The sequence below is a fragment of the Phaseolus vulgaris genome, chromosome 2 (genome assembly GCF_000499845.2).
Source record: "Phaseolus vulgaris cultivar G19833 chromosome 2, P. vulgaris v2.0, whole genome shotgun sequence".
Lineage (NCBI taxonomy): Eukaryota > Viridiplantae > Streptophyta > Magnoliopsida > Fabales > Fabaceae > Phaseolus > Phaseolus vulgaris.
In genome coordinates, this window is record NC_023758.2 from 3806518 (window position 1) to 3922613 (window position 116096).

General features: G+C 31.7%; 12 protein-coding genes across 16 annotated transcripts; 4 read left to right on the forward strand and 8 right to left on the reverse strand.

Annotated features, from left to right (window-relative positions):
- Positions 1–1572: 1572 nt before the first annotated feature.
- LOC137810325 (probable poly(ADP-ribose) glycohydrolase 2) lies at positions 1573–6386 on the reverse strand. Its single transcript, XM_068611526.1, has 11 exons — positions 6077–6386; positions 5822–6004; positions 5378–5484; positions 4890–5094; positions 4678–4782; positions 4340–4458; positions 3678–3821; positions 3229–3322; positions 2890–3087; positions 1990–2052; positions 1573–1901 (listed from the first exon to the last, which is right to left on the reverse strand). Exons 1-11 carry the CDS (start codon positions 6311–6313, stop codon positions 1641–1643), a joined length of 1716 nt encoding a protein of 571 aa, XP_068467627.1. The 5' UTR covers positions 6314–6386; the 3' UTR covers positions 1573–1640.
- A 2989-nt stretch (positions 6387–9375) lies between these two features.
- Positions 9376–12875, reverse strand: LOC137810326 (4-coumarate--CoA ligase 2). The gene is made up of 5 exons (XM_068611527.1): positions 11531–12875; positions 10201–10545; positions 10024–10091; positions 9809–9911; positions 9376–9690 (listed from the first exon to the last, which is right to left on the reverse strand). Exons 1-5 carry the CDS (start codon positions 12575–12577, stop codon positions 9553–9555), a joined length of 1701 nt encoding a protein of 566 aa, XP_068467628.1. The 5' UTR covers positions 12578–12875; the 3' UTR covers positions 9376–9552.
- An 8153-nt stretch (positions 12876–21028) lies between these two features.
- Positions 21029–26392, reverse strand: LOC137810327 (cellulose synthase-like protein D2). 3 transcript variants are annotated; one of them, XM_068611528.1, is made up of 4 exons: positions 26191–26392; positions 24433–25329; positions 23033–23840; positions 21029–22939 (listed from the first exon to the last, which is right to left on the reverse strand). In XM_068611528.1, exons 2-4 carry the CDS (start codon positions 25299–25301, stop codon positions 21182–21184), a joined length of 3435 nt encoding a protein of 1144 aa, XP_068467629.1. In that variant the 5' UTR covers positions 25302–25329; positions 26191–26392; the 3' UTR covers positions 21029–21181. The 3 variants fall into 3 exon arrangements, with proteins under 3 accessions (XP_068467629.1, XP_068467631.1, XP_068467630.1); XM_068611530.1 differs by having other exon boundaries at positions 26062–26201; XM_068611529.1 differs by having other exon boundaries at positions 25878–26196.
- Positions 26393–30035: 3643 nt separating this feature from the next.
- On the reverse strand, positions 30036–33443 carry LOC137810328 (TOM1-like protein 1). The gene is made up of 3 exons (XM_068611531.1): positions 32739–33443; positions 32251–32520; positions 30036–30688 (listed from the first exon to the last, which is right to left on the reverse strand). Exons 1-3 carry the CDS (start codon positions 33255–33257, stop codon positions 30266–30268), a joined length of 1212 nt encoding a protein of 403 aa, XP_068467632.1. The 5' UTR covers positions 33258–33443; the 3' UTR covers positions 30036–30265.
- Positions 33444–35091: 1648 nt separating this feature from the next.
- LOC137810331 (uncharacterized) lies at positions 35092–44126 on the reverse strand. The gene is made up of 13 exons (XM_068611533.1): positions 43538–44126; positions 43383–43451; positions 43194–43301; positions 41866–41943; positions 41101–41265; positions 40528–40578; positions 38742–38848; positions 38586–38651; positions 38264–38312; positions 36755–37389; positions 36156–36353; positions 35897–36017; positions 35092–35522 (listed from the first exon to the last, which is right to left on the reverse strand). The coding sequence occupies exons 1-13, from the start codon at positions 43931–43933 to the stop codon at positions 35451–35453; spliced, it is 2115 nt and encodes a 704-aa protein (XP_068467634.1). The 5' UTR covers positions 43934–44126; the 3' UTR covers positions 35092–35450.
- Positions 44127–46112: 1986 nt separating this feature from the next.
- Positions 46113–49768, reverse strand: LOC137810332 (heat stress transcription factor A-1e-like). Of its 2 annotated transcripts, XM_068611534.1 has the most exons (3): positions 49319–49768; positions 46756–47963; positions 46113–46351 (listed from the first exon to the last, which is right to left on the reverse strand). In XM_068611534.1, exons 1-2 carry the CDS (start codon positions 49535–49537, stop codon positions 46785–46787), a joined length of 1398 nt encoding a protein of 465 aa, XP_068467635.1. In that variant the 5' UTR covers positions 49538–49768; the 3' UTR covers positions 46113–46351; positions 46756–46784. The 2 variants fall into 2 exon arrangements, with proteins under 2 accessions (XP_068467635.1, XP_068467636.1); XM_068611535.1 differs by having other exon boundaries at positions 46113–47963; positions 49319–49678.
- Positions 49769–52555: 2787 nt separating this feature from the next.
- On the forward strand, positions 52556–58605 carry LOC137810333 (uncharacterized). 2 transcript variants are annotated; one of them, XM_068611536.1, is made up of 12 exons: positions 52556–52978; positions 53137–53235; positions 53967–54024; positions 54103–54183; positions 54306–54377; positions 54468–54706; positions 54800–54871; positions 55311–55424; positions 55514–55595; positions 55698–55744; positions 57210–57291; positions 58384–58605. In XM_068611536.1, exons 1-12 carry the CDS (start codon positions 52767–52769, stop codon positions 58465–58467), a joined length of 1242 nt encoding a protein of 413 aa, XP_068467637.1. In that variant the 5' UTR covers positions 52556–52766; the 3' UTR covers positions 58468–58605. The 2 variants fall into 2 exon arrangements, with proteins under 2 accessions (XP_068467637.1, XP_068467639.1); XM_068611538.1 differs by having other exon boundaries at positions 52740–52978; positions 53857–54024.
- Positions 58606–60402: 1797 nt separating this feature from the next.
- On the forward strand, positions 60403–65285 carry LOC137810334 (histone acetyltransferase MCC1). Its single transcript, XM_068611539.1, has 6 exons — positions 60403–60779; positions 62552–62775; positions 62855–62999; positions 63825–63924; positions 64001–64229; positions 64893–65285. The coding sequence occupies exons 2-6, from the start codon at positions 62669–62671 to the stop codon at positions 65077–65079; spliced, it is 768 nt and encodes a 255-aa protein (XP_068467640.1). The 5' UTR covers positions 60403–60779; positions 62552–62668; the 3' UTR covers positions 65080–65285.
- Positions 65286–66959: 1674 nt separating this feature from the next.
- On the forward strand, positions 66960–82030 carry LOC137810329 (stromal processing peptidase, chloroplastic). Its single transcript, XM_068611532.1, has 25 exons — positions 66960–67331; positions 67427–67655; positions 67915–68141; positions 68647–68845; positions 69849–69896; positions 70117–70224; positions 70340–70528; positions 70616–70906; positions 73441–73542; positions 73950–74084; positions 74418–74642; positions 75251–75454; positions 75731–75901; positions 76258–76407; positions 76668–76805; positions 76921–77148; positions 77228–77380; positions 77800–77926; positions 78017–78131; positions 79212–79332; positions 79421–79501; positions 79819–79920; positions 80078–80228; positions 80765–80900; positions 81593–82030. Exons 1-24 carry the CDS (start codon positions 67174–67176, stop codon positions 80854–80856), a joined length of 3744 nt encoding a protein of 1247 aa, XP_068467633.1. The 5' UTR covers positions 66960–67173; the 3' UTR covers positions 80857–80900; positions 81593–82030.
- Positions 82031–87027: 4997 nt separating this feature from the next.
- LOC137810335 (transcription factor MYB53-like) lies at positions 87028–89428 on the forward strand. Its single transcript, XM_068611540.1, has 4 exons — positions 87028–87165; positions 87252–87519; positions 88275–88952; positions 89210–89428. The coding sequence occupies exons 2-4, from the start codon at positions 87260–87262 to the stop codon at positions 89244–89246; spliced, it is 975 nt and encodes a 324-aa protein (XP_068467641.1). The 5' UTR covers positions 87028–87165; positions 87252–87259; the 3' UTR covers positions 89247–89428.
- A 2529-nt stretch (positions 89429–91957) lies between these two features.
- LOC137810336 (uncharacterized) lies at positions 91958–96707 on the reverse strand. Its single transcript, XM_068611541.1, has 7 exons — positions 96512–96707; positions 96327–96428; positions 96101–96215; positions 95732–95847; positions 93957–94145; positions 93147–93289; positions 91958–92389 (listed from the first exon to the last, which is right to left on the reverse strand). The coding sequence occupies exons 1-7, from the start codon at positions 96631–96633 to the stop codon at positions 92208–92210; spliced, it is 969 nt and encodes a 322-aa protein (XP_068467642.1). The 5' UTR covers positions 96634–96707; the 3' UTR covers positions 91958–92207.
- Positions 96708–98791: 2084 nt separating this feature from the next.
- Positions 98792–103461, reverse strand: LOC137810343 (WEB family protein At3g02930, chloroplastic-like). Its single transcript, XM_068611555.1, has 3 exons — positions 102693–103461; positions 101847–102102; positions 98792–101440 (listed from the first exon to the last, which is right to left on the reverse strand). Exons 1-3 carry the CDS (start codon positions 102707–102709, stop codon positions 99131–99133), a joined length of 2583 nt encoding a protein of 860 aa, XP_068467656.1. The 5' UTR covers positions 102710–103461; the 3' UTR covers positions 98792–99130.
- Between the last annotated feature and the right edge of the window lie 12635 nt (positions 103462–116096).

Consider the following 116096-nt stretch of genomic DNA (forward strand, 5'->3'; position numbering starts at 1 on the left):
TATCATTGACTGCACATTTTGTTGACTAGAATTGGAAGTCAAATTCCAAGCTACTAAACTTTTGTCATATGTCTCCCCCTTACACAGGTTTTGAGTTATCTAAGAAAATTAATGAATTTTTACAAGATTGGGAACTAGAGAAAAATGTGTTTTCTATGACTTTGGATAATGCTTCTATTAATTATGTTCTCTAAAATACTTTAAAAAGTCAACTTATTTTGCAAAATGGTTTGATATGTGGTGGGTGAATTCTTTCACGTTCGTTGTTGTGCACACATGTTGAATTTAATTGTTCAAGAAGGATTAAAGGTGTTTGGTGATGCTTTGGACCAAATTAGAAATAACATCAAATATGTGAGGGGTTCGAAAAGTAGAATGGTGAAATTTAAACAAGTCAACTTGAAACGTTTAGTGATATTGATGCATCATAAGGATTGTGTCTTGATGTCCCTACAAGATGGAACTCCACTTATTTGGTGATTAATAGTACTCTTAAATATCAACGTGTTTTTGGAAGCTTGCATTTGGTTGATGAATCTTATAAATATTGTCCTACAGAGGAAGAGTGTGAGAGAGCTGAAAAAATTTGCAAGTTCTTGTTACCCTTTTATGATATCACTAACTTGATTCTGCCACAAGTTATCCTACTTCCAACTTGTATCTTTTACAAGTTTGGAAAATTCAATGTTTGTTGATGGAAAATGTGAAAGATGAAGATGTACTAATTAAGAACATGACTAAATTGATGATAGTAAAGTTTGAGAAATATTGGGATGAATATAGTGTTGTACTTGCATTTGGTGAAAGTTTAGACTCAATGATGAAGTTAGAAACATTGAGATTTTGCTTTGAAAAAATTGATTCATTTACATGGGAACCAAAATTAGAAAAGATCAAGAAAAAAATATACAAACTTTTTGCTAAATATTCTACCAAAGGTTTGACAACACCATCAAGTGTTCAAAAGCAAAAGCAAAGACAATTTTCATTCTCATCATCTATGTCTAAACCAAGTCTTTTTATGCAAGTTACTTACTTTAATAACATTTATTAAAGCACTTTAATTCATTTTTAATTTTTTTTTGCAACAGTCCATCATATTAACTTATTACATCAATATAGAAATTAAAAATGCACAAGCTTCAAGTAGCTAATAAAGTTGGAAGGTCACAACTTAGACACTTATTTGAATTAACCAACTTTGGATTTTGACTATTTAGAGCATATGGATGTGTTGAATTGGTAGAAAAATAATAGTCAATGTTTTTCTAATCTTGCTTTAATGGCTAGAGATTTGTTGAGCATCCCTATAATCAGAGTCGCATCAAAATATGCATTTAGCATTGGTTCTCGAATTCTTAACAAGTATAGGAATTGACTTTTGTCTGAAAACATGAAAGCAATAATTTGTACTTCTAGTTGGAAACATGGATTTTCTAAGGATAATTCAATTATTTTAATTTATCTTATTTTTATTGCATTACTTTTATGAAAAAATAATTAATTCATTATCATTGTTTTAATATATGTAGATGACGGAAAAGATTATAATTATGAAAAAATTGATGAAAGTTCTTCAAAAAGTCGCATCCAATTTTATTATTGAAATGGGAAGAAAACAAATTTCATAAAAAAAAATATCAAAAATGAATGCGGCGGGCGCCAGCCTTTATGCGGGGCAGGATGGAAATTCTAGATTGCGATAACTCTGCAGGGCGGGCCAAGTGCGGAGCAGGCGGGACGGGCTGACCCGCTTTGCCAACCCTATCATATATTGATGGCCGGAGCCATTGGAAGAAGCCCACATTGGTTTCTCCTTTCGATCTCCTTGTTGAGTACTTAACTAACTTGTTCCATAGATCCCCAACTGTCCATCTCTGTGACAAAGTCCATTGAGCAACCTGCCACAACATCAATCAAAGTACCTAGTAAGAAATTTTCAAATGCATGGGGATCGATAGTGTTGCTACAAAAGGAAGATCAAATTACCTCATCTAGGCTCTGTAATGCCTTCAAGTCAAATGTGTAGTATGCTACGGAAGGTCTTAGACCCTGTTAGGAAAGAACCAAGAAAAAATTGGTTTTCAAGCATGATAATTCAAAGGTAAACAGAATTACAGAGAATGATTAATCCACCACGTGTTTGACCCAATTCCTCACCACCTCATCTTAACCATCACATTCCCACTACACAAAACCATCAATAGTTTGAGTAATCCACCACACCATATCTATGTTGGTGAGCAAGCAAACCACAAGGACAAACCTCCATACCCAACCACCCTCTTGTCTGTCTGCATTTCATACTCTGTTTCCTTTTCTTTTGAGAAATAAGTTTAAAACTATTTATGAAATAGATAGAATACATCCCAATTAATATCAATACAGTTTTTCATTCTCTTCAATCTTTCTTCCCCCTCCCAAGCCTAAAATCACATAATTTCATGTATCAACAAATGGTTAGCATAATTAATCACAACCTTTTGTCAATATGGTGATTTTAGTGATCCTCCGGTGATCAAAATTTCAACACTACAATCATGTTATTGATCATCCAAAAAAGAGAAAAAAATCAAATACGGAAACTATTTGAATCAAACATAAGCGGTATGGCCACAACATTTACAACAAGAACTTTAACAAAATTTACCACAAAAAAGGGCCCAAAACGGTGGTATATAATTGAGCATGGATAACTAAGGGTAGAGGGATTCCAAAATGTCAACTCTAGCCTAGCAAATATTTCAACTCTTACTGAAAAATAAGAGGGAAAATAAGTAGTTTTCCATAATATAAGGGTAAACACACAAGAATTTATAATGCATTCAGAACACTCACAGTTATAACTGTCTCTTTCTCATACAATGATGGCTAAAAGTATAAAATTACCTGAGAAGCTGCAAGCCACTGAATTATGGTCTTTACTTCAGGATCTCCTCCAAAGACACCACATCCCCAGTTTCCAGTTGCAACCCCAATATTATTACCCTGGTCCATCCTCTGGTAATCGTTTTGAGAATTTGTAGTTTTATGATTTGAAAATTTTCCTTCACTTGTTTCCATAGATGTTGAGGTGGCAGCTTCAGACTGTGAATAAAAGAGTGTTCAAAGAAGATAAATGAAAAAAGAGTAATGGATACCTGAATCCTAATAAATAAATAAAGTTGGTTAACCTAAATACACTAATACAGTATCATTGTTTACATAAAAACATTGGACAAGACTAACCAGTGCAGATGAACATCCATACTCTTGCAACTTTTTCTGATATAGTTGATATTCACATTGGTACAGAAAACCACAGAATGCCTTATTGATCTCACTGCAGAAATGAACGAGTTAAGTTTAGATTTTATTTTATAAAACCACCAAGAACAGTGTTAAATACTTAAAAGGGTAAATTAATACTAAATTAGGAATAATTTTCCCAGTAATTCCTTTTTCAAAGTCTCTAAATTTTAGGGTATAAAACTGAACAAACATAAAAAAAAAGAGCTTTGTTTTCGGGAATGCATAAGAGTTTATAAAGGTTTTATGCCTTTTATAAACAATCGCAAATTTCAAAGTCTAAATAAACATCAAACATAATGAATTCAAGATTATGTTCTCATAGTCCATAAATAACTGTGATTTTGCATCCATAAAAGCAGTAGCCACATAAACCAATATTAACATACCGGAGGAGAAAATCTGCCCTGTACTGTCTCATCCCTGGTTTACGCAATGCATCGATTGCAACAATCCTGGTTTTCCGTCTTCCAAGAGTGTCTACTTCCCTTTCATCCACATAATCACCAGAAAATCGAAATGATGTATTGTACCTAAAGAATCAGAAAATATTATCACCATTAGAATATGAAGAAAGCAACCAGCAATTAAAGCAATGAGTAAAGTAAGTAAACAGCTGAAAAACATATTAAGTGACATCATATCAGAATAAGTATTCTTTTAAATTTCCCCGTCATATGCATACTGTATAAACATCATCACAAATTCAAAGTAAAATGTTCAATATTTATATTCTTGGGATGATATAAACTTAAGTATTAAAAATGGGTCATACACAAGTGTGCAAACAAACAAGGAGAAGAAAAATAAACACAAAACTTGAATCTTTCAGGCTACAGCAAACTATTGGCCATCATATCATAGACAGATAAAAAACGAGAAAAACCACCATGCAAAGCATAACAATCCATAAACATGTTTTTCTTCCTCCATATTCAAATAGAAATTGAAAAAAATTATACTATCACAATTTTTAAGTAAATAAATCTAGTAGTAGGCATCAACAATTACAATTTCTTATACAAGTTCATATCCATTAAGCAGCACTAACCCTGTGTAACTTGAGAACCTTTCCACCCCAACAACTTCTATAGCCTCGTTATCTGCCATGACTGGCAAGAAAAGCATCCCAACAATCAATTCTGGACAGATCGCGAAGCGGATTTCCTCCTATACGGTACATTTAGGACCAAATTTATCAAACATCAATACAACAAATGTTCATGTGACAATAAATATTTCAACTTAAGAATCTAAAAAATAAAGAAAGGTGATAAATACAATATGTACACAAAGACTACACGAATATGCTTATACCAGGAACTCTAGTATAAAAGCTATTATAATCACCAAAAGGTTATAGAAGGTGGAAATAAAAGCATATTGTACCTGTACAACCCCAAAACCAAGAATTAATCCCCCAAGATATGGATCTGCAAAATCGACTTCAAGAGCTTCAGTTGTTGTATCCTCTATGAGCCCTGAACTGTGAACCTATTTAAAATGCCAAAGGATTACCTATTACAAACCAAATGGATAATTTAAAAAAATACTAAAATATATTAATTTTCTAAAGTTACAAATACATTTCCTTCAATTACCTCAAATCTGCACAGAGGTACAGAAGAAGTGCTCCAAAAGTTGGCATCTGGGCAAGAAATCTGAGTAGAATGATTTTTTAAGTGAAGTACTTTTCGCTCAAATGAGACAATTCCCTTGGGCATTTTATCACTTATCCTTTGAAAATAGTGAATGATGCACCGAATCTTATTTTCCATTTTTTTAGTGTATTTTGTATGCAGAATCCTGAAAACATAAAGAACTGATCTTTGGATTTCAAAAAATAATAATAACGACTTATGAAACAAGAAAATAACTCTTTCATACAGAATAGGCCAATATCAATTCTAGCTCTCTCACTCCCACAGGCTCTCTCGCACACAAGCACGCGTCTAAGATATATCAAGTGCCACAGCATCTTGACACCGCTAGGATATCTAAATTACTACTAAAACAAGCAACCGAATAGGTGGATACGAATACTTGGAGGTAAAAAAAAACATAAATATATATAGCTAAAGTTTCTTACGAAAACAATTTATCAAAGTTGATCGGCTTCGGAAGATGCTTCGCATATCTGCCTTGGACTGGGAATACACAAAATAATGAGCAGCAGAGAAGAGCAGCAATCAACTCCTGAAAAGCCAGAAATTGGTGATATAATATTAACAATAACCATCTTCATCATGCATGAATGCATGTTAAAATCATGCATCATACAATAAGATCGCTGGCAGTAGAAATTGACAGTGTTAACCATCTCGAGCATGCATGCACGCATGTGACAATCAAATATCATACAATAAATCGGCATCCCAGGAGAAGCAGCCTTAGTCATGCAAGCAACAGTTATGACAGCGGTGGCCGCCTCAAATCAATGGCAATAGCAATATCAGTATATTGTGTGAGTGATTTGATAACTGTTACTTTTTTAAAGTGAAAAACACAAAAGAGTAACATTCAAGAAAGTAACCTGGCTAAGGAAGACTATTCCCGTCTCCTGTGTATCCAATAAGCGAAGAGCAGTTGTTGTGGGCATAGCATTGTTAGGGTTTTGATAATGCGTTTCCAACAAAGAGGGCAATCTCAAGAGCAAATTGGCCAACACAGGAACCACCTCCTGAAACCACTTCCTAGATTCCTCTGGAGACATAACCTGAAACAAATCCATGCAATTCACGCAATTGAAATGGAGAAATTGAAAAATGAGGGAGAAAAGTAGCGTTACCTCGTCGAAGAAGACTGCGTAACCAAGCGAAGTGGAGGGGGAAAAGGGTTCGGAAGAGAGAGAAAGAGCGCTTCTGAGACGAGAAATTGCTTGGAAGAACTGGTGGCCCGAGTCAACTCGGCCTCCGGCGAGTTCACTGAGCGTCTCCGCCGCTTGGGAGGGCCAAAACAGAGAAGAGGAAAGCAAGCGCAGTGGTAGGTATGGCAGAATCGATCGCAACTCTTTGCTTTCTTCCATTTTCTGCACTCAAACCCTCAACCAAACAAACAACACCGTTTCAAATCAAAACAAACTTACAAGAAGAAGAGAGTATATAGTGTCACACATTTTCAAGGAATTGTCCATATCTTTTTGGATTTTATCTTTAACTCAATTTTATTTTAACTCAATTTTATTAATATGATGGATTATTTTGTAATTTTATACATATTACTTAAAAAATAATTTTTTTTTTAATTTCTTTAATTAACATTAATGTACAGTTTTTATATGACTCTTTGTTCTTTTCTTAGTTTCTTATTTTAAGGTAAAGAGAGATAGAGCATACTCTCATCCATTTTCACTGCATTATATAAAGGGAAATTCGCATTGTAACTGCTTTTTGTTGTACACAAATCATTTTTTATTCTATCTTTATTTAATTTAATATATCTCATTTTATTAATATAATGGAGTATTTCGTCACTTATCCCTTAGTTCCTTATTTTAAGACAAAGAGAGGCATACTCACACATTTTCACTACATTATATAAAGGGAATTTTCTATTATAACCGTATGGTGTACACAAATCTTTTTTTATTCTATCTTTATTTCATATATCTCATTTGATTAATGCAGTGAAATATTTTGTCATTTCATATGAATTACTTAATAAATAAAATTATTTTTTAATTTTTTAAATTAATATTAATGTGTCGTTTTTATATGACTTCTCACTCTTCTCTCGAATATTTATTTTAAGATAAAGAGACAGCCTACTCTCACACATTTCCATATCAAATCTCACTATGAAATAAAATAACCTCCATTTTTAATCACTCTCTACACTTTATATTTGACTTTTCAATTTCGACTTATCCAAAAATATTTTAGTATATATTATTTATGTATATATATATATATTACATTTTTATCATCGTAAAAATTGAGTAAAAGATGAAAATGTGGATATACAGATGCAATTGCGCCGATATAAAAATTATTTTTGTAATTAAATAATATAAAATATATTAGAATTATAATATTGTTAATTTACTCTTTCCTTAAATATCACCAAATGTAACTAATATTCGTTTACAAATATATTTAAATTCATTTTTTTCTATACTCATTTTATCATTCTTAATATTATTATTTTAATTATTTTTCATATTATTTAATTATAAATTTGTTTTTTATTATACATTATTTTGTTAAAACTGTCACATTAAAATTATATATAATTCCCTTGTTGTCAAATCACAATTTTTTTAACTTTTTTTTATACTTTTGTTTATTCCAAATTAGGTAACCATGAGGGTGGAGAGTGTATTTTCTTGTGCAGGCCTTTCCAAACAAAGTCCAGAAATAGCCAATAAAAAAAAGTGGAAATTGAAAAGTACAATACAACAACAATTTGAATGGTTTTCTAAAAGTAGGGTAATCAACTAACACTAATTAAGCATCATATAATTTTTTTTAATGATCTCTCATTTTGTTAAATACCAAACATTTTATTTGATTTTTTAATTAAAAATATTATTATATTATTATAAATAAAATCAAATGTATATTATTTAATGTTTACAGTGTTAACAAAACTCTTTTTTTTTCCTAGATGAGTAGTTTCCTTCCTCTGATAGGAAAGTTAAGGATATTTTTTTGGATGGACAACAGGTCGTCGGTAACTAACTACCCGAGTCAAATAACATTTACAACTAAATAAATAAACAGTTACAAATAATGTTGAATGAGTTAAATGAACACTCCGAAATATCAGGGAAATATCCCAATTGACAAAACCGAAATATACACTTCCTCCATGAAATCAGAAAATCATTATGTATGTTAGTTGTTAACTGATTATCCAGCTCACATAGGTAAAAGTCCATGAGTAAACATTATAAATAGAACTTTTTGTGAGTAAATGAATTAAATTTTTATATTATAGAAGAACACACTTAAATTATAGCGTCGATGATTTAAGCATCGAAGTATAATCACAGGTACCCGACCGGCAGAACACCAGAAAAAACACATACCCTCTACTCATTAAGTTACAAGATCTAACAAAGAAGTTAACCATTTGAATACCTGAAGTTTCCATTTTTTTTATTTTCTAATGATATATTTATAATTCATATTTTCTATACAACCGTACTATAATTCTAAATATTATTATTTTAATATTTTTGTTACATTATTTAATTATAATTTATTTTTTACTATATATTTTTTTATAAAAATTCATAAAATAAATTATAGACATCTTTAAAGATTCTCAAAACATCATTTTCATAAAAAAAACAGAACGCTTTCCCAGAATCATTGGAGTGCAGGACTTACTGCGTTCAACAGAAGCACACGTACAAGTTTGTTTTATCCAACTATAATTTTCCCTAAAATCACGGACAGAATAGACACTGCCCTTATGACAAATTTGTTGATGTGGAAAGAATAATTTAGTAAATATAATAATGTAAACTTTGAAAATTAAATTTATGAATAAGATAATGTGGCATACGAAGAATGAAATGGAATGGAATAAGGTCCATGTAATTTTAGGTAATTTATATTTTCATAAATTTCTGAATAAGACCACGTGATATATTTTTGAGATAAAAGTTATAGATACATTGACCTCTGATATGTGATGTTTATCGAAAGCTATTTGACTTGTTTACCAAAGTCAAAATAAATTATCCTATTTTAATTATAAATTAAAAATAATAATATAATATATAATGTATTTATGTGGATGACGAGACCTAACTAATATTGATTCTTTCAATACATAATTTGTCGTCGTAGTAATAGTACGTGAATTATTAAAAAAAATTCGTACATACAGAATAACTGCACCATAAATATTCTAAAATGGAAATAAATAACTAATATTTTTTATGTACAATTACTTGTGTATCATAGGCTTATATATAATTTAGAGTTGAGGTTTTATATGAAAGTGTAAGAGAAAATAAAATAAATATAACATATGATTTAATTTATATAAGTTTTAGTATGAGAATAATAAATTTAAACTAAATTGTGAGTTGTAGATGGTGTGATTTATGATGGGTAGGAGAAGAAAATGGGAAAATGTGATAGCAGAAATAATATAATATTGATCTAAAATTACAATACCCGGAGAAGCTCAGGCAATGGACATAAGAATACAGTGATTCAAGCATTGACACGTGAGTTACACGTGTTAACCCAGTAATAATTTAAATAAAAAATCTGGAGAAAAAAAAGAGGAGGTTCTGGCGTGCTGGCCTTAAGGCGTGGGAGTGGCGGCGGCGGCGGCGGCGGCTTCCAGCTTTGCTCTCAGGTCTTTCCTTAATATCTTTCCTGATGGAGACTTGGGAATGGCATGAACAAAATAAACTTTGTGCAGTCTTTTGTAAAACACTACCTGTTCAGAACAAATTCAATTACACTAATCAAAACCCTCTTCAAGATTAAGCTCTCATGAAATTTCTCAAACACTTGATGAGACATAAATGAAGTTAGATTTATCGTCACACTCATACCTGTTTAGCTATAAACTCTTTTACAGCCTCTTCTGTCAGATCAAAGCCGTTTGATCTCACAACGAAAGCAACGGGAAGTTCACCAGCAACAACATCCTTTTGTCTGTTCAAATCGATCAAATTAATGGTCAGTTATATACATACATACATACATATATATATATATATATATGCACAATGTAAGTCATTCAAATTCAGAAGATTAAGAAGCTTACGGGACAACTGCTGCGTCTGCAATGGAGGGATGGCTTACAAGAAGCCCTTCAAGTTCTGCAGGGGGCACCTGGCAAAAACAAAATCACTTGTCATTGTCACAATTTTTTTTTCTCTGAAACTTTTAGGCAAATTTAACTTAGATGTTTATATATGTGTGTGTATATATATATATATACCTGGAAGCCTTTAAATTTGATGAGTTCTTTGACCCTGTCAACGATGAAAATTTCATCGTCATCGTCTACATAGCCAACATCACCGGTGTGAAGCCAACCCTCTGCATCGATGGTGGATGCTGTGGCTTGATCATCGTTCAGATATCCTTTCATGATCTGTAGCCCTCGGATGCAAATTTCACCGGGCTGATTGTAGCCGAGAGAACGACCAGTTTCAGGGTCAACAACCTTTAGTTCTGCATTTCTCACAACAGTTCCACAAGATCCCGATTTTGTTGGAAATGGTTGCTTTGCAAACCCCAAACACATGGAAAGCACTGGTCCTGCTTCTGTCATCCCGTAACCCTGTAACATACATGCATTTTAAAGTCACAACATAAGATCCATAAATTATTTTAAATTAATCATGAGAAATATTATTTTCCTAAAAAAAATTGAAATATATTTATATAATTTATTATTAATTTATAATTATATAATATATAAACTTATATTTATATTGAGATTTCATATATCATGTATCTGTGTGCTACTTGATTTTTTAAAAAAATATTTAAAATGAAAGGAATTAGGTTGCAGAGGGAGGTGCAGTGAATTGTTGACTGGTCCACTGTTAGTTTGGCTTACGTCACGTGTGCCAAATGGCAATGAAAATGAAGGTGTCAAGTTGTACACGTCACTAAAAGTCTTGTTTGGATGCTTGTGCTTCTATTTCACCGTTTTGGTTTCGGTGTTTGGTGTGGGGTGGTTGGTGAGCTAACTACCATAAAAACTTGCATGCACACACTCAAGTAAAGATTTTAATATTTTTTTAACAGCTATAATGAAATATTTTAATGATTTATTTAGACGTATATTCTTAAAAGTCTGCACCTATATATAAAGAAAATATGTTTATATTCTTAATTAGTAACAGTCAGTGGAGGAGAAGGTGACACGTGTCCATGGTATTCTTAATTAATATACAACTTCATATATGCCCATTATCGCATGCAAAAGGTTGATGAGAAATAAATAATGAAAACGACCATTTGTATTCTTATAAATTTTCCCCTAACGTAATATTAAATAATTTTAACTATATTAATAAAAATAAACTTTAAATTTAATTTAATCTCATAAAATTACTAAATTCCCATCTACTTATATATCATAAAATATTTTAACTTTTAATTAATATTATTTTTTAATGGTTCTTATATGCTATAATTTCTAATTGATATTATTTTTTAATAGTATAGTGATAATTTTTAATTATTATTTTTATCATTTAAATTAGAGTTTTACGTAGATAATAATAATAATAATTAGTTTTGGTGTAATTATTTACCTGTCCCAAAACAGCGTGAGGCACCCTGCTGTGGAGAGCCTCTTCGAGTTCCTTACCCAAGGGAGCGGCGCCGGAGAGAACTAACCGTATTGAACTGAGGTCAAAGTTCGCCACCATCGGATTCTTGGCCAGCGCCAGCACCAGCGGCGGCACCACCATCGCCACCGACACGCGGTAGCGCTGTATAAGCTCCAGCAGCGTCCCAATCTCGAACTTCTGCATAAGCAAAACGCCGCTCCCGGCTCTAAGCGCGCATAACAGCACGCTGTTGAGCGAGAATATGTGAAACAGCGGAAGCACGCAGAGGAGCACGTCCTCAGTGGTGAGGTAGAGATTAGGATTCTCCCCGTCAACCTGCTGCGCCACGCTCGTGGTCAAACTCTTGTGCGTGAGGATCACTCCCTTCGGCAGGCCCGTGGTGCCGGAGGAAAACGGCAGCGCCACGGCGTCGTCCGGATGAATCTCCACCTCGGGAGCGTCGCTCTCGTTCGCCTCAGAGAGCACGGAGAAGTGGAGGCAATTCTCCGGCGGATCGTCGACGGTCACGACCTTGAAGTCCTCGCCGAGGCTCCATCCGGCGTCGTGGCTGCGGAGCTTTTCCACGTACATTGCCTGCGTTATGATCAGCTTCGCCTTGGAGGCGGTGAACTGCTTGAAGATCTCGGCGGCGGTGTAGAACGGGTTGGCGGTGGTGGCTACAGCTCCGACCATGGAGGCGGCGAGGAAGGAGAGGACGAACTCGGCGGAGTTCTGGAGGAGGATCATGACGACGTCGCCCTTGCGGATTCCGAGATTCGAGAATCCGGCAGCGATCTTGCGCGAAATAAGGTACGTCTGTGCGTAGGTGTAGGTTTTGGAGGCGGAGCCGACGATGAGGCAGGGACGGTCTGCAAATTGGGAGAGGTTTTGGAAGCAGTAATCATGGAGGGATAGGTGGTTGGAGATTGGTATGTCTGGTAATTTAGACTTGAAAACATGGGTAGTTTGGGGAATTTGAGTTTGGTCTGTTTTGGTGTTGGTATCAAGAGAAGGAGCAACACTTAGCATGGTGAATGGGGTGTGTTAGTTAGAGTGGAATGAAGAGTTTAAGGAGAGAGAGAGAGAGAGAGAGAGTGAGGAGAGGGAAACATGTGAAGAAGGTAATATAGAGAAGGGAAGGGAAAGGGTGTTAGGTGAGAATGAGTGAGTGAGTGAATGAATGATGGAGAAGGAGCAGCCACACATTGGATCACGTTTTCAGAACAAGCGTTCTTCTTTCAGCCACTCTTACTTACCTACCTACCCCCAACTCTAACATTTTCTTTCAGCCTACCTTTGTGGATTATCTACAAAAACTATTCTATTCAATTCCAACCTCACCCAACCCAAACTAAATAATTAATTACTCCAATTACACTCTCTTTTATTATTCTATTTTTTCCATCTACAATTTCAATCCAAATATTTCAATATTTCTCTATCTTTTTAAATACTTCAATTACACTCTTTTTTTTTATATATCTAACTCTTTTTTTTATATATCTAACATTATAAATTGTGTTCATGTGAGGAAGATAACCTAAAATATTATTGAAGTCTTCGTCTTCCTTCTTCGGTCGGACAGGTTGCTAGGATTTCACTGGGCTTAATTGGACAGGTTGCTATGACGTACATTTCTCCTTAAAAATTGCGTTATTTATATTATTTTAATAGACTTGTCTTGTTGGACCTGATTAGTGGAATGAATCACACTTGTGATTATATTACCTAATCCTTAATGACAAATTAACTTCACTGACCTTGATTTGAGCATTAATGAATATTTATGTCCCGTCCGTAATGGTTTCCCTTGTCTCGGCCAAGTTTCTCTGATCTGGAAGATCGAATCTACCATTACATGAACTTATTAGATCATGCTTATAATAGGGTTAATTGGTATTCTAGAGATGGATTGTGTTTACTTTGATGAGTTATATAATGAATAATATTTATATATTTTATAGTACATACTAATGTTTTGTGCCATTTTTTTAATAACAATTGTTCATAGTTACTTGCTTAGAATTGGTACATCAAACTTAAATTATAGGTTAAATTTGATAGTGAAGTGTGTTAATGTGTTTGGAGGCATGAGAATTGGGAATGAGCTGTTGGTATTTATTTATAATTGACAAAGGAAATAGGGATAGATGGTCCTATGTCCAAGTGGATATTGCCTTTAATTCTCGTCACTGTCCTTACTTGCTGTGTATTTAGTTACCCTGCATTTTTTTAATGCATTCAAATCAAATTATAGTTACATTGCTTCTTTCATTTTTATGTGTAAAACATTTTCATTTCTCTCATCCACCTATTATTTCAATCCCTTTTTTACTTCTTGGGTGGAAGATTAAAAGTAATTAAAAATAGTGTGTATAAAAGACTAACAATATTTTTAGAGTATATAAACAAAAAGGGATAATTTTGCAACTTATAGGTATATTTTAAAAACATCTCATTCTCTCAACGTTTTCACTACTACCAATGAAAATGCAACTAAAATAATAAAAATCAAAATTATAACTTTTTTAGAAAATAAACAACACCCAGAAGTATTTTACCAAAACTTTTAATTTTACATTCTGAAAAGTAGATTTTTTATCGATAAAAAGAAACATATTCTCCCTTCTTAAGTTAGATTGTCAAATAAAATAAAACATGGTTTGTTTGACTTCAACACTACCGTTAGTCCTCAATTAATAATTCATGATTATTTTCAAACAAAAGGTGTAAATTGTTTATGTGAATTCTACTCAATTTTATTTTTTTAAGAGAAAACTATCAATTTAATATTTAAAATTGTAACGGTTAATCAGTTTAGTCAGTGAAATAAACAAAAATGACAAAGGTAAATCCTGAAACAGTTCATCGTCAACTATTTAATTGTTATTAAAATTATAATGATTGACTGTATCCATTCCTAAAGTAAATAAAATAGCAAAATTATGCATGAAATTTAAAATTATTAATAATTTAGTTATTGAAATTACAATAATAGAACTATGAAAAAAAGTACTTGAAGTATGAATTAAATTCATACTGTAGTTAGTTTTTATACATATTAAAAATAAAAAATATAATTTATTGAGTCTAAGTTAAGAAAAAATAAATTTATAGACGACCTGGTCAACGAACACATGACCAGATGGTGGCGAATTATCTTTTTTTCTTTATTTAAGAAAATTAATAAATACTTAAAATAAAATGTTGACCAGATGGTTCATCTGGTTTCCGGCAGTTTCTGAGGTTCAGTCTCTTCTTAATCTGTTTTAAGATATTAATTTTTTTTTTCTGAAAAAAGTAAAATTAAGAATACTAAGTAGGTATAAGTTTTGAATAAATATTTATAAAATGATTGATTTTTGAAAATATAAATTGTTCTAACCTACTGTTCAAAAGATATGTATTATCTATTTTGTTTTTAAAAGGTATCTTAACTTATGTAGACTGACATGGAAATTGACATAAATTGTGTTAGAACCGTATTTGAACAATTTATGGATAGGTGTTCTACATGTGTCATAAGTATAACATTGGATGAGGAACGAGTATATAAATTGTTTTTAATTTTGATTCATAAGTTATGTGAAACTATATTGACAGTACCATGAAATAGAATTATATTAACGATACCGCGATATGAAATTATATTGACAGTACCGAAACAAGGAAAAAATTATGATGGAACACCAATCTCCAAAACGGACAATACCTTAAATGTGTTGATTGACCCTAACGATTGTGGCACTATAAATAATTATATTTTTTTGTTTTTTCTATAACAAAAAATGGTTGTTTTAGAATAAAAAAGATAATATAAACCAAAGAGTGATTATGAGTTGGACGGCACACCAACCAATCACGAGTATTTCATTTTAAATGGATGGTCAACTCTGTTTGATTTTTTAATAAAAAATTCTCCAAATAACTAAAACTGTAAATTCATTATTTAATAGCTTGGGATTTGTGTAGCATATACAATGAATTTTAAAATTATGAATGTTAATTTATTATATTATATTTCGTTATTTAAATGTTCATTAAATTTTAAATTAATTTTTTCATCAGAATGATTTAGTGTGGATTTGACTAACCTTGAAGACAATAATATTTAAAATAAATATTTTATAATTCTAAATAAAGAGTCATGTATTTAGTTATATTTTAATATTTTACAAGTACAAAACACTTTACCATTATTTCTTCTTCTTCAATACATATAAAAAACGAATAAATAATTAGAGAAAATAAAATAAATTAAGTCGAATCAAAATATAAATTTCATTAAAGAATAATTAGAAAATGTCCATTTTTTATTTTGTGGAGGTTGACTTCTTCCTTAATAAGAAAAAAGACTTCCTTTTCAGTAGAAGAAAGACTTTTATCTTGTTGAGGAAAGAAAAGTAATAGAAATATATATATATATATATATATATATATATATATATAATTTTGTAAGAGATAAATTATGAATTCTCATTGATGTAAACTACTTTTACACAATTTTATAGTATATAAAAGTAGCATTGTATAAATCGATATTAATTTAAATAAGTATTAAAAAATTATACTATTATAAATTAAATTAATGCGAATTTAAATAAATATTAAAAAGATAAGATTAAGATAAGTTTAATCGACACTAAACTATATAAATATAAATATTAAAAATAACTAAAATGAATATCGAGACTTAAACTAATTTTAATAATTATGAAAATATATTAAATTAATGTCAATCTAATTTCTCATAACTTAAGAATCTTCAAATAAAATGCAACAAATATTTATTATCTGAACTATGTATAGTGTGTACTTGTCAATTTTAATCTGATTTAATGGAAAAAAAAGTGCACGAACCTAACATTAGTGTTTTTTTATAGATGCTTATCTATTTGAATATGTCCTTTTTTATTTTAGTTTAAATTAATTTTAATATGGATTTTAAAAGAGCTTCTACAGTTAACATAACCTAACATTACAAAATAAATTATTTATGAAAACCCTAAAATATAATTTGTATAACTTTGAAATATTTATTTATTACGAATTTTAATGTACCCCCGTATAATTCATCCAAATTAAAAATACAGAAGAATAACTTTTAAAATAAGAGCAATTTGTGTATTTCTTATAATATTTTTTACTAAAAAAATATTAAATAAAAACTAATTTTAAAGATAAAAACAATTACTATAGTGATTAAATTAAAAATTATTTTAGAGACTAAATAAATTATTAATTTTTAAATTAATTTAAATAATTATTAAATTGTTATCGTATTAGGTTTTAACTACAAATTATTTAGATTATAAATTTAGTAGAAAAAATTTGATAGCTAATTATATACTAATTTAAAAACTATTTATTAATAATAGAAACTAATTTAAAATTAATAATTTTTTAGTATATAAAATAATTTTAATTTAATTAATATAATAATTATTTATTTTTATTTTAAAATTGATTTTTATTTAATGATGTATTTAATGAATTTTTATAGTATTAAAAAAGAGTATATTTATCCCATACGTTTGGAAGAACTAGGTTATCACAACTATATTCTCTTAGTTTCTGACATTCAATTATAAACGGCTACGTAATTATTTGGACCATCTTTTAAGAACTCAATATCATTTATGATTTAAATTAGCAATAATAAAAAGGGTTGTTATTGAGTTTATTCTTTATTGTATTTTACTTTTTCTTAATTCTTTTTACAGGTAAAAAAAATTATTTCACTTCATAAACACAATTTGTAGGACTATTTGTAATATTTTTTTTATTACACGTCTATGTGTGCTGGTCGTTGGTGTTAGATTTCTATCTTTTGTGAGTATTTTATAAGTGTTTTCATTATTTTTTATAAGACCTAAATTATATTTTAATAATATATTTTAAAAATAAATATAAAATAAAGTCTATAAATAGAAGTTAGAATTTGTTTATTAGTTCACTACAAAAATTTAAATTTTTTAAAATATATTTCGTTCTTCAACAAAATATATGTCTAACCATCAAATCTTTATTATATGAGGAGTTGGTGAAGAACAAATTTATTTTAATCGATCAAATATTATTTTTTATGAGCATAATAAATCTTATATAAGTTTTAGTCATTTTTTCTTCTCTTTTTAGAATATGTTAAAGGAGATGTTATTGATGTTGGACTAAACTTCTGGAGACTTACCTGCATTGGTAGAGTATATTTGAAAACTACGAAAAGATTGTTGGCTAAGAATCATAAAAGATGGTAGTTATTTTATTGAATGGAAAACATGAGATTGAATGATAGATGAACTATATACGTGAATATTTGATTCAAGTTGAGAGTGATTATTAATATATTTGATGTCATAATTGTTGGTGGACCTAGGAAGAGAATGAATCATTTTAAGTTATGAGAAATTTGTGAAAACAATTTGTTTTAGTGGTTTGATGTGATCCTAAATATGGTTAAAGTACGTTAATTACACTAATCGTCTTACATCTCTCAAGTGATAAGTTGGTCGTTTTGTTGATCATTAAGTGAATTCTTGCAAAATCATATGACTTGTGGTTCATTATTAAACCCTAAATCCTAAATTCAAAGTGGTTCATTATTAAACCCTAAATCCTAAATTCAAAACGCTTAAGCACAATGTGAGGCAATATACATATAACAGATTTATTTCACAGATAGGGAGAGAAAGCGAGCAAGCTTTTAAATAATTTATTAGTTTTATTTTATTTTAAGTTAATTAATGCATGTTATTCTAAAGATCTGTATGTCCTAAATCAATTAATTACTTAATTCAGTATAATAAATTAAAATGGAATAGCTTTGACCAGATCAATTCATACATTTTAAAAAATATTAGTTTTAATTTTAAAATAATTTATTTTTATTAAACTATATATTTGAGATTTTCTCAAAATTAAACACATTATAGTGTAACACACATGCATTTAACAATTAAAACCAATAACGGGTGCATAATTAAAAGCGAACGTTACCAAATCATTAAAATATTAAAATATTAAAATACCGTAGATATGGTTCAGTTTATATGGTTTTTATACACAATTTATGCAGCCATAATTTAATTATTCATTTTTTGTTATCTAGTCCCAATTTGATTTCTTCTGAACAAAAAATTAAAATAGCTACGGTGAATTTAAACTTTTTTTAAATGGTTATGGTGCAGTTAAACTAGGGAGAGTACCAAAAAATTAAAAAAAAATAAATAATTTTTTACTAAATATACTAAAAATGCTGTTTGATAAAATAAAAGAGTAGAAATTATTATCTTGTGAAAATATTAATTGGAGCTGAATCAATTAATTAGAAGAGTGTTAAGATAAATTAAGGGTTGTTTCTTCTTCTACTTTCATACCTTCTTGTGTCATCTCTATATGTTTTTTTATTCCAAAAATACCTTTTTTTAATATTCTGAATTACATAATCCAGAAGTCTTTTTCTATATCCAAAATCAACTTTCGGATTATGTAATTCGGAAGCCTTTTGTAATTAACTTCCATATTACATAATCCAGAAGTCTATTTTATCCATACGATTAGTTTCTGGATTTTGTAATCTGGAAGTCTTTTTCAAATGTGTGATTAGCTTCCGGATTACCTAATCCGGAAGTCTTTTCTAAATATGAAATTGACTTTTGAATTATGTAAACCGGGATATATCCAGATTACATAATTCATAGGCTTATTTCAAAATTCAAGGGGTGGTGCAAAAAAAAAGACAAAACGGTATTTTCACATTTAATATGGGGTGGCACAAGAAGATATGAAAGTGTAGGAAGAAAGAGTCTAAATTAAATTGAATGGGTTAGTGTTAAATTAGATTGAGATAAAAAAATAGACTTTTTCTTCTTGCATCTCCATAATTTTTAATTGGACCTCCATAATATTTAAAATGGTCATTTTATCCTTCATAAAATGACTTTCCGATTTGTAATTTGACTTTAAACTTTTCAGATAACTCTTATTCCTTTTTCTCTATTATTTTATGCTGTTAGTTCTTGAATAGGACAATGGAAGTCTTCTTTCACAGTTATAAATAGTTTTATATCGTTTAGAAGTTAAAAGACACTTTAAATTTTAAAACGAACAATATCTCAAATACAATAATTAATCATAATGACATTATCTCAACAAGTTGGAAATATCTTTCTTATTTTTCAATTAAAATTTAAAAATTGGATATAACTCTCATGCAAAAATTAAATAAATATAAACTTTTAATATTTTTCCTTTTTCCTTATCTCTCATTTAATGTACTTCCAACATTTTACTTTTGACATTTTTGAAAATTAAGACCTTTAAAAATAATATATCCATTTTTCAATAAACTTGACTTTCCACAAATTACAATCTGATATTAAAAAATAATTAAAAAAACATAACAATGTTTATTTAAATAATTTAGAATTAACATTTAAAAAAATATATGTTTTAAACCTTTCTAGAAATGTCAAATTGTGTCGATAAATTTTATAAATTTAAATTACAGATTCTGAAAAATACATTTCTAATTCCTTGTTCTAGAATCAATATTTCTAAACTGTTTTTGGAATAAGTAATTAGGAAGTTTTTTTAATATATTATGTATAAGGATTTTGGAATTTTCACTCTAAACATAAAGTGAGCTTTTTGAACAATGCATTATTTTGCATGCAAAATACCCTAACAAATAACAACTTAATATCTTTTTCTTACATTCTATTTGGATAAGAAGTTGAGTAGAAGAAAAAAGAAAGAGTGAAATCACAATCATAGAAATATAAAAAATATTATGAAAATGAATATTGTTTGAGCAAACAGAAGTGAAAAGTAAAATAGAAAAATTTATTTTCAACTGACAGGATGAGTGAAAAATAGATTGACAAAAATTACATAAAAATATTTGTACATTAATTAAAAAATACTCTATTTTTTGAAAGATTACTTGTTATTGTTAAAATTGTGTTAATTTTAAAAGAATTAAAATAAACTAATTATCTCCATCTAATCAAAAGTATTCAAACACAGCATGAATAATTTCCTTCAAGAATAATATATAAAACAAGAAATGTATATTAACTTCAATATCATAAATGTATCTATCTCTAAACAAAAAGATGGCATGATTATCCCTTTCTTGAACTTCAAACAATCATTGGTTGATAAAGGGGTGATGAGAATGCATTGTTTTCAGAAATAATCAGAAAATGAGGCCAATCACTTAATTGTTTAAGAACAAAGGAAAAACAAAAGTCAGTGACAGCCAAATATGATCACATTTCTGGAAATAAGTTCTAAACAAAATTCATAAGCATAATAGACTGCATAATTAAGTCCATTCATTAGTAAATATGTAGAATGAAGTGTGTATATATATATACACACACATTTCTGGAATTATGTTCTAAGCAAAAGTCAGTGACAGCCAAATATGATCACATTTCTGGAATTTTGTTCTAAACAAAATTCATAAGCATAACAGACTGCATAATTTAAGTCCATTCATTAGTAAATATGTAGAATGAAATGTGTATATATATATATATATATAGTGAGAGAGAGAGAGAGAGAGAAACTAATTTAAATAAAGAAATTGGTGACAGATTCATGTGATGTGACAAAAAGAATGAGCTATCAAGGGAACTGGAATGAACCACCAATTTGGTTAGAACCAGCAGGGGGGTTGATGGCCACCCAAAGGAGAGAAATTGTGATTGCAATGAGGCCTGACCATACAAAAACTATGGTAGGTGTTCTTCCTCTTCTTCCCATCAAGCCTTTTGCAAAGGGATAGAGATGAGCCAAGACCCAAAAACTGAAGAAAACACCACCTAGTAGACGGCTCCACTGTGGTATGACACTGTATATGGTTCTGCTAACTCCAACTGCTATTGCTATCAAGTTAACCATCATGATTGTGATAGGTGGTATCATAAGGGATGTCCATTTCACAATATACAGATCAGCAAATTCATCATCTACATCATCACCACCTGACTTTGAAGTCAAAGTGAATGAGATTTCAATCCCTGCTATCACTTTCAGCAAACCTTGAAGCACAGCAGCAAGATGAGCACTTGTCCCTCCAATCAGCCAGAACTGCTCATTTCTCCACCATTCTTCCAGCTCAATGCCAGACCACTTGATTTCAAGCACTGCAAGTATGCACAGAGTCACAGTGATTCCCAAGAGGTAAGAAAGAAAAGTGACATTGAGGGTCTGCACAATGAACTGCCCAGAGAAAAGGGACAGTGCAGGAAGGAAGCAGTAGACGATTAGGAATATGGATGTGAAAGGGTAGATTCCAACATTCAGATATGCAATTCTTTGAAGAATTTTCATTCTTGGGCTAGCCAGAAGAGCATTGTTTCTTGAGAAGAAGATTTCAACTGAGCCAGTAGCCCATCTAAGGACCTGATGCAACCTGTCAGTGAGATTTATGGGAGCTGTTCCACGGAAGGCATCACGCTTGGTCACACAGTAAACTGATTTCCATCCCCTGTTGTGCATCCTATACCCAGTGACCACATCCTCTGTCACAGATCCATAGATCCACCCGACACGGTTTCCCCACTCGGTCTTGTCCTCGTACCAACAGGAGATGACGCTGATGGCCTCTGCCACGGTCGATGCATCGAGAAGATCACGGGGTATGGTGAGAGCACCCGGTGGACGTCCATTTTTCACGGCTGAGTGATCAGCCAGTGGTCGGCCTTGGAACTCAGCCACAGGAATCGAGTCGATGAGGAAAGTTGAGTTTCCAAACTTCTTAGGGAAGAGTGATAGATTCATTTCCTCCTCGTCAGAATCACCCATCCTCAGTGCCCGGTTCTCTTCTGGGGTGCTTGCCATTGATGCATGCTTCTTCTGACGACCAAAGCAACAATTACAACAACCGGTGGCGTGCTCTTTGGAACGTGGCGGGTCAAAACCATATAGTGCAATCCGTCTGAAAAGGCACCCTGTTCCCACATACACTGGCCCTTGAAGTCCATCCAGGGCTCGCATGTTGACATCAAAGAAGACAGTATTATGATTGGCATATCTATCAGAGGGGTCAATCCCTTCAAACCTCTGGGGGAACTGGACATAACAAAGGCGGTCACCTCCACGATCCATCATAAAGCACATGCCTTCCCTCATTGCCTTTGAGTTGTAGATATAGTGGTCACAGTCAAGATTGAGTATAAATGGACCATTAGACATGATTGCTGAGGCTCGAACCAAGGCATTCATGGCACCGGCTTTTTTGTTGTGATCATAGCCTGGGCGCTTCTCTCGAGAAACATAAACAAGAAGGGGAAGACGGATATCAACATCAGTCTGGTCAATGAGACTTGTATCATCAGCACTTCCTGGAAGAGGTTCATCGCTGGGAGGTTTCAACATCACCTACACATTAACGAAAAACAAATTATTAATCATACTTAAAACTCAGTAAGACTATGACACTTGTATAAAACACTACGAGGACCTATTTAGTACCTGAATTATACCAGCATGGTCACCCTTAGAATGCTCAGATGTAGGATTCAACCAAGTTCCTGGCCAGTGAGTTCCATCAGCCATCCATGTTGCTTTAGGGATCTTTGCAGTTTCTAAAGGTTCATCTTCCCTGTTTTGTCTCTGAACTTTCATGGCCTTGATTTCCTCTCTAGCATGATAGGCATCTGATCGACGACGGATAGAATCAGGGAGACTATTGATCCTAACCTTGAATTCATCATACTCACGCTTTACTCGTCTGCGATCCTTGACAAAATCAGGCCGCACTTTGTTTTTGTAAGGATCTCTTTTTAAGCTGAAGTATGATTCAGGATTCCTGGGCTCTATATCATGTTTACGGCAGAAGTGAACCCATGCATTAGCAAAGCTGGCAGCTTCAGCCATTGCCTCAAAAGTTAGAAGTGCACCTCCATCATCAGAAACATAACAAGAAAGCTTCTCAACAGGGTAATCAGCGGCTAAAATAGACAAGATAGTGTTCGCGGTCACGAGAGGAGGTTCTTTCTCAGGATCAGCAGTAGAAACAAAGATATCTATTCCTGGAAGATCAGATTTTCCAGTTGGATTGTTAGGGGTGGGAGTTTCAAATTTCTCCTTCAGAACATTAAGATCTGTCGAACGATTCACCGGGCAGAGTTTGGGCAGTTGATCCAGAAGCCAGGAAAAAGCAAACCATATCTCACAAACAACAGACATGCCCCACAGCCATACTGCATCAGTATTTTGGTGTTTGACCCTCCATGCCAAGAACAGTGCCAAGACAACCAAACGAATAAAAATGATAAGACTGCAAACAAACACAGAGAAGAATGAATTATTCAGGACGAGTATAGGTCATACAATCGTAGAATAAACACAAGAATAAAAAATTTAAGCGAACATCAGTTTTAAAAGTCTAGCAAAACACCAAAGCAGACAATATAAAGAAGAAAAAAATTGTGCAATTAAATAATCATCACAAATCTCCCATGTATTCTGAATTTATGCGTTAGGATGCTTGAACAAAGGAATACCACCAAGTCAATATTGCTCAATTGACATACCATATGCAGAACCAAATTCATTAATCCATCAATATTTAAATCCCAAACATATTAATATAAACTATTTATCTATGTTTTACATGGATATAGCTATACATAATAATGTTAATAGACACTCAGAATAATTGGGAACTGCATTTTTTTTTAGATCAGTAAATATTGTTAATATGTTAGTTCTTTGCTGTGGGGAGCTATCCCTTCCTCTTTTCGGCTTTTACCACCAAACCAACCTTTTATACATGATGGAAGTGCATTGTTTAAGTTAGTATACTTAGAAAACATACAAAGAGAGACATTTTACAAGGAAAAAGATATTTAAGAGTAAAGACTCCATACCGATATGGACTCAAAATAGCAGCAGGTATCTTCAGTTTCCTGGTAAGTGGTCTCCAGGGTCTGTTCATCAATTCAGTAGGCTCAACAACATCATTCTCTATTTCATTTCCAAAACCACCTTGCTTTGGCCATATAGCATTACCATAGCCATAGGTCCCCTTTGTTTCAAAGAGCCACCTGTTATGATCAAAGTCCCCAGTTTGGCTCCTCATTAAAACCGACTTCGTTGACTTCATCAAGGACAATCTCCTCTCCATTTTAGACATTCCACCTGGTGGAGGAAGTTGAAGAGGATGACCATTATCTGCAGCCACTTCATCTAGCTCTGTGTTCTTATACGACTCCTTGCATCCTGGGCACGTTCCACCTCCTGTTTTTACTGCATCGATATAACAATCTCTACATATCTTAAAATCACACTCACAGGGAAGAATATCGGCACCACGTTCATCACTCATCACCTTAGAATCACAACCAGGAACAGCACATGAAGACCCTTTTGCACCAGCCATCTGTGGATGACTTGCTTCAGATTCTATCACCTTATCCATTAGATGGGCTCGAGTAACACTGTTGAATCCACCTGTGAAAAGTGAATTTGACACATACTGCTCCTCAACTTTCTGTGAGATTGATGGATCCATAGGTTGGTTATCTGGGGTAGCTGGTATATGCACCGTATAGTTCATGAAGTCAGTACTCCCTATCTCACTGTCAAGATCATCTCTAGAGTAACTCACATAGCGGCCTGAGGAAGTTCTCCTTCCAAATTGTACACTTGGAGGTAATGGAGGCTTCTGACCATCAGGTGCACCATCAGATGATGTTGATATAGATGATCGACTTGCTCTAAACATTTTTGATGCCATAGTTGACTGCAGAACTGATTATAATATGCTGAAACTCAGAAATTTACAAAATAAGAACTTCATCAAAAACCATAGTTAATTCAATTCACTACAAACACTGAGACCAAATATCAAAGGATGAGTCTTAATCCATAGCTAATAAGAGTGCTGTTAAAGAGAAAAACTGAGAAAAAAGTATACCCTATGAAGGCACATTATTCAAGTATCAAACAAACAACTGAAACAAGCAAACCGATGGCTGGATCTCAGTAAAATCTTGAAGATTGCTCAGATAATTTCGACAGGTCCACAGAATATCAGGAAAAAAAAAAAGCGAAAAGCGAAAAGTGTAAACTTTCATGAGGGCGTAGAAAAGAAGTTGAAAAGAGAAGAGACCACATATTCACTGGAATCTACACAAAGATGCAGACCCATGGGCATTTTTTCCATAACCCCTACTTGAAGATCCAAAAATATCCCTTTTTTTTCACTCAAAACAAAACCAACCCCAAGAACTCACAAGCTCCGAATAGTACTAGACTCTAATAAAAAAAAAATGCACAGAACCCATCTTCACACAAAAGCAAAAACACGAACCCTTTGACTTCCCTGCTCTGATGTTCCTAACCAGCAGCAGCAACGACATTAACAAGTCAGCCAAAGTTGGCAAACCCCTTTGACTTCGCTGCTTTGAGGAACCCACAAACAATCATAAATCTAAAAAAGCTCAGATTTTTTTTGCAAAAAAAATGTCCAATTCACAGTTTCCCTGCTTTTTCACCTTTTTAACCTCACCCCATCACTCGTACAGAAAAATTCTTCAGATAAAGCTTGAAACTTGGAGTAGAAAAACAAGCATGAATGCACGTTAGACAAAAGGGTGGTGCAAGGGATGAAAAATGAAGATTACCTCTTTACTTTGTTTCAGATCTGTGAATGGTGAATATATCAGAAAGCCATGAGAGGAGAGGAGAAGAGAAGAGATGGGTTTGAATTTGAATCTGATGGAAAAGCTCAAAAGTTAAAGTGTTGAACTTGCTCTACAACTGTCACCTTGTAGACTTCAAAATACAAACAAAACAAACAAACGCGCATACACGACACTGTCACACGCAATTTAGACAGAACAAAGACAAGTACCAAAACATTTTTTTTATCTTCTATTTTGTTCTTTCCAATTTTAATTTTAAAATATATTTTGTGTAATTAATAACATTCATATTGCAAAAAGAGAAAAGTTTTCTTCACACTGTCAACAAAATACATTTGATACTGTTTATAGTAATATAATAATAATTTTAAATTAAAAAATAAATAAAATATTAATTTAGTAAAATATAGAGTGTATGTTTATCAGTACCTCATAAAAGGTTATCACTCTCACTTGAGTCGCATTTAATTTTTTTGATTATTTTTAGTATATTAGAATGGAATATAATTAATTATACTTAATTGCTTAAATTATACTTAATTACTTAAATTGATTTAATTGTATTTAACAATTTGAATTAATTTTAATTCAGTGCATTATACGTACATTTTAATGAACTTTTCCTCTGATACGTTCTCTTCATAAATATGTACAGTTTTTCTTAATTTATGTAGCAAAATAATATGGGTTTTTTTTTAGCATAAAGTTTTAAAAACAATGACCCATTGATAGGATAGGAATTTCAGTTAGTAAGCATATATAGGGGTAGTGATGTAAGTGTAATCAAATATTCCAAAGATATAAAAATGATTGAATTGTACAACTCTAACACTTTGTAGGGACCATTGTGTATGAATTTAAGGAACTTGAAAAGAAATCTCAATTATGAAATAAGGTTTGGAAGAAAATTTGGTATGTTGGATGAACAATATTTAAAAAAAAAAATAAAAAAATACTATTAATCATTCATGTTCATGGAAATTATTTAGGATTTAGGGTTTAAATTGTTCCTTAAATATTATATTGTATAACTAGAAGTGATGATCAGCAATTTTTATTAAGGAAATTTTTGAACTTCGATGAGATGTTTTTCTTAATCATCGTGGTTTAATATGAATCTGAGGTTTATCGTGATCGATAATTTATCGAATTAATTCAAGTTTATTCAGATAATTTTTCTTGTAAATACATTATTAAAAATAAATAAATACATTTTTTTAGTAAATTTTATTATTTTTAATCATTTAATATTAATTATTGAATATATAAATATTTTTTTACAGATATTTTTCCTATTACTAAGAACAAAGCTAATTGTAAGACAAGAAACCCAAGCCAACTAGTGCCAAAAATTCGAATTATGTAGAAAAGACCTTTCCAATCCATATAATAACAATGAATTAAATTATATTAAAAAAAGGAAAGTATTCATTGTCTATGTTTAGATTTTTAACTATGTTTAATGTTATATTAGATTATTAATAATATGTATCAATGTCAAGCTTTATTCTCTTAATTATGTAATTTTTTTCATTAAAATAAAGTGCATAATTTGATCTCTCAGTAGTTTTATTTTAAGTTGTTTACATTTGAAACTACAGAATCAGTGGTGGGTGTTTTATTAATAGATTTCCTCATTGTCTGTTAAAAAGCAACATTTCAACAGAAAAACAATTTTATTTTAATGTAAAAAAGTAGTCAGAATATGAGACAATTAGACAAAATATCGTACCTCTCAGAAACTCATTATCAAGTGTATACTTTTATAATATCAAATTATTTTCTTTTAAATAAAATATTTTTTTTTTCAAAATAAATTTACTTTTTCATAAAGTTGCAGACATAAGAAGTGGGGGACCTTCACCAAACAGAATTATTGCCATGGAAATTGGTGAACTTTTGTTGTAAAAATTGTTAAGAAAGAAATATGAATACATCATTGCTGGCTCAAAACACAACATTAATTATTTCATTTATTAAAAACTGGAAAAGAGTTTCCCTTCAAAATTAATTCTAGTGGAACTAATGAGTTCTTACAATCTCATAATTTTTAAGGATGAAAGTTAACAGCAATTTAAATATATATATATATATATATATTTTTTTTTTTCTTAATTTTATGATGTATTTTTAGGGATAAAATTATGGTTAAATTTCAACCTTATCAAACTTAAAGATACAAAAAATGACGTTGTTGATAAGAATAAAAAAAGTTGATTACCTTAAAAAATAAAAAATCATCTAGTTTAATGACAATAATTTGTTTCTTTTTAATTTTTTAAAACACTTTTTAACATTTGTGATAAAGTTTTAAGGTGAACAATATCTTTGATTAATTTAAATATGTTTTTATAAGTCGAATTAAAACTGGAAAATTAACTATTATTATATAGGTAAATTTCAAGGTTAAACTATTAGGATGTAGTATATATATGAATTAAAAATTTGAGATAATCAATGATATTGTATTTTTTTTTTCTTGAATTATTAGTCTTGTTGATATATGATATAATTAGATATAAATTAAATTATAGCATGTAAATAGTGTACGTCTTATTCTTACTAACTAATTTTATTAAGTTGAGTTATATCTAAAATTAATTTTTGTAAAAATTTAGTAATTTTTATTCTCAATTATATTTTTTATTATTAAATCTTGTATGAATTCAATTTTTTAACATCAATTAAATTTATTGAATGAACATCGATTCCAAAATAACTTGCTCTAACGCTTGTGTTGAAAATTGCTCTTTGTTTAAGTTTAAAATCAAAGTAGTTGGTAAGAATGTAATTCACTGAAAACTTGATTTTGAATAAAAAAAAGAGTCAATAGTGTAAGCACCAAGAAAATTGTTTTGACCGAAAAAGCAACGTTTTTAAGTGTTTGCGTGCTTTTGATACCCAATGCCTCTGTCATAATTGTAACGTGCTTTTCTTACTAACATTATATTAAGCACGCCGTCTCAGATCCTTCAAAACGCAACATTCTTTCTTATTTTGTATATTATCTGAATGAATGTGTTACACAACATGAACTTAGTCACATGTTCACATGCTATGTCTATCCAAAGTTTTTTTTTTTTTTTTTCTTTTTCTTTCTAACTAAAAGAATGATTGGATTGTAATCAAGAGAACAATTGTCTCATTTTTTGGTCGATCGGCTTTCCATTCCCTTTATGGAAAGACTTTCTAACTCTTCCTTCATTCCTTTGTTTCTCGTCTACTCTAAAACTCAGATAGTATCAGCAGAAAGACACTATGATGCTCAAATCTCAATATTCGGTGCAATTAATGTGATATATGATGATGTATTTTATTCTCAAAATGAAATCTGTAATTATTTATATGATTATAACAGACCATTTGTTATTAGATCAAATTAGAATTTTAAACTTTGATTAAGAATGTATTGACTAATATTTGATTACTAGTTAATTTTGTTAACCTTCTGTTAGATATAATGCATTTGGTCATCCTTTGTTATTAGAATTTTAAATTATGATTAAGAATGTATTAGAATTTTAAATTATGATTAAGAATGTATTACCTAATGGTTTATTACTAGTTAATTTTGTTAATCTTCGGTTAGATATAATGCATTTGGTCGTCTGAGACTTCTACTTATCGTATGGTATTTTATGGACCCAACCGAATTAATCCAAAATGAAAGTTTTAAGATGCAAAGCATAAAGAGTAGATTGATACTGTTAAAGTGCAGAAAAAAATAGCCTTTCTGTTATCTGAGTGAATTCTGATGTGGTGTTACCATCATTAATCAAGCAAGAAAAAATCATTGTTATCTGGGTAACACAGATTCCAAGCACTGAATGAAACCTGGTTGAAATTATCCAGTTTTTCTCATGTATATCTTGTCTGTCAAGAACTTATATACCATGGTTCAAACATAAATTGCACATAAAGTGCAAATAAAAAATAATGGACCAACCGAGCAATCTGAATTCTGAACAAAGTTCACAATCAACATCTAGATATAAAAGTAACATGACATCAAAAGCACTCTGATCTATATTCAGCTTAGAATTAGTATTGCAGCTCAGAAAGAGATGAGATCATCTTTCGATGATTGCTGCTTCTTTTTATCTTGTCCCCCATCTGATGCTTCCCCTCCTTTTTTCCCAAAAATCATCTCATCAAGATCATCCATCATGTCATCACTGCTCCCTCCCTGAGGAGGTGTTCTTGATGCAGCTGGTTTTCTAATCAAGGCATCTTCTTTAGTGTGGCGCGGTGACTCATCTGGCTCAACAGCAACTGGGATCATGGCTGGTTCAGGCTGAAGTGGAACAGCTGCAGGCTGCTTCAACTCTTCGTACTTGGTGAGAACCTTCTGAATCTCATCGTTAACATTCAAGGCCTCAAAAAGAAGAGCTTCATTGTCCCCAGCAGTTTCAACAATTCTCTGGACAGTAGATTGAGACAGACGACACTGATGTACAAGCGTGGACGTCAAATCATCCTACAAATGGAAGAAATGGTCACATTTCATTTTCGCTATGTAACACAGATACTGACACGAACATTGATACGACATGGACACCAATATGACGAACATTAATACGATACGGACACGAAGATACGTATAATCTCTAAAATATAAAACACAGGAACACGGATCTATATATTATATAAATTGACAATGTTCAGGAGTATGTTTCAAAAAAATTTTGTAACAGAAAGATGTTTCTCATGGTTGGTTTAAAAGGGTTTGTTCCTTAGTTTTGTAATCATAATAAAAATTTATAGAATAAGTTTGAGTTTTTAAAAAATTAATGTATTTCTCCTTTTTAAAATTGTATTAGAATCGTGCTAGAATTGTCAGAAATCAAACAAATATTTTTTGAATTGGACACTTTACCGATACATGTCCTACGAGTATCGGTGTCCAATACGTGTGTGCGACACAGACACATCATTTAAGAGGAATTTTTGAACCTCATAGCATTTCCATCTTGGCAATTCACCAATGCCTGATTCAATTCGCTTCTTCTCTAGCAAGGAACATCACATGGCTAAAACTGACGTTTTTTATTTGGGGAACTTACAAGGGAAGTTTAGGATAAGTTAGGATAAGTTCTTGAGTGGGTGCTGCTTAGTTAGGTAAATGGATACATATCATATTAGGCATAATTAAGGACTAATTGAGTAAATGACATCTCTCTTTTCAGTACCCATCATCCTAATAAACCAGTAATTCAAAATTTCAGATAAACAATACCCATCATCACTGAATTATCATGGCAAAGGGGGTGATAAATCTCGTTACTAGAAGCTATACAAGCTTTGATTTATGTAAAAAAAATCTAAATAAACTATACCAAGCATCAGCAGTTCAATTTTTTCTTGGAAAGAGAATATCATCATCACTATTATCACTGAAAAGTAAATAAAAGTTTTGTATCGACAAACACCACTAACATATTTTTATGACTATATCTGTATAGTGTAACACACAATTGTAGACCAATTTCAAAAGAACAAATACTTACACAGTAAAGTAGTTCAAGATAAAACATCATGGGTCAGAGTAAAATACGGAGATGCACTGGACAAAACTTTGTGAAGATCATAACCAAGGGAAGGGGTTTACAGAAGATAACATTTCCATAACCACAGTATCTACACTTTTTCCATCACCAGCCACAGCAAACTGACAAGCTTTTTAGATTTGACACAATTGTCCCCTTTCTTATTGTGAAATGTGAAGTATCAAACTTACACAGGAAACTTAACTGCATAGGTTATGTAATCTCTTCTAAGTACATATACTATAGAAGCACAAAACAGTATGCAAAATAGAGGCCATAACAACACAGGGTAAATTTTGAAGACAGAAAAGGTCATGCACCAGACATAACAAGCTATTTAGTTACAAAACCAACTGAAGTTCTATCCATATTCCATCCACATATACAACACATGGGTCCTAATCCAAACATACATTACTTATAGAGCAACAAAACAGCACATTCAAAAAATAGCAACTGATAATAACATCATACCACCACAACCACAGTATACCTGTAAAGCATCCTGTTGCGGCGAAGACGACAACACAGTGGAAAGAAGCTCAATGCTATTTCTCGCAACATCAAAGGCTTCCTTAGTCTGTTCAGGAGAAAAACTCTGAACAGGAACATCATGCTCAAATTGCTCAGGAATGTCTTGCTCAAACTGCTGTTGAAGATTAACATCAGCTTCTGGAGCAGAAACTGAACGAGGCGGAGTGAAAATCGGTGCCAAGCTTTCATTGTCACGACCTGGAAACCTTATTCCCCTTGATTTCAGACTCTGAAAAACAAAAAAAAAAACATTTTTTTTTAAAAACTCCTAAATATAACCAAAAATAAATTCTGATTGAACTACCCCAGATGGGGTTTGATTGAAAATCTCACACCAGTTAATTGTTACATAAAAAGTTATTTTTCTGGGTTTTATCATTAATTCACAGGCTCTGGTCTTAAACTGTTTGAATTTAAACAGAGTGAAGAGAGAGACAGAAAAAGAACCTTGTAAGTTTCTTCAAAGACAGGGAGATACCGCAACTCGCCGGTGGACTCACCCCAGGCTTCGACCATCATGAGGGCCTTGTTGCGGTTGTTGACGACGGTCTGGGGGTCGTCGATGAGTCTGACGATCTCGTCGAGAACGCGCTCGGCGGCGACCTCGGAGAAGGCTTTCTCGCAGTTTTTGACGCAGGTTTCGAGGAGGACGAGGGCGAGGTACTGAATCCTAGGGCTCTTGACCATGATCCGCTTCTTGATTCCCCTGATGAGCTCGACGCAGGAGAGCTTGTCGGTGTTGATGAGGTCGCAGAGATCGAGGTTGAGGGCCCAATCGGGCTCGTCTAGGGCCTCGGAGGTGGCGTCCTCGACGAGCTTTTCGGCCTGATTGGGCCCCTGGAAGAACTCTCTGACCTTGAAGCTCATGGAAGTCATTCCCTCAGTCATCTTCCGACCCACTTCCACTCCTCCGATTTTGAGACGCTCTCCCAGTGCACTCACTTTCTCCATCAGATTATCGCTCATCTTCTTCTGATTCTGATCCAAAGAAGATCAACGCAAAAGGGTTTTCACAGTGAAGTGTTGGGTGGTTGCAGAGAACGCGTGAGGACTGGGCAAAGTCTTCCCTTCGCAACGCAACGCAACAGAACACTCTGTTTTCTTCCCTTTCCCTTTCTCTCTGTTTTCTTTTAATAGGAACAAGACTATTTTAACTTCTTTTTAAAAATTATATATTTAGGTAGATTTTTCCTTTTAGCCTCTTTTAATTTATATGTGTAATAAGTATATTATATTTTTTTTTATAGTAGAAAGATGATTTTTTTTTATAGTGGATTTGATTTTTTTATTTTTATAATTATAATAAAAATTTATATAAAATAAATTTAAATTTTTAATTTTTTTTTAATTATGTTAAATTCATGTTAAAAATCTCAAAAAATTTAACAAATATTATTAATGTTGTACAAGTGTGTTCGTTTATCCGAACATAGACTGTCACACATTATTTAATTATAAATTTTAATCATACACATTATTTAATTATAAATTTTAATCATACACATTATTTAATTATAAATTTTAATCATACACATTATTTAATTATAAATTTTAATCATAATATAATTAAGTGTTATTAAAGCAAAAGGTTGTGGATAAGAAAGTTCCAACTTTTCCGTTACCCATTTTCATAAAAAAACAAAAATTTACTTATTTCGATAAATCTAAAAAAAAAAATTACACCAAAATCTATAAAAAAAAACCTACTATTTTTTTTAAACTTCTTTCTCACTCCCAAATTCATTATTCCACTTCACACTTATTTTTCACAACTATTTTATTTTTTCAAATACCTTTTATTCTAAAATTATCACTTTTCTGGTCAATTTGTCAGTCAAATTAACTCAGATTTTACACTTAATGCAATTAAGGTGTAAATGAGTTTATTTCTCCACCAATTCTTTAATTATATAATACGTTAAATGTGAATCACCCTTTTACTTTTTAGTTAATTAATTAGTTAAATAAATTCAATTAAACACTGGATATGCGTGAATATTTGCATTATTTATACGTATTCAGTATTCCATTTCATACAAATTTGATGAAAAAATATAGTTTTTTTTTATAAAAATAACTACCCTCTTAAAAAATTAATTTTTATTTAACTTGAAGAATTAGTTGAACAAATGCTTATCCACCTGCTCCATTTTCGTATTTGTTTACAATTTTTATTATTATATTTTAAAATGAGTGGTTGCATAAGTTCATCCCTCATAATTGTGATAGTTAATGAAATATCAGTCATTTACAAATTTTATTATACCAATTTGCTGTGTTTTTTTAGTGTGTTTGCATTATCCTGGTGTGAAGTATACTGAGATATAAACTATACTTTTGTAAATATAACAGATTTTTTGTAGTTCTTTTTATTAATTTATTTGTTGTATATTTTAATTTATAATAAGATTTTGTTATAGATAATAAATGTTGTGAAGAAAAAAATTATTATGTATTTAATTTACTACAAAAAAGTATTCTGTGACTAAATTTCCTTCTATTCATATAAATCGTTTCCCTATTATATGTACATAGAAATAAATGAATAAATCAGTTACATAACAATAAGCAAACAATGAAACTAAACACGATATAAGTACGAGAAAATAATGACAATATTTACAAATAATTTATTTTTCCTTCTATCCAAATAAGGGAAAACTCTTAATTTTTTTATATCTACTTTTATTTCGTCAAGAACAAGAAATGAAAAGTGTGCATATTTAAAGATGGATAAAATTCATTTCAAGAACCCCTTTTATAAGTAGAGTACAGAAAGATAGGAAAGAATCACATACTCTCAAGTGAAAACAGCAACGTGTAGAAATTTCATTTGTATACAAACTGAAAAAAAAATATCCATAAATGGCTGAAGGTGCAATCCTAAAACATTCCTATTTTCTTTCATCGAACTTTCTTATCCTTTTCTTTTGATTAAAATAACTAATTGATCTCCCTATCTAAAGCTAAAAAGGTGGAAAAGATTTGCATGTTTGAGAATAATGACTATTAGCAATAAGTTCTGTAAAGCAAGTGAGTTCCATTCTTACAAATCAAAGTCCGTGAGCAGAAGTGATGGTACAAGGACGAACAAAAACACAATCTTCCATCACCGCTTCTTGAGCAGAAGTGATGGTACAAGGACGAACAAAAACACAATCATTGGTTACTTCCATCACCGCTTCTCAAGACCCAAACAGAACCTTTTGACACGCATAACTCACTCATCACCTGAAATTGTTTCAAAAACGAACAAACACACAACCCTTAGGATAATAAGCAGGGAAAACATGATCAAGCTTGAGAATGATCTTGATCATGATTTTGCAATATACGTTTGCGTTCCCTCCATGTTAAGATCATTATCTACTTTCTAATTAATATGGCTACACAGGTGATATTCATTCTACTATTTTATCATGTCTAGAGCTATTGATCAAAATTTCAAGTAACTACTCATTTTAGATTGTGCGAAGTTTCGTTTCCTTGTGTCTATCTCATTTATTTACATCGTATCCATGTTCCAGTACTCAATACTCTATTGTAAACTACAAATAAATAAATAGTATACCATAGCCAACTCATGAAAAAAAAAATCAAATTACCTTGTTATATTCATTGTTAGGGACCTCCCTACCAAGTTTTCTCCTTGCAGCTTCAACTATCTCAGCCTTCTTCAGCTTGGCATTGGGTCCACTTCCACGAAGCATATCAATTACAACATCTCTGCAGAGAGCAATGATTCCTTAGCATTTATATAACATATGGAATATGCTACTTGTTTTCAAAATTCTCAGACCTCCCATGGAATGAAAACAATTTTCCTTTTGGAGGTGAGGGTGAGGTGAGGAAGAGAAAAACAACCTGAACGGATCATCTTGTGATGATTTCAACACATAATAACCGTGGATTTCACATGCAACTTCGTTTATGACTGCCATTAACTCATTATGTGGACCGTCAAGACTGTGAGCCGCATCCACGGCAATTTTAGAATCTCCCTTAGAAAGCATAGCTTTGGAAACTGCCATTTCGCGCAATCCTTGGCATATTACTTTGAAACTGCCAAGACAAATAGAAGCAGCACAAGACAACTGTCAAACAACAAAATAAAAAAATAGAACTTCTGTAGAGCCCAATGAGTGTTGTGAGCACAGCTTGTGATCTTAGTGCCTTTCCATATTAAATCTCGAAAACATGTATACAATCCAGAACACGGGGATACAACATTTTAAAAATTATGTGCACAATACGACTATAATACAACATATGTCAACAAAAAACACAAATCTTATATAACAAAAGAAAAAATTGATATATAAAGCACACATGTGTTTAAATATGAAAGCCTTTTAAAGTGGTATGAAGTTAACTACAACTATCGTGCTTCCAAATATTATCACAACAATAATTTGAACATGGGAAATCACCAAAGCAAAGGATAGATGTCTCGATAACCGTACCTGCAAACTTTGTTAGTCTGAAAAAGCTTCTTGAGAGCAATTGGTAGAGCATGTCGGGTTTCATTTGACATGGTCATTTTCCCAGTAGATACTCCAGCCAGACTTGTTGGCCGTTGATCAGAACTTACAGATTTAAGAGCGTCATTGTTTACACCTTGGGTTGCTACAGCACTTTTACCAATTTTACGTTTTCCAACATTAGAAACAAGTCCAGGTAAATGCTGTTCCAAACCTTTGAAAAGTTTTTCCTGTTTTTCAACAATATCTGGATAGAGTTTTTTGAATGACTCATCAGGAAGCTCTTTGAATTTCCAGTAAGGTTTTGGTTCTCCAGCAGATTTATCAAGATTAGCTGTTTCCAAGCCAAATTGCTTAAGGAAGTCCTTCACATGAGTAGCAAGTTCACCTCGAACATTCAAATCAGAAGACTGAACTTTCAAATTCTTGCTAAACATTAGTAAGACATAATCTCTGGCCAAAGATGCCGCACCACCATTAGGATATAGCAATGAACTTTTTGCAGTCCATAGTCCCCACAACAATAATGCATGTTGCTGCAGGAATTTTAGGAGTTCCTCCTCAGAGTATTCAGGAGCAAAGTGTTTTATAGCACTGAAACGCTGTGGTGGGTATGTCTATCATAAAGAGCTGCGTTAGACAAGTTATAAAACGTAGCACAGAGAAAATAAATAGAAGATTACAGCATTATTTGATCTTTGTAGCCTATCCCACCTCGAAGGAAAAGGCAAGGTAGTGATGGTTGTTATACTACTGTGTTCAGTTGAGACCATAGTTGAGATAATTAGATCAGATTGACCAGTTCAACTAGGCCCCCGCCCCAACCCTTTAACTGGTGATCAGGAAACCAGTCGGTAAAGTAAATCATGAAATCGGGCACACACTGGCAAGAACTAACTGATTCAATTCACAAACAGATGAATTTTTACTGGGGAAAAATTAAAATCCCCTACCTATAATATTCATAACCTCTTTCGAAACCATTGTTACTTTTGATATGTATTATACAAAATCTAACTACTCATCATACTTTTGATTGCATTTTGGTAAATGTTTATTTATTTTTATTAGTAATATATGTTTATTTATCAATTTAACTTGTAATCTTTTATTTTGTAAGACTATGCAATCCATTGATGTTAATTCAAATTTTAGCATTAATGTATTTTGATTTTGCACTAATTTATAACTAAAGGAAATATATATATATATATATATATATATATATATATATATATATTGAAAGCAGAAAATGTTTGCAATCTTATCAATGAGCAATTTTGGTGCACATGTCCAGGTTATTTGATATAGATATCCACTAATAACTTAACAGTTAACACACATAAAACACCAGTAGTGAATTGGGAATACAGAATATCTTTAAAAAAAAAGAATGTAGCCAACTATGAACAAGCATAGGAAGTAAGATGAAGAATGCTGTTAGACCTCAATGCCCCTATAACATAATCAAAAGCAAATAATGTTACAAACCTCTAGCATTTTCTTAAGTCGCTCTTCCACAGGTAATGATAGTAGATCCCTAAATTTAAATACACACGATAAAATTATAAGCCAATAGCAAAAGTATAAACCAATAAAGATAAATAATGTAGAACTATAGGCACAACAAACATGATATGAAGAAGTCAACAGAAAAAACGACAGAAAGCATATAACAACAAATATACAGACAAGGACAGAATTGCAGATACGGAAGGATAAAGAATGAGAGTCCTACATACAGCTAATGGAAAACCTTTAATCAGAATGAAGGACCAAAATTAAATAAACTTGATATTCAAGGAAGACGCACCTTTTAGAAGGACCCTTTGGTAAATTGTTGCTAGCTCCAGGACACAGTGCAGTAACATAATCATACCTAGAATCAAAGATTTACAGATTTCAAATATTTAGTAGTCGTTAACATATCACATAAGAGTGGGAAAAGGACAATAGGACATCTTCTTACGCTCTCATTGTGAAGTTTATAGGAGAACTTTCTTGTGCCACCATTTGCTCCAAATATCTAGAGGAGATATCACTCTTGCAGCTATGATACTTAAGAGGAAGCCAGTTCTTCACATGATGCAGAAAAAGAAAAACTGATTAGAACAGGAATGGAAAAGAAACAAAATGAAAAAAATCACCATTAAGAAATTCGTTTTGACAGAAAATGCATATATATGGAACTAATTAATACTTTATTTAAGAGGAGAACATGTTATTTATCCATGTATCACAAGTACATTACAGTCCGTTTCATGCAGAAAACACCAAAATAACCATCCTCCTAATCCTGCATTCATTCTTCACAGTCATAACCATAACCTTTTATTGAAGTTGTTAGAATATATGAAAATATTTTATCATATCTTAGAATGTCTTATATTATCCTCTAGGATAATCGTCCTATTTCCTTACTGTCTCTTATCTTAGGATTGTCATCATAAAATAAGAGAAAATGGTTATTGAACAATTAAGAGTGGAGGTCAACTTATTAGTAGAAACTAAATTAAATGAACTGTAACAAATTACAAGAACGTAATCTAAATTTCATGAAAAAAGGTAGACTTGACTGAAGCCACTAGCTTAACATTATAGCTGGACATAACGAAATATAGAGATTTAGTGGAGATAATTTATAGAAAGGGAAGGATTAGAGATGATGTGGTCAGGAGCTCCAGAGTACATAATCCAGGATCCAGAAGGAAATGATAGAGAGAAGTAAGCATAAAAATTACTAGATTAAGAGACTGAGGAAGTGGTAGTTCTTGATGGACCCTTTAGTTAAGAATACTCTTTGTAATCATTGCCTTATAAGAAAAACTTATTCTCTTAATAACTTCATCCTTTCTCTTGAAATCCAACACCTACACTTCTGCAAATGTTAAAAAACATAAACTGGGAGAGGAGGGAATAGAAATTGCACACGTAGTTGTGGAGACAAAACTTTGAATCAAACAAGGATTAAAACGAACAAACTGACAAATTACTAGATTATGAGACAGTTAGAGGTGGTTCTTGATGGACAGCCTTTAGTTGAAATACTCTCTGTAGCGTGATAAGAAAAACTTATTCTCTTGAGAAAGAGATCCATCCTTTCTCTCGAAATCCAACACTAATTTGCAAATGTTAAAAGGTATGAACTGTGGGAGGAGCAAATGGAAAATGCACTCAGAAAGAATAGGCAGACAAACAAACTTTTAACAGTTTAGGGTTTTCATCCATTATACAGACCAAGGAGAAGGGAGGGGACCCTCAGAACAGACCAAAAAGGGCAACAAGCAGAATGCAGGCCCAAGTAGTGATTTCCTGACATTGAGAAGAGGATCCACTTGACAAGGGCAAAAAATGGTAGCATCATGAAGCGGCTTTCCCAGCAACAGGACTACATGGTCTGGCCAAAACCTCTGCATGGAGACAATAGACAGGCCAAGTCTGAGGAGCAATTCTTGGTGCAAAAACTCAACCTTGCAGAGGCAGGGCAGATCCACTGCAGGGACAGGATTGATCCACACTTATGCTAACTTATGATTTGAGGCAGGAGAGAATATTTATGTAAAAATGCTTCACTGAAAAACACACTTTGCTTAAGGATCTACATACAGAATATAGATCGATAAATGAATGCAAAAATGCAATACAGACAAATAATTAGGCTAGTAGTTCTGTGTCCATTTAAGAATAATATAACCCTTGTTATAACCAAAAAAAATCACATGTAAATCACACGGCAGTATTAACTACTAGAATACCTCATCACCATCATTTTTTTGCTCAATAATAGATGGCTCAGTCGGCTTATTCTGCAACAGAGAAGAAAAACATATTAGCTAGAAGGAAATGAACTAACAAGCCTTAACAGAATACAAGCACCAGAAAAAAAATTACAAGATGGATTGATATTGCAACAAGACAGCTTTTGAACTAAACTTACGAAATAACCAAATCTGTGTCTAATTTCAAGCATAGTTGGCACAAATGGAGCCAAGGTGCTAGTTGCTAAATATTAAATTTAACAATTTATGAACAACAAAGCCAATGTTCCTGTAAGTATGCAGCAGCAACCAAACATTTGTCACTTAAACACATGCCTGTTATGGGTTTCTAAATCCTACGTTTAGTTGAGATCCAGATTAGCAACAAAAACTTTGGTCCAACTTAAAATAAACAACCTAATCATCTAAAAAAGTGCATGTAAAAATATTTCAAGATTGCCAATGCCATTCTATGAAAACTATAATTCCTGCACCCTGCTTTTGTGAAGTCAAATTTAAATTACTACAATAAAATAACAAAGATGCATGAATAAAAGAAATACATGATACCTGCTTCTTTGATGTAGCAACAGACTTTTCTTCATTTGAGCCCTCAATTTTGACGGTAGCATTTGCTCCACCAGATGTAACATTCTTCCTTTTTGAAGTACCAGAATTAAGATGCTTTAATTTTGGTCGGAGTTGCACAACTGCCTGAGTTGGATGTACGTGTAACTGTAACCAAGAAAAAGGTAGGAAAAATTACATTTTTTTTTCTAAAATAAACAATCAACTTGAATAACTTGAAACAGACATCTGTAAGTAAATGTAAAGCATATCAATTTTGCTGGGTTAATCATGTATGATTCTAACCTGACAAGTCTTTACAAGAGAATGTTCAATTATTTTTCTTTTAAGGTAGGTAGTAATCCAAGGTTTTTCCATTTATGGAAAAGGAGGAGCCAAGCTCATTTCAGGGCATGCTTTTTATTCCTTGTTCCCCCCTTTTCACTGTTGATTAAAGCATACCTTAAAAAGTATGCCAAACTGCATTAGCTTTTCAATGAACTTTATCATTAACAAACACATTACTTAATTGTTATAATTTCCTTCTAGACCTGTGTAAGATGTCTCGTGTTAAACCAATAACAAACTCATCTTGAGAAATATTTTTGGCTAAATACACTCATCATCCTAATTCATCAGAAGTATTAAATGTTCAATTATAGGACAATAATCTCCCAAGTTGCAATGGCAAACATGATACAATGTTCATGTCATATATCACCTTCAAGCTAAATTAGAATCATAAAACAGAATGGGAGAAATAATTACCTTATCTCCCATAAGAAGCCCAACAGCAGTTGCAGCTCGTCCATCTGCACGAGATGGCTTCCACGAAGTTCCATAAGTCTGAAGAGAATTAAAACAATTGCATCATACTTACAGGCTATAACGATTTTCTAATGCAAGTAACAAGTGCAAAAATAAAGTACTCAACTGCAAGCATCAACTTCCAATATTCTTGTGCTAAAAGTTTATAGGGGAATTTGACAAACAAAAGGGTTTAGCATACCAAGGAATAAAAAAAATACATCAACACCAATCAAGCATTATAGCACTAGTTGAAACCAGCTGCACGGATCAAAGTTCAAACAATGTATTGGGGTCTACAAAATTAGAACAATTGTACCATTGGTTCATTTCATAAAGGTTTGACGATGTTTTATGCTCATACGTTGGTTGCCAAACACAACCTTTTAAAAACATAGAAAAGGTACTTCTGGTGAGTTTTAGAACTTCTTTGCAATATTTCACAAAAACAATATGCTTTTTGGAAAAAAATGCAACACTACATTTGACAGGCTAAAGTTTCATTGTACTTCCAGTCAATATATGATTAGAAGCATAAAATAACTGTCTCTCTAACAATGCCATATTAACATGTTGAAAATGAAGTGTAGCAGTTCTCATGCACCAGTAACATGGGGTAATTTAATGTCATTCCCGCCCCATCCTTTAACCCTCCTTTATTCACTAATGGGCATCTAGAAGAGTTTATGCGGGCTTAGACAATGGCTTATAACTCCGATAAACTCTTTGAACTTAATTAAAAATTAAAACAGATTTAGGGCAAATCAAAACTTATAGAAATATAAGCTATTTTTAATTCATTTTTAAAACTTTTATTGACAAAATTATAACATAACTTCAGATATCCAATAAATGTTTAACTAAGTCATTTATCAAAACACGTCCTAACTGTCCTAAGGAAAACTAACAAAAGTAACCAGGTTTTGACCAATTTCACACTCGCATAGCACATGCAAGTGGAACCAACAAATAAGCATTTTGATGGATGCTAATTTCAAAACATGTAGCGAAGATATTATAAAGGAGCACTGATATATCTAGTGAATCATGGATTCTAAATTGCCAAGCCCACATCAAAACGACTTGAATCTTTGTCGATAAAATATATAACAGAATACACCATTACAGCCAAGAAGCCCTGGAACCTTCGTCATCACTTATTTAACCAAACATCTTGGTTATTTTACTTTACTCATTACTTTACTTATTGTAGTTTGTAAGACTCACTAGGAATGCAAAAATGCTGTATAGCTCATCTTAGAGATAATCGCAGAGATAAAGAAGCAAACCTGCTTCGTGACGTTGTATTTGCTGGCAAACTCTGTGTCAATATTATTTGACTCGAGATCAATGGGCAAATCAAGCTCCACTTCTGAACTCTCGGGATTCAACCTTACCTACACAATTATAATTAAAGAGAAAATTAACATGATTGATTTCCTATTTTCCTCCAGAAAGAAACAATTCAACAAACATACCTCTTGGCATCGGTCGTCTATGTCGTACGGTCGCCAATTAGGCCTCAAAGGATACTGAAAAACGAACAACTAAAAAGCGACAAGGAAAATTACTCCGAAATTATTGTAAAAAAAATGCAGAATCGAACAAGCAATGGGGTGAGCGAAACGCGAACCTGAGACTCGGCATCAATAGAAGATGTGAAGAAGACGTCAATTTCGCGCACAACTGTATCTTCGGGAGTATCTTCGTCCATGGGATCATCTCGTCGTGGTTCTTCTCCGTCTTCCGGTTCCGACTTGGGTTCCGTTTCCATTTGCACATTGGTGTTGAGTTTGGGCTTTGTATGAATTGGCGACACTGTTTCCACGCCATCTTCGCTCTTTTTCACAGTCGCAACGAATTCCTGAGGCTCTGGTTTGGAGATGGATGGTTCAGGTTGGGGTTGAGGTTCAGTTTTGGGGCCAGGTTCCGCTTTTGGTTTAGGTTTGAGCTTCGACGATTTTGGCGCGAACTTGGAGACTCGAGAAGTGGCCTTGACCGGCGCTTCTTCCAAGTCGTCTAAGTCCATACCGTGGAATGCTTGGTTGCGTTACGGTGGGTGCGAGCAGTTACGGCGGGTCACGTCGCCGAGGGAGGCGGCGCGCGGCGGAGAAACGGCAGTGGCAGTGCTTTTGCGCCTTCTGATACTCGTAAGCAATTTTTTATGAATACTGAAATTTAATTTTGTTAACCTAATATTTCAGAAAAAATTATTCACCTTCTATCTCGAAGAGAATTTTTATTTATTTATAGGAAAATATAAGATTAAATTTATATATTATATAATTGTGAATTATTTATATGTATAATATATTTTAATTTTTTAAAAAAACAGAAATATATATCTTTATTTAAATACTTTATTTTTTATTTTTATTATTATAATAAAAAATTATATAATAAATTTAAAATTATTAATATATTTTTTAAATTATATTAAATTCGTATTAGAATGTTACAAATTCAATAATTATTTTTTTGAATTATTATAATCAAAACAAATTTCTGATTACACTTTCTACATATTCTGAGGGATTTCTTTGTGATAATAATAGAAATTACTTCTAATTCCTTGAATAAACAGAAGAAAATAATGATGCAGATGAAAATAAACGGTTACACAAATATGAGAGTACTACTTTTTTAAAAACATATCAATAGTTAAAATAAAATGTATAGATTAAAAATATTAATTTATTTTCAAACTTAATGATATTTTTTTCATATATATATTAATAATATTTACCTATGTTATATTCGAATTTAGTTAATATAAATGGTTTCCTTGTTTTACTTTTTAAAATATATAAATATTTTATTTTTCAGTCATGGAAAAAAAATATTACATTTAAATTTAGGTTAAGGTTTCCGTTATAAATATTCTAATATTAAACAATATTTATTCAATAGAACATAATTTTAGAGATAATAATATCTAAGTTTATTTTATTTTTTAACATAATGATGTTTTTCATGTAGATATAATTTTTTAGGATCATTTTAGATAGTTTTTTTTCTTTGATAATTGAAATTGTTTTTATTTTAAAAGTTATAAATGATTGCAGTTGGTATCAAATAACTTTAATAGTTTTTTATTGTACTGCTTATATAAAAACTGATTTCAGAATTAAAATTTATCTACTTACTCTGTTAAAATAATAAATTTATCATAAATTTTAATATAATGATTGAAAATTTTATTTTTGAGACAAATATTTTTTGTTCTAGTTACAATTATTAATATTGATGAATATACATCTGTCTACAAATAATTTTTGTTCCATTACCATTATTAATACTAAAAAACACATGTCTCTAGATTTAGAGTATGTGGATCATTTTTTTTTCTTATAATAATAAAAAACTGATTATCACAGCAAAAAAGATTTTTCAAAATTTATATTAAAATTTTAAATAATTTTCACACTTCACTAGGGAGATATTTTGAAATTTATTCTTTAAAATTTGAGATGAATTCTGTTTAGTTTTCAAAATTGATTTTAATCTATAAAAATAATATCTCCCTTATTTGGTTTTACTATTAGCAGCTAAACAAGTTTTTTACTTTTAAAACTTATAAAAAGAGTATTATTTATAATTTAAACCAATTTGTGCTTATAAAAGCCTAAATCTAATATACTTCATCAAAAAGTCTAAAAATTGATTTGATATAGTATACACTGAAAACTATTTTTAAGACTAAAATAATTAGTCATTGTATTAACTAAACTAAAAACTGTTTTATAAACTAAAAAATTATTCGTATATAAAATAATTTCTATTATTAACAAAAATTTATAAAGTAATTTTTAAATTAGTATCTAACTATTAGTTATCAATATTTTAGCTACTAATTATTTATATTCTAAATTAGTCTCTAATAGTCTTTTAGAGACTAATTTTAAATCTAAAATATTAATAGCTAAGACTTTCGTAACTAATTTAGATACTAATTTAAAAATTATTTTATAATATTTTCTTAATAATAGAAACCACATTAAATATCAACACTTTTTTTATTAGTATTTAAATTAGTATTTAATTTAGGCAATATAATAACTAATTATTATTTTTCTTTAAATTTGATTACTATTTAATTATTTTCTTATAGTATATCATAGGATTATGTTGATTTCAACCCTAACATGCTTAGTAGTAATTCAGCAGCAATGCAAGAGTTAATAAAAGTATTGTACTGTTCTGAAGGGTAGAGAGAAGCAGCAGCAAACTAGTATTGGAAAGTGGTGGCACAATTGCCAAAACTCAAAATACAGGGATATATATATGAAGTTTTGTATCTTGTGTTTTTAAGCCCCTAATCAAAACCAAAGCACACTACAATAGAAGCAGGTAAAAAAGCACTGATCAGTTGTTGGATGATATCTGTCAGCTTTCTTTATGTATACATGTAAGATGACTTTGTCTGCTCAGCAGAAAGGACCTAAACCTGTGTAGGAATCATGAACAAAAAAGAGTTGGAAACTAAAACATTACACTGTCCAACTTCATCTCATTTTCCTCAAACCGACCCATTTAACTGAGACACACAAATGCATTTATATGTTAAGAACAAAGAAAGGACTCATACAATTTGCCATGTCGATACAATTAGGATTGTAGATTGTACCACAATATGGAAGTACATATGTAGCAATTTTCATACTGCATCAGACTGGGATATTCACTGTAATTGTTTTAAACATTCCGGATTTAGTGCTGTATTTTCTATTTTTGGAGACACGGCAATTGAGCATGATGGAGATTTTACACTTGTTTTAGTCAGAGGGAACTACAAGAACCAGTATGCTTATAATGATGTATAAGTGAGATGCTCCAGTCTAAAAAAATTACCTTCAGTTGCAAGAAACATATCTACACAATTAAGACTTTGAAGCAAGAAGTCCCATCTGTTTAGTAAGCTTGTCAACATGCTGCATCTTATCAACATTTTTCTTCTCATTTTCCCTTTCCAAAGGCAAACCATGGTCTTCAGTCAGACCACATCCTAGAGAGCTAAATTTAATTTCCTCTGTGTCTCCTGTAAGTGGGCTTGGCCTGAAAAACAACTCCCAGAACTCATCATCGATATCCGGGAGTTGGGAAATTCCGTCTGCATCGGGTGAAGAATAACCGGCTTCTACAGTGTGCGGCCCATCCGAAACAGATGGCACATCTATCTCCCCCATGTTCCTGCTACCAGCCCCCACATCATTCAGATTATGATTCACTAAACTGCTTTCTGTCTCCACCCCTTGACTTTGACAAAAATCCAATGGAGATTGCACCTCGGATATACTGGGCATACAATTGACAGGAAACTGGGAGTCTACTTCCATGCTTGTCAGCTCAGAAACAGAAGGAACCGTAGAAAGGGTCACATTAGAAACCTGAGTGGATGAACTGCTGCTATCTGATGCAATGGCAGAAGGAATATCATCAATGAGAAAAACATCAGGGTTCTTAATTGATGATTGTGTTGCTGTAGAATTGTTTATTTGCAGTATCTGGCGAAATAAAGATTTAGCAGCGTCATTTATGGAACTCTGGTACTTGACTACGTGTCCATCAAGACCACTATGGAGACTGTTGGTGGCTAAATTATCCTTTTCTTGCCTGTGGAGCCTCCTCTTTTTACTACCCCCAGTGATATGTTTATTACTTTCATTCTGCTGCTGTACAAATTGAGCTAAGAAGCCAGGGCTCTGCATGGCCTTTGCTAGGAATGACATCATTTGCTGCTGGCGCTGCTCCATTGACTGCACACGTTGCCCAACATTCTGCAATTGGTTATCAGTCACTTGCTGTTTCTGTCTCAACCTAACTAGTTCCTGCATAAGAACGTTCTTGTCCCTTTTTAGTATTTCCACCTCTTCCTCGAGCCCAAATTTCCCCACTTCGACGCATGCTCTAACAGATGATTTTTGCACTTGAGATGGTTGTTGACTACCATTTACTTGAGCAGATTTACGCCTACTGATACTTTTTAAAAGTTGTTTTTCCCCTCTTAAAAATCCTTCATTTGCAAATTCCCATTGATCTGGATCAACCTTCCTAAAACCCTGTTTGTCAATCAAAAGGAAATCATTGAATAATATAGATTAAGAGAAGCAAATGTGTGTAAACTGTACAAGTAATCAAGCTTAATTAAAACTACAAGTAATACCAATAATAACTTGTGAAGAGGAGATGGCATGTGAAACAATATTCTCGAGTGTGTGAGATACAAGTAAATTTTCTTATATAGCAGTAGAATCAATTTTGTAATAATTAACTAAATTAATTGAAGAGTGCAAACCAAGGACCTATATTTCACATAAACTATGTCCTTATTACATCATTGTAATATATTTCTACAGCACATAACCAAAGGTTGTCTTCAATCACAATTTTTCTAAATTATATTCTGTGATCCCTTTTCAATCAACCTACCCTAAAGCTACCACAATCACAATTATAATTTTTGTACACTCGTATCACCACCTAATGTATCCATGTTTTTGGCAATCTTTGAATCGGACCATATCATTGTTCAAGTGCATTAATAACAAAACTTAGATATGGTATGGACTCTTACTAATTACATAATTGTTCCTAGTATCATAAGATTTTCAACTTAAGCAGTCAGTCTTGCAACCAAACACCAAGCAGGGGCAATTTCAATCATGGTAGTCAAGACAAAATTATGGGCAATATCTTCAATGAAGGGTATTAAGAAGTGTACTTTAAGCCTAACTCAACCTCAGGTTTGAGTCCAATTATATACTATAAAATGTCTTAATCTCTAGTGTCACAGTAGTTTTAATCACAATTTACACTTGTAGTTTTCTCATGATTTACAGAACTTAACACCTAGACAACGAAAACCTAGTTCAGAACAGGGGAAAAAACAAAGAAAGAAATGAAAACAGACTGACAGCATCCTTAATCAAGTGTGTCATCAAACTCGGTTTCCTCATACACAAATTGGCATATTTTAACCTATAACAAGAGGCAAAAAGAAAAAAGTAAAAGAAAAATTGAGCTCACTTTGCTAACTTACTATGCAAACTCAGATCTACGCAAAATTTTGCCAAGCTAAGCCAAATTTACAAAAGTCGAGCATACCCAATGAAGGTGTAATACTGACCTGCAAATTCGAGATTCATACCAATCAATGAGACCACGCCACAGTATTCAAAGATAGAATGTGCTACATGGAACGAAATAAAAAAAAAAATAATCCCATAAACCACAAATATAAAAAAAAAACAATAGAAAACAACAAAACCCTTCAATCCATCGACCCCACAACAACAACAACAAACCACGATCCCTCTGAACCCGAAACAGAAAAACAAAACAAAAGAGAAAATTAGCAACAGAGCTAAGAACAACACTGAAGGAATAATTGGAGAAAAAGCTATGCGATGCCCACATAAGTATTCAACTGCCTGACGAAGCTGGAGAAGTTGTTGTGCTTGAAATGTTTGGGCAAGATGTCTGTGGCGAATTGGGGGACGTTCCAGACAACAAAGGTGTTGTTGTTTTCGCCCCAGGACACGACCGAATCGGTTGATGGGTCATCGACCATGTCGTAGGTTTTGCTGAGAAACGGAGCGACAGAAACAGTGGTGTTCCAGGATGCTCCCTCCATGGCAGATCAACACTGATTCCTATGCCTAAACCAAACTTTAGGTTTTGGCTTTATTGCAGAGAGAAGGAAGAAGAAGAAGAAAAAAAGAAGATAAACGGAAAGTATCACACCTCAAACCAACTCTTACTCCTTTCACTTCAATTTCCCTCCTCATCATTTATTTATTTCCTTAACTTGTTATTTTAGTGTTTTTTTTTCTAATTCTTTTTGTCTCTCTTCTTACTTTCTTCTATTTTCTTCTTTTCATTTTACTCTTAACTTCTTTTTTATATATAAAAGTTATTGGGTTAGACATCGTAGGAGTCTTTGACATCTTAAATATGACTCTTAATTTTTTTTTTATATATAAAAGTTATTGGGTTAGACATCGGAGTCTTCACATCTGAAATATGAATTTTTAAAATTTCAATTATACTGACATTTCAAGTAACAACAATCATCTATCATTATATAAAAAAATTGTTATTAAAAAAATTAAAAATATAAGTAAGTATAGAATTTTAGATCAAAATTTTTATATTAACAAAATTAATATATAAATAATTTATATCTATTTATAAATAACTCTAAAAATAGTAAATAAAAATCTATTATATTAATGAAATAATTTTTTTTTAATAAACTCTAAGTTAATAACTACTCTTCATTTTTTAAATATTCAAAAGGTATCCTTTGATGTTCCTCACACCCTATAAGTGTAACTCATTATATCGATGGTTTTCAATGTAAAATGAGTTTAATTTAGTACAAATATATTGTCAGGAAAAAAGGAAAATGATAAAACAAATAACCATTTTAATAATATATTAATATTTTAAATTAAAATATAATAATTAAAATATTAGTATTTTGAGTTATGATTGTTTTTGTTTATGATTTTCAGATGTAACCACTCGAGAAAACAAATGAAAAAATTCTTGTGATTACGTACTCAAAATCACGTTGGGTTGTAACACTAATAATCTTAATAATAATAAATAAATAATCATTCGAATTAAACTTTAGCATTAATGTGTGTTTCCTGATATACTCTAACAACTTTATCATTAAACTTTAAATATAATTTTTATATGATTATGACTCTCACACTCAATTTTTAAAATTTTCTATAAACATCTCTTATATTTTTGTGGGTATGATTATAACTTTATGGTAAAAAAATATAGTACATTTATCTATATAAACACACTCACATAGACTTAGACATTAAAGTATCATTCAGTCTTTTAGTATAATTATTTATGTTTATGAGAGTATTATCTGCGTTTATGTAAACACAACTACAATTTTATGATTGAACACAATTATTTTATCTCTCACACTTTTTTTAATGTAACCACAATAATGTGATTGAACCTCTTTGACATATTTTTTAATATAAAAAACATATTTATCACATCTATGCAAACGCAATCATAATTATGTGGTAAAATAAATAGCACAATTTCTTCATATAAGCGTAATTTGCCAAACAAATATGATTCAATTGCACCTATAATCGAATATCAGATACAACTATAAGGGTGTGTTTTGATAGGTATGTCAACTCAATTTTAACTTTGTACTCAATCTATAGTACAAAATTTCATATGAACGTGCTTCTCACAATCATGAGAAAGTAACTACAACTATGATTGAACCTCTAAAATATTTTTTTTGTACGAGCGTGTCTCTCACATTGTTGGAGATCCCACATCGACTAGAGATTAGAGCCTTTTCATTGTATATAAGTGAGTGCAAACCTCAACCCTATGAGTTGGTTTTATGGGGTTGAGTTAGGCTTAAAGTCCACTTCGTAGTATGGTATTAGGCCACCTCCTATCGGAATGTAGTTACATCCTTGCAGTTCAAATTTTTACTCAATTTTTTGCTGCAACCACGTCCAAATTGTTTTAGAGAAAATAAGAGTTGGACAAAAATTAAAAGAAAAACTTTTAATAAATTGTAGTATAATTTAAAACAATTAAACCTTTAGTAAAAATACTTTAATAAAAATGGTTGTATAACTTTTATCATAATTTAAAGGGATTAAACTTTTACTATAGATGATGTACAACTTTTAGTACAACATAGGGCTGTTAGACTTTTTAATAAAATTTCTCGTGCAATTTTTAGCATAATTAAAGATGATTAAACTCTTAACATAATTTAAAGTACAAATTTTAGTATAGTAGAGAATAATTAAGTTCTTGCATGGATGGATGTAGAAGAAGAGAGTTTTTAATATAACTTTTTTTTACAACTTTGAGGGATTAAACTCTTAATTTATATTGTTGTACGACTCTTACAACAAAATAAACTTTTAACATAAATTGGCATATAATTTTTAATATAAACAAAGAGAAATTAAAGTTTTCATGTTAATACAAATTGAAAGCATAAGACGAATACACAAAAAGCCTAAAAGGCTTCAACACGTACTGAAAATTATAAGGCAAGTTCATATAAAAAGCTCAAATAATGTCATCCAAAACAATCAAAATATCATAAAGACACCTAAATATACGAGAAAATATTTATTATTTAGTTGGTAATTTTATTAATTATAGTAACATATCCATAAAATTTTAACATGTAAAATTTAAGTTAAATGAAGTATAATATGATAACTATTTTTTTTTCTTTCACATTATAACTATTCCGCATATTTAATACTTCACATTGTTTAGAAGTTAAGTTTAAAAATAATTTATATACACTTTTCTTTCTTAATTCTAAAAACGTCTTTTATAAATAAAATAATGACAAATTATAACTATAAAATCGTAAATGCTATGGTTCAATTTTAAATAATAACAATTTTGTATACTTAAAATTTCACATCATTTAGAGTTGAACTTAAAAACAATTTATATACATTTTTATCATTATTACTATATTATATTTATATAAAGCAAATTAATTCAAAATTTGACCAAACTTAAAAATTTATTTTTTGCATAGTAGCAACATAAAAATGAATGAATTTCAAGCACTTAACGTTATTATACACTAAAGTTTATCAGTTAAAACATTATCATCATCGAATTCTATTGAGAATCTAAATTATTAATTTGCATTATACTTTTTTTCTTCTAAAATGCTCAAAATAAATCAATTTTAATAAATCTACATTTTCTGTTTTTTATTATTATAATTATATTTCATTATATGTATTATTGTATACTAATTATTTTAGATAGTTTCTTCTTCCCCTTCATTCACAGTCACACAGAAAAGAAAGAGAGAGATGGTTATGGTGGTTCCTCTTCACTGCTTCTCTTTCCGTCACTGTCTTCGCAATCACACGACCCAGTTGCCCCTTTCCTCCAGATCCATCACCACCTCCACTCTCTGCTTCCACTCTCCCATAATTCAAGCAAAGTTGCCCTTTTTCACCAACTCCGATTCCTTCCAAGTGGGTCGACCCATTGGCACCTATGGCTTCATCAACATCACCAGGTTCCTACTTCTCCATTAGCATTTCAATGAAAGCAAATAATGCAATCAGTTTTTTTTTTTCACCATGAAGTTGAAATTTTTAATTATGCACAGCTCTTTCAGAATTAGCTTATTCAAAGGTGATTTTTTACCTTTTTTTTTTATGTGATTTTTCCCAGTTACTCTGCCTTTCCCTCTGGGCCTGGAACTGACTATTCACTTGAGGACTTGGGAGGACTGAAAACTCAAGATGTTGGAGAAGGCAATGTCAAAATCAGGTAGAGAATGCCAAAAAATTAACGTTGTTCCATGTTTTTGTTTTTCCTTGCTTTCACACATTCTACAACATGGAACTGTTTGATGAAGATTGAACCGCTCATTTTCTGAGTAAATGAGAGTTAAAAGAAGCATTATTGATCTCAACTGGTTGATGGTATGGTTGCAAATGCGATTAACCATGTTCTTCTTCTTGTGAGAAGAATTGGACTACTTACTCCTTTATATATTCTTTAAAAAGAAATAACATGACACCTAGTATTTGTCATAGTAATCTCCTTCTTCCCTCAAGAAACTTCTCAATTTACAAAGAAGAGGAAACTAAATTTGGGATATTGCAGGAGATGACTTCTCAGACAATGGAATTCTGGATATTGTTAGCTTATGAACCAGAATTAGAAGTTGTATTGTTAAATGAAGATGAATAAATGTAAAAGTTAAACATCATGGTTTACATAAGTACATATTTTTTAAAACTATTTTTATAAATGTTTGTTGATTTTTTCATATAACAAAATAGATTATTACATTTTAATTTATATATATAGCTGTGTCCTATAATTTTCAATTTAGCCGTATCTCCGTATCTATGTCCGTGTTGTATCTGTGTCTATGCTTCATAGGTGTGAATGCGTGAAGAAGGCGACTACACTGAATCCAATTGGGATGTGGTGTGCCCTTTTTGAATACTACAATGATAATACACACTCATGGCAGTCTGGTTGTGTTGCAGGCTTTATGAAGGGAGGGTTTCTCGGGGTCCACTATCTGGAACTCCGGTTACTTTTAAGGTAGTGAGTAGTATCATAATCTACCTCTTCACTTGTTCGTGTTAATGTCGTAGAAACTCTTAACAAATGGCAATGAAGGTTTATCCTGGAAGGCGAGCTGGGGGAGTTATGGCTGATGCACTCGCTGCAAATGAGTTGAATACACACTTGTTTCTTCAGGTGAGGGATTTGGATACATGGATTAGTTTTTACATAATTTAATTCTTTGATGTCAATTCATAGTACTGTTTTTCTCTCTTTTTCTGTTAATCCTTCTTCCTGGTTTGTACTTTTTCTTGCAGAGCAGTTCTAAAGGTATTGCTGAGCATCTTGTGCTGCTCGTAGGTGGGTTTGAAACAGCCACTGGAGAGCAGGTTTGTTCAATGAAATTAACATAAATTCTTTAACTTCACATGCAGTGCTCTGATTCTGTTAACCATGTGAGGGTAATATGTTTGATCCAGTGGCTTGCATTTCGTGATGATGGGAAATATAGCGTTGCAGACTATGCAAAAATTGTAAGCGAGAGGGTATCGAAAAACCGAGAAGTGTCATCCTGGAATCCCTTTGAACAAGGACTAACAATCAAAAGGAGGCAAAGTTTTATTACAAAGCTGTTCCAAGGTGTCATGAAGGGTGTAGCTTATCTGCATGACCATGATAGATTGCACCAAAGTCTAGGGCCATTTTCTGTGGTTCTTAAGTATGGAACTATCAAGCATTTAATTGGTTCAAGATTTTTCATTTGGCTTATACCTTTCACCCTAACTTTTAAGTGTTTTTTGTATGATTGCAGCACAATTTCAGAAAAAGAAGGTTCTTATTTGATTCCTAGACTCCGGGATCTAGCCTTTTCTGTTAATGTCAGGTAAGGTAATGGCTTGTCGAGCTCTTTTGTCTTGAATTTACCTTTTAGTAATAGGTTGGCAAAACATACACATCTCTTGAGAAAGTGTTATATTTTGTTCCCTTTTTGTTATCATTTACGTCAACTTTGATTTTGTGTGGGTGTAATGTGTTGCACTGCTTATTAGTATAATTGGTGTAATCTGCATGACTTTTCTTTCTTTATAGGATATAGTTTTGTCTATTGTGTATTTTGTATTTCTGGATTTCCTAGTCCATTTTTTAAGGTTTGGCTTCACTGAGGCTAGTGTTCAATTTGTTGCTTTATTTTTTTTATATAAAAACTTTCATGTTAAGCATTACTATGCAACTTGACATCAATTTGTTGCTTTATTTATTCTACCTACAAGCTGAAGTAGTTTACAATACAAATAACACTACATATATTTACATCACTGTAGGTACACGGAACTAGATGATTCAGGAAAGCTTGCAGAGGGGCTTTGGAGACGAGCAACAGTTGCTGGTGCATTCACACAAATGGAGAAAAGAGCTTTTGGAATAGCTGATGACATGTAATGTAACTGTCAGAACTTGGGTCAATGCAGAAGTTTGTTTCAGCATATTTTTTCAGATTATCTATTTCTCTTGAGTTTCAATGCAGATATGAAGCAGGTCTTCTTTTCGCATACTTGGCTTTTGTTCCATTTTGTGAGGCTGGTGTAATGGATAGCCTATCCTTGCAAGTAAGCTATGCTGCCAATACAACTTCATCTTTGGTAGCTGATCATTCTTTTCCTTCTTGTAAGACAATATCTTCACTGATTTTTGTTGGTCATGAACTTTAGAGGCTTTTGGAGAACACCTTTCAACTAGATCTTGAAGCAACACGAGAGTATGCCATCTTCCTAGTTTAATTTATGGTTTAATCTTGCATGGAGACTCAGAGTCAACATTTGTTATAGTGTTATTGATAATCTTATCTTCCCTTGGTTACCTGTTATGATAAGAGTTATTCATAACAACAAACACATAGCTGAGAATTTTGAAAAACTAGTTTATAATAATCCTACATGATGGTAACAATTATGTAAGTCCATATCTAGCAGACCCATTCAAATTGGGCTTAGTTTGTTCCAAAACTCATTTTAATACTTAATTTTTTATATAAGTCTGATGAGTCAATTTATCCATATTCTAAAACTTGGCTTATTTAATGCTTGTGTTCATGGGATGAACAAATAGTTCCTACAGTTATGTCTCATCTAAAATATCTAGTCACTACCTTAAATCTAGTTTTTGGAGGTAAAGGAGAATGGAAAGGAAAAAAACCAACTTTTAGATTAATGTTTTAGAACTAATAATACTCATGATTGTGCCAGTAAGTAACTACATAGATGAAAAGTTTTATCCACAAATTGGTTTGCAAAATAATCACTAAACTAGATAGTTTCCTGGTATTTAAGACTCATCTGCCTGCATTGTTGATATGTACTTATTAAGACTTCTTTCCCCAAATAACACTCTTTCCAATACTAAATCCCCAAACAACACCCTTTCTCTTTTAATTCCCCAACTAGCACTATTTTTTCTCATGGTGAGAATTCGGTTTAGGGTTTAGGGTCTGAATTCCCACCTTCATTTTCTATTTGCAGAAAAAAACCTCTCTAAAAATTTGGTTTTCGGGAAACGAATTTTAAGAGTTTTTTTTTTTTTTTTTTTTCTGATAATAATGAACACGAGCGGAAAATAGTTGTTCGGAGAATGACAGAAATCCAGTTTGTGAAAAATATAATTTCAACTTTGGCATATAAATGTTCATCCGAAATTAATTATACGATAACTAAATGTTCCTAGGAATTGGTTACTGTGGACTAACATTTAATTTGTCCACAGTAAATTCCCAGAAACATTTAGTTATCGTATAATTAATTTCGGATATACATTCATAAGTTAAAGTCGAAATTATATTTTTCACAAAATAGATTTCGATCATCTTCCGAACAACTATTTATCGCTAAGTGTTCATTATCATAAAAAAAAACACTCTTAGAATTTGGTTCCCTGGAAGTCATATTCTAAGAGGGATTTTTTTCCGCAAATAGAAAATGAAGGTGAGAATTCGGTTTCCGGGTAACCGAATTCTCAACATGGTATAAAAGAGTGCTAGTTGGAGAATTAAAAGGAAAAGGATGTTGGTTGGGGATTTAATATTGGAAAGAGTGTTATTTGAGGAAAAAACTCACTTTTTAAAGGTTCACAAACAAAATTTGCAATTTACTCAGGTTGCCTAAACTCTGAAGAATAAACTGTTCTGAAAGTCTGTAATTACGTTTCATTCTTTTATTCTTCCTTTGCAGGTATTGTCTAGCTGATGACAAATTGGTAAATGCTGTTGAGTTCCTGGATCTAGGAAATGGTGCTGGTTGGGAGTTACTTCAGGTATTTTTGTCTGTTGTGCTGACAACTATCTGTGAATAGCTTTGAGGGAATGTGTGTTACTGTATTTGACTGATTTGCAAAAGTGTCTTTTAGATTGATTTCCATTTAGTTTTGGTTAGAAAGGTGCTTTCTCATAACAAAAGTTTATGCTTTAAAAAAATGAATTTAGTTTAAATACATGAATAGTGGACAAGTTTTTTTAGGATGATCCAATCATAGATTACTATGTATATGATGATATTTTAAACTTTTATAATGACTATTTTGGAAGTCATTTTCTTGTTGATTCCCAATGGGTTCACTGCCAACTCCTTTTTGGTACACAACATGTTTTCATTACTTCAAAACAAGCTTCTAAAGTTTTGTTTGCATAAACTTGATAAGTTTTCATAAACAAAAAGAAAAAAATTGAATTTGTTTTTAACTTTTCCAGAAACCAACATTCTCAAGGATTTATTTGAATAAATCTCTTTGTCAAATCTTGAGAAGAAAATAAAAGAGACAAGTGAATTTCTTTGTATGATGAATTGAAGTTCATGCTGTTTATCTTGAATTTCAGAAACCAACATGCTCAAGGATTTATTTGAATAAATCTCTTTGTCAAATCTTGAGAAGAAAATAAAAGAGACAAAAGAGTTTCTTTCTATGAAGCTCGGATACTTCTCTTAAATGGTATTTCCGTGTCGAACACACGTATTGGACACCGATACTCGTAGGACACGTATCGGTGAAGTGTCCAATTCCAAAAAATATTTGTTGGATTTCTAACAATTATAGCACAGGTCTTACACAATTTTAAAATGAGAAATAAATTAATTTTCTAAAAATTTAAACTTATTGTATAAATTTTTATTATGATTATAAAAATAAGGAACAAATCCTTTTGAACCAACCATGGAAAACATTTTTCTATTCCAAAAAAAAAACTGAAACATACTCGGTGCACATAGATCTTTATTGTCAATTTATATAATATATAGATTCGTGTCTCCGTGTTCTATATTTTAGAGATTATCTGTATCTTCGTGTCTGTGGTACATAGATTTCTTTGTATAATGAATTGAAGTTGATGCTGTTTATCTTGAATTTCAGACAATGCTTAATGCTGACTTCAGAAAAAGACCAACTGCTGAGGCTGTGCTCAATCATAGGTTTTTGACTGGAGCAGTCATTTGAATGCACATGACTTATTACACAATGTAATTGTAAATGTGTTTATCAGTTTCCTTTGTTTCTACAAATTTATCTGCAGAATTTTACATTCTGTTGGTCAATAAATAGACCTTAAATGTATATATTTCAGTCTTTCTACTATTTTTTTACTTCTTTCTTTTTATATTCTTTCATTCATTCTTGTTACCCTTTCACTTTCCATCATATTATCAAAATGAACAAACTTTTTGTGTCAATTGGTTAAATTTAGTTTTGTAATGGAATTATTAAGGCACCAAACATGGTTATTTAATTTAAATAACAAGATAATATTAGTATTAATCAAATTAGTAATACATGTGCTAAAAATATTAATACAAAGAAGAATTAATTGTGCTTTAGTTTTAAAAAAATCTTTTTTAACTTGAGAGATTACAATGTTATTTTTAAGAATTTGAAAATTAAAATTAAATCCATTCGAAATCTTTACTTGATTGAAGAAATATCAACTTCAAATAAGAATTACAGGATAAATTTTAAAAAATAATTGTAATATATAATTTAATCAATATTAATTACAGTTAAAAAAAGTACTGTATGAAAATAATATTATTTTAAAATATATCAATTATAGCCTTTTATTTATATGAATTCAATCCACCATTCTTTTTTGACTGATTTGGGCATTATTAAGGATAATTTTAAATATCATATACCTTTTTTTTTATAATTTTAAGAAAAGAAAATATATAAATAAAAATAAATTTATGAGGACCAATAAAGTTATACAATTTTTACATGGGCCTATACCAATGTTTTTATCATTTCCTCTCTTCCTCTTATATCTTATTATTTACTAACCATTTGTTATTTAATTTGTAAAACAAAAAACAGAGTTCATAAATTATATAAATATAAATGAATATATTTAAACAACTACTAATAAATAAGATGTTTATAAATATAAAATAACTATATATATATATGTATATACACATGTATACCTTTTCATATATTATAATATACAATTAAGAAGTGAGAAATTTATTAACAAAGAGATCTAGCATATAGATAATAAATTATAAATACAATTTTTTATTTATTTCACTTGATCCTTTTAAGATATAAATAAATTAGAGAGATAGAGAAGAATGATATGTTCTAAAATAGTTGTAAATGCAATTTTATTTTAATTAAGATTAGAATAATATACAAATTTGTCCAACTTATAATTTACTACAAGTAAATTAGTAATATGATAATTACTAAATATATCTATGGGTAGGATTGAATTTATTTAACTTAGTAAGTGGAGTTTGATTGCATTATTGGGTATATTACAAAATAAAAAAAATGTTTTACAATTGATTTTATTTCACAATTTCTTTTTATAATTTTGAAAGATTTATATTATATATGTATTTTGATTACATAAATCCTTAAAATTTTAAAAAATAATACAGATGTGAGAAAACTTCATATGATCTTTGTCATATATTTAAATTTGTTATTGGAGTTATTTCATACAAAAAAAGATATAACTTTTTTTAATAAAAACCAACAATTATAGAAAAAATTAATTTATAATGAGTTTATTATTGAAAGAAGAAAAAAACTTAGATGTAACATATAAGTATAGAATTTTCTAAAAACTCACATAATAAATTCTCTCCATAAATATTTAAATAAATTAATTTATTGTTATAAATTAATATTAAATATGCAAGCTATTAACTCTATTCCATTTAGCATAAGTTAACATGTCATGGAAGATCCTATTAACACATTCTACAATAAAAAATATACATTTTACATCTTAATAAATTAATATTTTATTTTTTAATTTAAAAACATTATTATATTATGATAAACAATATTAAATATATATTATTTTCTATTTATAGTCTCAACAAAACTTTTCTCGAAGATACTAAAACAAGATCATGAAAGAAGAATGGAATGAATACCATGTCAAACACTACAAATAAAATCAATTTAAAAATAAAAAAATAAAAAATATATATATATTGAAGAAAGAGAAGAAGGGGTGAAGGTTAGGATAGGTTGTTAGATAGATTCATTTCCATGTTATGAGTTTAAGGGTGAAAGGAATTGAATTGGAAGCATAAACATAGCATAAAGTCTTCAAAAGCAATGATTGTGTTAAGGTGATGCTACCAATATACCAATCTCAATATTTCATCAAACCTTTGCAGAATAAATCTACCCAGTTTCTCCTTCGGATTCAAAATCTCATCTTTGTTCTTGCCTCGATCATTCCGCCTCCCTGATTTTTCTAGCAAGCAATATTAATATCATGGTCCTCTTCAACTAAGGTGGTTACGATCACTGTTCAACTTTTACATTATGAATTTTAGTTTTTTATGTTCTTCCAATTTTTGTGTTGTGGGTTACTGTACTTTGATTGGCTGTTGAATCTTTTGACCTTAAGAAAGGGAGTTGTGATATGGGATCATGACTAGGATGTTCTTGTTGTCTGAAAAACTGTTTTTTGATATGTGGGAAACTTTCAAAAAGATGTTTTTTTGAAGGAAGTTGCTTGGGTTGAGAGCAATTGGAGGTCAACCCAGTTAAGTTGTTTGAGGAATTGAAAACAGTTGAAGGGCAAAATCCAGGTTTAGAAGGGCTGAAGAGGGAGATGGTAGTTTTAACTTCTTTCATATGGGAAGTTTAGATGTATGTCTCTTGCTAGGAGATGGGTAAGGCGTGTTGGATCTTTTTCAAGATCAGTGGACAGGAATTTCATAATCAATGTTGTACTTGGCTCTTAATCTCTGACTCAGTGAACAGAATCAAATTGAGTTGTTTTCACTCTAATTATGGTAGTGGTAGAGTTTGGACTTTTGGGTTCTTCTAGAGTACTTTTTTTTGTTAATATTTCTTCACATGTTTTGTTTGCTGCTGTAATTCATGAATAACTGCTGTTGCTTTGTAAGGCTATTAATTTCTTATGACTATTTTGTTTGGAGTGCTTGGTTAGTACTGAACGGTGAGTCTGAAGAACTTCTGCTTTGGAGTCATTTCTGCTGTTAGTTTAAAGATTTTGGTAAAAATATGAGCAGAGAGAAATACTCTTATATTTTAGGTTAGGTTTCTTAAGGCCATGCAGCTTATTTTGGGCTAGGATTGTGTATATGCCCTTTTTGTAGTGCCAGTAGTTACTTTATGGGATTCATCTTGTCTGACTTAGATTGGATAGACAGTGTTGTTTTGCTGCATTTATTGTGATTTTGTACTTTTCTTTGTCTTGCCTAGGTGGATTCTCTTTAATGATATTTCTTTTTCTATCCAAAAGATAAAAACTTTTGGCATCTATTTGGCACAAAGAAACTTAAATTGGTTTTGAATCATTGTTCTAAATTGGTGCAATGAGTCATGAAATTTCAAATTCATGGGTTTTGAGAAGTGCCGCGAGCGAAACCTCACAAATGCAACCAAAATGAGGTGGGAAAAGTTTGGAGACAAAAGGAATTGGTCTTGGTTGGGTTTGGACTTAGCGAGAGTTGTGCGAAACATTTGAGAGTAGAACTATAATTTTAAGTCAAATTACAATACCATTTTGAGCCTCTAGTTAGGGTAGTCATGGAAGAACTTACATTAGTGCCTGCCGCAGCGGTTGGTGCCAAGTTGGTGATTGCGATGACAGCGCGACACTGGTTGATTGCAATGATGACAATATTAGTGGCAACAATGATCAAGTTGAGAGTAGTTATAAAAACAATGGTGATAGTAAGAGTAACAAAATTAAGGAGAGAGGTTGTGAAATGTGGAGGTGAAGTTTTGAATTGAGTTATAAACTAATAAATTAGGAATAATTAGTTTTAGTTGTATTATAATTCTATGAAGTTTGAAACATGAAATTGTGATTAGAATTCTGAAAGAACTCATGAACGTCATAAGTAAAACTCCTAGGTCAAATTCAAATTCCATGCCTAATTCTGTGTGCCAAATGGACACTTATAGAAAAGGAAAGCTCCATTAGCATTTGAGCCAAAATTTCCATACATAAAACAAATACTAGTTTTACTCTTCATTTCAGTATTTATAATGCATATGAAAAGTTTTGACGCTATTGTTTAATTTACAGTAATTGCAACTATTCAATGGCTCTATTCACTGTTGCTGTGTAAATGGAAGCAGTTGCTATTGCACGACTTTTCCAAGTATATCAGATATTTGCTGGGGATTAAGTGAAAAAGACTCGATGGTAAACCCGAAAGTGTCTAGTCAACCAAAAATATGCTATAGGCCTATTCGACCTTCTGATCTTGACATTTTAGAGCATATCCATGGCAGATTATTTCCTATCAGGTGAGATCATCTGTTGTTTTGTTGACTTCAACTTGAGGTTTGGAAATTGTGTTTACTCAAATATATCTACAATGCTCAGGTATGAATCTACTTTTTTCCATGATGTGGTGAATGGACGTGACATTGTGTCATGGGGAGCTGTTGACAGCAATCGCGCCGATGGCCGAAGTGACGAACTCATTGGATTTGTAACAGCACGGATTGTTCTTGCAAAAGAAAGCGAGGTGACCCTATTTATGTACAGTTTATGCCTTTTGTCTAATTATTTGAAGCATACTAAGAAAATGTTATCTTTCCATCATAGCTAAAGCCTAAAATTTGTGCTGAAAAGAGAGCATGTGTTGCATTTCTACTACTCTTAATACATCTTTCGCGTGGAAAGTGTGGCTATTTAATGTTTTGTGATTTGTTTATTGGCTATAAGGGGATATGTTTTGTAGCAAGTTCTTGTTGGAAAATTCATTTGAATTGAAATGTGTTTAATCAATCTTCTTGGCCCAAAGATAATGGAAAATTGCCTTTCAATACCCTAAACCCAAACCCAAAGATAAATGTCTAAATGTACAACCCATGGACACACACCAAGACAAAACTCTTAACATTGGTAGTCTGGTTCAATCAACATTTTGATCTCAAGATAACAGAGACAAACTTTGTCTAAATTTATGTGGCTTGACTATTTTATTAGTTTTCTGTTGCTAACATTTAATTAATGACTTACTAAAACTTAATGCATGATTGGATTGAAGTATTCATTAAAATTAAGTTTGCAAACTGAGTTTGCTGAAGTAACCCAAATTTTGCTTTTACAAAACTAAGTTTCCTTGCAAAACTTTAATGTGTAAGCATACTTTTGAAAGTAATCAAACATGTCATGAAGCTGAGCTTGGAACCCCAAACTGAATACCAAACATAGCCTTAGTCTGCTTGTAATAAACCTGTTCAAACTGTCCCATAGGGTATAATTAAAGTGTAAATGTTTTTGAAAGCTTAATTTGTTTGCTTGCTGATGATTTGTGAATTTGATTGCATGAATGTTATTCTTGTAGATAGTGGATATGCTTGGATATGACTCAGCTAAATCCGACCAAACTTTAGTCTATGTTCTGACGCTCGGAGTCGTGGAAGCATATAGAAGCTTTGGAATAGGTAGGAGTCTTGCAATTCAAGTGTTTTGAAGTCCTCAATTGTATAATTGGCAGTGTATTTTGTGCTTTATATGCAGCTTCTTCTCTGATTCGGGAGGTCATAAAATATGCTTCAAGTATTCCGACCTGCCGAGCCGTCTACTTGCATGTAATCTCTTACAATAACCCTGCAATCAATTTGTACAAGAAAATGTCTTTCAAATGTGTGAGAAGGTTGCAGGGATTTTATTTGATCAATGGCCAACATTATGATTCCTTCTTATTCTTGTATTATGTAAATGGGGGTCGGTCTCCTTGCTCACCATTGTAAGTACCAAATTCCATTCATATTTTATCTCTGATATGTTCAGACTGGTCTTATATCACTACAAGAAAATCATTAAATAAAAATTAGTTTTAGAGACAAAAAAATAACTAGTTGCTATATTGACAAAATTACATATTATTTTAGAGACTTAAAAAATATTGATATCTAAATTAGTTTCTATTATTGATAAATAATTTTTAAATTGATATCTAATTAGATAACAATGTTTTAGATACCAACTTTAAAATCTAAATAGTTGGTAGATAAAACATAGGTAGCTAATTAGATACCAATTTAGAAACTATTTATCAATAATAAAAACTAATTTTGATATCAATAACTTTTTTAGTCTCTAAAATAATATCTAATTTTGTCAATATAGCAACTAATGATTTTGGTCTTTAAAATTGGTTTCTATATAATGATTTTCTTGTAGCGTATGTTGACTCTTTAAAAGAGTCCTGTTCTATGTTCTAGATAGTGTAGAAAATTTTGCAGTATTACTCTTAACTGAAGATAAGTTTCTGAACCTTGATAAGGTTGTCCTTGAACCTACAAGGGTGTCCCTATTCTTTGCACACATTTGAACTTGATATGTGAAAAATATTTCATTTCTTTGTTCTAAGTTGTTCTAGAATTGTAATTTCAATTTCACATTTCAGAGAGATTCTCACTGCAATAGTAAGCTTCATGAGGAGTGGCTTTAAGTCAGTGGCTGCAAGGCTATGCAGGAATGGAAGCAGGAAGATCTCAAGGAGGGCAAAGTGTAAAGAAAGTCATTCTCTTGTGTCAGCAACACCCAACAAAAGAAACGTAGCAGTGGAATGTTCTGGTTATGAGTGTGTTTAACTTTGTTTAATTTTTTTAAGTTTTCTGTATCAATCAACCTCACTATTGTTGTTTCCCTCTAGAAAGGTCATATTCAAGCCCAAAATTATTTCTTACTATGATGTTATAATAAACTTCCTCGATCCAGTGAATTCACATATACTGTTAGAAGGTGACAATAACAATGTTTAAGTGTATGAGAACAATGAAACTTGTGATTCTGTTCATTGTTACAGTTGCAGGATTAAAAGGACATGCAGATTTGATACAGTAGTTCATTTGTTAGCTTCATTGAGAAAGCAACTGTGATGGGGGAGCATGAAAGAGAACGCACTTGAATGCTGATTCTTGATTTTCAGTCGTTAAACTTTAAATCTTAAATCTTAAATATCAAATATAATCCGTAGATCTGTGATTATCAGGACTGTTTCTGTTCTTGTCCTGACTAATTTTATTTTATTTTTATCAGAAAAAATGAAATTAAATTAAGGGAATACAAAAGGGGAATCCCAATCCTTTTACATAAACCAAACCACATTAATAATCTTCAAGAATCTTCTCCTGAGCAGCAATGAAGCAAGAATAAAATCTCGAGGTCAGAATGAACCACTGCAATATTCAGTGAAAAATATTATGATGTTTGCATATTATAATTTAATCGAATTAAAAGAATGATATTTTATTAAAAGGTAAGGATGAATAAACATTGTTACTACAAATACCAGTTGTTGTTGCAAAATACTGATGTAGGGACGAATCTTTAGTTCTGTTTTTTTTTTTTCATTTCGACTGCACTTCGATACACAAGTCAGTTTTAAGAATAAAAGTGTTTATGTCACACCGATACACAAGTCAATTTTAAGAATAAGAGTGTTTAGGATAAGAGTTTCATTATCTTATTTTCGAAGAATGACTTTCTATATATGATTTTAGACCTTAGGGTCTATGTGCTAAGACGATCAATCTAAGTTCAATTTGTCTGTTAATTATAATTTTAGTGTGATTATAATATCTACTTAATGACGTTACTAATTAATATGAAATGTGGAATAGGGTGACTAGGAGGCCGATTGGTCACATGTTTACATGTATGTAGGTATTCGGCCTCCAATAGTACACTAGCCATGCATATACAAAAAAATTTCTCTTTGCAAGTGAATTTGGTCAAGTCTTATATTTTTTGTATGCACAAATTTAAAGGTTGATTTAATGTTTTGTAATAATAATTATAATCAATACCTATATATAATAAGAATTTTTCTGTTTTTTGTTATAATTTTTTTTATTCTATTCTTATTAGTAAAATGAAATATTTTGTCATTTCATAAGAATTATTTAAAAAATAAAATTATTATTTAATTTTTTAAATTAATATTAATGTATAGTTTTTATACTAAAACTAACTTTTTCACTCTTATCCCAATTTCTTAATTTAAAGCAACAATAGAAAGAAAGATAAAACATACTATCACCCATTCTTACACAAAATCTTACTTATCAAATAAAATAATTTCCATTTTCAATCAATTTCTTCACTTCATTTCAAGTAACTATATTCTTTAGTAAAATCATTATTTTTTTTATCTACCATCAAGTCAATCATAACCTTAATGTAAATATCATCACTCTTTCCATTCCCACAACTACCAACAAAAGAAGAGAAAATTTTTAAAGAAAAAGAGACTTAAACCAGACAAAAAATTGTTTAATCAATTAATTTTTACTTATTTAAAATTATTTTTATATATATGTTAAATTCTATCGTTATAAAAAAAAATTAGTGAAAAAGGAAAATATGTTCCTTTAGTAATGAATAATTGTTTTCCCGACAGAAGACAAATTAATTAAAAGAAAATAAATAAAAAATGTAAATAAAAAGAGTCCATGTATTTGATATGGTTGCACACGTGTTCACACGTGACAATTATGAACTACACATATGGAAAGTAGCGGATGCAGAAGTGAAAGAAAAATCTGAAAATCGAGAGGCTGCGTCCATTTCCGTGTTCCTCTGTCTGTGTATAAACACCGTTTTACCCTCTCTCTCTCTCTCTCTCTCTCTCTCTCTCTCTCTCTCCATTTTCTGTTTCTTCTTCTGTTCTCTGAGCCTTAGCTATGGCTATGGCTATGGCTGCTTCGACTTCAACCTCTCTCTCCGTCGTTGGAAGTGGCCTCGCCTTCCCGCACCATCATCTCAACCCTCCCGCGCCCTCCTCTACTCGCTTCCGCACTCAATTCAGGAACAACAGTTTGTTCCTATCTTCTCTCCCAAGGTATCACTGATTCTTTCTCTCTCTCTCTTTCTTTAGCGGATGTTTCCAATGTCGAATTCGACCTCTACAGTAGCTAATTCGTGTTTCGCTATCAGTGAAAGAAGGAGGCTCAAGGCTCTTTGTGGCGGATTGGGATTGCGGAGGAACAAGCCTCGCGGCCACGCCTTCGGCGTTGGCGAACCCTCGTTTTTGCTGCCGCAACAGAGTTGTGCCTCTTGCTGCCTTGCGAGGAAACGCCGTTCCAATCTCGCGACGTTTGTGCCTGGAGCTTTTCTCGACAAGTCTTGTTTCCGCCTGTCTAACAGTAAACTCCATCGTTCTACTGTGAGTTTTCTCAGTTTTCTCGCTGAGTTCTAGCTGATAATATTGATTTTCAATCTTGATTTTTTTCTTTTAGTTTTTTGCCTTTTTTTGTGTGGTGTTAGTTGGTAGTATTAGAACTGAGTCGTTTCTATCTCTGGCCTTTAAGATTTTTAAAACTCTACTTATTATCCGAATAGAAATTAAACTAGAGAAGTGTTTCTTGAATCCGATATTGGGCGTTGTTTATGTTTGTGTTAATGGATTTTCTTCTGTCAAGCAGGTTCAAATTCCACGTGCAACTGTAGGTCCAGATGAGCCACATGCAGCAAGTACAACCTGGCCCGATGGTATTGCTGAGAAACAAGATTCAAGTGTATATGATAATGAACTAGAGCGGATAGAGGGGTTTCTGAGTTCTGAACTTCCATCTCACCCTAAGTTGCATCGTGGTCAACTGAAGAATGGGTTACGTTATCTGATTTTGCCAAATAAAGTTCCACCAAAAAGGCACGTTTAATCATTTTTATGAATTCCTTTAAAACTAGGACGTCTTTCTACGTGGAATTGCCGATTTCTCATCCTTGAGTTTGTTTATCAATGATCAATTTCAAGAATGCGGTAAAGATATCTTGATATCACTTATCCACACGCATGGCTTTGTTTGAGGCATATTGCTTTGTGTTTTAAAATTCCCCTTGAGGCGCTTTGTCTCAGTGCCTTGCTCTCGTGTTCACCAGTATTTGTTTTTGCAGGAATGCTATGTTAGCAGTTCATGTTTTTTAGTTGTGAAATGTTTAATTTAAATTGTGACTGTGAAGTGTTCATAGGTGAAATGTATGTATACCATCAAGACTTTTGAATTGAATAATTTAGTTTGCCATCACATTACTTCTAGAAGATTTTTTAATATAACCGATACAGTCAAATATGATATAGGTTTATGTATTCTCTGTTAAACATTGTTTTTTTGCACTTGTTGTCAACTGCTTAGTATCAACTTATTCAATTTTAGGTTCGAAGCACACTTGGAAGTTCATGCAGGATCAATAGACGAGGAGGAGGATGAGCAAGGAATTGCACATATGATTGAACATGTTGCTTTCCTAGGAAGTAAAAAACGCGAGAAGCTTCTGGGAACAGGAGCCCGTTCAAATGCATATACTGATTTCCACCATACAGTGTTTCACATCCATGCTCCTACAAGCACCAAGGTATGGGCCATTTGGTGTGCAGTTCTTTGTGATGTATTATTCAATTATTTTTTCTTTTCTTTGATATATTTAATTAAGGATTTTGGACATTTGGTCAACTTTTTTACTATGCTAATTACTAATTTAATCATGCATATGAGAATAGGGTAAATGATGTTTCTTGTGTACCTCTGTCTAAGCAATATGTGGAAATTATTGACATTGTAATCGATATGATCAGTTCATATTTTGAACATTACAGTATTTGACTAACAGTATAATTTTTTTAATTAAGTTTTAAGAAGAAAATGTCATGGATGCTCCCAGATCCCAATCCCAATGTTTTAGTGGTATCAAAGTGTTCTGACACTTAAAGTTTGTGACGAGCGGAGGTAAATCCTTGTCAATGATGAGGAATGTAAATAGTTTTCTTTAGAAGAGATTCAAGATGATGTTTAGAGTAAAATTCAATCAGGGCATAGGGAAAGCATTGGGCTCTATTTCTAGGAAAGAAACTTCTCCAGAGAGAATGCAATGGAATACTTTAGATTATTCTTAATTTAACCTCGCAAAATCGGCTAGTAAAGCCCAAGCTTTATAAGCTCTACTTAAGTCATATCTTTACTAAGTGTGAGATTGAATATTACCTTGAGATTGCAATAAAGGCAACCCTCAAAGTGTCCACAATTAAGGTGGGCTGAGGTTGAGTGATACCTAAGGCAACTTTTCAATAATTATAAAGATAGAAAATTTGATAGTCATATTTTGTATGCTTATTATTATGTGAAAAATTCTTCTTTGACACATTTTAACTGTGTACAGTTTATCCAAGTTTACCTTGCTTCTATCTTAAATCTGTCAATGTCTTGCTTCCTAGCTTCATATTCTTTAGTGCTTTATGTAAATTTGAAATTAAACATGTATGTCTTTTTTCCAATATATGCATATATGCATTGAATCATATTGAATATTATAATACTTAATTATGTTGTTGTTTATTATATAAATGGGTGTTGTTTGTCAGGATTCTGATGGGGATCTACTTCCATTTGTTCTGGATGCCTTGAATGAGGTATGCTTTATTGGACTTTGTTTTTTTTTTCATGAAATTGCCATAAAAGCCTCTTCCACATCTGTACAAATGCTTATATTTGCTTTAAAACAATATTTCATTTGATCTAGGTCTTATGCTTTGGTTTTGACTCTACTTGACTGGGCATAACAGAGTAAATATGAATATTGTACGTCTAGGTTAGCATTTACTCACAGCTAATTGTTATTGATGTATGCAGATAGCTTTCCACCCAAAGTTTCTTGCTTCTCGGATTGAAAAGGAACGCCGTGCTATACTATCAGAGCTTCAAATGATGAATACAATAGAGTACCGAGTTGATTGCCAGGTGAGGAACAAAATATCTCTAGGAAATTCAAGCTATCAACTTTGTGTTTTCACAGAATATTGACTCAATGTTGTCGTTTCCCATTTTGCATTGCTTTTATTTTCTGTAATTGCAGTTGTTACAGCATCTGCATTCTGAAAATAAGCTGAGCAAAAGGTTTCCTATTGGATTAGAAGAACAGATAAAGAAATGGGATGCAGATAAAATAAGGAAGTTTCATGAGCGTTGGTATTTCCCTGCAAATGCTACCTTGTACATTGTGGGGGATATTGATAACATATCAAAGACTGTTTACCAGATTGAAGTATGTCCTACATTTCAAATAATAAGTTTGGTTATGTTCATGGTTATAATATTTAGGAATCTTATACAATAAACTGTTGTCACACAGGCAGTTTTTGGACAAACTGGTGTAGACAATGAGAAAGGTTCTGTAGCCACTCCAAGTGCATTTGGTGCAATGGCCAGTTTTCTTGTTCCAAAGCTTTCTGTTGGTTTGGGTGGAAATTCTATTGAAAGATCAGTGATGGATCAATCCAAAATATTCAATAAGGAAAGGCAAGCTGTCCGTCCTCCTGTGAAGCATAATTGGTCACTTCCTGGGAGTGGTGCTGACTTGAAGGCACCACAAATATTTCAACACGAGTTACTTCAAAATTTTTCAATTAATATGTTCTGCAAGGTATGAGGAGTTTGTTATCTTTTTCTTAAGTCAAACTTAAAGTGTAGATTTTGTAGTTGCTTTTGTGTATATAAATTATGTCTTCCACCAATAATCACCTTCTCTTTGTCATTTTTGTTCAATTGTTACTTGCATGTGGTTAAAATTTTTGGAGCTGATAACTTAGTTGGAGACCTCGTGTGGTGGAGAAATGGTCAATGGAGAATGTTGGGTATAACACAAAAGGATAGGCATGTGATTTACTAGTTCATATCAAGGTCTACTGGTCTAATGAACAATTTAAATAAAATATTATCGTATTCATTTAACTGGTGTAGTAGAAGTGGTCTTGGTGTAATGATAATTAGGGTGTACTTCAGTGTTGAACAATGACCTTTAAAGACAAGTTGGAATTCTATGCAAGTTGTGCCTGTCATGCCTCTCCTTATGACACTACAGCCTTTCTGGCTTTAAATATTTTCGAAGTACTCCCTAAAATATTTATAGTGGCAAGTTGTGCCATTCTATAGCAGCAATGTGGGGGTAGATCAGCCTCTGGTCAATTCTAAAACTCTTGCAATGTTGCATCATTTTCTGCTTCTAGCAAATCCTTAGTCTGAAAAGTTATGGAATCCCTGTTTTGTCTGCCCTTTATGCCATTGTCTACTTATTTTTTGTGGAGATTTTATGATTTAACTATCTCTTATTTTATTCTTGCATCCAAAGGATTCTGGAGTTAGAATCCCTTCATCCATAAAAAAAGGTTTATCTTAGAATGTGTTTTGAGTCTAACTCAACTCTACAAAAATAGTCCCATGACCAAGATTTATAAGTTGTATCTCGAGTCGTTGAGGCTGCAATTAAGGCATATCCTAGAGTGTAAGGTGACTTTCCAACTGTTTAACATAGGCCCTTGACCTTTTTAGGAAATTTTAATTAGGTATCTAAATTAGAAGAATGACAATGTTTCCTTGATTTCTATAATTTTTGTAATTTAAGTTGCTGGAGTTAGTTTATGGTGGCTTGGAATTGCTAGAAAATACTTCCTTTGATCCTTTATATAAGAAGTAAATAATCAATTTATTAAGACTAATAAATGTAGTTAAATCAGATAATTATAATTAACAGTGTCACAAATTTAATTTTTATTCCAAAAATGCCCCTAGTAGAAGTAGTTAGTTTAAAGGGTTATAATTAATGACACTAAGCATAATTCAAACAAAAAATTTTCCCACCAATGAGGCTTATATTGTTATTAAGCCAATAAATGCATTCACTTACACGGATAACAAGTAAGTGCCTCATTAATAGATTTCACTATTGTTAGTATCAAGTACATATGTTAGAATCCTATAGATGTAGTAGCTGAAGATGTTATGAGCAATTAGATTGATTCTATATTTATGTTGTTAGCCTAAATAGGGTTATTCTGTAATTATGCTTTCTTCCTTATAAATTAAATTGCTCGTCTGTGGTCTAAACACATAGAATTCATCATATACCTTTGCTTCTCTCTTCTCAATGTGGTTTTAGAGCACAACGAGAAGGGAACTCTAATCATGCTTTTCATGTGGGCCCACTGCTTATAGGTTAGATTTTTTTTAGAAGCCATGTACATTTTCTGGTTTCTATTCTTTTTCTATTGTTTCACTGTTCACTACTGTCAGTGCCAATGTTCATTGCTGGTGACTTTCTGGCGAGCTTTCTTTATGGTGACCGCCACCGCTCACATTACCTTGCCATGTGATGACCAACTCTGGCAACCGCCTCACCCTCTGAGCAATTTTGCTCTGGGCATTCCTGCTCTTCGGCAGTTTCCATGCTCTTTGAGCATTTTTTACTCTTTGATAGTCGTTGTGCTCTTCGAGTATTTTTTGCTCTTTGGTAGTAGTCAGGCTGTGTGAGCATTTTGGCTCTCCAATAGCTACTGTGCCCTTTAAGCATTTCTGCTCCTTGACAACTGTTTGATCTCCAACAGCCGCCTTTCCCTTTGGGCATTCTTTTGCTCTCTGGCAGCCGCTGTGCCTTTTGACCATTTATGCTATCTGAAAGCCATTACACTCTCCAAGAAGTTTTTGCTCTCTAGCAGTCACTTTGTGATCCCCTGATTCATGGCCAATTGCTGCCATGTGCCACACCAGTTCCTTGGCACATCATCTTTTCCATTGTGATCCTCAACATTTGTTGTTTATTGATTTGTTAGTTATCCCTTAGATCAATGGTAATTGTGTGTCTACACTATGACTTTTGATTATTGTTGATGAATGTCTTTCAAGGTAGGGTGGGTTATTTTTGTTTTCAATTTTTTGAAGCATTTATATGCTTATATTTTAAATTATTTATCTTGTATTCATAATTATTGGTATATTGGCCATCTTGACGTGCTGTTTTTGGGGTTGGCATTAGTGTTTTATTGATATTGGCCATAGTGTTTTCTTCTTCCATACCTTTTTCTTTACATATTCCTTTTTTAGTGTTTTATTGATTTGCTTTTAGATATTATAAAATTTATGTTTCTTCTCTTTATTTATTATGTTTTTTTATATCTTTTGCAGATACCAGTGAACAAGGTTCAAACATATAGAGATTTGCGCCAGGTCTTGATGAAACGAATATTTTTGTCTGCTCTTCATTTTCGAATTAATACAAGATATAAGGTGAGATAAAATTCTTTGTATCTGCATCAGTTCTTTTTTCCGGTCCCATCCTTCTTATGTGATTACTGTAGGAATTAATTGGCATTTATTGATTGATTTTGTTGTTTTCATTGTTTCTTATACATATATCTGAAAATAGAAAACAAAGTGAAATTTTTAGTGAAAACAATAAATGAAAATAGAAAATATTTTGTCTTGAAAAACATGTTCCTAAATTTTCCAGTAATTAATACCCAGTTTTCTATAATATAAAACATGTCCAAGTTATTGACAGAGATAATAAGTGATTCCATTCTGTGGATTTCAGTTTCTCATAATACTCAAATTTCCCGATACAAATCACTTTTTACTTTTAGTACCTCTAACCCTTAGCATTTAAATGTTTACTAATGCATGGAATTTTACAGAGTTCAAATCCACCATTCACTTCAGTTGAATTGGATCACAGTGACTCTGGAAGGGAAGGATGCACTGTAACCACTCTAACCATAACCGCAGAACCAAAGAATTGGCATAATGCAATTAGAGTTGCTGTTCAAGAGGTTTGTTTCTTTTGCTGTGCTTTGATTGTCTGTGTTTGCAATAGAGCTGTTTTGTATTTTTCTTTCCATTGGTCATTATAGTTTACTATTTTAAGATCCACGTTCAATTGGCGGTTTTCAGTCCTTTGTTTAGTGTAGAAATATTTAAAATGACTCAACTTTGTGGCAATTAATTCACATGAAGTTTATGAATTTTTTTAACTCTTATAAATGCTCCTAGAATCTTTTTAGGTCTTGTGTTGCATAGAGAAAACTATATTGCTTACGGTTTCAAATAGGCTACCTTAATTCTTTCTACGGAAAGTGTATCTAATGTAAATTTGTGTGATATAGGTTCGTAGACTTAAAGAGTTTGGGGTTACCCAGGGTGAATTAACTCGTTATTTAGATGCCCTTCTGAAAGACAGTGAACACCTGGCAGCCATGATTGATAATGTATCTTCTGTGGATAACTTGGATTTTATCATGGAAAGTGATGTTCTTGGACATAAAGTTATGGACCAGAGACAAGGGCATGAAAGTTTACTTGCTGTTGCTGGGACAGTTACCCTCGAGGAGGTAATTTCGTTGATACTCATTGGATCTTGTGAAGATTGTTAAATTACCTTTAACTCCTCCCTTTTTGCTGTTGTTGACTCTTTTTTTATTATGAGAACTCATAAATAGAACTGTAAAAGTGTCAGACATGAGCTGATTCAAAGGTCTTGTGCAGATATTTGCTACCTTTTAAATTTTAGTGCAACTTTTTTTGTTTATCCTGATACGAAGGTTGATTATTTTTCCCTTTGCTTTAGTTATTTGAGCATCCCTTCCATGCTAAAAATGAGGTTTAAGTTTTTCTCATTCTATCTTAGATTGTTTTCTTGTAGCTCATTAGTCTCTTAAAGAAAATACTTGGAACACTATAACATTATTGCCAACTTTTGATTTTACTTTAAGAAATTTTAAGTTAAACAGTGTATTTCCTTTATCTTTTCATATTTCTTTGTTAATTTCTGTTTATTTTCTCAATTTCTATTGAAAATTTTAAACATAATGTATTAAATATTGTATTTTATTTTAAATTTAATGTTTAAAAGTTATATTAGAAAAAAATGTTGTAACTTGTAAAAGCTTAGCTGGTACCTTAAGTCTAGTCATTTACTTAAAAATATCTTATGTTTCAGGTCAATTCAGTTGGTGCCAAGGTGTTAGAATTTATAGCTGAGTTTGCAAAGCCTACTGCACCGCTTCCTGCAGCAATTGTTGCTTGTGTTCCAAAAAATGTTCACATTGAGGGAGCTGGTGAAACAGAATTCAAGATATCATCCACTGAGATTACGGATGCTATCAAAGCTGGGTTGGATGAACCTATTCAGCCAGAGCCTGAGGTATCTTCCTTCAGCTTAATTCCTTGTTAGTTGATCCTGATTTGGCTTTAGAAGAATTGTTTTTCACATAGTTACTGATGATTTGTCCTTGCATTTGATATATGATTATATTCTTCATGCGCTGTGATACGAGTCCACCACTGATTCAAATTTAGTTCATTTTTTTATAGATGGTGAATTCTAGTAATGAGAGTCAATTCTTGTATGAGTTGGGTGTGTCTAGTCTATATACAGTATTGCTGTTCAGCTAATTAATTGCTTATGTATGTAATGTAGCTTGAGGTGCCAAAAGAGCTAATACAATCATCTAAGCTAGAAGAGCTGAAAAAGCTGCGCAAGCCGGCTTTTATTCCTGTAAATCCTGAAGCTGATTCTACAAAGCTTCTTGATGAGGAAACTGGGATCACCCAGCGCCGTCTTTCAAATGGAATTCCGGTTAATTATAAGGTATTTGATGTTAGTTTATATTGAGATTCTCATGATACTAGTACCTTATTTTCCTTTTCTATGTCATTGTGCTCAGCATTATGTATTTCAGATTGGTGACTCAGTCTATGCATTGTTAAGTCCTCTACTGTGTACTGCTTTGTTTTGTTCTTTTCTGCAATGATGGATTGTAAGGAGACATAACTTGTCAAAAACTTAATTTCCAGTTTCCTATTATTTTTGTACCATGCCATGCAATTTCTAGCTGATTCCTCAAATGCAATCTGAGATTGGCATAAAGAGTTCTGGACTTGCACCCCAAAAAGCGAGGAAGCATCAGTTATATTGAACTTATTAATGCATTTTATGGTTGACAGATATCAAAAACTGAAACACAAAGTGGTGTGATGAGGCTGATTGTTGGTGGTGGACGAGCAGCTGAGAGTTCCGATTCAAGAGGATCTGTGATTGTGGGTGTGAGGACACTTAGTGAGGGAGGTCGTGTCGGTAACTTCTCAAGGGAACAGGTAACTATCTTTTCTTACTAACAGATGTTTCCAAATGTTGATGTTATGTTTCTATTTTCCAATTCCATTGCATTGTTTTGATGACTAACTTGTGGACGTCATGTCAGGAAAACTCTGCACAGTTTTTTATTACACCACTATAAAATCTATAATTTGAACTTCTCATGGATGTGAATGTCATCTACACAGATAATTTCAGTATCCCAGAACTTATGTCACTTCTATTTAATGAATGTCCTGTATTTCATGCATAATACCAGGTGGAACTTTTCTGTGTAAATCACCTGATAAATTGCTCCTTGGAATCTACGGAGGAATTCATTTCAATGGAGTTTCGTTTTACTTTAAGAGACAATGGGATGCGTGCAGCCTTTCAATTGCTTCACATGGTGCTTGAGGTAAACATCTTTCCATTTATTATAAAGTCTTTTTCATATCCTTCATATGTATAATTCCTGGTCATATAACTGCATTTATGTACTCAATTACATCTCTGCTCTGTTTCTTATGCAGCATAGTGTCTGGGTTGATGATGCTTTTGATAGAGCAAGGCAATTGTATCTGTCATATTACCGATCCATCCCCAAGAGCTTGGAACGCTCAACTGCTCACAAACTCATGGTAGCAATGTTGGATGGGGATGAGAGGTTTATTGAACCAACACCAAAATCACTGGAAAATTTAACCCTGCAATCTGTTAAGGATGCAGTGATGAATCAATTTTTCGGTGATAACATGGAGGTCTGTTATCATTAGTTTGTTAAATTCATAGTTCTCTTACAATTACATTCAAACACTAAAATATTTTTTCTCTCTTTAGGTATGCATTGTAGGAGACTTCACAGAGGAGGACATTGAATCTTGCATTCTTGATTACCTTGGCACAGCTCAGGCCACAAGAAACCATGGAAGAGAGCAAGAATTCAACCCACCCATATTTCGACCATCTCCATCTGAGTTGCAGTTTCAAGAAGTGAGAAACTAAGCATTAATTACCTTTTTGCATATGTTGTTTTGTGACAAGTTAACAGTATATTATTTGTGGTATTTGTGGACGAACTTCTCCATGAGGACTTCTAGGACAGCAGTATGAAGAAAAAAAGAAAGTTGACTTCTCCATAAGTTTAAATTAACTTATGCACAAGTTAAATAGATTTTTTTTGGAGAAATTGTATGAGAGATTCTACAAATTAGCTTAGGCATAAGCTAATTTTAACTTATGAAGAAATCAATTTTTTTTTTCCTTCTCTTCTAGAAGTCCTTATCGCTTAGTTTGTCCAACTATAACCTTAGTTGGGTAGTCAAATTTGGTGTTTATACTTTTGGAATTGGTGTTAATACATCAATGAACTAGGCTTATCACATGGTTATTTACTTTTACCTTTTTTGCAGGTATTTTTAAAGGATACTGACGAGAGGGCGTGTGCTTATATAGCTGGACCAGCGCCAAACCGTTGGGGTTTTACTGTCGATGGAAAATACTTGTTAGAGTCCATTAATAATGCTTCGACAACCAATGGTGGACTTTGTTGATTTTTTTTTCTTGTGTCATCATACTTAAAAAGTTATGTTTTCAGAAGTTGTTAAAGGCTTGAAATGGCTTGTGCAGATGATCAGTCAAATTCTGATGCCCAACAGACACAAGGTTTGCAAAAGAGCCTACGTGGTCATCCACTTTTCTTTGGTATAACTATGGGACTGCTTTCTGAGATTATAAATTCTAGGTATGTCTTTCTACTTGCCGCTCACCTATACTTGGCTTTGTGAAGAAAGTTAGGAAGCACAAACACCTCTTTAGAATGGTGTTGACTCGCCTTGGACATTTGTTGGGCACCCTTCCACCGTGTCACAATTATAAAATAATTTTTTTCTGACTTGGATATCTCTTTGACACAGCTTGGCCATCTTTGACATGGTCTGGATACGAGCCAAGAGTGGGATGATACTACTCTTGGTTTCACTTCTTATCATAATATTTTTTTAAAAGTCAACTTGTAAATATTGCGACACTCTAACAGTTTTTTAGGCTCATTTTCAAAGGACTTAACTGGATGTTTTAATGTTGAATTCTTTTAGATGTTTTAACTTTTTAAGAGATATCTTGGGATATTATTTTCGTTTAGACTGCTTTGTCTAATTATCTCTCAATATTCTATCTGTTGGAGTCATTATTATATGAAATTGTAAAGCCTAGCAATTTTGTTTTTACAAGGTGAATTATATAAATCTTAATTCACAATTTAGATTTTTGTCATTTTATTTTATATTCTCTCTATAAATAAGAATACCTGTCTTGGCCAATAGTATTTTCAACTAACATTCTTCAATGAGATTATTTTATAATTTTTTTCTTTAGTGAGAGCAGTTTTTGGGATTTTCTTAACTTATATCTTCATTCTATCATTATCTATATTTAATTTAGTTTTCAATATTTTTTAAGAGAAATTATCAACAATTAAAAATAATATTGTACTCCAATATATTTATATAAATATAATATATAATTCGAATGTTCAGAAGTATTTTTTTATTTTAAGTTAGGTCAGAAGTGTAGAGAAGAGTGATCTAATTATTTCGAGAGTAACTTTAAAAGTCTTACTCCTTATCCTTACGCTTGATTTTATCTTAGTTTTACTCTCAATAAAATTATTCTTGAAGTAACATTTTGGGCTTAGACAAGGCCAACATGCTATTTTGGGCTGGAATATTGTAATATCTACGAGTATATGCATACTAAAAACATAGTGTTTTGTTATTTTCAATTGTTTTTTGGTCGGAAATCTGATTACATTTTTCCTCTACAGGCTCTTCACCACTGTCAGAGATTCTCTGGGTTTGACGTATGACGTGTCATTTGAATTAAACTTGTTTGACAGGCTTAAACTAGGTTGGTATGTGATCTCTGTCACATCGACTCCAAGCAAGGTGTGAGCTCCATTCTTGTGATATATTCAATCTAATTTTTTCTGCCAGTCTCCTTCGGTTCAAAATTTTAGGTCAAATTGATTTGCAGGTTCACAAGGCTGTTGATGCATGCAAGAATGTTCTTAGAGGTCTACATAGCAACAAAATTACCGAGAGGGAATTGGACAGGGTTAGTTATTTAAATGCCCGACTTGTTGTACATTACAATTTAGTGGAAGTGCTTTTAGAATCAAGTTTTTCTGCTAAATGTATGCACTATCAGTGTTCGAATTTGAGTAGTTTTATTCCTTTTTTCGTATCATATGAGCTTATTCTCGAGCATTGTATTCTGTTTCTCCGTGATGGTTTCTTAAAGAAGAGCAAATACCCTTCTGGTTAAAATGCACGTTGTGCCTTCATTTTATTTCCAAATATGGCTTAAATTTTCATGCTATTTTCTATGCATTTTAAATTTGAGAACTCCTTTGGTGCTTTTTTCTAATGTAGGCTAAACGAACTCTTCTTATGAGACATGAAGCTGAAATTAAGTCAAATGCCTACTGGTTAGGGTTATTAGCTCATTTACAAGCTTCTTCTGTTCCAAGAAAGGTGAGATAGAATTATCTGAATCTTGAAGTATGAGATATTGAAATTTTAACTTTGATGCAAAACAACACAAGGTTTAAGGTTTTTAGTCCTGCCAAAATTTTATAATTTTTTATTCTTGTTTCTAAAATATTCTTTCTAATATTGATTGTGGATCCAGGACTTATCATGTATCAAGGACCTAACATTTCTATATGAAGTTGCTACTATTGAGGATATATATCTTGCATATGAACAGTTGAAAGTGGATGAGAATTCTCTATATTCATGCATTGGAATTGCTGGTGCTCAGGATGCGCAAGATATAGCAGGTGTAGTAATGTTTCCAATGTCTGATGCCGGATCTTGCTTTGTTTTTTTCCAAGGGATTGTGGAACTTCAAGCCCAGATTTCATCTTTCATCTATTCCAAATTTGAGCAGTGATTTTTGTCAAAATTTTCACTTCCTAGGTTTTGACTGAGTATTAAAATTTTATTCTCGAAAGAATATTCAAACTTAGAAGTGAGAAATGGGATCCCAATTCCAAATCCAGCCTTAAAGCTTTGATATGTTACATAGACATCAACACATATTGTTCCTTTCAGAACTTGAAATTTTGAACTGCAAGATCCGTCTAAAAATGTTCCATATGTAACAAAGAGCTCTTCTCTTCAGAACTGCGGTGATGTGCCTGTAGTAAACCAGTCAAATTTGTCTAGGCTTGTGTGGGTTGGCTAAATGTTGAGTGTAGATAAATTAGTAGAAAACACCATTTTACCACATCATTTTGGAAGATAAAATTTGTCTCATTTTCAAGTACTTGTATGTAATAATGGTTACTTACGTAATTTTACTTTCTTTTTGCAGCTCCTATAGAAGAGGAAGTAGCGGGTGATGTCTATCCCGGTGTTATTCCAGTGGGAAGAGGCTTATCTACAATGACACGACCAACTACTTAATATTTTTGGACTATGTTTTGGCCTGCTCGGGTTAAGATCTAGAGGTTAGCATGTTTGGGCTATTCTTTTTTTTTTTTATACTGTTTCTTCCTGCACCTCCATATGTTCTCCTGTCACCCCATACAAAACATGAAAATATCTTTTTATCCTTCTTGTCCTTACCCTCATATTCCGGATTAAATAATCTGGAAGTTAATCTCGAATTTGGAAATAGCTTACAGATTATATAATCTGGAATATATTTTTAAAAAATGGTATTCTGGATTATATAATCCGGACATGCATTTGAAAAAATGTTTCAGGATTACATAATCCGGAGTCTAATATGGACTTCCGGCTTATGTAATCTGGAAACTAATCATGCATCTGAAAAAAAACTTTCAGAGATTATGTAATCCGAAAGCTAATTATGAATTTAGAAAAAGACTTATGGATTACGGAATCTGAAATATTACATAGGGATATTTTTGGAATAAAAATTTATGGAGGTGAGACAAGAACATATCGGTGCAGGAAGAAACAGTCTTCTTTTTTTGTCGAAGTAGAGGTCCGTTTTTTAACTTGTGCAGAGACCATCGATATTATAATCCTTTTTGATTAATATCCGAGAGTTTGTTTCCTTTTGTATACGTTGTGTTGGGACGATGAGGGTTACAAAAAAATTTGCTCCATGGTTTGTTTCCTTTCTTGCAAATTGTTTGGCAGTGAGGGTTTTACATATTTGTGTCTCAAACAGGAGTGGAGGGTCGATGAAAATTTGTGGTCGGAAGGATTAGCGGCAAGTGTCACAACTCAAGAGGCTGCTGCTGCTGCATTCATTTAACATTGAAAACCTAATAAGTGGTTATTGACTTGCATTATTCCTTAGTTATCCTTGCTTTTTATGTTGGGTTTACCACTAATAAAAGCAATACTTCTATAGGATTAGAATAAAGAAAATATAGAATCCAGCACTAAGATGTATAGCTGCCATTTTTTCTGTCGGCCATCAATTTTGTTGGAAACAACGCCGATCATAGGAAACTAGTCTCTCTCTCTGTTACATAAATTGTAAATCACTGTTTAGGATTATTTCTCTCTTTTCCTCAACTCATTCCTCCTATGTTTTCATATTTCAGGGATTTCTTATCTGAAAAATAATCCAATAGAGTCATGTTCATTTTCATGTCAAAAATCTCCCTTTTTCCTACTAAATCCTACAAGATAATGGTTGTAAAAGGTAATTTACTTCTGTTGTAGACTTCTAAAGTATACAAATATATTATTTTTCTACAATTCTCATCTCTCTTTTCTTTTAATTTATACTCAGTCACAAATTCTCTTAATTTCAGAGACTAATTCATAGGTTTCATAGCTAAAAAACTGACACAACTTCTCAAATATTTCTTTTTCATGTATAACATTAAGGGAATAGAAGTGGAATTGACCTGTATTTGTAAGGTGCGTTAGCTGCTGAAAGTGGATTACTTACAAACTCGCACAAAAAGGCACTTGGTTTTTGCAGCTAATAATAAAGTTGGCTCAGCTTCGTTAAAATTTCAAACTATTCTACACTACAGTTATTTTTAAAATAGGAAACAGTTTCAGAGAAAATAGTGTTCAATATTTTAGAAGGACCACATAATTTGTTTCAATAACTAAATCCACTTCAGTAAAATTACAAGCAAAAAAAAAAGGTCCATAAAATGAATAGTAATATTCTAGTATAGCAGTTCTTTGCACGTTAAAACATTATTAGAATATTTATGAAATTGATTGAAAGTCGTGTTGCATCGTCTTCTCAACTAACCTTTGGTAAATCTTGTAATTACGTGAATCTTTCCATTTACCAACTCCTTTGATAATAATTAATGGTTGTGATGGTTTGGACTTGTATAGCACATTTTTAACTTTTGAAGTTGAACAACTTTGAGTTTCACAACAACGACCAATCCCTTTCATTTATCCAATTAATATAACTATTTTAGTTTAACGACATTACTATTTTTTGTGGCAAACATGTACCAAGTGCGCAAGTAAACATGGATTACGTTAAACCATCTAATTATTATTCAAGTTTCGTTATTGTTCTTTTCAAAATGTTCCGTTTACACGAAATGTTTACAAGAAAGAGGTGTCATGTGTTAATTAGTTAGATAAGATAAAATATATTAATTATTAAACATATAACAGACTATAGTGGCTTGTAAATGTGGATTATGAGGTAATGTTGGTAGAAAACCCCTCCGACAGAAAGGTCTACTATCCCTTTAACCCCCCAATTTGACTATTGTATCCAATGATAGATACTTCTCGTTTAATGTCTCTAGAAGGAACAACATATGCACTGCTCTTTTAAACCTATGATTATACCTTTTCATTTTATTACCTATGTGAGAAAGTTTATCAAATACTATAAGCTTAATGCTTGATTTTCTCTTTACAAACCTTACAATGATCGGCGTTTACAATCAATAAATGATGAATGTAAGAAAATTATGTTTAATAATTTCGTCCAAAATAACAATGGGTCAGTCAAGATAAAGGGAGTTTCTCTCTTGTGCTTGTGTTGAATAAAAATTTATGACAAACGTCTGATACATAAGATATGATTAAATTGACTTAGTAACCTTCCAAATTTTCCATGAACTGAGGTATATAGAGTAGTATAGTATAGTATATTAGAGTAAACAAGTTTTACTTCTATTTTTCCGGCAAGACTGTGAAATCGATTCCCATTTTTTCTTTCTTCCGTATAGATGTTCAATTCTGTTTGCTCCTTACTACAATTCCTTTCCAAAATGCCAAATACTTGGTTAACTTGGATTTCGCCATTATCAGGATTTTTTTTATTAGTAAAAAAAATAATAGAGATATTTCACGAATACCTCAATCCTTATACAAGAGATATAGACATTTTCAAACCTCTAACCGTCTCTGTCCTTAAGCAAAATTACTATTCCCAATTTCACCACTAACTTTTAAACTTTTTTATGGATCTCATACATACCAAAGGTTCTAGACACCAATCAAAGTAAGAAAATCATGTTAGTACCTTCGATGTTACCCATGATCAAACATTCAACTGCGCTATCAAGAAAATTTCCGTCTAGTCAATTACTCATTTTTTAAAATTTTCTTATTTCTTTGCTTTCACAGTTTCTCCTATAACTGCTATCAATAAGTACAATCAGATTCAATTAACAACTTTACTTTTCTCGATAATTTTTTTGACTCCAAACCCACCCATTCATAACACTTGGATCAGACAAATCGATAACTCTGCACGTACTACCAGAAATTATAAAATCTCATCGCTTTAACATCCCTCGTGATTTTTGTCTAAATCATTTTACAAAATTTATTCCCTTAAAAATGCATTTTAGACATGATGGTTTATGAAGTGGAATATTTTATGTCTGGTTCAAATATTTAACAAGCTATGGGAAGGTGTAAAAAACTAAAGAGGGTGCAAGAAAATAAAACCCTTACATTGTTTCGTAAAAGGCAAATGACTTTGTTGCTGTGGAGACACTGGAAATTAGTTGAGGATTCCCTTACTTTTGAGTGTTTAATATATCTAAAAAGATAATGATGCAAAAGCTTTCTTTCAACGCCATTAGGGTTTCGATATTGTGAAAATTTTGGTAACTCAGATATTAAAAAAAAGCAAATTAAAATCAACGGCGTTTTAACCTTTAGCATGCTTCTGTTGTCTGAGAGAATCACTTTCTTATTCCCACTCTCACCTAAAAGTTATATTAGAACTAATTAAATAAAGATTAGACCAGAAAAACATTATATTTGTTTTTCCAATTGAAGTCATGAATACTTCATTTTTAAATACATAGTGGTGGGATGCAAATACGTAATCATTTTTCACTTTTACTACCTAACAAGATTGAATAAAAGGCTGCTCCATCTACCATTCACCATTCTTTTACATATTATGCAGATTTTTTTATCAAACACATGCCAATACTAGTTGTTCATTCGCAATAATCTCATCATATTGCATGCTTCTGATATATGTATATATATGTTGAATGCAGTTTTGCATCCATTGAGTTGCATGACACGAAACACAAATGATTAAAAATAGGTTAAAACAAAAACTGGTTTGAAGTTAGGAAGTTTCTTGTGTGATTGGGCAATGAAAAGTGAGTTCAACAGTCACTAAATGATTGCCACGTGGAAACCAACCCCAGGTGGTAGTTGAAGTTCGTTGCTGTTTGTGATGTGTTTGTCTCTTATCTCAGTGTTTGGAATATGTTGCCCTAACCATACGCATACATCTGCCTTGTTCTTCTTGGACAAGTCAACGTCTTACTCATACATCTATCCTTCTCTACTCTTCAATTTTTCATCTTCTTTTCACTTTCTAATTCATCATTTTCCTCCCTTCTACATACATAAAACAAAATCTCTCCACTTATGTTGACTCCACTAGCTAGTCTTGCTACTTTGTTTTAGACCACAAATTAAATAAAGTCAAATTATGAAGGGAAAGAAGGTTGATTGGATAAGGTTTTTCTTTTATCAGTAAATAATAAATAAAATAAAATGAGACGGTTCGAGTGATTCAATCCTTATACAAACACTTCAGGATATATCTCAACTTTTATACGGAAAGTGACCAAAGCCAACCTGTTCAACACCTGACATACAAACATTCTTCAAACTCTACAGACTAGCAAATCAATCATCAAGATTGAAAGGAATGGTAAATCACATGAAAAGAAATCGCCATCCACTCTATTAGGGTCCTTATAATCAATACAAACAAATCATTCTCTAATACATTCAGAAATTCACAAACACATTTATTAATCAAATTCCCTCACCCACAAACAAATCTCACAAAAACTCACTTTTGAATCCGCTTATGTCAAACCTAAAGAAAATTTTACCGGTTTACTAAATTTGCAATACCTGTTCACAACGTCAACATCTATATACCACAAGAATTTGCACAAAAATCCAAAAAAAATGGACATATGAGTGTTGTATAGGAAACTTCTGCATCTGCATCTCTTAGAAAGATAATGATATTATTTTTTTTTATCAATTTTATTTTACATTAACAATGTGGTTAAGATTGAAATAGATAAAATTGAACAAGAGGAGAAAATCATTAGAAAGAAAAGGAAACCTGAGATTCTGATAAAGAATATAAGTTATAATTGCATGAAAGAGATACACAACATTTAAATAAGGAGAATATAACTAGTTAACTAACTAACTCTAATTAATGGAAGTGCTGAAGATATATAATAACTGTTTTTTAGAATAATGACAAAAATAAGGTATGGATTTGCAAGGAAACTGTTGATTATAATCGAATTAGGTATATTTTTATAATGTTTTTGTAGTGCCGAACATCAAAAGGTAACTCACATACACTACAAGAAAATCATTAGATAAAAATCAATTTTTAAAAACCAAAATAATTAGTTGCAATAGTAACTAAATTAGAGACCATTTTAGCAATTTTAAAAAAGATTGGTTTCTAAATTAGTTTCTATTATTGTTAAATAGTTTCTAAATTGGTATCTAATTAGCAACCAAGATTTTAACTACCAATTATTTAGATTCTAAATTTAGTAACAAAAATTTTGGTTGTTAATTAAATACCAATTTAGGAATCATTTAACAATAATAGAAACTAATTTAGAAACCAACAATTTATTTAGTCCAAAAAATGTCTTTAATTTAGTCACTATAACAACTAATTATTTTTTATTTTTAAAATTAGTTTCTATTTCATGATTTTCATACAGTGATACTCTAGTAAAAGGTTAAAAGAAGTGCTTCAAAGATTAGAGGCTATTTCAACTATAACACCTATAACCTGCACATATTATTGCTAACCTAAGTGTCAAAATGTCTTTACATATACCAGTTACCATTTTCAGTTTAAACGAGAAAATGAGAAACCGAAAGGAATCGACATAGAAAATTGAAAATGAGAACAATAATAGAGGAATTCCGACCTTCAAAAAAGTCTTAAAAAAAAGTATATATGATTTTCAAAGGAAAAAAGATTACGTAAGTTTTGGCTCACATTGAGTTGGTATAATTATGTGTGTATTGATGTGGTGTCCAATGAAACTAGACATTATTATGAGTAAAATTAAATGTAATTAATTTGAGGAGTGAGGTTGTGGTGATTCCCTTGAAGGTCCTAATCTATATGACTTTGTGTCCTATATAAAGGACAAACTTGGAATATGGCACCACAACAATGATGCATATATCGCCACCTTATATATAACAAACACTTCTGTGGTAAATCTTAGTTTTATCCTCTTCTTCAAAACCACTTCCAAGGTACATGGATTCTTTTGCTATTCTCTTTCTTTTTTTAATCATATTATTGTTATTTTGTGATGAATTAGTACTATTACTGCATGCAGTAGTGAAGATGAGAACACTAAGCAGTGATGAAAGTGGTTTGAAGAAGGGGCCATGGAGCCCAGAAGAGGATCAAACACTAGTGGATTACATTCAGAAGCATGGCCATGGAAGTTGGAGAGCTCTGCCAAAGCTTGCAGGGTTGAACAGGTGTGGAAAGAGTTGCAGACTGAGATGGACTAACTACCTCAGACCTGATATCAAAAGAGGCAAATTCTCTGAAGAAGAAGAGAAACTCATCATCAATTTACATGCAGTTCTTGGGAATAAGTAATCAACTAATCTCCAGAAAAGCTTACTCTTCATCATATATGCACAATGTTCAATCTATTTTTTTTCTATCAGCAAGAAAAAAAATGTGTTAAATGTGTTCCACTTTAGGCACTACAATAAACACACTAAATAGAAATTAATTTTCGAGACAAAAAATAAAATAATTAGTCACTGTATTACTATTTTAAAGACTAAAAAAATATTGGTATTTAAATTAGTTTCTATTGTTGGTAAAATTTATAAACTAGTTTCTAAATTATTATCTAATTAGATACTGAGATTTTAGCTACCAACTTTAGAATCTAAAGTAATTAGTAATTAAAGTCGTGTAGCTAATTAGATACTAATTTAAAAACTAATTTATAAATTTTATGAATAATAAAAACTACTTTAGATATCAATATTTTTTTAGTCTCTAAAATAATATCTAATTTAATTAATATAGTGACTAATTATTATTTTTTTTTAAAATTGATTTTTATTTAGTGATTTTCTTATAGTGAGAGGTGGTTCAATCTCACAAAAGACCGATACCTCAAAACCCCAACTATCTGTCACAACTAACTAAAAAAACGAGTTAAAATTCAAATACAGAACCCGCTGTGGTTTATGATCAGCATACTAAAACTATTGAATTTAACCTTGTTGGACTAAATGTCAGATTTTATATGTGTTAATTTATGCAGACAAAGTGATATCATCAGTGATGATCATGATTTTAGTATTCTAAATTTGTTTCCATTGTTTATTAGGTGGGCAGCTATAGCATCTCATCTACCAGGAAGAACAGATAATGAAATTAAGAATCTGTGGAACACACATTTGAGGAAAAAGCTTTTGAAAATGGGGTTAGATCCAATGACTCACCGTCCAAGAACTGATCACCTAAACCTTCTCACCAATCTACACCAGATTTTGGCAGCTGCAAAAATTGTGAGCAGTTTCACAAACCCTTCTGACATAAACAATGCTCTAAGGCTACACTCCAATCTAGCCAAATTCCAATCATTGCAACAAAACATGTTTCAACTCACTGGTGCTTCAAACTCTGAACCACTCAACCCTTTTGCACCATTAAACTCACTGCAAGATGGTTTTGTAAATGATGTTTTGGGGTTGAATCATCACTCTAATCTCCTAAACCTTCAACATGATGATGATTCACTTTTTCAAATGCACCCCAGTTTCCAAAACTTTGAGGCCCTTCAGCAGCCAACACAAGATGGTTCCTTAAATGCTGACCCTTCACCATCAAATTCTCTTCCAAATCTGGTTTCTGCCTCCCCTGAAAGTTCCCCAGTGAAGGAAGCAGAAAAGGTTAATGCAAACTCAAAGGATTGTTCTAACCCTTGTTCCACCACCTTTGAGTTAACATGGGGAGATTTCATGGATGAAGATGCAACAGAAACTTATTGGAAAGGTTTCATAGAGTAAGTTTGTTTAATCATTTTCTATCTCCATTTCTGGTTATTATATTATATTATATTCTTACTATAAACTAAGATACTCTGCATAATTAATGTTGTATTATGCTTTCATTGGACTATATGCATGATAGCTTCAAACCTAAATAAAAAACTCTTATTATTTACAATAAATTAGAATTTTATAATAATTATGGTTTCTGTAAATAATATATATATATACACACACTAATTTTTTTTCCACTTTATCTGTTTATTTGCAGCCAACATTCTAACCAGACATGGTCAACAGTCCCATGAAAAAGATGCATGGCATTTGAGAGTTTTCACAGAAATAATATCCATGTATACATAAACATATAATATTGTTAATTTAGTTATGTATAAGGTTGGTTTGTGTGAATTATTTGACAATGGATTGATGTATATGAAATGTAAACATGGAGATTCATCATTAAATCATACACACTATAGAGGCCCTATATATGTTCATCTTCTTTGTTTTTTTTATCAGCAATGTTGATCTTCTTTGTATAAAACTGTAAAATAAAATGGTGTTGGTAGGGTTTCCTTCACATATATTCAGTTATTGTATTATTTTTATGATTAAAACCTGAAATGTCAATGGTTGGAAATAAGGCATGTATGATGAAGAAAATGCTTGCAATCCACTTATTATTGTTTGTCTCATTATATATTTTCTGCACAAACTAACATCTTTGAACCACTCACAAGGAAAATAAATTAATTGAATATAAAATGATGAAGACTTCAGTTGAAACTTGAAGAATGGAAAAAAAGAAAGTGAATATTATAAATGATTAGTTGTGTAGAAACTAGGACACAATATTGAAAATGACCCATTTATATTATATATATATGTGTGTGTGTGTGTGTGTATTCAGATACAAGAAATTATATGACACTATCTCAAGTCCAACTTCTCAATGATTCTTAATAAAATTATGTGCTGGAAAATATTTTTATATTCGTAAGTTGAATCAATCTAATCTAAATAAAATTTGTAATAAAATAGAGTACAAGTAATTGTATATTTTAATGATAAAGATTTGGCAAGTATTATGCATTTGAGAGTGCACTATAAGCTTGCTTTTTATTTGTTTTTACATGGATAAATTTATATTTCCTAGGTCAATGCAGTGAGATAATTAAGTTGTTAGTACTAAAATGAATTAAGAACATAAAAGGAAATATTTTTTTATATATATTTTATGTTATTTTTCTTGATTTTTATAAGTCACTCCCATTATATATAATTTTTTCAGACAAATAGAATTAAATTTGTTGCATAATAATAGACACCCTCCTTCTTATGATTAACTATATATGTTCATATTTTGTGTGAGTGTAGTAATTATTATGTTGAGGTACATATATTTAAAAAAAAGTCAAGTCTCTACATTAAGTGATAGATCATATCCATTAGTTACAAGACTGAAACATGGAATGTTCCTTCTACTTAAAATCTAATATTTTATGCCCCAATGAAAATTATGACTTAATTTTTAGTTTAATAATGTTCTTATATTATTTTATTTAAAATTTGAAATTAGTAGGAGAGTGTTGGAAAATATTTTTATGTTTTGTAATTTAAAATATCTATTTATTTAAATTACTTTTTAAAATACGTAAATCCATTTTTAGTAATATTTTTTTTTCATGTAGTAGGAGATGATTGTTGTTACTTAAAAAATTGAGATGGAGATGATTGTTGTTACTTAAAAATTGAGATGTCAAGTTTCAGATATGTAACATGAAACTTTATAAACAAAAATCATCTATTCTTTAAAAGATTTATTGGATTATTATTTGAATCACAAGTTAGTCAAATACTATGTATTTTAATTTAATTTTGTAACACATTGCCCTTTAACCATTTTTCTATGCAATTGTTTTCTCCTTTGACATGGAAGCACATATTTTAGTGTAGAAATGATGTTCCTTCTATTGCTTTATCATAATCTATCTTTGTATATAAAAGTCAAGAGTTTTTGTTATATGTTAGGTAAGACTAATCCTATTCATTCTTACCCAATAAGCCCAATATATAATCCAAAATTTGTATTATTTCTTCAAGTAATCCACTTTGCTTCATTTACACTGTCAGTGATTTAAATTTCATGAGAATGGGATTCACCTAAATATTTTAAGAGGAAATTTCATTTAACTTACTTTATTTAATGAAGTTTATTGACCAAATTGTCGAATTGTAAACAATATTAAATCTATAAATTTTATATAATTTAAAAACAATTTTATACTTCTACGATATTAATATATGATACAATAAAAAAACCTTTATCAATTAACTTTATACAAACAAATATTGGATTCGAGATGATAAACCAACCAATATTTATTTTATCTAAAATTTGAAATGTATTTTAAACAATGATTTCACATAATTTAAGACTTTTCAAATTTCGTATTCTAGAAAAATTATATTTAAGAAATATTATTAAGTTGGAGATCTTATATTTATTTATTTTTTTAAAAAAATATACACTTTCACACCATTCATATTCTCCTTATTTCTTTTAATCGCAATTTTCCATCTTATCCCATTTTTCTTTATCTCTTTTAAGTTCTCTTATTTGTAAAAACTTAATAAACAAAACAGTTTACAAATTATAATTTCTCAAAATTATGGTAACAATCTTACCTCTTACCTCTTACCACCTTCTACAGAATTGCAGAGCATATTCCAAGTGCAGACTAACTTCAATTACAAGAGTTAACAATCTTCAAAGTATGGATATTTGCTGCTTTCATTACCACTCTAACAATTTTACACATCACCACACATTCTAATATAAAATTATTGACCACTCTGAAATAGACAGTGGGATGCTAAATCTTGTCATTGAATAGGGTTAGACTGATCTTTCAAAACCATGGGGACATGCAATATTTCTAAGCAATTCACAATAGGGGAAAATATAACAAATGTTTAGTCACTATATGGGAGATCTAAAGCTGAAAGTTAAAGATGAACCTCAAGCCAAAAAAACTGTTCATTATATTACAATATACATAATACATTCTCGCGAAAAAAAAAAGTTAGAAAGTAGTAACTTCCATGTCGAAGACATTTTGACTATATTGATATTTTCTAAGCTAGTAATGTTTATATATCCATTTCACGTAGCTTAAGAATATAAATCCTTGAAGAGGCATATAGGAATATAAAATAGACTGCAAAAATCATCACTATAATACCATTCCTTAGTTTGGCTGACCTCAAGCACTAAGAAGCATAGAGCTCACTGAGGAGAGCTTAAACTTTCGAACTTTTGAACCATTTTGAGGCTGAATGATTATCTCGGTACTTGATCTTACGGTTTCTTCTTTCCACTCCGGTTCTGATGCCCCTTCACTTCTATAGTCCCGCAACCTGTATAGAACTTGAAGCCTAGAAGGAGCTGCAAATCATTCCAAGTTAGTCAAAGAAACCGCAAACCAATGACCAAATCAATGCAAATATAGAAATCTTGCTTTCATGAATTTTTTCCCCCCATCAGAGAGAGGTCATTATCAGTTGAAACCATAGGTTTATTGAAGATCATTTGTCTCACAGGTATTTATTTCAACTTCATAATTAGAAGAACTGCAGGATTAATAATCAGCAATGAAGAGATCAAAAAACATATTTTCCTGATTTCAAAATATCAGCTAAGATGCGTTTGATGCACATTGAGGGACAATATAAGTAGTTGAATTACAACCCAAATTTTGTTCTGTTTGTTGTTTGGTGGCTAATGCACAGCACAACCACATAAGCAGTTGAGGGAGAAAAGGGCTAGAAAGGGTGGAGGAGGAAAATTGAGGAAGAGAAAGGGGCCAGGAAGTAGAACTGTCAGAGAGGATTTTTTTTTCTTCTAACTTTTGGACGGTGTTGTGAATAAAACAGAAACTTGTACCTTCCGTTGATTTGTTTTGTACAATGTCCAGTTAAAAACCAAACATAAACCAAGTTTTTAGCTGTCCTTTAATTTCTAGCAAATCAAGCCTTTCGCTGATTTTATGCCCTGATTTTTCTTGATCTTAATTCATATACTTTTAACAAAAAGGACAATTCTACTGTTACTATGTTTTGGGGATAGAGGATATCATAACTACTGTTAAGCACACAGATACAACTGGAAAAAGTACAATCATAATTTATTCCCAAAAGATTACCCAGTCCAAACATGCTCGTCTTTTGGATTACCACACGACCAACTTTTGATCTTCTAATTTGTCTTAAAGCCTCAACGTCTTCTTGTTTGCCCTTAAATTCCTGGAAGTCCCCCAATACATACTTGTTGCCTTTGAGCTCCACCCTATAAGCCAAACAAACTCTTTGTAAGTGAAAAATATGATTTGGTAAATATTAAATTATACCAACAAAACTCCAAAACACACTGTTATGAAGGCATGCACATCTGATTTCTAAACCCCACTTAGATCACAACTAACCAAAAAACTGAACAGAATAATTTCCTCAGCTGCACCAAAATCATGGCTTAGGTAGGGGCTAAAGCAACTTATATTAGTGTTTTAAATCAAACAGAAAAGAAGGCACTGAAATAGTGAAATCACCAAAATAAAATACAAGTAAAATAGATGGAACCGTCCATCGGTCAGTTCATAACAGTGTATTAAAAATCTCTTTTATAAAGAAAAAGAAACCCAGCTGAAGGTTTAAGTGGGCCTATGCTTTATGGCTCCAAGCTAGCTTTAACATGATCATTTGTAATTCTGTGATAACACATACATAAACCCATCATCGGGCCCTCTCTTAATAGAGCTTTGAGGTTGAATTGGTTTTGACACACATCAAGCAAGCAGAAACCAGATTTTTAACAAGCCAACATCTGATAGGTCACAAATGGATTGACATATTTGCTTCCCTAAGCCAAAGTTTTGTCAAGGCACTATTAACAGAATCAAATTGCAATAAGTTTTACTAAAATTCAGTGACTCGTCAAGTACAAAATGATGACTAACCTATCCCATATTGGTGCTGAGCTAAGGACAAAATCAAGATTCTGATTAACAGATTCTAGCATATCCTTCTTCCCACTACGAAAAGCACTCTTTACCCAACTAGACAATGTGCTCTTTGCTTCTGGCTTCAGTTGAATCCATTGATCATGGGTAATAACTTCAGATGGAAAACCATCTGCAGGAATGGTACTGCAAATACAAATAAAGAGATTAATTGTTTAATTTTGACATGCATTAGCAAAAGAGGTAAGATAACATTATCAGTTGCTTTTGACTAGATTTGCAGATGCATTTTTCCTGTAAAAAATACTGTTTCTCAAGTAATTGAACCATACACCAACATTTGCAACTTATCTAACATATTTCCAACTTATACAAAAGTTTAACTAGAAATTACACAGAATTGATTTCTTCATTTCATGCAAAGAATTCATAAACATGTGAATAGTAAAATAGTCACTAGTCCATTACAAGTATCAATGTTGTACCCATGTTGGATCCCAATATTGTGAAAATCGGCTTAGTAAAATCTTGTCAGAAAGGTTCCTAGGTCGTCTAACTGTACTAGGCCATCCAATGTGTGATATGCAGTTTCTACCATATATGGTAGCATGCACTGAAGTCATGGGCTGACTAGTGAAACCGTCTAAGTGACTTTCCAGTTCAGTAATTAGAAGCATTGTTCACATGTCTTCCTCATTAGTCTGGGTGTGTTTCACATGTGTTAGTTGTATTGGTATTGTTTTATAAATAACCTTTGTACCATCATTTGAAGTTAACCCTTGAGTTGTGCTTGAATGAGTTTGTTGTAAGAGAGAAACTACGAGTTGTAATATGTAATTGTAGTGGGTTTTGTTATGGACATAGATTGAAGTTCAATAACACTTCAATTGAACCATGTTATCTCTTAGTGTGATTCTTTCTAGTTCTTCCTCTTATTTTTACCTGCTACCTACTTGCTATGTTTGTGGGTTTCTCCGTTATCATTCTCTGTTTGTGGTAGACACATCTGCAGTTGATTTGTCTGATGAGCCAATTCCAACAGATACTCTTTGGACACTTCCAAGTATGCATTTTCAATTTGTTTCCCTGATACTGCTCGGTACATATTTGAAAAGTATCCATTCTTTTTTTCGTTTAATTTTTTTTTTCTAATGTGACTTGTATACTTCTAGATACATATCTGAAAAGCTTGCCTTGAAACACCTAGTCTAACCATGTTTTTCCTCATGTTGTGAGAGGAATTGATGTACATATTCCTTTACTCCTTTTTTTGAAGAGCAACAAAATGGGTCCAAAATGAACTATATTTGGTGTATATGCATCCCAACCCTTAACTTTTGTCTAGAAAAGATAAAGAATATAATGTACAGAACAGAAGAGACACGTTGTGGAACATGAGTGAAGCATGATCCAGTTGACAATGGTGTTAGACTTCTTGAATTGGCAGAGTAGCGTCTTCGTCAAGCAAACTTAGAAGCTATGTTTTTTTTCTAGATGATGGTAATGGAGGAGAGAAGAATGACACAGTTAGCATTAAACAATAGCTTAGTAATGATGTTTCTGAAGAGTCAATACTCGTTTTGAGTTCTACCCAAAATGTTTTTCTTGATACAGTTACCCAAGATTCAAGATTAGTTATGATATAGGCAGGAACCGTATTTTTTGTTAAGATCACAAACAACAAATCAAAAGAGAGCAGCATCAAAAAGATTAGAAGAAGAATTTGGCACTAATAATAGAAAGTGAAATCACGAGTAGATCCAAAATCATACCATAATTTAGGATTTGGAAGTATAACTTTGCAACATATGTATCCTTCAGGCAGAGCGACCCCTCTCTGTTCAAGATATGATTCGAGAATAGAAGCTTGCTTCCGTGCTTCTTCCACCTGTACATAATTTGAGAAAACAAACTCATTAACTAGGCAATCCACTGGTGTTCTTCCACGTCTAATGCAGCAGTCTCGATAAAAGAGTGAACAAAAAGAAACCCAAACCACTCTTCATAGTACAATTCAATAAACATCCAAACCAGTTTTCATTCATGCCATCTTACGAAACAGCATTCTATGAGGCAATCAAAGATGCAAGTGTTCAGCATGTATAAGAATATTATAATGATAATAATTAGTGGTTCCTTACAGGATCAGGGTGACGCTCTGCTTTACGTTTGTCTGGCTTTTCACAGAGCCAGCTACCATCGCCTCCAATTGTCAAAATTCCTGAGAAGTTTTTCACAGAAACCACCACCAGCTCTCTGCAGTATAATAAGTTGAAATTCAAAATAAAAACGAAACCATACTTCAAACCTCACAGTAGTAGCCATTGCCAAAATAAGAAAAAGATTGAAAAAGAAAACGGAGAATACTGTTTGGTGAGAAGAACCATATCAATGCTCTGTCGAGAAGCAGTGTCAGCATCGGGAATTCGAAGACCCACATACACATTTGCTCCGTAGAGTTTTTTAAGCCTGAGAAAAATTGAACTTGATTTGTGCCCTAGAAGAAAAATAGGAGAAAATGAACAGAAGAAGAAAAAGAGAGGGAGAGAGACCTATCGGCGACGGAGAAAAGAACAGAAGAATCAGATCCTTCCATGTCTAAAACGTCGTCGTCGTAGAAGAATCGTCGGAACAATTTGTAGATGACGAGACCGAACAAAATCTCCACCCACATCGTTCGTTGCTTCTTCTTCTTCGGTCTTCCACCCACATTGACTACCTCCTAAGCTTTCTACTTCGTATTTATACCTCTCAATTTCTATTTTTCCATCTTTTTAAATTCTTTCACTCATTAAATTAATATAAAATATTAGTATTTTGTCTAATATAGTTATACATCACTTCAAAATCGAGATCAAAGTTAATTTATATATATCTTTCTTTTTTAAAAATATAAAGAGTTTTATGTTCAAAACGGACAATACTTCAAATATAATTATGAACCTGATGATTTCATTTTAATGAATTTGAGATTCAACATTTGACTGACACCTTCCTCCTTAATCCATTACATATTTAATTAAATTATGAATATATATTGTACATATTCAGATCAATAACCGTTCATTCAATCTAGGTTACTACTGTAGAATCCATTTATATCTTATAGTAATTATTTATTATTTTTCTTAATAGTATGAGTTCAACCAAACCTATAAATAAGTGATGACTCTAGGGGACATCCTAAACTCTACCATATACTCTTACTCTTAGCTCTCTGTTAAGAATTTATCATCATGTGTGCTCCTACTAACCTAAGCATCGGAAAGTCTTTTGCAGGTGGACATTCCTCTTCTATTGAAGTCCTAATTGAGTTGTACTCTCCAAATTCATTTGTTTAGAACATAAAAGTCGGTTGCTACTTTTAAAACATAAAATCAAATGAAAAAAAGAATTAAGGACATAGAATTTTGAATTTATACTTTTATGTGAAATTTAAAGTTGTAAAATGTTAAGATAAAAATCCGTTTTGTGGATACCTAGAGTGCGAGCACAAGAAAAGAAAAACACTGCACAAAGCAGATAGCCCAAACATGGCACAGAACAGAGATTTTTTGAGGTAACAGAAACCATCTTTAGTACAGAGTCCTTCAGAGGTGAAAATCTGTCTGCCAAGTTTAAGTCTTGAAAGAGTACAGTTATTTTCAACAACCCGTGTGAATGGCATCACTGCAAATAAAGATTCAATTGTAATCTTAATGGTTTTTTGTGTTATTATTCGATTAAAAACTGAACCTTTGTCTCAGTGTTAACCCCAAGCCAAGACCACCTTTATTTTTGGAAAGCAAAAGAGTATTAATTCCAAGTGACCAAGAGTATATTTATGTCTCTTTGCTTTATATATATTTGCTTGGAGATGGAGGATGGAATTTTGGAGTGTTAAGGAGTGACTTTAAAACAAAATGGTGTTCTTTCCGAGAGTTGATTATGGATACATATAATACTATTCCCATAAACTCGATAATGGATACTTATTATTCCAAATTTGGATGGAAAGGAGATGAAAAAGTTGATCATTGAGTTTCTCACAAACAACATGGAAATCTATATCTATATGTTTGATTCTTTCATAGAAAGTAGGATTGAAGGCAATGTGTTACGCCACTTGATTATCATAGTATAAAACTGTCCTAGTAGTGGACTGAATGTGAAGATCATAAGAAGGTTGGTTTTTATATACCGGAGAATGTGTTGAGCAATTTGAACAGTTATTTTTCAGAAGGAAAATATTTTCACTACATCAAAATTATTAATATGGTTTGAATCACGATGTTACCAGTCCTCTCATATAAGTTGAAAATATGAGATTATCTCATTTGTAAAATATCACAGTTTTCTTCAGATATACCAATGGATGTTGGGATAGTGTGTTGCAGTTATCTACAAATGAGAATGCATGAAAGAAAGAAGATTATTAATTTTTTAGGAAACTTTTATATGCTATAACTCTGTAAGTTGTGGTTTCATTGATCTTGTTTTTTTTCACACACAAAAAAGAACCACGCACGTGCATGAGGATTTGATTCCTTTAAAATGAAAAGATTGCGTGAATTGAAAAATCATCAGATAATATTATAATCTGAACAGGTTTTTTCATCAGAGTATTTTATTCTCTGCAAGTACAGTTTCTCAGTATAGAAAAAACTGGCTCGTGAGGGGAATGCAATCAACAGAGAATGTGCAGAATTGCTGAATCAATCATTAGAGTAGTAACTTTTTTGCTTCGACATATAATTTAGAGTCAATCCACTTAGTATATACAACATGCAAAAACATTTTTTAACAAATCAATGTAGAAAGTGGTGAGAAATTGAATATATATGTCAAAGGGGTAGCAAACATCAGAAGTTCTATCTAGAGTTTCATTGGAATGAAGATAAGATGGTATAAAAATACAATCCAACTTGCCACTTCTTGATTTCGTGAGATCTATGTAGAAGGGCAAGAAGAATCAAAGTAAAGGGACAAAAAAATAACAACAATTGCACCACATACAATTTAGTGTCAACATGGAGAACCGCAACCAAAATAAGTGACTAGAGTAAGACTCCTAAACAATATTACATGCCTCAGTCATTCTTTAAAAGCTATTCATCAAGAAGCAAAAATCATAAAGCAAATACATGCAAACAATTTAATGTTCAATATACCAGCCAAGGTAAAATGTTGTTCTATTTGTGATTGCTTCCACCCTTTTTCTTGAGAAGGCTTCCAAACTTGCCAAGCAAAGGCTTCTTCTTCTTCTTCACTTGTACCTTTGATGGTGAGTTCCTCCCACTATCATCAACGTTTTCTTTTAAAGAGGCTCCATTCATCTGGTCAAAGCCCTCACCACCCTCTTTCTTGGAGTTAACTTCCTCTTCAAAGGATTCAGGCTCTGGTTCTCTCTCTGGTGAGAATTCCTTTTTCTCAATCTTGCAGCTCTCCCACATTTTAAATTCGGCTTCTACAGAATCATCTTTTGCTTTGTCTGCATCTTCCTTCACTTTTCCATTCACATTCACAGGTTTGGGAGATTCAGTTTTCTCAGACTTGTCATCCAAGGGAATACTTTCCTCCTGTAAGTTTTGCCCAAGTCCCTCTTCATCAGCTGAAAGCTCTACCTTCTGGGACAAGTCTTCTCCACCATGTCCATTCTCTTCAGAGAATTCAACTACTTTAGGAAGCATGTCATAGTCTTTCTCACTGTCAGTAACATCCCCATTTTCCTCAGGCTGATTTCTGCTTGTAACTTCGTCGAGCATCTTCGATAACTCTTCCACCTTCTTAATAGATGTGGATTCCCTCATTCGAAGTTCTTCATTTTCTTGAAATACGTTCTGAAACTCATTTTCTTTGTCCAATAGACTCTCCTTCAACTTCATGTTCTCAGCCTTTTCTTCTTTAAGTTCTTCTTGCAGGTGGATCACCTCAGCCTCAACTTCCTTGAGATTTTCCTTTAGCTGTGCTTCTTCCTCCTTCTTGGCACCAGCTTCTTCCTCAGTTTCCTTGAGTAACCTAATCAGCCTGTTAATTTCTTTTCCCAGGGATGAGTTCTCTTCTTCGGTTAGATTTAAGCAGTTGACAAGATGATGTTCTCTCTGTTCCCACTCTGCCTTGGAGCATTCCATGTTGTTCTTGGAATTTTCAACACTACATGTAAGAACGTCAATCTCATGTCGTGCATCATTAAGCATGGACTCGTATTTTTCATTAGTGGTTTTCAAGACCAACTTTAAATCTTCAATCTGAGACACGTAGTTTTCATGTTCTGCATGGCTGGCTAATAGCTTTTCTTTGGCATCCCTGGCTTCTGTAGATACTTCATGCAAAGCAGAAGTTAAGCTTTCCATCGCCCTTTTAGTCTTTTCATCTTCATCTCTACAGATCTCTAATTCATTAATTAGTTTGTCTTTGTCTTCTAATAGGGTCTGAACACTGGAAGCTGCAAGCTTTTCACTGTTCAAAGCCTGAGCCTTCTCTTCCTTGACTGTCTCGAGTTCAGATTCCAGAGTTTCAACCTTCTTTGACATTTCAAGACTCTCTTCCTTAGCCACAAGAAGACAACGCTCTGACTCCTCCAGATCTCCTCTCTGTCTACCAATTGTTATTTCCAACATTCCCACCTTCTCTTTAAGACTAGAAATTTCAGATTTTGCTTCATGCAACAACTCGTTGTTTCCTTCCAACTGTCTCGTTACTGATTCCAAAGACGCTGATGCAGATCTCTCCAACTTATTTGCTTCTTCAACCTTCACTTCTAGCTCCTCGACCTTTTTCGTCCACTCCTCTAGCAGACTGTGTGCATAAGATTCAGCCATCTTGGCAGCTTCAAGCTCCACATTAAGCTGTTCAATGTGATTCTCTTTCTCCGTCAACTTTGCATCATGATCCTTTGCCTTTTCAAGTTCTTCATTAAGAGCTTCAATCTCTGTTTGTAGCTCTGATACAATCTTGTTTTCACTAGCCTCAGTTTCCAGCTTTGAATCTAGTAAGGCCTTCAAATGCATCAGCTCGGCTGAAAGAATCTCTGCTTTCTCCACATGAAGCTCCGCAATTTTAGTTGCATCGTCAGCATGACTCAGAGCCTGGTTCTTTGCATCACAAGTCATGGCAAGCTCTTGCTTAATCCGCTGAAGCTCCTGAGTAGTGGAGAGAAGGGAAGCCACATCCAAAGCATGCTGGTTCCTCACACTTTCAAGCTCTTTCTGCCATTCCACTTCCTTTGCCTGAACAACTTCAATTCCAGCCTGTTCCAACTCAACGGCTCGGAACTTCTGAATCTCGGAATCCTCCTCCGCCCGCTTTTGAGCCACCATTGCCTCCCTGAGTTTTTCATTTGCTTCCTCAGCCACTACCTGTGCTTCTTTCAGCTCGTCAATCGCTTTTGCCTTCTCTTTCTCAGCCTGAATCAGCTGTTCCTTTGCTTTCTTTAGATCTTCTTGGGCAAGGTTTAACTGGGCCTGCAATTCTGAACCCTTCGCAACTCTTGGAAGTTGTTTCTGAAATTCAAGGAACACAATAAACATGTATCAGAGGACATATAACCAAAGCAAAAGCATGACTAAACAGATTTTCCTTTTTTTGCCATATCAAACTATCAATAATCACATACCACACATCTCAAATGGATAACAAGCCATGGATCATCTAAACATTCAAATTCCAAGAAAAAAATGCCAAATAACTGATGAGAATCATAACTAACACATGATAACACATTTCACGTTTACTTATTTTATACACTTGTTAACAGACTTGAGAATTTAGCAGGTTCAGAATTCTCAAAGAAAAACAGAACTGGAGAAGCAAACAGTCCAACTTCCCAAGAGTTTCCATTTAGTAATAAAGCCAAACATGACTAATCTCAGATAAGAAGGGATACATAGTACATTTACTATAACTTACATCAGGTGTGGTGGATGCAGGTCTTGGTGATTTGCGGTCAGTGACAGGCTTAGAATTCAAAGATCGTGGCGATGCTTTTTCTGCAGAAAGGCGCAAATTTTGCAGAGGTGATGGTGATTCTGATTCTGGTTTGGACACTCCTTTGCTGAGTCTACTAACTCTTGGAGTTGCAGGTGAGGTTTTGTTGGGAGTTGATGGCCTTGCCTTGTTGGGAGTGGCTGGAGTTGCTTTGTTGGGGGTTTCTGATAAACCGGATCTATCAGATTCACAATGTCAGGTTCATACTACACCATTGAATGAAATGAAAAGACAAGACACCGAAAAGTAACAAAATGCCATTTTTGCTCCCATCAGAGAGATGGATCTAAGCCTAAGAAACCAACTCTTAGTACCAAACTCAGCATCTAAACGCATTCTCAAGCCAAACTCCTCAAACAAGAAATAACCACCAACCCAGAGAAACAGGAGATAGCACGCTATTAACTGCTACCCAAAAGCCAGAATTAGGGCCAAAAACACAGACAACGATGCAATCACAAACCAAAAAACACAATCCAACAAGAACAGTAGAAGATCAAGGCTCAACAATAACTAAAAATAGAAATAAAGCAAAGCCCATCTTAAAATTCCATGCACACACACCAAAAAAACATGGAAATTTACACAGATGAAGAAGAGGGCATTCCACATAATGTCTTCAAATAGCAGATCAAAACCGTCAATTACAAAACCACCCAGAAGAGAAGAGAAACTGCGAGGCCGTACGAGGAAGAAAGTAGAAGAAACCCACATCAGATCTTAAAGCAACAGAGACACCCACAACACAAAGCACCGAACTTGACATACCTGGATTTTGAAGCCATTGGTGGAAGCGGCCAAGTAAGAACAAAACGTGAGAAGGTGTTGCCTTTGCTGAAGTATCAGTTGCAGAACCCAGAATGGTGAAGTTCCAACATTGTCAGAAAGAAGAAACCGAACACATTTGGGATCAGAGTGAGATGAAAAAAAAATTCAAACTTTTTCTTTTGTTTCTCTTTTTGTCTTTTGGGAAATCATGGGAATAGGAAGATGATGAAGAGGAATTTACAGAACATGAACATAAACCAAAGCCAAACAAGTGGGTTTGGTTTTCCTGTCTCCAGAGTAGCCACAGCAACACACTGTGCTATGCTCTCTCTCTCTCTTTACCCTTTTGATTTTGATTTTCCTCTTTGTTTCTTTGTTCCTCTTTCAATGGAAGCAGTGGTGAGAGGGTGAGGGAAGTGAAAGGACAAAAGTAACCCTGAGTTTTGTTAAATCTGTGAAAGGCAAAGGTATGTGTAGCTTTTTCAGAGGCAAAGAGCTGTCTGAGAGTCTTCCAACCTTACCCTTCTTTTCAGGAAAAGAGAGACTCTGCCATGGGATTAGGAACTGACCCTGCAACTCTTTTTTTTCAATTTATGCTCCAAATCTAAATACACTCACAATTCAATTTCCAACAACATGTGCATCTGTCCAAATTTTCAAAACAAAACTGTTTGGTTTCATGAACCATAAAATTCATTTGAAACAGACACCACTGCATGTTACCAATTGCTTTGCCAGGTTGGATTATTTTAAAAAGGAGACATGTGATGTCAACTTCAAATCACCAAATAACATTCATGGTTTTTGCTTTTCTCAACTTTTTTTATGCTTTAACATTTAAAAAAAAAACAAATAATCAATCTCTTTTTTAAATGATAGTTTTAGGACTCTTAGAGTTACATACAATTTGTAATTAAAAATAAATATATAATAAAATGTAAATTTGTAATTAAATAATATAAAAAAATATTAAAATAATAGTATTGGAAGTTGTAATGTGGTTTTATAAAATTTTGTGTTGTCAATGTCATTACTCTTTTTAAATATATGTAGCACAGAAAATGAACATTGATAAGATATGAATACCGACACAGAAATATGTATAATATCTAAAATATAGGATACGGGACACGGATTTATATATTATATAAAATAATTTGTTTCTTGTTTTTATAATTATAATAAAAATTTATATCAGTTTGAATTTTTTGGAAAAATAATGTTTTTTTTCTTAAATTGTGTTTGAACCGTGCTATAATTGTGAGAAACCTAACAAATATTTTTTAAATTAGACACTTAACCGATATTGTCCATACGTATCTTACGAATGTTGTATCGTAGTATCTTACGAATGTTGTATGGTATTAGTGTTGGTATCAGATACTTGTGTTGAGAGGAGTCTCCGAAGTATTTAAATATATTTAATCTATATTTTAAGTAACAAAAACAAATAGTTAAATAACTATCATATTTTATCCTATTTTTTCTTGTAACTTATAAATAATGAAAAACGACAATAAACCTGTTATCATCTTAAGAAGAAGCAGCCCCCGTAAATGAAACTCATTTGGATGTAGAGTGGATTTGGGTAGAATGAGTAAATAATACTAAATGTATAAAATTGAGTAAAATAAATAATCACGACTAACTTTGAAAAATAAATTTTAATTTTGTAGGTATTCATAGAATTTCAATATTTATAAATTTGTAGATTTATTTTAAATTTTAAATTTTATTTTTCGTATAATATTTTTTGTTAAAATTTAATAATAAACTATATAGTTATAATTTATTATTAAAATTAAACATATATTTTTTATTAAAGATTTTATTCTTTTATTTAATTCGTTTAAAATCAAAATAACATTTTTTTAAAATATATCTAATATAAGCTAAACTTAAATGACTCATTTAAAGTAATCCCCAATTGTATCATACTATGTGATAAATTAAATGATTATATATAATTTTTAAAATATTAAATTGAAGTTACTCTTGAATGAGTCATTGATTCTAAACTCAATCCAATCCAATCTCAAATTTGTTTAAATGAATTACTGATATGTTGTTTATTTTGAAGTTTGAAGTTTTATTACGGTTTTATTTTTTAAAGACTCAACTCTTTATGTTGGAGATCCTATATCGGTTAGAGATAATGACATTTCATAGTATGTAAGTGGATGTAAATCTTATCTTATAAGTCGGTTTTATAAGGTTGAGTTAGGCTTAAAAGTACAGTTTTTAATCTGGTATCATAGTGATATAGAGTATATCATAATGCTTATTTGTATTCAGCCTATCATGCAACTCGCTATCAGACCACTCATAAATATATAGTCTCATGCACCGAATTGGTTGGTCTCGGCACGAGGGGATGTGTTAGAGATCTCACATCGACTAGAGATAAAATACCTTTCAAAGTATATAAGTAGGGAGAAATATCACTTTATAAGCTTACAAGGTTAAGTTAAGTTTAAAGTACACTTCTTAATACTTCGCAAACCTCCTTTCTTGGCTTGTAATTGATTAACACTACAAATTTTGATTAAGATTTTTTTTTTTTCATCTTACAACTCTCTTAATCCGTGTTCAGAAGAAGATCAATTTTTTAAAATAAGAAAAAAAACTATTAAAAATTAAAAAATATGAAAATGTGGCAGCACATGATATAATTAGACTGTTGTACCAACCTGACGATAAACTAAAAGCACATAAAAACACTTGACTCTTGGATGCAATGAATATTGTTAAAAAGTTAGTCATCGTGTTTCTGAACATAATCCAAAGACAAAAGGACATCAAGGATTTGCAGTAAGAAAATAAAAAATTAAAAGTTTTATTTTGTATGTATTTTCAAAAGCTATAATATTCATCTTCGTCTTCCTAAAAAGCTTATAATAGTCTCATGTGATTTGAATATCATTATTTTTCAGAAGAGATTGTTCATTGTTTGTGTAAAGAAAATTAAATTCAATTTTGACTATTCTGTCAAATAGAGTAAGATAATATATGTCTTTGTGCATAAAGACTTTTTATTGACTCACAATATTGTACATTATCTTCTTTTCTCTCCATTTTTCTGTAATAAAGATAAAAATTATTCATTGTGTTTATAAATTAGGTCATATTAACTAGGAATAAAAATATTTAATAGTATATAGGTTAGTGTAAAATTTATTTTATAAATTGATTTTTTAAGATTGAGTTAAATGATCATAGAGACTTTAGTGCATATTATTACGAAGTGGACTTTAAGCCTAACTCAACCTCTAGTCAATGTGGGATCTCCAACACACCCCCTCACGCCGAGACTGCCAACTCGTGCGTGGGACTATATATTTTGGGTGGTCCGATAGCGGCCGATAGCGGGTGGCACGATAGGTCCAACACAAATACTTGCTAGGATAGACTCGAAATGGCTCTGATACCATATTACGAAGTGGACTTTAAGCCTAACTCAACCCCATAAAACCGACTCATAGGGTTGATGTTTGCACCCACTTATATACAATGAAAGACTCTAATCTCTAGTCGATGTGGCATCTCCAACACATATTGTTTAAAGATTGAACACGGGATGATCACTCAAAGACTATTTAGCATTGATGTGATCAAACTAGTTTTCAAGACCTAACAAGCATATCTCGATAGAGTATGATTAACATAATCATGGTACATAATGTTATTATAATACTAAAATTAACTCGATAACTCTTCCTAATCCAGACCCATAATCAGATATTCACTATGATGTTATAAATATGCATTTCACACAAGACAAATGTACACATTTATTACAACAATTAGTACTCCAATCACCGAATATCGAACTCTAACTTGAGCGTCAAAGTGTCTTTTACAAGTATTTCACTTCTGATCGAAACCAAAGACCACAGCTGAAGACCAGAACCACCAACAATTGTTCGAGGAAACGACTCTGATCTGGGTAAGTCAATTGTTACTAAAGTGTTGTTTAGCATTAACAAAACTCATAAGTTTTTAATCCAAAACTTCAACCCCAACCCATAAGATTGTTAATTGTGAGTGTTACTCAAAGATCAACACATTACTTGAAGCAAATGTGAATGAATGGAGGAAGTGGTGAAGGGTTTGTTGGTGAAGATAAAAGGGTTCTTATAGTGCTCTCACTTTGTGATTTAAGGTAAAATAGTGTGGTGGAGTTTGGTAGAGATGCACAACTTTTTTATTTTTTGGCAATGGGTCGTAATTATTGTATGGTGGCATTGTTACAAACATGTGGTGGGTGGGAATGTGATGGTGGTGGTTATGAATACACAATCACTTGTTAGAGTTTAAATAGTTTTTATGAATTTAGATTAACTTAAATTTTGAAGTATATTATAATTTATTTTAATTATTATACTATTGAGTTTATAGGTTAGAAAACTCAAACAAACATTACACAGTAAAATTACTAAATAAAAATTAATTAAAAAAATATATATTTTAACTAAATTAAATATTATTATAAACAAATTATTAATATTAAAAAAAATTATATTATTAATAAAATTTATAAATTAGTATCTGATTAGTTATCAGATTTTAGTTAACAACTAATTCAGATACTAATTTAAAACTAGTTTATAACATTAATACAAGTGATTAATTCAGTTGCTTTTTTATTTTTTATGAAAACATGATAAAGTGTACTACATTTATCCTCATTATTAATATCCTTTAAATGTTGTTGACATAATTCATTAATGAACAATAACACTCATTTATAACTAAAGGTCATGTTCATTGGAGTTAAATATGAGCAAAATTTCAACTCTCAGTTTTATTTAATGTTATTATTTTTTTAATTAAAAAATATGATTAAGGATATTTTAAAAAAATATACCCATGTGTGTTGTATAAGATAAAAAATATTGAATAAATCTAACTACCATTTTTTAATATATGGTCGTGAAATTAATTAATTTTATTTTATATCATAGAAAGAACATAGAAACTATAAAATGTCTCGTAAAAAGACTATTATTTTTTCATAAAAACGTGCTTTATAATAAGAATTACATAAAGTAATATATATATATACCTCTTAATTATTAAAATAAATAAAATTTTAAAAAATTATTGTAATAAATAAATCGTGTTTGGAAATATAAAAAAGTTATATCAATTTTGACAGGTATAATCGAATTTTAACTAAAATTAAATTATGTTGAGTAGTACGATTTATTATTTTGATAATTTTTTAAAATTTTATTTATTTTAATAATTAAAAAATAAAACTATACCAGAATAATAAAAATTCCCTAAAATCTCCATATTTTACGTTTCTTCTTTCAATCTATTGCTTTGTAAGTTCTTGTTCATTCTGGTTTATATATATAATTTTTATAGAGTATTTTTTACTAAAAAACATAATTCACATATATCTATATAAAATATCTTAAATATAACTTTTTTAAGAGTGAGTAGAAGTTTAATTCAATTATAATTCACTTTTAATGCACTTATTTATATATTTTATCTTTAAATGTTCCTTGGATGCTTCGATGGAATGTTTGTCTTAATTAGTGTGGGAAAATTAGGTTTACGGTTACTCATATTTTTCGTGAAGGAAATGCGTGTGCTGATAAGTTTGCTAATTTGGGATTTTTTCATAGAGAATCTTTTCTTTGGTATAATAGACTTCCATCTTGTCTGTTCTTAGAATTCTTTATGAATAAGTATAGTCTACCTATGTATCGTTTTTGTTAACATATGGGTTTTGGTCTAGTCCCCCGTATTTCTGTATTTTCTTTCTTTTTTATTTTGTTTAATAATATTTTTTTCATGTGATGGTAAATGATTGTTGTTACTTGAGGTGTCAGCCTAGCTGAGATCTTAAGTGACATAATGATGCCTAACATGAAAACTTTTATTTTTTTAAAAAAAAAAAACCATGTACAAATGATTAATATATGAAACTTAATGTCTTATTGACTAAACAAAATTCACTTACCTTATAGTCGAAAAAAATTATTCTAAAGCAAAATATTAAGACCCTAATCAACCATGTGCATTGATAAAATATTTTATCTTACTTGTATTTCTAAACAATGTAAGATCACTAATACTTATTAAATGGAAATTTGATTACACATATATACTATATCAAAATGTTCATTTGATTTTGAAGATTTCAGATTTGCATTTATATGAATAATTAAGAATATTTCAAAATAGTTTCAACACAAATATAAATCTACACATCAATTTATCACAACTATCTTAAATGAAATAATAATAATAATAATAATAATAATAATAATAATAATAATAATAATAATAATAATAATAATAATAATAATAATAATAATAATGATAATAATAATAATGATGTTCTTCTCAGAAACAATTATTATTGTCTTCTCGATCTTTTGCTATTGACTTGAGCTTTCGGTTATTGATCAATAACTTAGACTTTGTTATATGGACTTGAGCTTGTTTTCGGCTACTGGATGTGGGTAAACTCTCGGTTTCTAGGTCCAAAATCAGTCTCGGTTTGGTGTGTGTACCTGCAAGGAACTCTGATGATAAAGACAAAATGAATTTGTTCAATTATCAGATAAAATCACTCTAGATACGGTTAAAGAGATTACCAATTTATAATGGATGTTGTTAGACTTTAACTTTATTGAACTTTTACTTTTCACACCTTACAGTTTTCAAATATATTTTTAATGTTTTTGACCTATTTATTGAGCTTTGATACAATGTTATTTAATTCTATTGTTTATTTATATTATTTTAGCCATTAACATGTTGACGGTCTTTTGACCTTTTTACCTCTCGATCCCAGTCAGTACAAATAATAATAAAAAAAATATTATAGACAGAAAAAATAAAAAACTCCTAAGTAAATTTACATAAAATGAAACCTTGAAGAAAGTGTTAGTTATGATTGGTAGTTAATTGTTATAAATGAAAAATGGTTGGAATTAGTGTTGAAAATTAATGTGCAGTGGTTATGGAAAGGGCTTTGGTTTGGATTTGGCATTGAATGAAGTTGTTTTGTATACTCACAAACTCACTTACCTTCTTCCTGTGCCAACCATCCTCATCATCATCTTCATCACTCTGTCACATTCAGATATTACCTGCAACTTCATCCATCACTTTCAAAATTTAAATTCCCATTATATCTCTCAGTTTACATCCAAACAATCAAATTTTCTTAAATTCTTCCTGCAACTCTATACTTTCTACTGATATTTCCATAGTTTTAAAAATATTAAAATTACTTTATAATTTTGATTTTTTTTTATCAGAAAAAAAAATCACTTTAGAGGTAGTATAAAAATTAAAACTACCAAATAACACAAAACCTTTCCGACTACTACAAACCACACCGTGCCAAACTAACACTGAAACAAACAAGTTAAATCGAGAATAGACAAACCAGCAGAATGATTCAATCCTTATAAAAAATCAAAACTAATATATAACACAAAATCCTCCAAACTACTACAAACCATACCCCACCAAACTAACACTGAAACAAACAAGCTAAATTGAGAATAGACAAACCAAAAGGTAAAAACACTAATCAGAATAAGAAAAACAAACAAAAACAATTTTAGAAGTAATTCAAGATCAAGCCTTCAATTAAGTAAAAAAAAAATCTCTGAATGATTTATCACTCTACCATATTTTTATAATTTAGAATGCAAATTTTGTTACAATGGGAAAAGTGATGAAGTAAAAAAGTTTAAAGGCTTCCCTCAGTTGTCTCCACCAACCTTTCTTTATCTCTTTTTCTAACTTTAACTGCTACCAATTTTGAAGTTGTTTAACCCAAAATACACGTGTATTTGTTTTGTACCTACCTTTCAACGTAAATGTGTGATTTATGAAGATGCAATTGATGGGGATTAGTCAGTGAAAAAACATATGTAGCAGAGAAGTTAATGATAACAACTTTAAGGTTTTACCAGTTCGGTGAATTTAACTGTCCATGGTGTCACCACAAAGAAACGCTACAAAGTAAAACACAACCGTTTAAGTTCATAGTATACTCTTCACTTGTTCAACTTTAAACATGCCTCATCCTTTTTTGATAAAAAAAAGTAGGGTACAAATTAATGATATTTATGTGGACATTTATGAATCACTATAAATGTTTTTACAAGACCTAGAAGTAAGCAACTTCTTCTCTTCTCTTCTGGACTTCTCGACTTCATGATCTCTTGATTTGGGTTTGGATTCTCAATTATTTTATCTATTGATTTGAGTTTGGGTTGGTTCTTAAATGTAGGATGTGAACTTTCATTGATTGAATTCGGTCAACTTGTATTCTCGGTCTCTGGTCTCAGGGTCAGCTCTTGGATGGATGTGTATACCTGCAAGGAGTTCCGATGTCAGAATCTATTTTATTTAATTGTCAGATAAAATTCACTCTACTTACCTTTTGAGTTAATCACCTATTTATAATACTTATTTATTGGACTTTAGATCCAATTAAACTTTTACTCTTCATACCTTATATTTATTAAATATACTATACATATTTACACCAATTTAACGAACTTTGCTATAGTGTTTTATTATTTAATTATTTATTCATTTTTGTTTAGTTTTTTTGTCTCGTTATCGGCTTCTCAACCTTTCGGCCATTCTTCCTAGAGAGTACAATATATATATGTCGGATGGTTAAAGGATGTACTTGATATCGTCCAACCCCTTTTGAAAAAATCATGTTAAAATAATACGAATTAAGATAAGATAAATCGTACGAAACATTAGTTAATGTCCTTGTATATACGTTAACTTCGTTTGTCCCTTTTGAAAAAATTATTTTAAAATAATACAAATTATGATAAGACAAACTGTTCAAAAAAAATAATTAATGTCCTTATATATACGTTAACTTCGTTTGTCCCTTTTGAAAAAATTATTTTAAAATAATACAAATTATGATAAGACAAACCGTTCAAAAAAAATAGTTAATGTCCTTATATACATGTTAACTTCGTCTATCAAAAATAGAGTTCAACAAAATCCTATAAATAGACATAATAATTAAGAAAAATTATATCATTATTACAATATCTATTACATTAGAATAGAAATAAAAAATCTTTTATAAATATATTCTTCTTCGAAAGACCAAAATAAAAAAAAATGGAAGAAACATCATCGTGGTCTAGAAGAGTTCTTCTCTAGACCCTACTTAAAAAGTGTGCATATGCACACATGCAAATGCTCTGCAACTAAAAATGCATGTGAGTGGTTTCAACAAAAGTTACAAAGTTAATATCCTCATGCACCAATATGAGTTCAAAAGAAAACATATATAATGTTTTGGACGAGTAATCTGCATATCATTTTATACAAACACAATAAGTCATAATTCTGCAGATTATTAAATATTTTTCATCATCATAATCACCAATTACTAGAACTACACATCGATAAACATTGTTACCTGTATAAAAATACCTTGTCTTTTATTTGTTGTTTTACTTGGAGATTTGCAATTTGAGAAATTTTATTCATATATATTGAAGTGTTATATACTAAATAGTGGTGAAAAGATTGAGAGTGTGGAAGTGTGTTCTTTGTATGGGTCGAGAACTGTTCTTTTTGTTTTTCTGAGTACTCAAAGTCATCATGTTTTCGGATTTCATTTTTTGGTTGCTAGAGGTTGGGTATCTGCAAAAAATACTTTAAGGTCTTGATATGTGGTAGGTGAAGATATAGTTCAATGCATGTGTAGCTTTATCTTGGATGAAGTGCATATTTATAACATTACATCGTAATGGATATTCAATACTGAATTTAAATTAAAATGAGTTATTCGATTAATCTTGACATTGAAGTAACATTTCGTACTAATTATACTATATCAAAGGATACTCGTCTAGAAAATCATGTCAACCATGTCACGGAATAATATTCCATTATGTAGTATACACAACCGTATACTACAAGGTGTATAATATAGATTATATATACTTTGAGAAGCTTCTTTCTCTTCACTTTTCAGAGCTTATTTGGCTTCTTTTGTACTTCCATTAATGATCACACACAAGACTTCCCTTCATGCACAATGAGAATTGAAAATTAATGAAGGTATAGACGAGGGTCCCACAGTTGGCAGCATACGGCGAATCATTGGAAGAATAATTAATTTCACATTTCATTTGATGAAAGTACCTTCATAATCAAATTGCTTATTGCTTGCAGAGTTAATTACAAGGTGATGCAGTTTTATGGTAAATGGTACCTATCATTATTTGTGACTAGCTTCCTTTTGAAGTGAACTTTAAATCATTTCTTTAGATCATTTCATGAGACTATAAGCATGATTTGTTCTGTTAAATTGAAATTTAGTCATTCTTTTTTGCAAGAAACCTACATAACTATGCACGGCTCGGACACATGATGTGTTTGTGTCAGACACACGTATTATACATGATACTCGTACGATACTTGTAGTGCATATATCGGTGAAGTTTATAATTCAAAAAATACATTAATTTTTTAAAAACTTGAATTTATTGTATAAAATTTTATTATGATTATAAAAATAAAGAACAAATCATTTTGAATCAGTCATGAGAAACATCTTTCTACTATAAAAATGACTGAAACATAATTATATACATAAATCTTTATTGTTATATAATATATAGATCTGTATTCTCGTGTTCTAGATTTTAAAGATTATTATACATATTTCTATATCTGCGTTTATATTGTATTAATTTCTGTGTCAGTTTCTATGGTAACAACGAGCAAACACTTGACATACATTACTTTTCATTTCTCTTTGTGTAAAAGACAAAAGAAAATATTGTGGGGGATGGACCTTGTCATCATTCGTACATAACGCACATGGTTTTCAGCAAAGTTGGGCCATAAAACTCAATGCAACTCTGGTGATGTGATGAGATAAATGATTAGAATGTGGAGATAGTTTTGGTAATTTTCAGTGTCTCGCAAATTAACTGGAATAGGGACTTGTATATGATCTTATAGTTGCTTTTCCACTTTTACAAACTTGTATATTTTATAAATTTCATGCATACAGCAGACAGAAAAATAACCGAAATTTAACAGATGAAAATTTTCTGAATGTATCTTTAAGATGAGATTTATGTAGAACATCTCGAGGGTTTCAAAGTTAAGGGGCAGGAGGAGAAGGGGTCTCTTTGTTGAAGAAGACTGACCATAGAATCTTGGTTCTTGATAGCAGAGTTCACAAGTGAGGGCTTGGATTTGTTCAGTGAAGCTACTTTTCAAGTCAAAGAAGCATATAGGCACTTTTGACCAGAAGTGATGAGATCTTAGTGGTAAAATCGTATTAAAAAGTGGACTTTAAATCTAATTCAATCTTATAAAATCGGTTTATACTCTTTATATACTATAAAATGTCATAATTTCTAGTCGATGTGTGATTTTCAACACAACTCCCAATCGTCGAGACTGTCAACTCGTGAGTGAAATTATATATTATGGGTGGTTCAATAGCGACATGATAGTTGATGGTCTCATAAGTCCAGCAAATTCTCGCTAAAATAGGCTTTAAATGGCTCTGATAGCATATTAAGAAATGAACTTTAAGTCTAACTCAACTTTACAAAACCGACTTATTAGGTAAGATTTACACTCATTTATATACTATGAAATGTCATAATCTCTAGTCGATATGAGATTTTCAACAGTTCAATGTCTTCCTTTTTTTTTGGGCATGAAGGTAAGCACAGTGATAGATTTTTCATATTTCATAACCAAAGGGAAGTATGCAAAAGAACTCCTTTAAGAGTTTCAGATGGAAGATTATAGAAGCACTTATACACCAATAAATCAAAAGGATGGAGCTAAAAAATATTGATGAGATTCAGTATAGGAGAATGGATTGTTTGCTTGATGTGTGAGTTTGCTTTCAAGGTCTATAAATTGTGATATGTAACTTCATTCTCAGCTGTCACAAGAATCATGGGATTTATCAAAGAGAAAGATAATTATGGAGTAAAGTATAACTTTTGTTAGAATTTTAAACTTATTGGCTATGGTAATGTCAGTAACAGTAGTCATCAGTTTTCCTTTCCAAGTTTTGGATTTTGAATTTTGAAGTAAAGAAAGAAGACATAGCTTGAAGTATTGTTGAAGCAAAATATGTAGCAGCAAATGCCACATTGAATTAAGCAATTTGGATTGAAAAACATACTCATTTGCATATGAAACTGGATAAAGATTTCTTTCTATGGATTGGACCTTATTAATTATTTAAAAAAAGCTTTTATTTCACACTCTTTATTCATTACATTAACTTTTCAATTTTTTTTGAAAAAATATTCAACCTTATTCTGCAAGGAGTTTCTCTAATATATTTATTTATATGTACTGTTTGAAGAAACAATAACATATCATTTTTTTCCAGAAAAAATATAGTTTAATAATCGAGAGAGTTTATAATATCTTTGATGTGATAGTTTAAGAAAAAGTAAATTTATAATTAAATGATAAAAAATAATAATTAAAATAATAGAAAAAAAAGTTGATTGCGAATTTATGGTGGTTTTTTTTCCATGACTTCTAGTCTTGTGATTTTGGAAAACTTGACTTATTGTTCAAATCTTTAATTTTATGTATTTTACATTTTAATCAATTGTACGATCTTTTAGTCATACCTTAACTAAATAATATATTAGATCTAAATTTTAATTGAAATAAAATTATATATAATTGAAGATTAAATCATATTATTGGGTTTGTCAATTTTTGTTTTCACTGTCTGACTTTAATATATGAATTTGTTGTCTCTCTTAAAACACAAGGATTAAAATCTGAAAAAAAGGATTAAAATTATGTATCATGAATTAGCTGACTAGACTTGTAATTTGTTTTTTACAATATTCTACAGCAACACAAATAAACATTCATAAAATACTAAAAGAAATATTAAACAATAAAAATTATATTTGTATAAAAAAATCATACAACCAACAAAAAAAGAGAGAAATTTGCATTATAATCAGTAAGTTATAAAATATTTATAAAAGTGGATAGACACAAAAAAAAATGTTGTATAAATTATTACTTGCGCATCATATTTTAATAAATAAATCATAAATACTAAGGAGACCTTTTTAACGTATTCTCGTTTTATTGCTGAAAATAGGTCAGTAGAAATAAATATTCTGTCCTAAATGGACAACCTATAATTATATAGATGAAAAATCATTTTATTAATAAAATATTAAATTAATATATTTGATTAAAATATAAATCAAATTATTCAAATAATAATACTTCTAAAATTATTATATAAAGTTACATTATCCTCTCATTTCTTTCATAATTTATTTATATAAGAAGAACCATTTTTTGGATTTTTTGTTCTACCTATGTTTGTTCTTTATCCCTCTAAAATTAATACCA

Coding starts and splice junctions, on each gene's coding strand:
- LOC137810336 (XM_068611541.1), bottom strand. CDS start 96,633: ATGTGGGTGGAGATTTTGTTCGGTCTCGTCATCTACAAATTGTTCCGA. Junction 94,146..95,731: donor CTTCCAAATCCTAAATTATG/GTATGATTTTGG, acceptor TTGTATTTGCAG/TACCATTCCTGCAGATGGTT. Junction 92,390..93,146: donor GACGAGCATGTTTGGACTGG/GTAATCTTTTGG, acceptor AATGATTTGCAG/CTCCTTCTAGGCTTCAAGTT.
- LOC137810326 (XM_068611527.1), bottom strand. CDS start 12,577: ATGCTAAGTGTTGCTCCTTCTCTTGATACCAACACCAAAACAGACCAA. Junction 10,546..11,530: donor CTCACGCTGTTTTGGGACAG/GTAAATAATTAC, acceptor TGTATGTTACAG/GGTTACGGGATGACAGAAGC. Junction 9,691..9,808: donor AAGAGTTTATAGCTAAACAG/GTATGAGTGTGA, acceptor TGTTCTGAACAG/GTAGTGTTTTACAAAAGACT.
- LOC137810329 (XM_068611532.1), top strand. CDS start 67,174: ATGGCTATGGCTATGGCTGCTTCGACTTCAACCTCTCTCTCCGTCGTT. Junction 70,907..73,440: donor CAATTAATATGTTCTGCAAG/GTATGAGGAGTT, acceptor TATCTTTTGCAG/ATACCAGTGAACAAGGTTCA. Junction 79,333..79,420: donor TCACATCGACTCCAAGCAAG/GTGTGAGCTCCA, acceptor ATTGATTTGCAG/GTTCACAAGGCTGTTGATGC.
- LOC137810343 (XM_068611555.1), bottom strand. Junction 101,441..101,846: donor CTGCATCCACCACACCTGAT/GTAAGTTATAGT, acceptor CTTGAATTTCAG/AAACAACTTCCAAGAGTTGC.
- LOC137810325 (XM_068611526.1), bottom strand. CDS start 6,313: ATGGAAGAAAGCAAAGAGTTGCGATCGATTCTGCCATACCTACCACTG. Junction 3,822..4,339: donor AGGTTCTCAAGTTACACAGG/GTTAGTGCTGCT, acceptor CTGATTCTTTAG/GTACAATACATCATTTCGAT. Junction 3,323..3,677: donor AGGGCAGATTTTCTCCTCCG/GTATGTTAATAT, acceptor TCATTTCTGCAG/TGAGATCAATAAGGCATTCT.
- LOC137810335 (XM_068611540.1), top strand. CDS start 87,260: ATGAGAACACTAAGCAGTGATGAAAGTGGTTTGAAGAAGGGGCCATGG. Junction 87,520..88,274: donor CATGCAGTTCTTGGGAATAA/GTAATCAACTAA, acceptor ATTGTTTATTAG/GTGGGCAGCTATAGCATCTC. Junction 88,953..89,209: donor TATTGGAAAGGTTTCATAGA/GTAAGTTTGTTT, acceptor GTTTATTTGCAG/CCAACATTCTAACCAGACAT.
- LOC137810327 (XM_068611528.1), bottom strand. CDS start 25,301: ATGGCATCAAAAATGTTTAGAGCAAGTCGATCATCTATATCAACATCA. Junction 23,841..24,432: donor GCTATTTTGAGTCCATATCG/GTATGGAGTCTT, acceptor GTTTGTTTGCAG/TCTTATCATTTTTATTCGTT. Junction 22,940..23,032: donor ACCATGCTGGTATAATTCAG/GTACTAAATAGG, acceptor GTTAATGTGTAG/GTGATGTTGAAACCTCCCAG.
- LOC137810331 (XM_068611533.1), bottom strand. CDS start 43,933: ATGGACTTAGACGACTTGGAAGAAGCGCCGGTCAAGGCCACTTCTCGA. Junction 40,579..41,100: donor TTGCTACATCAAAGAAGCAG/GTATCATGTATT, acceptor TCTCTGTTGCAG/AATAAGCCGACTGAGCCATC. Junction 36,354..36,754: donor CAGACTAACAAAGTTTGCAG/GTACGGTTATCG, acceptor TTGTCTTGGCAG/TTTCAAAGTAATATGCCAAG.
- LOC137810332 (XM_068611534.1), bottom strand. CDS start 49,537: ATGGAGGGAGCATCCTGGAACACCACTGTTTCTGTCGCTCCGTTTCTC. Junction 47,964..49,318: donor TCAGGCAGTTGAATACTTAT/GTGGGCATCGCA, acceptor ATTGACAAACAG/GGTTTTAGGAAGGTTGATCC.
- LOC137810333 (XM_068611536.1), top strand. CDS start 52,767: ATGGTTATGGTGGTTCCTCTTCACTGCTTCTCTTTCCGTCACTGTCTT. Junction 54,184..54,305: donor ATACACACTTGTTTCTTCAG/GTGAGGGATTTG, acceptor TTTTTCTTGCAG/AGCAGTTCTAAAGGTATTGC. Junction 54,707..54,799: donor CCATTTTCTGTGGTTCTTAA/GTATGGAACTAT, acceptor GTATGATTGCAG/CACAATTTCAGAAAAAGAAG.
- LOC137810328 (XM_068611531.1), bottom strand. CDS start 33,257: ATGAGCGATAATCTGATGGAGAAAGTGAGTGCACTGGGAGAGCGTCTC. Junction 32,521..32,738: donor TCTTTGAAGAAACTTACAAG/GTTCTTTTTCTG, acceptor TTTGTTTTTCAG/AGTCTGAAATCAAGGGGAAT. Junction 30,689..32,250: donor CGCAACAGGATGCTTTACAG/GTATACTGTGGT, acceptor TTCCATTTGTAG/GATGATTTGACGTCCACGCT.
- LOC137810334 (XM_068611539.1), top strand. CDS start 62,669: ATGGTAAACCCGAAAGTGTCTAGTCAACCAAAAATATGCTATAGGCCT. Junction 63,000..63,824: donor TTCTTGCAAAAGAAAGCGAG/GTGACCCTATTT, acceptor TTATTCTTGTAG/ATAGTGGATATGCTTGGATA. Junction 64,230..64,892: donor CGGTCTCCTTGCTCACCATT/GTAAGTACCAAA, acceptor TTCACATTTCAG/AGAGATTCTCACTGCAATAG.